This window comes from Hemibagrus wyckioides, linkage group LG02, assembly GCF_019097595.1.
Source record: "Hemibagrus wyckioides isolate EC202008001 linkage group LG02, SWU_Hwy_1.0, whole genome shotgun sequence".
NCBI lineage: Eukaryota > Metazoa > Chordata > Actinopteri > Siluriformes > Bagridae > Hemibagrus > Hemibagrus wyckioides.
The window spans coordinates 3,131,969-3,271,283 of record NC_080711.1 but is presented as its reverse complement, the minus strand read 5'-3'; the positions used below and the strand labels follow the sequence as shown (position 1 = coordinate 3,271,283).

The 139,315-nt window shown below is 42.5% G+C and overlaps 14 protein-coding genes and 2 non-coding genes across 29 annotated transcripts in view; 7 read left to right on the top strand and 9 right to left on the bottom strand.

Annotated features, from left to right (window-relative positions):
* Positions 1-977, bottom strand: part of LOC131367672 (toll-like receptor 5) — an 8,036-nt gene extending 7,059 nt beyond the window's left edge. The window contains exon 1 of one of the 2 annotated variants that reach the window (XM_058413115.1): positions 657-977. The gene's annotated coding sequence lies outside the window, so the exon portion shown is untranslated. The remainder of the gene's footprint in view (positions 1-656) is intronic. The other variant, XM_058413107.1, reaches the window with a different exon arrangement.
* A 1,569-nt stretch (positions 978-2,546) lies between these two features.
* LOC131367685 (toll-like receptor 5) lies at positions 2,547-7,744 on the bottom strand. Of its 3 annotated transcripts, XM_058413143.1 has the most exons (4): positions 7,429-7,726; positions 5,991-6,099; positions 4,613-5,423; positions 3,813-3,975 (listed from the first exon to the last, which is right to left on the bottom strand). In XM_058413143.1, exons 3-4 carry the CDS (start codon positions 5,412-5,414, stop codon positions 3,950-3,952), a joined length of 828 nt encoding a protein of 275 aa, XP_058269126.1. In that variant the 5' UTR covers positions 5,415-5,423; positions 5,991-6,099; positions 7,429-7,726; the 3' UTR covers positions 3,813-3,949. The 3 variants fall into 3 exon arrangements, with proteins under 3 accessions (XP_058269108.1, XP_058269117.1, XP_058269126.1); XM_058413125.1 differs by having other exon boundaries at positions 2,547-5,423; positions 7,429-7,744; XM_058413134.1 differs by lacking the exon at positions 5,991-6,099 and having other exon boundaries at positions 2,547-5,423; positions 7,429-7,744.
* A 3,774-nt stretch (positions 7,745-11,518) lies between these two features.
* On the bottom strand, positions 11,519-14,312 carry LOC131362089 (toll-like receptor 5). Of its 2 annotated transcripts, none has more exons than XM_058403851.1 (2): positions 14,154-14,312; positions 11,519-13,737 (listed from the first exon to the last, which is right to left on the bottom strand). In XM_058403851.1, exon 2 carries the CDS (start codon positions 13,726-13,728, stop codon positions 11,785-11,787), a length of 1,944 nt encoding a protein of 647 aa, XP_058259834.1. In that variant the 5' UTR covers positions 13,729-13,737; positions 14,154-14,312; the 3' UTR covers positions 11,519-11,784. The 2 variants fall into 2 exon arrangements, with proteins under 2 accessions (XP_058259834.1, XP_058259842.1); XM_058403859.1 differs by having other exon boundaries at positions 14,158-14,311.
* A 2,243-nt stretch (positions 14,313-16,555) lies between these two features.
* On the top strand, positions 16,556-42,534 carry LOC131362423 (TBC1 domain family member 10B-like). The gene is made up of 10 exons (XM_058404414.1): positions 16,556-17,077; positions 24,711-25,489; positions 28,968-29,067; positions 29,767-29,874; positions 30,480-30,586; positions 31,727-31,841; positions 32,248-32,313; positions 32,516-32,705; positions 34,070-34,224; positions 36,020-42,534. The coding sequence occupies exons 2-10, from the start codon at positions 24,720-24,722 to the stop codon at positions 37,091-37,093; spliced, it is 2,685 nt and encodes an 894-aa protein (XP_058260397.1). The 5' UTR covers positions 16,556-17,077; positions 24,711-24,719; the 3' UTR covers positions 37,094-42,534.
* Positions 42,535-42,811: 277 nt separating this feature from the next.
* Positions 42,812-47,310, bottom strand: mylpfa (myosin light chain, phosphorylatable, fast skeletal muscle a). Its single transcript, XM_058404543.1, has 7 exons — positions 47,171-47,310; positions 46,158-46,253; positions 44,667-44,742; positions 43,878-43,982; positions 43,704-43,782; positions 43,557-43,605; positions 42,812-43,152 (listed from the first exon to the last, which is right to left on the bottom strand). The coding sequence occupies exons 1-7, from the start codon at positions 47,171-47,173 to the stop codon at positions 43,051-43,053; spliced, it is 510 nt and encodes a 169-aa protein (XP_058260526.1). The 5' UTR covers positions 47,174-47,310; the 3' UTR covers positions 42,812-43,050.
* Positions 47,311-52,022: 4,712 nt separating this feature from the next.
* pheta2 (PH domain containing endocytic trafficking adaptor 2) lies at positions 52,023-61,305 on the bottom strand. 2 transcript variants are annotated; one of them, XM_058404513.1, is made up of 4 exons: positions 61,156-61,305; positions 56,804-56,913; positions 55,213-55,510; positions 52,023-54,486 (listed from the first exon to the last, which is right to left on the bottom strand). In XM_058404513.1, the coding sequence occupies exons 2-4, from the start codon at positions 56,882-56,884 to the stop codon at positions 54,032-54,034; spliced, it is 834 nt and encodes a 277-aa protein (XP_058260496.1). In that variant the 5' UTR covers positions 56,885-56,913; positions 61,156-61,305; the 3' UTR covers positions 52,023-54,031. The 2 variants fall into 2 exon arrangements, with proteins under 2 accessions (XP_058260496.1, XP_058260501.1); XM_058404518.1 differs by lacking the exon at positions 61,156-61,305 and adding an exon at positions 59,092-59,215.
* A 1,341-nt stretch (positions 61,306-62,646) lies between these two features.
* On the top strand, positions 62,647-66,841 carry cd2bp2 (CD2 (cytoplasmic tail) binding protein 2). Of its 2 annotated transcripts, XM_058404477.1 has the most exons (8): positions 62,683-62,746; positions 63,176-63,194; positions 63,287-63,362; positions 63,646-63,778; positions 63,982-64,139; positions 64,230-64,839; positions 65,329-65,414; positions 66,545-66,841. In XM_058404477.1, exons 3-8 carry the CDS (start codon positions 63,288-63,290, stop codon positions 66,653-66,655), a joined length of 1,173 nt encoding a protein of 390 aa, XP_058260460.1. In that variant the 5' UTR covers positions 62,683-62,746; positions 63,176-63,194; position 63,287; the 3' UTR covers positions 66,656-66,841. The 2 variants fall into 2 exon arrangements, with proteins under 2 accessions (XP_058260455.1, XP_058260460.1); XM_058404472.1 differs by lacking the exon at positions 63,176-63,194 and having other exon boundaries at positions 62,647-62,746.
* Positions 66,842-67,665: 824 nt separating this feature from the next.
* On the top strand, positions 67,666-80,468 carry prr14 (proline rich 14). Of its 3 annotated transcripts, none has more exons than XM_058404403.1 (9): positions 67,666-67,799; positions 69,867-70,041; positions 70,318-70,438; positions 72,069-72,112; positions 73,307-75,586; positions 75,693-75,807; positions 76,116-76,225; positions 78,291-78,359; positions 79,273-80,468. In XM_058404403.1, the coding sequence occupies exons 2-9, from the start codon at positions 69,887-69,889 to the stop codon at positions 79,586-79,588; spliced, it is 3,210 nt and encodes a 1,069-aa protein (XP_058260386.1). In that variant the 5' UTR covers positions 67,666-67,799; positions 69,867-69,886; the 3' UTR covers positions 79,589-80,468. The 3 variants fall into 3 exon arrangements, with proteins under 3 accessions (XP_058260386.1, XP_058260383.1, XP_058260394.1); XM_058404400.1 differs by having other exon boundaries at positions 67,668-67,826; XM_058404411.1 differs by lacking the exon at positions 67,666-67,799 and adding an exon at positions 68,447-69,804.
* A 236-nt stretch (positions 80,469-80,704) lies between these two features.
* Positions 80,705-88,408, bottom strand: LOC131362520 (transmembrane protein 265-like). Its single transcript, XM_058404554.1, has 3 exons — positions 88,072-88,408; positions 83,045-83,234; positions 80,705-82,417 (listed from the first exon to the last, which is right to left on the bottom strand). The coding sequence occupies exons 2-3, from the start codon at positions 83,225-83,227 to the stop codon at positions 82,247-82,249; spliced, it is 354 nt and encodes a 117-aa protein (XP_058260537.1). The 5' UTR covers positions 83,228-83,234; positions 88,072-88,408; the 3' UTR covers positions 80,705-82,246.
* A 4,517-nt stretch (positions 88,409-92,925) lies between these two features.
* On the top strand, positions 92,926-99,763 carry rusf1 (RUS family member 1). Its single transcript, XM_058404456.1, has 16 exons — positions 92,926-92,967; positions 94,332-94,421; positions 94,932-95,084; positions 95,188-95,265; positions 95,388-95,502; positions 95,578-95,623; positions 95,812-95,844; positions 95,937-96,042; positions 96,828-96,929; positions 97,005-97,075; positions 97,159-97,343; positions 98,134-98,191; positions 98,288-98,352; positions 98,589-98,726; positions 99,039-99,104; positions 99,597-99,763. The coding sequence occupies exons 1-16, from the start codon at positions 92,941-92,943 to the stop codon at positions 99,680-99,682; spliced, it is 1,419 nt and encodes a 472-aa protein (XP_058260439.1). The 5' UTR covers positions 92,926-92,940; the 3' UTR covers positions 99,683-99,763.
* Positions 99,764-100,675: 912 nt separating this feature from the next.
* Positions 100,676-105,617, bottom strand: zgc:113090 (uncharacterized protein LOC553741 homolog). 3 transcript variants are annotated; one of them, XR_009206202.1, is made up of 3 exons: positions 104,561-105,507; positions 102,588-104,350; positions 100,676-102,519 (listed from the first exon to the last, which is right to left on the bottom strand). XR_009206202.1 is itself a non-coding variant. In XM_058404502.1 (3 exons), the coding sequence occupies exons 2-3, from the start codon at positions 104,742-104,744 to the stop codon at positions 103,572-103,574; spliced, it is 963 nt and encodes a 320-aa protein (XP_058260485.1). In that variant the 5' UTR covers positions 104,745-104,779; positions 105,514-105,617; the 3' UTR covers positions 100,676-103,571. The 3 variants fall into 3 exon arrangements, 2 of the variants coding, with proteins under 2 accessions (XP_058260485.1, XP_058260472.1); XM_058404502.1 differs by adding an exon at positions 105,514-105,617 and having other exon boundaries at positions 100,676-104,350; positions 104,561-104,779; XM_058404489.1 differs by adding an exon at positions 105,514-105,585 and having other exon boundaries at positions 100,676-104,350; positions 104,561-104,782.
* Positions 105,618-107,014: 1,397 nt separating this feature from the next.
* kat7a (K(lysine) acetyltransferase 7a) lies at positions 107,015-123,364 on the bottom strand. 4 transcript variants are annotated; one of them, XM_058404439.1, is made up of 15 exons: positions 123,104-123,364; positions 122,366-122,507; positions 121,343-121,471; positions 120,652-120,879; positions 119,444-119,526; positions 119,266-119,352; positions 118,985-119,065; positions 118,474-118,560; positions 117,794-117,985; positions 116,247-116,336; positions 112,087-112,227; positions 111,898-111,991; positions 111,221-111,367; positions 110,058-110,164; positions 107,015-109,985 (listed from the first exon to the last, which is right to left on the bottom strand). In XM_058404439.1, exons 1-15 carry the CDS (start codon positions 123,116-123,118, stop codon positions 109,887-109,889), a joined length of 1,722 nt encoding a protein of 573 aa, XP_058260422.1. In that variant the 5' UTR covers positions 123,119-123,364; the 3' UTR covers positions 107,015-109,886. The 4 variants fall into 4 exon arrangements, with proteins under 4 accessions (XP_058260422.1, XP_058260431.1, XP_058260411.1 ...); XM_058404448.1 differs by having other exon boundaries at positions 118,474-118,551; positions 123,104-123,361; XM_058404428.1 differs by having other exon boundaries at positions 118,453-118,560; positions 123,104-123,360.
* Positions 123,365-123,958: 594 nt separating this feature from the next.
* Positions 123,959-128,216, top strand: rpl3 (ribosomal protein L3). Its single transcript, XM_058404464.1, has 9 exons — positions 123,959-124,065; positions 125,002-125,194; positions 125,412-125,580; positions 125,899-126,034; positions 126,150-126,336; positions 126,562-126,722; positions 126,804-126,905; positions 127,331-127,546; positions 127,823-128,216. The coding sequence occupies exons 1-9, from the start codon at positions 124,063-124,065 to the stop codon at positions 127,865-127,867; spliced, it is 1,212 nt and encodes a 403-aa protein (XP_058260447.1). The 5' UTR covers positions 123,959-124,062; the 3' UTR covers positions 127,868-128,216.
* LOC131344855 (small nucleolar RNA U83B) lies at positions 126,402-126,494 on the top strand. The gene has a single exon (XR_009203404.1). It is a non-coding gene; the product is annotated as a small nucleolar RNA U83B (small nucleolar RNA).
* Positions 127,577-127,711, top strand: LOC131344838 (small nucleolar RNA SNORA54). The gene has a single exon (XR_009203400.1). It is a non-coding gene; the product is annotated as a small nucleolar RNA SNORA54 (small nucleolar RNA).
* Positions 128,217-136,118: 7,902 nt separating the features above from the next.
* LOC131362326 (voltage-dependent calcium channel gamma-2 subunit-like) overlaps positions 136,119-139,315 on the bottom strand; it is a 76,449-nt gene continuing 73,252 nt past the window's right edge. The window contains exon 4 of the mRNA XM_058404261.1: positions 136,119-138,624. Within this exon, the coding sequence (XP_058260244.1) occupies positions 138,089-138,624 (536 nt within the window). The 3' untranslated portion in view covers positions 136,119-138,088. The remainder of the gene's footprint in view (positions 138,625-139,315) is intronic.

The window sequence follows — 139,315 nt, the reverse complement described above, 5'->3', positions numbered from 1 at the left end:
AAATCAATTTAACCTTCTGAATTAATGCTTATCAAGTTTCTGAAGCCCAATTTAACGTTCTGAATCAATTTAACCTTCTGAATCAGTTTAACCTTCTGAATCAATGCTTTTCAACCTTTTAAAGCCCGATTTAACTTTCTGAATCAATTTAACCTTCTGAATCAATTTAAATTTTTGAATCAATTTAACCTTCTGAATCAATTTAAATTTTTTGAATCAATTTAACCTTCTGAATCAATTTAAATTTTTGAATCAATTTAACCTTCTGAATCAATTTAAATTTTTTGAATCAATTTAACCTTCTGAATCAATTTAAATTTTTGAATCAATTTAACCTTCTGAATTAATGCTTATCAACTTTCTGAAGCCCAATTTAACGTTCTGAATCAGTTTAACTTTCTGAATCAATTTAACCTTCTGAAGCCCAATTTAACTTTCTGAATCAATGCTGATCAACCTTCTAAAGGCCAATTTAACTGCTTTGCTATTCTACAGTATATATGTACACGTTTCTGTCATGTTTTTGCGTATATAAATTCCACGCTGATATCGCGCATGCGCACACACGGAAATGCCCTAAAACAACTTTTCTCCCTTTCGAGTTTGTGTCACGTCGTTATAATGACATAACTAGTAAACATGCTATAAATACGCACAGGTCTGATATTCAGCTTCTTACCGAGTCACTTCTCGTCTCCAGTTCCGTGTTTCTGTGTTAGATCTTGTTTGCAGGAGGAATAGCGCTGTGTGTGGAAAGGGGAAAGTTCCCGGTTGGTTTCAGTAAACAGCTCGAACCTGTAGGAGTGTTAAGGTTAGAATTCCTTTGGCGCTCGTGCTGGACGGAGACGAGCACGTTTCAGCGCAAGAAAAAACATCCATATCCGCTCGGAATGGCGAAATCGGTACCTTCTCCTTCTTCAGCTTCCCACTTTGCTCTTCACGTTCCTCCTGTTTACACGCGTTACGCAACGCCTCACTGTTTCTTACAGGATACGAGGGTTTATTTTTAAAGTCCAGCAAAAAAACCAAACAGTTTTGAAATGGACAGAAGTAAAGTCGAATCTGACCTCTGTGCTGCAGCAAAAGGAGAACTTGGACACAAATGTGTCATGTGTAGTGCTTGAAAGGGAAACGTGTTTAATGCGATTTTTTTCTTCATATATTTCATAATCAGAAACATATTGTTTCTATAAGTGTGAACTAAGTTTCAGATATTGAAAATGTGGACTCTAAAAGTCTACTGCATGCAAACTGTCATCCAAACAAAATTCCATTAATTTTCAATGGGATAAAATGATTCTATACGTGATTGATTGATTGATTGATTGATTGATTGATTGATTGATTAATAATGGTGTGAGTAATTGTTGGATCACATGATAAGAAATAGTTGCAAATTCAGTAAAAAGCATCAGCCCACATAGCAGACGGGTCTGGGCCAGATCTGGCATTAAGCCGGCACTGCCAGGTCCGCCAGTGATAGCACTGTTTATATGATGGCATGCCAGATGTGGCCCGGTTATGGTTTGGTTTATGTGGCCCAGGTCTGTCCATGCCAGATGTGGCCTGTTTATGGTTTGTGTGGGCCAGATCTGGGTCAGCAGTATGGCCAAGTGCTGTCTCTGTTCTGGGCCAACAGTGTGGCCCAGTGCTGGCCTTGTGCTAGCAAACCAGATATGGGCCACCAAAAGGCCATCATTCTTTGTAATATGTGGGCCGAGTGTAACTGCATTGTGTGGGCCAGATCTATTTTGCTATCTGGGAGCAGCCATGTAGAGTTGACCAATCAGACAAAAACAAAACACCTTTGCATTGTCTATATGATATTGCATACTGCCCATATATATTTCTGTCCCTATGACCTGGACAGTAAATTAATAATCATCACAGATCTTGTTTCTTTTTCTGATGGAAATGTGGTAGCTTAGTGGTTAAGGCGTTGGACTCCTGATCAAAAGGTTGTGAGTTTGAATCCCATGTCCCACTGCTGGGGCCCCTGAGCAAGGCCCTTAACCCTCACTTAGTGAGATAGCTAATTCTAAGCCTTTAGACTCTGATTGCATGAAGATTGTCTCTCAGAATTGCTGCTGAAAATTTACATTCACGACATTTGGCACACAGCCGTGTCTAGAGTGACTTATAGAAGTGCTATGAAGTCTCTATTAACAAATACATCCTCATACTGCTTTACTGGGTGAATTAAAACCTGCTGAGAAGGTTAGTGATGTAGGTCTTTTGTGGTTGTTTTTTAGACACCCAGTGACTCAGCTGTTCTGACCACCACTTAGGAGCCAGAACAGAGAAGAGCCTTGATGCATACCTTCCCTGAGAGAGAGATGGTGGGTCCAGTTGAGCAGTGCTAGAGGATTGGAGAAGGCTTGATATAGTGCAGGGTGTGATAAGTGCTTTCTGTCGGTAGGTGCTGACCATTTTTGGTTTTATATTCAAGCATCAATACTTTAAATCAAGACATGCAGCTTAGCATTTCTATAGTAACACATCATTCACGGTAACCGTTTGGTATGCAGATCTGGGAGTAATAATAAACAGATTAAAACGGTGTGTCTTTTTATTTAATTGATATTCGCAACAATGCATTTATTTAATATTTATATATTTCGAGTCTCAAGTGTCAGTGCTTTGCAACCATCAGCAAGTTTTCTGTCAAGTCTTCAGGGCAGAGGAGTTTTAGTCTCTCTGTAAAGTGAGAAACAGTCATTTTGCAGTCTGTTAGTAATATATTCTTAGTGTATGCTTCTATGTTTTTTATATACTTATTTATCTGTTCATCAAAGAGCAGTTACAGCTTCACAGTTTTTATCTTTGTGGTTTGTTTCAACATCAGCATCTATTTTTACTTTACTCTTGACCTTGGTGTCTTTTAATATACTTTGTTTAAGATGGCTGTAAAACCACTCCAAGTCCTGGTAATCTTCTGGCCAGCAGAGATACCTCCTGGTTTGGAAGTACATTCTGACCAGTTCGTATTTCATCAGTTTGTAATGTGGTATGTTGTCTACAAGAAGCACCAGTGAGACATCCTGGAGCTCCTCAAGCATCTTGGTCTGGGCCAGACTGAAGGCCTCCAAGCACCAGCCATCCTTGAAGAACTCTCTGGACAAGATGAATAACGTTTTCTTACTCTTCCAGATTGCATTATGTATGTTAGATAGATGATCTTCTCCTGGTATGAAGTCTCGTGCTTCGAAGCAGCAACGCAGTTCATTTTGATCAGAGAACTGTGTGTCTAGCTTTTCCAGCAGTGCCTTTGTCACCCATTTGATGTCTTTAGAACTGAAGCATAAGTAGACGTCGTACATGAATTGATTGTCAGCAGCCACTTTTGGGCCTCCATCCACAAATCTAACAATCACATTTCTGTAAAGCTTGAAGCAGTAGCCACGCAGCTGGACAAAAGTAATAGGCCCTGTGGTGGTTAACATGATAAGTATGGTGCAGCAGATGAAAAGTGTGAGCCTCAGCTTCTCAATCATCTTCTCGTCCTCTACGTCCTCACAGAGTTTAGCATGCAGAAGAGGCTTCCCTTGCTGCATTTCAGGAAACTCACACATCAGTTCCTCTGCAGGGGAATCCATTTGCACATCTGTCTCATTTAACCATGTCTGTAAGTCTCTCAGATCGCAGTCGCAAAGAAACCGGTTCCCATGCAAGTTGATGAGGGTCAGGGTGCTGAAGGCTTGTGGATCAACAGAACCGAGATTATTGAAAGCAAGGTTGAGCATCCTCAGACTTCCAGGAAATATGCCAGAAGGTATATAGGTTAGAGAGTTGAAGGATAAATCTAAAAAATTCAAAGAGGTGAGTCCCTTGAAAATGTTTTCTGGAAGTGACTGAATGTAATTTTTGTTAAGAAGAAGCGTCTGCAACTGGTGAAGGTGGTCGAACATGTCAAGACACGATCCTTTTAGCCAAATATGTTGCAAGTTAGTCATATGGAGGTCAAGAACTTGTACACTGTTTAAAGGGGACACAGAATAGTCAGCATTAAAGACACACCATAAAAGCTTGTTGCCTCCAAGGTATATTTTTTCAATACTAGGGAACTCTGATAGTATAATATAAAGGTTCTCAACATTACTTAATCTGTTGTACTGCAAATTAATGGTTTTTATGTTTCTTGCTTGGCTTGGAAGCTCACGGACGTGTTTAATTCTGTTATTGTCTAAGTGAAGTACATTAAGAGATGGAAGGTTTGCCAGTGTATACAGGGACTGTATGGAGTTTTCAGAGAGAAACAGGTTAGCTAGTTTGGGAAGTCCTTGAAACGACTTAGGCGAAAGATTTCTTATGCTATTATTAGATAAATCCAGTGTCTCAAGACTTAAACTCTTAAATGTTTCAGAATAAATTTTATCTAAAAGGTTATGAGACAGATTGAGCGTTCTTAAATTGTCCAGGCCATGAAAAGCATTTTCTTTAATTTGGTTGATAAAATTGCTAGCTAATGAAATTTCCACCAGATCTGGCATATAACTGAATACCGAATCTTTAAGAGTGAAAATGCTAGCTTTGGACAGATCCAGAGCCATAATGCCACTCTCAGCCAGGTCCATAAATGTGTCTCGGTCTGGGTCTTTTGTATTGTTCTTACTGAAATTAAGGATGAGATTGTGAATTTTGGTTCCTCGGATCGCTCTGAAGAACAGCACTGCCATGTCGACGCTGAAGCTGTTTAGAGACAAATCTAGCACCGTCATAGACATGTTCTTGAACGGATTTCCGCATTTATTCCACGAACCCCAATATGGATTCATATCAGACATTTTGATATCACGCAATTTCAGCAGTGTGAAGTGTTTCCCTTGAAAGTGGAATAAATCTTCTTCACAGAAACTGTTAATCCGGTTATGGGAGATATCTACAATGTGCAATCTGCTCATGTTGACGAAGAAAGAAGCTGGACGGATTTTCCGTATATTATTTCCAGGTAGTGAAAGCTGCTCCAGAGACACCAGAGGTCTCAGGTAGTCTCCTGAAAGAATAGAGTCATATAACTTGCACTCTGAAAGATCGAGTATCTGAAGGTTGAATAATCCATGGAATGCTCCTGGATCCACTCGTAGGTTGGTGTTGTAAGCCAGATCCAGTTTTATCAGATTGGACAGTCCACTAAAGGCATTATTCCTCAAGACAAGCCTCACTTCCTGTTGCTGGATTATAAGAATCTGTAGCTTTTCCAAACCATAAAAGGATTTCTCATGGATTTCACTAATGGCATTTAAACTCAGATCCAAATAAGTTATGTTAGGAGGCAAAACCGGCACCTTGTCCAGGTTTCTCAGAACACAGTAGGCTTTATCATCTTTAATGAAGCATTCTGAAGTAGATTCTACCACAAGAAGAGAGATCCATATTTGAAGAAGTGGCAGAATAAAACTGGGTCTGCTCGTCATGCTGAGACTCTGCAAACATACAAAGATAATTATATGAGCAACATGCACTGACTTCAGTATATTTACTATAAGAACAAGATTTGGGTTAACACAGACGTCCATTTATTCTGGAGGTTGTAACAGGGCTTGTGCCTCTGTGTACAAAGCCAGCTCGGTTGGACTGGAAGAACTCGAGTGTCCTTGAGTGTCCTGCACTGAGCCCTGACTCTACCACACTAAACACCTTTTGGGATGAACTGGAACACCGAGTGCACCCCAGACCTCCTCACCCAACATCAGTGTCTGACCTGACTACTGCTCTTGTGATCCACAGTCAGGCTCCAAAATCTAGTGGAAAGCCTTCTCAGAAGAGTGGAGCTTATTATAACAATAAAGAGGAACTAAATCTGGAATGTTCAAATATAACAATCAGGTGTACAAAAAGCTTTGGCTATATAGTGCATGTTTCTCTTAAAAACAATGAGTAGTGTACGATTCTATTAACTATGGAACAAATGAATGAAGCACATTTTGTGAGAGATCCTGTCATCGGGAAGAAAACATCAACAACACCCACACGTTCCTGTTATTACTTACATTATAGCAGCTATAAACAGCAATTTCTTCACCAGCTTCTCATTTTCTCTCACTCTTGAAGTTAAGACATAAATATGTAGCAGAACACATCCTCCATCCTTAGGTGTTCCTATGACAGAAAAGTTACAGCTTTACCTCTGACTGATACAAAGCACAGAAACTCAAGACTGAAGAAATGCCTCCTTACTAAAATACATGTCCCTGTGAATGAGCTGTTATAAAATAATTAATCAGCACCTACTGACCAGATAGATAGATAGATACTTTATTCATCCCAAAGGGAAATTCACATCAATCAGAATCTAGCCTTAAACAGTGCTGTGGCACTGAGAAAAATAATTCATGAATCATGATGGGATGCCAGTCTACTGCACCAAGCTCACAAATGTCATAATTAGGGGTGATTTAACGTAGCTAGCCCACCTATTTGCTGAGGCAGCAAGCTAACAACTACACCACAGAGCCTCAGAGCAATGGAACGCACATCACGCTATTGTGAGAACTCCGAATAACATCTTACTGAGTTCTATACACCGACCATGCATAACATTATGATCACCTGCCTTATATTGTGTTGGTCCCCTTTTTGCTGCCCTGACCCTTCCTACACTGTGTATTCTGACCCCTTTCTATCAGAACCAGCATTAGCTTCTTCAGCAATTTGAGCAACAGTAGCTCGTCTGTTGGATCGGATCACACGGACCAGCCTTCTCTCCCCACGTGCATCAATGAGCCTTGGCCGCCCATGACCCTGTCACCGGTTCACCACTGTTCCTTCCTTGGACCATTTTTGATAGGTACTGACCACTGCAGACCAGGAACACCCCACAAGAGCTGCAGTTTTGGAGATGCTCTGATCCAGTGGTCTAGCCATCACAATTTGGCCCTTCGTCAAACTCGCTCAAATCCTTACGGTTGTCCATTTTTCCTGCTTCTAACACATCAACTTTGAGGACAAAATGTTGACTTGCTGTCTAATATATCCCACCCACTAACAGGTGCCATGATGAGGAGATCATCAGTCTTATTCACTTCCCCTCTCACTGCTCAGGATGTTATACCTGATCGGTGTATAATCTAATGTATGATGTATGACTGATGCCGTATCAGTGAAGGTGTATTTACTGAATATGGACAATTAACTCAGTAATAATTAGGAATGCTGTTGTAACTATGCCTGTACTTTGTCATGTTACTCCACATGGTATAATCATAAATAGTTGTCTCTCCTTCCTTCTGAACCCCATTTTAACCCATTTGCTCGCATACAGTAACATAATTAAATGCACACGTTTCTGCCATGCAGTTACTCATATACAGTCCATGCTCAAACGGGATCGTCCCGCGCATGCGCAGACACTCTCGCGAACACAACTTTCCTCTTAAAAACGAGTGTCACGTGCTAACCACGACATGTAATAAATGGTTTGATATTTACCGTCTTATCGAAACTGTTCTCCTCTTCATCTCCTGGATTAATCTTGTTCCGCGTTGTGTGTCTGTGTGTGTGTCTGTGTGTGTGTGCGTGTGTGTGCGCGTGTTTGCGTGTGTGTGCGCGTGTTTGCGTGATGCGGTAAACTTCCCGAGTGCAAACAAGGGAATTCCATTTGCGCTCGTGCCGGACGGAAATGAGCACGTTCCAGCGCAGGAGAAACACGCAGACATCCGCTCGGACATGCGAAATCGTTACCTTCTCCAGCTTCCTACTTTGCTCTTCAGGTTCTGCTGTTTACACGAAGTTTCGCAACACCTCGCTGTTTCTAACTGGACTCGAGGTTTTATTTTTAAGTCTACAGTCAGCAGAAGATGAAGCAGAATTTGTAACGTGTGAAAGAAACGTGAATCTGTGAAAGATATTTGAAAACACAGTTTCTGAATTTAACTATTTGTGAGTATCCAGGTTTTAGCAGTGTACTCTCAAACAGCACTCAAGTCCAACACGAGTCATACGTCACACTCAGGTCATTTGGGTAACCAAGTACTCAGTTCAGTATGGACCACCCAGTTCTGGGTTTTTTTTATTTTTTTGCTATGATGTTGATCTGGGCACTCCATTATTCAAATCCATAAAAATCTTTCATGGATTTTACCAGCAGAGTTTAAACCTATACATTTACACCGATCAGCCATAACATTATGACCACCTGCCTAATATTGTGTTAGTCCAGCTTTTGCTGCCAAAACAGCCCTGACCCGTCCTGCACTGTGTATTCTGACCCCTTTCTATCAGAACCAGCATTAACTTCTTCAGCAGTTTGAGCAACAGTAGCTCGTCTGTTGGATCGGATCACACGGGCCAGTCTTCACTCCCCACGTGCATCAATGAGCCTTGACTGTCCACGACCCTGTCACCGGTTCACCACTGTTCCTTCCTTGGAGCACTTTTGATAGATACTGACCACTGCAGACCGGGAACACCCCACAAGATCTGCAGTTTGCTCTGATCCAGTGGTCTAGCCATCACAATTTGGTCCTTCACCAAACTCGCTCAAATCCTTACTCTTGCCCATTTTTCCTGCTTCTAACATCAACTTTGAGGACAAAATGTTGACTTGCTGCCTAATATATCCCACCCACTAACAGGTGCCATGATGAGGAGATCATCAGTCTTCACTTCACCTGTCAGTGGTCATAATGTTATGCCTGATCAGTGTATTACAGCTTATGCAGTACCAGCTTGTTGAAATACGGCAGGTCAAATATACAGTATATCCATAAACTTTATACAGTATATCAGCTATTTCTCATTCACAAACTGGTGTTGAAACACTACCAACATTTTCTGAGTGAGCGACGTTGATTTGCTCACCTTGTGGGGCATTACTCAACACCCTACTTAAACTGGTAGAGCTATTATTACATCTAGTGGTCAAAAATGGGAACTCCAACAAGCTCTAACAGCAGCCCATTGGAGCAGGAATCATTTTTTTTCATATGAATGTTCAAGTTAATCTTCACTAGAGAGAAGCCTATAGCATAAGTCAAGCCTCTTGAATTAAGGCATGTTGTTATTAATTTATTATTATTGATACTATATAATGATTAATTATTTCTTATTTTATAAAATACTATCGAATGAAAGGGTGGTTTTTGGATATATATACATATGTGAAATGCTAAGAGTTCCTTCACATGTATTTCATGTTGCTTTTTTATATGCAATTTGACAGTTTAACTTATAATTATATAAATAAATAGACTGGGCTTTTTTTGCCCTGTAGTATTGTCCATAAAAAAGCTTCTGTCCAGCCAGCAGCAGCTTTTCAGATTTCAGCCTTACACTGGAAATTCCATGAGGCTCATTATAGAGGCTTGTCTTTTCTTAAGGTTTAAAAGAGATATTTAATCCATATTTGAATGGAACCTCCAGTAGCACTCACAGAAGTATGCTTGTTCTGATACGTAACGTTGTTTCTATAGTCACAGCTCATTCAATGTAATTGTATGGCGAGTTTTTACATAATTTAAAGCTAATAACCAAATCTGTTGTTGCGGTTTTATTTTAAGTAGAATACTGACCCCTGCCTCAACACCCTGATGTTGAGTAGAGCAGAGTAGAAATGAGGAGTAGAGAAGAATAGAGTAGGGTACAGTACAGTAGTGCAGAGTGGAGTACAGTAGAGTACAGTACAGAAGAGTAGTTAGAGTAGAATGCAGTACAGTAGAATGGAGTATAGTAATATAGAGTATAGTAGAATACAGTACAGTAGAGTGGAGTACAATACAGAAGTGTAGTGTAAGGTACAGTACAGTAGAGTGGACTATAGAAATGTAGAGTACAGTACTGTAGAATAGAGTAAAATACAGTAGTGTAGAGTGGAGTATAGTAATGTAGAGTACAGTACAGAAGTGTAGAGTGGAGTAGAGTATAGTAGAGTACAGAAGTGTTAAGTAGAGTAGTGTAGAGTACAGTACAGCAGAGTGGATTGTAGTATAGAAATGTAGAATATAGTACAAAAGTATAGTGTAGAGTAGGATAGAGAAGAGTACAGTAGTACAGAGTGGAGTATAGTATAGAAATGTAGAGTATAGTACAGAAGAATAGTGTAGAGTAGGATAGAGAAGTGTACAGTAGTACAGAGTGGAGTATAGTGGTGTAGAGTACAGTAGAAAAGTGTAGAATAGTGTGGAGTAGAGTTTAGAAGTTCAGAGTACAGTATAGAAGTATAGAGTAGTGTAGAGTATAGTAATGTAGAAGGGAGTACAGTACAGAAGTGTGGAGTAGAGTAGAGTAGAATATAGTAGTGTAGAAGGGAATAGAGTACAAAAGTGTAGAGTAGTATAGTGTAGAATAGAGTATAGTAGTGTAGAGTACAGTTCAGAAGTATAGAGTAGAGTAGTGTAGAGTACAGTGGTATAGAGTAGAATACAGTAGAGTGGAGTACAGTATTGTACAGTACAGTACAGAAGTGTAGTATAGAGTACAGTTCAGAAGTATAGAGTAGTGTAGAGTACAGTGGTATAGAGTAGAATACAGTAGAGTGGAGTACAGTATTGTACAGTACAGTACAGAAGTGTAGTATAGAGTACAGTTCAGAAGTATAGAGTAGAGTAGTGTAGAGTACAGTGGTATAGAGTAGAATACAGTAGAGTGGAGTACAGTATTGTACAGTACAGTACAGAAGTGTAGTATAGAGTACAGTTCAGAAGTATAGAGTAGTGTAGAGTACAGTGCTATAGAGTAGAATACAGTAGAGTGGAGTACAGTATTGTACAGTACAGTACAGAAGTGTAGTATAGAGTACAGTTCAGAAGTATAGAGTAGTGTAGAGTACAGTGGTATAGAGTAGAATACAGTAGAGTGGAGTACAGTATTGTACAGTACAGTACAGAAGTGTAGTATAGAGTACAGTTCAGAAGTATAGAGTAGTGTAGAGTACAGTGGTATAGAGTAGAATACAGTAGAGTGGAGTACAGTATTGTACAGTACAGTACGGAAGTGTAGTATAGAGTACAGTTCAGAAGTATAGAGTAGTGTAGAGTACAGTGGTATAGAGTAGAATACAGTAGAGTGGAGTACAGTATTGTACAGTACAGTACGGAAGTGTAGTATAGAGTACAGTTCAGAAGTATAGAGTAGTGTAGAGTACAGTGGTATAGAGTAGAATACAGTAGAGTGGAGTACAGTATTGTACAGTACAGTACAGAAGTGTAGTATAGAGTACAGTTCAGAAGTATAGAGTAGTGTAGAGTACAGTGGTATAGAGTAGAATACAGTAGAGTGGAGTACAGTATTGTACAGTACAGTGCGGAAGTGTAGTATAGAGTACAGTTCAGAAGTATAGAGTAGTGTAGAGTACAGTGGTATAGAGTAGAATACAGTAGAGTGGAGTACAGTATTGTACAGTACAGTACAGAAGTGTAGTATAGAGTACAGTTCAGAAGTATAGAGTAGTGTAGAGTACAGTGGTATAGAGTAGAATACAGTAGAGTGGAGTACAGTATTGTACAGTACAGTACAGGAGTGTAGAGTAGAGCAGTATAGAGTAGAGCTGAATACAGTAGTATAGAGTAGAGTTCAGAAATGAGGAGTATAGTAATGTAGAGTAGAGAGTACTTTTTAATTAATTGCTAATAATTAATTACAAAGTCACAAAGTGTACAGGATAAAATACAGGATCTTGAAAACATTTAAGGTTTGTTGTGTTCAATGTCAGCATTACTATTACAGCAGAAATGAATCCACAGCATAGAATGAGTTCATATCACATTTATGATCAGGTTTGTACATGATCATTTAAATTCCAACAATATGCATTAAAGAGAAATAAACTTCTATTCTCTTTCGTGTGTTTCAGTACTTTTTGTCCTTGCACAATGCAGCCTGCAGGAGAGATTTCCCTCGCTGCCGTTCTGGATACTCACAGGTCAGTTCCTCAGCAGGGGTCAACATTTTCACATTTTTCTGACTTAACCATCTCTGCAAGTCTCTCAGGCTGCAATCACAAAGGAACCGATTCCCAAGCAGGTCCAATGTCGTCAGGGTGTCGAAGGCTCGTGGGTCAACAGAACCCAGATGATTGTGAGCAAGCTTCAGTGTCCTCAGACTTTTAGGAAATATGTTGTTAGATATGTAGGTTAGAGAGTTGACGGATAAATCTAAAGTGTTTAACGAGCTGAGTCCCTTAAAAATGTCTTTGGGAAGAGAATGTATCAGGTTTTGTTGAAGAAGAAGAGTCCGCAACTGGTGAAGGTGGTCGAACATGTGGAGACACTTTCCTTGTAGCCAGAGCGTTTGTAAGTCGGTCATGTGGAGGTCGAGAAATTGTACATTGTTTGAAGGTGATACGGAATAGTGAGCATTAAGGTAACAGAATGAAAACTTGTTGCCTCCAAGGTATATTTTTTCAACTTTAGGGAATTCCACTAATACACTGTAGAAGCTCTCAGCATTGCTTAATTTGTTGTTCCTCAAATCAATAGTAGTGAGGTTTCTTACTTGGCTTGTTAGACCGTACAGTGATGTAATTTTGTTATTGTCTAAGTAGAGCTGTCTGAGCTGTGGAAGGTGTGCTAGTGTATGTACATACTGTAAGGAATTTTCAGACACAGACAGATAAACCAAATTGGACAGACCTTGAAATGACTGAGGCATAAGCATCCGTATGTTATTATTAGATAAATCCAGTGTCTCAAGACTTTGCAAATTCTTAAATGTTCCTGAATAAATTTTATCCAAAAGGTTATGAGACAGATTGAGTGTTCTTAAATTGTCCAGGACATAAAAAGCATCTTTCTCAATTTGGTTGATTGAATTACCCGCTAGTGAGATTTCCTCCAGATCTGGCATATAACTGAATACCGAATCTTTAAGAGTGAAAATGCTAGCTTTGGACAGATCCAGAGCCTTAATGCCACTCTCAGCCAGGTCCATAAATGTGTCTCGGTCTGGGTCTTTCATATTGCCGTACCAAACTCCCTTTCCCATGCTGCCACTGTGATTAAGGATGAGATTGTGAATTTTGGTTCCTCGGATCGCTCTGAAGAACAGCACTGCCATGTCGACGCTGAAGCTGTTTAGAGACAAATCTAGCGCCGTCATAGACATGTTCTTGAACGGATTTCCGCATTTATTCCACGAACCCCAATATGGATTCATATCAGACATTTTGATATCACGCAATTTCAGCAGTGTGAAGTGTTTCCCTTGAAAGTGGAATAAATCTTCTTCACAGAAACTGTTAATCCGGTTATGGGAGATATCTACAATGTGCAATCTGCTCATGTTGACGAAGAAAGAAGCTGGACGGATTTTCCGTATATTATTTCCAGGTAGTGAAAGCTGCTCCAGAGACACCAGAGGTCTCAGGTAGTCTCCTGAAAGAATAGAGTCATATAACTTGCATTCTGAAAGATCGAGTATCTGAAGGTTGAATAATCCATGGAATGCTCCTGGATCCACTCGTAGGTTGGTGTTGTAAGCCAGATCCAGTTTTATCAGATTGGACAGTCCACTAAAGGCATTATTCCTCAAGACAAGCCTCACTTCCTGTTGCTGGATTATAAGAATCTGTAGCTTTTCCAAACCATAAAAGGATTTCTCATGGATTTCACTAATGGCATTTAAACTCAGATCCAAATAAGTTATGTTAGGAGGCAAAACCGGCACCTTGTCCAGGTTTCTCAGAACACAGTAGGCTTTATCATCTTTAATGAAGCATTCTGAAGTAGATTCTACCACAAGAAGAGAGATCCATATTTGAAGAAGTGGCAGAATAAAACTGGGTCTGCTCGTCATGCTGAGACTCTGCAAACATATGAAGATCATTAGAATTATATGAGCAACATGCAGTCACTTCAGCTCCCATGAAAAGTCTCTGCATTAGATTCTTATGATCAATAGTCATAACTTTAACACCTAATCATTAAATAAATGGTTAACAATAACTCTAGGGAAAAATCTTTACTACTAGAAGCTCTGACTTGCTCATTAAAGCTTTAGGGCAATGACCATTGTTAAATAAATAAAATTAAATTGAACTGAATTAAAAAAATACTTTCTCCTGATTGGTTGGTGGGTTTTTAATGTTAGCCTGTCAGTGTGGGGGATTGAAAAATTCATGAAATAAAAAATTTGAATTTACATGAAAGACTATGTATATTCAAGCATATAATCTAAACTGGACCAATTACTCAGACTATTATTATAAAAAATGATCTTACCCACTTTTCCACCTGAGAGCCAGAAAATGTCCAAGAAAATCTTTTTCTCTCCTTAGAAGGGTTGTGAAGAACTCGTTGCTACTGAGGCCTAATAAATAGTGATGAGAAACGTAATCCTGGGGATTCCGTTCGTGTTTTTCTCATTTTCCTGCCGGACGTGTTTACATTGGTTTCATAACCACATGATGTTTCAGGGTCAAATCTCAAAAAGCAAAAAGCCAATGAGGCACAATCTGGACGTGTTCTTTATTTTTTTTTTGTGGAGACATGAAGCTTGTGTTTCTTGTGGCATTTAGTCTTTTTGTTTTAAATCATATGTTTTAAGTTGAATTCTCGAATCGGTCCGAAGCTGTCACACAGCTGTGACGTAATATCTGCTGCAAGACAAATTACTGCAGCAAAAGGAAATCCAGGTCTTTCCTGTGAGTCAGTTGGTTTGAATCGTGAGAGTCAAGTGAATTGTGTAGGGTTTTGTTTATTTAGACAGACAAAAAGAGTTCGTGATATCTTTGTCCAGTGATCTTTTTTCAAACTGTGAAACTGTCTCATTTACCTTATATTCAACAAAATCACTTGCACTGCATTTTATCAAATCAAATCGTGTTAATAAACACCTTTATTAAATCAGCAAATTTGCATCTAAGATATTGTCTGAGATTCAAGATTCCTATCCATCCACTGATCAGGGATGTTTCTGGATAAAAGACAATCATGCCAGCATTTCACTACATGGCATACTGTGTGTGGTTATGTATGGGACAAGTAGAATTTGAATTTGTATTTGAAAAAATTGGCACTAGCCATTTCCTGGACGTTTGATTTTCACGTATTGAACAAGAGTCTGTCAACATCTCTGTTACTTAAACTTCAGTACTGACACTATAGCTGTGTTTCCCGTCACATGACACAACACACAGGACTATTTACAATGTCCTAAACTAGAAAGTCACATATTGTACAAGAGCCTCAGTAGTCTATGTAGATCTTCAGTATATGATGACATATAGAAGTTTCCGGTAAAAAAAAGGGGGGTCTGAATATGACGCTGACATTCATAAGGATATCACGTAGCTTTAATTCATGCTTTCAAAACAAGGTCAATTTTTTCACAACAATCACAGTCTTCTTAATGATTTCTTTTTGTTCAAAATGTAAAAAATGAACATTTTTTGAAAACCTTCACCAATACCATTTCATACACTATATTGCCAAAAGTTTTGGGACACCCCTACAAATAATTGAATTCAGGGGTTGGGCTCGGCCCCTTAGTTCCAGTGAAAGGAACTCTTGATGCTTCAGCTTCATACCAAGACATTTTGGACAATTTCATGCTTTGTGGGAACAGTTTGGAGATGACCCCTTCCTGTTCCAACATGACTGCAAGGAACTTGACTGGCCTGCACAGAGTCCTGACGTCAACCCCATAGAACACCTTTGGGATGAATTAGAGCGGAGACTGTGAGCCAGACCTTCTCGTCCAGCATTAGTGCCTGACCTCACAAATGCGCTTCTAAACGAATGGTAAAAAATTCCCATAAACACAGTCCTAAACCTTGTGGAAAGCCTTCCCAGATATGGAGTTGGGCGGGACAACTCCATATTACATTCATGTGCATGTAAACTCAGACATCTCAGTTTTGGTCTGGCTCACAGTCTCCACTCTTATTCATCCCAAAGGTGTTCTATGGGGTTGAGGTCAGGACTCTGTGCAGGTCAGTCAAGTTCCTCTACACCAAACTCACTCATCCATGTCTTTATGGACCTTGCTTTGGTCACTGGTGTACAGTCATGTTGGAACAGGAAGGGGTCATCCCCAAACTGTTCCCACAAAGCATGAAATTGTCCAAAATGTCTTGGTATGAAGCTGAAGCATTAAGAGTTTCACTGGAACTAAGAGGCCGAGTCCAACCCCTTTGGCAGTATAGTATATTTGCTGTCTCTTATCAGGATATTGAACTGTACAGAATAAATACAGATTGACCCTGAGCATGGTTTACTGTCTGTGAGGTGTTTTGAAAGCTCTAAAGTGCCTCATGATGTGAAAGAGAAAGTGTGTGTGTGTGTGTGTGTGTGTGTATTTGTGTGTGTATGATAGTATAGCATCACATCCTGACAGTATTCCTGCCTCATAGTTTCTTGCCCATTAACGTATTTTAAATGCGTGGAAAAATGAAAGAATCCCATATAGTTCCACAGTATTTTTGTTTTGAGATCAAAACAGTATATTTTCACGTACTTATATGTTTATTCAAAGAGTACAATCGAAGTTTATTCCATCTTTTATTCGAAAATAATGTTGTTGTTAGCAGTCCTGGACTCCGGCGGCTTGGCTCATGCCGGAAGTGCTCTGCACGTGCGGGTTTGCGTCGCTGTCACTCATTTTTCTCTGTAGGAAATGTGCTCTCGCGCGGGAGGAGTCGGACCAGCTGAAGCTGTACACGGCTAGCTAACACCAAAAAACGGATTTATTCATTCTATAAAGGAGAACTAATTAAATATACATTAATTTGAAATATTAATACAAATAAAGGCGGAGTCTACTTTGCATAGAAACCGAGACGTCTACGCGACATTCATTTATTTTTTATTATTTTTTAATTGTCTAAAGCAAGTGGAACTAGAGAATTTACACCGATGCTAGCCGGAACCCATGCAGCATTAGCATTAGCCGCCTGCGAAAGATAAGCTAAGCTAGGCTAAGCTAAAAGGCTAACACGAAATTGACATCCTGACCGGTCAACGGAGTGAAGTTTGGATTTTTTTTTATATTTTAACGCTTTCAGTAAAGGTTTCTTTTTTTCCGCCGTGTCAGAAATTCTAACTGGAAAGGACAAAAAAGGCGACGCCGCAAACGAAGCTGTGGAGGGGGGAAAAGCGGATAACATCTTCACCGGGCGGACGTCGCGCATCCTGCCGGCCTGCGGGTGAGTCGAATGCGCTCATGCTTCTCACGCAATACCGAGGATTATCGCAGAGGCCTGACGCATCGTATAGGGAGTGGACCTCACAGGAGGGGGGGGGAACAGGCAACACAGTAGGCTTAACTTTTCACTGTTGTGATGACCCGTGTTTCAGAATATAGATTTGTATATTTAGTTTTTACTGTATATAAATGTATATTTAAAAAATAAAACCGTAAAGGGAATGTTGTTGCATCCTGTCCTGGGCATGAGCACTAGGAAACGGTCATGGATTTGAGCTAAGCTAATTAGCACGAGCAAAGACTTCACTACATTTATCTCTGTTATAACTGTTTAGATATTGAGAAGTTTTTTTAGGTGTAATTAGTTAGATAGGACAAAAGACAATCTCCCGGAAAGCTGTTGATTAATTTGTCCTCAGATTAATGCACAAACCCTGTCCTGCATCACTTCCTCAGATGTTTTTTTTGTTATAAAGTCTTTATAAACGTGTTATACAAAGGACTGAAATGTTTTGAGATCACGTGGCATCACGTGGGCTTCACATCAATAGTCCTACATCCCAATATTCCACTTCAACTTCCTTTATCACTGTTTCACATCACACCTGCTGAGTTCATAATCAGACCCAGAAGAAAATAAACCACTCGAGACCAAACCCGATGAAGTTCCTGTCCGGTCGAATGACCCGGATAATCAATTAATCTGAAGAAAAACTTTGTGTCAGGATGCTTTCGCTGTCCGACTCTCAGCATCTCTCTCTGAGTGTGAGTGGCTTCTCACTTCTTGTGCAATAAACTGTTCTTCTGACAGATTTTTTATCTGTTTGAGAGGATGGAAGGATATCAGATTGATGTTTAGAGGCCAAGGCGAAGCATTGGACTTTTGCCTAAACTGATGTTTTGTCCTTTAATTTGTCCAGTATCAGTAGAGGAGTAAAGGTTTATAATGAATATACACTGATCAGACATAACATTATGAGCACTGACAGGTGAAGTGAATAAGACTGATGATCTCCTCATCATGGCACCTGTTAGTGGGTGGGATATATTAGGCAGCAGGTCAACATTTTGTCCTCAAAGTTGATGTTAGAAGCAGGAACATGGACAAGAGTAAGGATTTGAGTGAGTTTGATGAAGGGACGAATTGTGATGGCTAGACCACTGGATCAGAGCATCTCCAAAACTGCAGCTCTTGTGGGGTGTTCCTGGTCTGCAGTGGTCAGTATCTATCAAAAGTGGTCCAAGGAAGGAACAGTGGTGAACCGGTGACAGGGTCATGGGCGGTCAAGGCTCATTGATGCACGTGGGGAGTGAAGGCTGGCCCGTGTGATCCAATCCAACAGACGAGCTACTGTTGATCAAACTGCTGAAGAAGTTAATGCTGGTTCTGATAGAAAGGGGTCAGAATACACAGGACAGGTCAGGGCTGTTTGGGCAGCGAGAAGGGGGACCAACTCAATATTAGGCAGGTGGTCATAATGTTGCGCCTGGTCAGTGCATGATGTCATTTTTAACAGTGGTTGTTGAACAATCATTGTCTCTGAGGTTTAGACAGATCTAAAAACGGATCGAAAACCTTTCTGCGATTCTTCATCCTGCCTTCCGTCATCGCATTGTTTCAGCAAGACGAAAACCATTTTCAGACTCGCTCGTCACGATAAAAATCCTGACCGGGCTCACGTACATCTCGTTGCCACATTGATGACGTTATATTTGTAACATGTAATGTGCAATGAATATTGAGCTTATGATACATGTCAATATTCCGTAATGAATTCACGCAAACTTCACGAAAGCCTATGAAAAACTGTCTTACGCGTGTTTTGAAAAACACGCCCACAGAAAGAATCCACAAAAAAAGGCACCCTCAGACCTCACACGAAGCACTTCCTCTTCACCGCTTTCAGACAGTTATATTTGTCATGAGGAAGTTCATGAGACAGCTGTTCAACGGGAAACAACTTTTAAAAGCGCATGGACTTTTTATGGCACTTTATGACGTTTTTAGCGTCGATCAGCACACACCCCTGCTTTCCATCCTGGACGAAGCCGTCTAGGCGGGCCATGTATGGACGACTGTCTGATTATTAACACACAGTGTATGGGAGATATCTGACAACATTTTCTCCAGAACATTTTCACTTCCTCCCACCCAAGTTTGAGACGTGGTTTTATACCACAGGATTTTACCATCGAGTCCAAATGATCGCTCATCAAGAACAATTTTTAGTTACGTTTAATGTTCTAAAGCCGCTTCCTGTTCTCATTTTTGTTGAAGCAACAAAAACCGTGAACTCAAGCTCATGTGTCCTGTAGACTGAAGCGCTGCTACTGGAGACTCACAGATTTAGAGATTAGCTTTGGATTTGAGGAGCATACACTATATTGCCAAAGGTTTTGTGACACCCGTCTAAAACATGTAATTCAGGGGTTGGGCTCAGCCCCTTAGTTCCAGTGAAAGAAACTCTTAATGCTTTAACACCAAGACATTTTCATGCTTTGTGGGAACAGTTTGGGGATGACCCCTTCCTGTTCCAACATGACTGCACACCAGTGCACAAAGCAAGGTCCATAAACACATGGATGAGTGAGTTTGGTGTGGAGGAACTTGACTGGCCTGCACAGAGTCCTGACCTCAACCCAATAGAACACCTTTGGGATGAATTAGAGCTGAGACTGCGAGCCAGACCTTCTCATCCAACATCAGTGCCTGACCTCACAAATGCGCTTCTAGTGGAATGGTCAAAATTCCCATGAACACAATCCTAAACCTTGTGGAAAGCCTTCCCAGAAAAAGGGCGAACCAACTCCATATTACATTCATGTGCATGTAAAGGTAGACGTCCCAAAACTTTTGGCAATATAGTGTATGTCAGCAAAACTCCTGTGAAAAAAAAATATATATATGCATTTTTCAATAATCTGGTATGGAAAATGAATCTCACTGTGGTTTAATCAGCAGACCAGTAAAGATCATATGGTTAAGAATGATCCTACTGTGGTTTGTAATGTAGGTTTTGTCACCTTATACTGTTTATATAGCTGAAGTGAAATCTCTCTCTTTCTCCTTACCTTCTTCCTCGCGTCTCCAAACCACTGGTTCTAGTTCTAGTATTTTAGATTCTGGCTAACCTCGAAAAGTGAACTGAGAGAAAAGATCACACCACGGCGCAGGGCTGACATTTCACCTGCTCGTGTTCTGAACACAAAACGGACCGAGACGATCGAGCTGGTATCGGTTTCACGACAACGCAAAGCAATGTGCAAAGTCTTGATCGAAGTGTGATGTTCACCTTGTGAGAAAATCACACTCAGCCAGCGAGGTTTTTGACACCTTCATGCAGAACAATGCTCATGGTTGTTAAACAGAGGTCTGAACCCAGCATGCAGAAGGTTAAAGAGTAAATAGTGACATTAGAGTTGGCTTTATTATACAGACAAAAAAATAAATCAGCAACACTGACATCTGACAGATTTTTATCTTATATCACAATAAATCAAAGCATAAGAATTTCTCTCATAGGATCAATAAAGTCTATCTATCTGTCTGTATGCATGTATCTATTTACCTGTCTGTCTGTCTATCTATTTGTCTGTCTGTCTGTCTATCTATTTATCTGGCTGTCTATATGCATCTATCTATCTATCTATCTATCTATCTATCTATCTATCTATCTATCTAGCTAGCTAGCTAGCTAGCTAGCTAGCTAGCTAGCTAGCTAGCTAGCTGTATGTATGCATCTATCTATCTGGCTGGCTGGCTGTCTGTCTGTCTGTCTGTCTCTCTGTATGTCAATCTGGCTGGCTGTATGTATGCATCCATCTGTCTGTCTATCTGTCTAAGTGTATCTCTCTGTCTGTCTATCTATCTGAGTATACTTTTCTAAGATATTTGAGCTATTTATTTTTAATGAAACACAGACTTATTGAATGAAAGTTAAAAGTTTGCATTTGATCTTGAAGATTGCAAAATTTACAATCGTTCACAAGTTAAAAAAAAATCACCCTTTACCAGATTACCAAGTCATTTGCATCGTTAGATGTTTTGAAAATGTTAAATAACATATCATCGACCTGTATCGCTGGGAATTTGTTCGCAAACAACTTTTTATTTTTATCGTACGCCCACTCAGTTGACATTTTGATCTGAAATACGGAATGTGTAGTGGTTCAAGTGGTTAAGGCTCTAGGTCGTTGATCAGAGTTCAAGCCCCGGCACCACCAAGCTCCACTTTTGGGCAATTGAGCAAGCCCCTTAACCCTTCCTGCTCCACAGGTGTTGTATCATAGCTGCCCCTGCGCTCTGACCCCGACTTCCTCAGCTGTGAAAAGATGTGTGAAAAGAATTCCACTGTGCTGTAATGCATGTGTGGTGATAATAAAGGCTTTTTCCCTTGCCATGGTATTAGCGATCTCACTGACCTAAAGCAGGTGATGATGTAATATTACAAGCTCGTTTTATAAACTGATTGAGTAAGCGTACTGGTTAATGTCCGTTTCCACTGAAACGCATGTCACAGTCTTAACATCTAGAAATATAATCGTAATTTTTTCCTCTGATGCAGTGGTACTGGACATAACGTAAACAGAAACACAGCCGTAATGGGTTTTAATCAGTGTACGCTCAGGGCTGGCCCGTCGTTTCTCATGGAGATGTGCCGCTGACCAGTGCAAACCACCACCACGGCTCAGCAACATTACTCATCCAACTGAACACTGCAGTTTGTTCTGACACCATCCCACATTGTTCTTATAATCAGCTCCACTCTTCTGTTCTGGGAAGGCTTCCATTAGATTTTGGGAAATGTGTGGCTGTGGGAATTTGTGATCATTCAGCTACAAGAGCATTAGTGAGATCAGACTCTGATGTTAGGATGTTGGCTCCAGTTCCAATTTTTCTCAGTGGGGTTGAGGCTCTGTGCAGGACACTCCAGTTCTTCCACTTCATTCTTCACCTTCAGATGTGTTCATGGAGCTGCTTTGTTTTGTGCACAGGTTTGAGCCTCTGAAGGGAAACATACGGAGACATTGTGTAGAATGTGTGTGCTTCCAGTACGAGGAAGAACCACATATGATCCAGATATTTTTGCTCATATAGAGTGCATATAAATCCAGGAAGTGAATACCAGATCCTACAGCAGCTATGATCTTTTATCTACTTTTGGGGGTGGGGGGGACTATAAATATTAATTTGTATAGTATTTTAATTGCAGCTTGTACACCGATCAGGCACAACATTATGACCACCTGCCTGATATTGTGTTGGTCCCCCTTTTGCTGCCAAACCAGCCCTGTGTATTCTGACATCTTTCTATCAGAACCAGCATTAACTTCTTCAGCAATTTGTACAGCAGTAGCTTGTCTGTTGGATCGGATCACACGGGCCAGCCTTCGCTCCCCAAATGAACCTTGACCGTCCATGACCCTGTCGCTGGTTCATCACTGTTCCTTCCTTGGACCACTTTTGATAGATACTGATCACTGCAGACTGGGAACACCCCACAAGAGCTGCAGTTTTGGAGATCCAGTCGTCTAGCCATCACAATTTGGCTCTTTATGGCCTTGCTCAAGGGCACGGAGATGTTTGACGCTTGTTGGACCTGGGAAATGAACTCACAACATTCTGATCAGTGATCCAATGGTTTAACCACTAAGCTACCAGTTTAAGACGTTTTTTGATCACAAGTGTTGCAACTCTCACCAATAAGACGGAAAATTAGTCAATCGGCACAGCAATCAGAAACGACCTGGGCGAGTGTCCAGTATCAACAGACGCTTCCTTCACGCTTTCAGACGTAAAAGAAGAAGTTTTGAGTTAATTCACATGAAATAAATCATTTTACTACCAGTATTTTAGCACACATTAATGTGTCACGTAACGAGGAAGCCGCTTACGTAAGAAAAAAAAAATCAATTTTTTTGTTCTGTAGAATAGTGAGGTCAGTTCTCCAGATGTCAGACTTCCTCCTCCAGCCGTCATCATTTGCTTTTATTCATGATAAAAACGGGAAGTGTGTCAGTAGCGGGAGATCATACAGTGAAGCAGAAAACTTTGGGTCGTAAGAAACACCTCGCAATTTTGTTTACTTGGACGCATTTGATGCAGCATGACGTTGTTCTCTGAGAAATCCATCCTGTAACTTGTTCAAGAAGAAACACACATGCCCATGCTCAGTAAACTCCGCCCCCTGGTCTGTGGAGCAGCTATACACATATCTATAAATAATGTCTATAAAAATGATTGACAGGAGGAGCATCCAATCAGAGACAACCATTCTGTACCAGAAGACGGGTTTTGTCTGCAAAAAATCAGGTAGAACTTAAGACACCGAGAGTAAAGTTCAAGAGTAAACATAAATAAAAAGTACAGACTGAAAAGGAAGTTGTGAAAAGGAACGTATAATAATTTGTACTAATATAATACAAGCACAAAAGTAATCCAAAGTGCATAAATGTGGCTCTACTCCGAATAAAAAGTTCACATGCATGTTTGTGTGTGTGTGTGAGAGATAACAGACCTACAGCAGTTTATCATGATTGTTTTGCACAGTTTCAACAATTGGTGCAAGTGTGTTACCAACCTGTCTCTTTATTGCTCTCTCTCTCACACACACACACACACACACACACAGACACACACATGAGATCATGTGACTTTGTGGGTAACTGGTGTACAGAATTACCAAAATTGTATTGACTACAGTATGCTAAGAGAGACAAAAGAATCTCCTTCAGTCTCTTCTTAACCCGTTGTGAGGAAGCGATAAGCACCAGGTTATTTCCTGTTTGATTCACGACGTGGGCATCCTGATGAATAACACCATGATTGGCTCGGGTGTAATCCTCTAAACCAATCGCATGATGCGACTTCTGTCCTCAGGCAGCTCTCAAGGTTTCTGTTGAACAGAAGAAAGACACGGGAAATTTTTACTGTCACTCGAACTATTAACTATTACACTTCATCTTTCTGCATGAATTATTTAACTGCCAATGATCAACTCAACATCTTTGCATAATAATACAAAGACATATGATTATGCAAATTAGAAATGGCTGTAAATCATCGTGCTGAATAGCTGGGAAGCAATTTAGCAGGTAGTAAGCTAGTTATTGTTTCTCACTCGACTGATATGAGTTGTGTCTGTGTTTGTCGGTTTTGCTTGTTTTTCTATCTCTAACAGTTTATCTGTCCATCTGTCTGTACCTGCCTGTTTATACCCGTCTGTCTGTCTGTCTGTCTGTCTATCTGTCTGCTCATTTATCTGTCCGTCTGTCTGTCAGTCTGTCTGTCCGTCTATCTGTACCTGCCTCTTTATACCTCTGTCCGTCCGTCCATCCGTCTGTCCGTCCGTCCGTCTGTCTGTACCTGCCTGTTTATATCTCTGTCTGACTGCCTTGCCTGTCCATACCTGCCGGTTTCTCTGTCTGTCTGTCAGACTGTCTGTACCTGCCTGTTTATACCTCTGTCCGTTTGTACCAGCCTGTCTGTCTGTCCATTTGCCTATCCATCTGTACATCTATCTGTCTTTCTAATTATTTAATTGGATCGTTCTATAATCAGAGGAAGATGAAATGTTGCAGTGTAAACAATTTTTCTTAATTGTCTCGTTATTTTTGTCTGTTTTTCCTTGCAGAGAGGAGCGATGGCCGAGGTCTCAGCCCTCAGCCCTTCTCCTCCGGCGATGGTGGATCAGTCTGTAGCTCCTCCTCCTCCTTCCTCCGCTCCCTCCCTTCCTGCAGAGTCACCTAAACCCATTGCTGTCCCAAAATCCGCTTTGTATGGAGACAGAGCTGTCATGGCTGCTGCTGCATTAACAACACCACCACGTAAAGAGACCTCTGTCCGTTTATCGAACTCGGGAGAGGCGATTTCAGCACTTACTGAAAATCCTCCTCCTGTTACATCTGCTTCGGAAAGCACCTCTCCTCCAGACCGAGGGAAAGAGGAGTTTCCCCCAACGCCCAAACCTCTAACTCAGCCAGACATCTCACCAGAACCACCAGGAAGAATGCCAGATCCTGAAGCTCCGCCTTTTCCAACACAAAATTTGGCAATGCAACTCAATCAGACCTCAAACTCCACATCCTCATCACACACACCTCCTCGGTCTCCTCCAGCTGTCATCCCCTTCGTCCCAGATCCGTTATCAGATCTGAAATCCGATCTTCCTTCTGTCATGGTCCACGATTCGTCAGTGCCGTTCATAGTGCCGCCCCCTGCTCAGTCAGGCCCCGCCCTGGACACGCTGAGCTACCTGGAGTCGGCGAGCGTGATGTCGGGGACGCTGGAGTCTCTGTCGGGCATCGGTGAGGACGGAAGCTCGCTCGGGTCCGACTCGGAGCTCAACGGCCCGGTTATGAGACGCACTGATAAATACGGCTTCCTCGGAGGAGCGCAGTACAGCGAGGGCAAGTGGGTGGAGCCTGAATATTAACGATGTCTCTCACACACACTTATTTATACACACACTCTCATTTACAAATTCACATCACAATAACATAAACATTAAATCATAATTATTTATCATTCTAATAATAATAATTAAAATATATTAAAAAGGTAATACTTTGTACAAAGTGAAAAGTACCTTTATTTATAATAAACAAGTGTTTTATCCCTCTAACATTTCAACACAGTTTAAAAAAAGGAGATTATCTGATAAGCAAACTAAAAAATTTGGAATACTCCACCATGGCAGTGTGTGCACACAGTCTGGAGTGTGTTATTCTGCAACAGCTGCCATGTTTAATTTATTAATGAATGTCACATCCACATTTTAATGGTGTGTGGTTCATCTTTCATGGTGTGGGGAGAGTTAGTTCCTGTTATCATTAATGGTCATTATAGCAGTTCTAATCAGTCGTTCCCTCACCAGCATCTATCTATCCCTCTCTCTCTCTCCTCCCTCCCTCTCTCTCTCTCTCCCTCCCTCCCTGTCTCTCTCTCTCTCTTTCTCACGTTTATCTTTGTTTATTGGTCCTTGAATAAGCAGAGCATCCACAGCAGTACAAATCCCAGTGTATGTGGCGTTACTATAGAAACAATAACGTATTAAAACAAGTGCTTTTAATATAAACCTGTCGTCTATGTCTGTGAGGAGTACAGTTACACAAGCAATAAAACACACCCTCTGATGACTCAGCCATCTATTATAAAGATTTCACTTACAGTCTTACTGTACATAAAGAGCAGCGATTAGAGCTACCGGGTAAATAATAGCCACTCCACGCTGTCTGCTCGGCACCTGACTGTAAATTTACCATTAATAATTAATCACTCAAATGCCAAAATCTGGCTGATTGTCCATTAATAATTCATAAAGTCAGGGAGTATCCCCTAAACCACATCCTCTTCACTCTATATTGTATAGAAGCTTTTATTTATTTTTTTTATTTTTTATCTCAGGTGTGGGTGTATAGTTATAGAGTGGAGCCGTTATGATGATTATTATAAGATTTTTGACTCAGGGTGCTGAGATTATTATTTTTTAGAGCTTTCTGAACAAACTTGAGTCTTTGAACATATTTCAGTCTTTGTCTTGATGTATTTTTAAATGATCATACATATAGGCATACACTATATTGCCAAATCATTGATTTCAGGTGTTGTTTTTCAGGGGATGGGCTTGACCCCTTAGTTCCAGTGAGAGGAACTCTTAATGCTTTAGCATTTTCTAAAATGTCATGGTATGCTGATGCATTAAGAGTTCCTTTCACTGGAACCAAGGGACTAAGCCCAACCCCTGAAAAACAACACCTGAATTTAATGGTTTGGAGGGATGTCCCAAAAGTTTTGGCAATATAGTGTATTTTAATTGTATATAAAAGTACTAAAGGTATAGTGTATCTGTAAATTGTTCATTTTGGCTAAATCTGTCACTTTATTATGTTACACCTGATGTATTGAGCAGTGAAAGAGTAAATAGAAAGCCTTTTGGGTTTAAGCTCGAGACAGTTGACGAAAGTCTCGGAAATCTGCAGCTTTAAGATCGACAGAAAGCCGTGACCTTGTAGGGGTTTCCTTTTTGCCTAATTTGTATTCTGTACAGAGCATAATAATCTTTTGTCTGACTCGGAAACAGAGCCACAAAACATCTCTCTCTCTGACACTCGCCAAAACCACGAACATCTTCACTTCACTGTCTAACATGAGCAGGGGTTAAATTAAGAAAGTGAATCATTGAGATGGTTATCAGGGTGACTTCACTAAGCATTTCTGGTGCTGCTCACCACAGAGCACATGCTCTTGTAGTTTATACAACTTTATATCCATTTTATCTGACTAACAGCAACAGCTGACTGACTATAATGATATAACGACGTGACGCCCCCTTCGTTCCTCTGCCCCCAAGTCAGTGTTTCTCCAGCTTATTTTTTTCTGTGTTTTAATAAAACAAAACTGGGCAAGCAGTACATGTATTTCATGACCTCAACGTGTCATTAGGCAATCGCAGAGTCATTAAGGTTGCTATAGCAACTGTGACAAAACTTAATAGGAATCAAATGTTTCCCTCTAATTATATCTCATCTCTCTTCTTTCCTCTTTTTCTAACAGTATACAGTATATGTGCAAAGGGAGAGAGAGAGAGAAGGGTGGGGGGTAGACAAGGTTAGGAGGGTGAGAGACAACGTTGGTAGAGAGATAGAAAGACACGGGTGGGAGAGAGAGAGAGACAAGGGTAGGAGAGAAAGAAGGGGAGGAGACAGAGGGACAAGGGGAGAGAGAGAGAGAGAGAGAGAAGGGGAGGAGAGAAAGAGAGGGACAAGGAGAGGAGAGAGAGAAAGGGAGGAGAGAAAAGAAAGACAAGGGGAGGAGAGGTAGAGAGAGAGATGTTTCTCTCATGTTTTCATCGACACTCTCATTGTCCTCACTGACACTGTTTGCGTTTATGTTTTTGTCTCTGACTGCCTCGGGCTTATTTCCATCTGTCTTCTGGGTCTTCATGTTCATATTTTCCTAAATCCACTCTCTTTCCGTCTGTGTGTGTGCTTTTCTCTGTCTACCTTTCTCGCCATCATCCCACCCTCCCCTAGTCTCCCTCTGCTTTCTCTGTTCTCTCTCTCTCTCTCTCTCTCTCTCTCTCTCTCTCCCCCCTGGTGTGACTCATACAGTGCTGAGTGGTTCTCTGATTCAGTCACTGCTCACCATCTCTCTCTTTGTTTTACTGTCCACGCTGTGTCATGTCCTCTAATGGACTCTCATACGTGTGTCTCCTCCTTTAAGCCAGCTTCCTTCCCTTTTATATTTACTTATTACTTCCTCCATCGGGCTCTCAGGTTAAATTCAAGGTTAATATACACTATATGGCCAAATGTTTTTGGACACCTGACTATCACACAGATCCCCCTTTAATAACTTCCTCTCTTCCTCTCTAACTTCCTCAATTTTGGAGGTTTGGGGTTCTAGTTCATCCTAAATATATTCACTCAGGGTTGAGGTCAGGGCTTGAGGTCATATGTGATCATTTATGCAGGATCTTACATCATCACGTCCTCTCACGCTTTCTCAAACAGTATCATATGTTAGAATTATTCCGTATTTAAAACAAGCTCATTCATATTCACAGAATTCTGCTCTCTGATCATGACTAGCAGCATATGTGAATGTGAAACTTTCATCCTTTGGTCATTCAAGCGATTAAATAGGAACACCAAACATGGATGTCTCCATTTTTGTCTTTTGTTAGTGTCAAGGTGGCCAGCTAACTGTGAGGAGTGATGTATATTTTCCTCCCTGTACAGCAACCTGTTATAGATTTAACAATCGAATATATCTGTATGTTGATTTAACTGAAGCTTGGAGCTTTGAAATGATAAATTATGACACTATTATTTATGACGATTAGAGATGAATCCCACATCTTTATTATTTTTAACCTTCTTTCTCCCAGTATTGTGGAGATCAGTGTGGAGGTGGCACGGCACCGAGAGATGAAGTGGTTGGACATGTTCAAAAACTGGGACAAGTGGATCTCTCGACGCTTCCCCAAGGTCTGCTACACAGAAAAATCACAAATAACGTTCACTTAGAAGACGTAATGAGTAACAATGTTTGTGCTATTATATACACCGATCAGGCATAACATTGTGAGCAGTGACTGGTGAAGTGAATAAGACTGATGATCTCCTCATCATGGCACCTGTTAGTGGGTGGGATATATTAGGTTACATTTTGTCCTCAAAGTTGATGTGTTACAAGCAGGAAAAATGGACAAGCATAAGGATTTGAGCGAGTTTGACGAAGGGCCAAATTGTGATGGCTAGACCACTGCATCTCCAGAGCTGATCAGAGCATCTCCAAAGCTGCAGCTCTTGTGGGGTGTTCCCGGTCTGCAGTGGTCAGTATCTATCAAAGGTGTCCCTGTAAGTCCTGTAAGGTGCAAGGTGAGGCTCATGGAGGATCTGCTGCTAACATGTTCTTGCCAGATACCACAGCACACCTTCAGGGATCTAATGGAGTCCATGCCTCCATGGGTCAGGGCTGATTTGGCAGCAAAAGGGGGATCAACACAATATTAGGCAGGTGGTCATAATGTTATAGCTGATCGGTGTATGGAATATTTAATATAAGACACACACATGTTCACAGCATAAAATATGTCACTGATTTGATTATAAAATGTCATATCAGAATATCCTTTAATGTCTTAATGTGTGTGTGTGTGTGTGTGTGTGTGTGTGTGTGTGTAGGTGAAGCTGCGCTGTAGGAAGGGAATCCCGTCATCTCTGAGAGCTCGAGCCTGGCAGCTTCTCTCCAACAGTGAGGAGCTTCTGATGGCAAACATCGGCAAGTTTGAGGTACAGCCAGGACATCGCTGCTTTTTGTTTTTCTTTGTTTTTTTTTGGACATTTTTTATGTAACTTGTTTATAGATTTCCAGTTAACTTCGCAGTAATACACAGCAATCTGATCAACATGCTGCTCTAGGTGTTATGGTGTCCTACAGAACATCCCACAGCACGCGGACCTCAAACTTCTTCATAGGTTTTAACCACTACGGTTTCAGTTAACGTTTCAGTTTATTTTATTTCAGTACCGTGATGATGTTTTCCTCAGGACCAATCATGTTACACATTCAAGTTTAATGTTACGCTAATCAAGTTTACAGGTGCACATGCAGTGTATACTGTGATGAGAGTTGAATCCACCAGGTTTCTTTTCACACTCACAGGATTTTAAGAAGTTTGTACTTTGCTTAGCTTACTGATCATTTAAAAGACACCATAAATTTGGCTGGTGAGCATCGAGAGCTTCAAAGCGGACAGGTTGGCTAAGTGTTCCGTGTGACGTGTCATAAGTTAAATACAGACAGTAGCAAAGGCACACAGAATTTAACTCTGGAGCAACGTGTGTTAAATCTGTCTCTCTGACATTTTTACTTTTCTCATTTCCCCTCTGTGTAGGAACTGGAGAGAGAGCCGGGAGATCCGAAGTGGCTGGATATCATCGAGAAGGACTTACACAGGCAGTTTCCTTTCCATGAGATGTTTGCTGCTCGAGGAGGCCACGGGTAAATTATCTACTGTCTCTAATATGTGTGCTCAGAGAAATACAAGACTTAAAACTTAAGATGAACTCTGAAAGTTTGCTGATTAAAAATAGTTGCATTTTTGTTTCCAGTTAAATATACATAGAGAGAGATTCACAGATACACAGACAGCTGGGTCCAGAGAGAGACAGACAGATACAGAGACCTGGGTAGCCTTATACAGAGAGAGAGAGAGAGACAGATAGCTGGATCCAATAAAAGACATACAGGTACAGAGACCTGGATAGCCTTATACACAGAGAGAGAGAGATACACAGCTGGGTCCAGTGAAAGACAGACAGATACAGAGACCTGGATAGCCTTATACAGAGATAGACAGATACACAGCTGTGTCCAGAGAAAGACAGACCGGTACAGAGACCTGGATAGCCTTATACAGAGAAAGAGAGAGAGACAGATACACAGCTGGATCCAGTAAAAGACATACAGGTACAGAGACTTGGTTAGCCTTATACAGAGCGAGAGAGAGAGACAGATAGCTGGATCCAATAAAAGACATACAGGTACAGAGACCTGGATAGCCTTATACAGAGAGAGCGAGAGAGAAAGAGAGATATAGAGCTGTATCCAGAGAAAGAAGGACAGGTACAGAGATGCATGGGTGCAAAGACATGGATAGCCTTATACAGACAGACAGACTGAGAGAGTGAGACAGACTCGTTGATGCATGGAAAGAGTAGACAGACTCGTGTATATATACAGAGACATACATGAAGGCACCTGGATACTGGAGTTACAGATAGACAGACACAGAGACAAACACAAAGAAGGGCAGAGAGACATGCAGAGTGAGACAGCTGGCTTCAGCGAGCGACAGACAGCCAGAGAATAAAAGATGTAGGCAGATGGCAATAGAGACACACAGACAGATAACAGTAAAGTACAGTAACAGTTGGATACACAGACAGATGAGAGAGACCGATTGAGACACAGAGATACACATACACAATTTTCTGTTTTGCAGCTCGGTTCAACTTCGGTTCGGCAAAAATGAGAAGTACTGGGTGTTCCCTCTTACCACAAATGTTCTCGATGGTTGTTACTAATATAATTATAGCACAAACATTGTTCACACACTCTCCTGTGTGTGTGTGTGTTCAGTCAGCAGGATCTGTACCGTATACTGAAGGCCTATACTGTCTATCGCCCAGAAGAAGGCTACTGTCAAGCTCAGGCTCCTGTGGCTGCGGTCCTGCTGATGCACATGCCTGCAGAGGTGTGTGTGTGTGTTTGTTTGTGTTTACTATTCCTTAAGATCTTTCTTTCCTAAGCCAAATTTTGTATCTTATAAGAAAAAGACTTTAGTATAAGTCTCTTTAACGTAGCAGAAGTTTTTATGTAATACACTCTTACAGCTCCAGTCACATTTCTGTCCTTTTAATGTTGCCTCAGTTCAGTGCTGATCTTAATCAGTGATGCTCCTTACTTTATTAAGTGTCCTTTGGGCACCACATTCTTCAGGAATGATCTAAGCAGTTTATTAGGGTATAAATGTAGCACTTCTGTATGTAGTAACCCAGATAGGAAGCCAGTCGCTGTAAATAGCATTCACACTAACAGTATGCTTACCTGAAATGTTCAGGGTGTTTTATCAGATCTTTTTCTTTTTTTTCTTTCCACAGCAAGCGTTTTGGTGTCTGGTGCAGATTTGTGAGAGGTATCTGCCTGGCTACTACAGTGCTGGACTGGTGAGGATTTTTCAGCAATAATAAATCTATTATTGAAATCCCAATCTATTCAGTTCATTCAAGAACTGTGTAAATGGGCTGTGATAAACTAATACATGTGTGTTAGTCTGCACACAAACACTAATTTGGCAAAATTCTCTCACTATACAATTTAGGCATTTATGTGTAGAGTTAGTGTTAAACTGTTATAAAACTCTTTCAGGAAGCTATCCAGCTTGACGGGGAGATTTTCTTCTCTCTTCTGAGGCGTGTGTGTCCCATGGCCTACCGTCATCTGAAGAAGTTTAAAATCGACCCCATCCTGTACATGACAGAGTGGTTCATGTGTATCTTTTCCCGCACGCTACCGTGGTCCTGCGTCCTCCGAGTCTGGGACATGTTCTTCTGTGAAGGTGAGACACAAAAATCAAACATCTGATGCATCTTAAATTTAACCACAATAAGGTATAGACCCTTTTTGTGCTGACCTCACGATGACATCACGGCGGTAGCTGGAGGCAAAACTGTTTGGTTCATCTCCCTTTCTTCAGTCGCCAGAAGCGCTTGGTTTTTCTATCAGATAGGTGTAGATGTCTGGTCACTCAACCCGGAGGTCATCCTGTCACATCGTCCATCCACTGAGTGAGCGTGTACGGGTCGGCCAATCTGTTTCCGCCCGTTAGAGTTCATTTTGTCAAATAACATTCACGGTCCTGGACAGTGAGTGACCTAACATAGTCAGATAAATTCAGATTTTGGTCAGTCATTGTTTAAAAACAAACTAAAAGTTTGATAAAAACTTGATAACTAGTGATTGTTAAGCGGTCAGGGAAATCTTTCTGCCTCCACCTAAGCTCCGCCCACAAAAAACGTCACAATGTTTACTAACAGAAAAGGGTCTATTGTGCTTGGAAGCTTATTCACATGTAGTTTCTTCTTATTATTACTTTTGTATTGTTGGGAAAAGTGCTCTGGTTACTGAAATATAAAACCAGTGTTTCACATTCATAGAACTGGATCACTGTCATTACTTCACCTTTGTGGTGCAAATGCATAAGACTGTCATGAAAAAAGCCTGTTTCACGCAGTCCTGCATTGCTATGAAAGATCTTGTGTGAGAACGGCCCGTCGTTACAGGTATTCCTGCACAGTGACATATTTCTGACGGTGCACTGAAAAACCGGTGCTTTAGAAGATCTCACAATCCTCCAGGAAGCCATTTTTCCCATATGTATCTATAATTGACATTTATGCTAATTTAAGTCAATACTTAAATTAAAAGTGTGTGAGTGAACATTTATCAGGCATAAAATTATGACCACATGCCTAATATTTTAGTCCCCTTTTTGCTGCCAAAACAACCCTGACTCATGGAGGCATGAACTCCACTAGATCCCTGAAGGTGTGCTGTGGTATCTAGCACCAAGATGTCGGCAGCAGATTCTTTAGGTCCTGTAAGTTGTGAGGTGGGGCCTCCATGGATACTTACTGAACTTACAGGATACTTTTAATAGATGGTGTCCACTGCAGACTGGGAACACCCCACAAGAGCTGCAGTTTTGGAGATGCTCTGATCCAGTGGTCTAGCCATCACAATCTGGCCCTTCGTCAAATCCTTACACTTGTCCATCAACTTTGAGGACAAAATGTTGACTTGCTGCCTAATATATCCCACCCACTAACAGGTGCCATGATGAGGAGATCATCAGTCTTATTCACTTCACCTCTCACTGCTTACAATATTATGCCTGATCAGTGTGTGTGTGTATGTACGCAGGGGTGAAGATCGTGTTCCGTGTGGGTCTGGTATTACTGAAGCAGATGCTGGGTTCTGTGGATAAACTGCGGGAGCTGCAGGGAATGTATGAGACCATGGAGCGCCTGAGGAACATTGCACCGGAGAGCATCAGAGAGGAAATACTGGTTCACGAGGTCAATATACACGCGCACACACACACGCACACAGTGAAAACACATACACTATATTGCCAAAAGTATTCGCTCACCTGCCTTGACTCGCATATGAACTTAAGTGACATCCCATTCCTAATCCATAGGGTTCAATATGACGTCGGTCCACCCTTTGCAGCTATAACAGCTTCAACTCTTCTGGGAAGGCTGTCCACAAGGTTTAGGAGTGTGTTTATGGGAATTTTTGACCATTCTTCCAGAAGCACATTTGTGAGGTCACACACTGATGTTGGACAAGAAGGCCTGGCTCTCAGTCTCCGCTCTAATTCATCCCAAAGGTGTTCTATCGGGTTGAGGTCAGGCCAGTCAAGTTCATCCACACCAGACTCTGTCATCCATGTCTTTATGGACCTTGCTTTGGTCACTGGTGCACAGTCATGTTGGAAGAGGAAGGGGCCAGCTCCGAACTGTTCCCACAAAGTTGGGAGCATGGAATTGTCCAAAATGTCTTGGTATGCTGAAGCATTCAGAGTTCCTTTCACTGGAACTAAGGGGCCAAGCCCAGCTCCTGAAAAACAACCCTACACCATAATCCCCCCTCCACCAAACTTTACACTTGGCACAATGCAGTCAGACAAGTACCGTTCTCCTGGCAACCGCCAAACCCAGACTCGTCCATCAGATTGCCAGATGGAGAAGCGTGATTCGTCACTCCAGAGAACGCGTCTCCACTGCTCTAGAGTCCAGTGGCGGCGTGCTTTACACCACTGCATCCGACGCTTTGCATTGCACTTGGTGATGTATGGCTTGGATGCAGCTGCTCGGCCATGGAAACCCATTCCATGAAGCTCTCTGCGCACTGTTCTTGAGCTAATCTGAAGGCCACATGAAGTTTGGAGGTCTGTAGCGATTGACTCTGCAGAAAGTTGGCGACCTCTTCGCACTATGCGCCTCAGCATCCGCTGACCCCGCTCCGTCAGTTTACGTGGCCTACCACTTCGTGGCTGAGTTGCTGTCGTTCCCAAACACTTCCACGTTCTTATAATACAGTACTTATAATACTTATAATACAGTACTTATAATACTTATAATACAATACTTATAATACACAGTTGACTGTGGAATATTTAGGAGCGAGGAAATTTCACGACTGGATTTGTTGCACAGGTGGCATCCTATCACAGTTCCACGCTGGAATTCACTGAGCTCCTGAGAGCGACCCATTCTTTCACAAATGTTTGTAAAAACAGTCTGCATGCCTAGGTGCTTGATTTTATACACCTGTGGCCATGGAAGTGATTGGAACACCTGATTCTGATTATTTGGATGGGTGAGCGAATACTTTTGGCAATATAGTGTACATGCAGAGTGACACACAAACACAAAACCATGCTGTCAGACAGGATACTGGGGGCATTCTTGACCGAATTGGTATCAATAATGTCTGAAATGGCGAGTAAAATTGCATCTGGCTGGTCTTGTTCTGTTGAATGTCCTGAAGAGGACTCATAATATGGGATGATTTTTTCTTTACAAGCTTTTAGACAATTAATAGGCCATATATTCATCCTTCTGCATTTGTTGAGTACATTTTTAAAGAGCATACCTGTATAAATCATTCTAAGCCCCGCCTCTTTTTCTTGGATCAGGGGCTTTTTCCTCTTCTTTGCACCAGTTGATTTATGAAAAAAACTTGGTCTCCACAGACATGCTGTTTGTTTACAGAAGTGTGTGTGTGTGTGTGTGTGTTGGAGCTCAGCATAATCTCTACACAGACACCATAACATAATCTTCTTCCTTTCTGTTCTTCTGACAGGTCACTATTCTCCCTGTCACAGAGGCTTTGATTGAGAGGGAGTGTGCTGTCCAGGTGAAGAAGTGGCGCGAGTCTCGTGGTGCCCTGACACACCAGCCGGGCCGGAGGCTTCACGGCACACGAGACATCCACGAGCAAAAGCGCCGTGCCGCCGCCATCAGCTCTGGGGGAAGTCTGTCCTTCCTGGGCAGCTCGATGTCCGCTCCTCCACCCGGCCCCCTGCGCTCCTCTTCCAGCCTCCTCTCTCTTCCTGGCTTCCGGAAATCCAAAAATCCATTCTCTCACGGTAAAAAAAGCTCTTTTTCCGGGCCTTTTGTTCCAGAAACACAGGTGTTTGGAGGAGGGACTCCTATAATGATAACATCTGGGCCACTACACCCACCCGATTCTGTAGCGGCCCCGCCCACTGGAGGTGCAGGAGGGCACAAGCCTAGTCCTTTAGCAACAAAACCCCCGACATCACCAAAATCTCCAGTGGCAAATTCTGGCCCAGAACCAACACCAAAATCGGAACCAGAAAATCCATCAGCACCAAAATCGGAACCAGAAAATCCATCAGCACCAAAATCGGAACCAGAAAAACCATCAGCGCCGAAATCTGAACCAGAACCTGAAACAACATCCGCACAAAAACCTGGACCAGTACCTGCACCTGCACCGGAGTCGAACTCTGGACCAGAACCCGTATCACAACCCACCTCAGAACCAGCATCAGCGCCAAAGTCCAGCAAGGAATCTGCACATCCTCCGGTCCCAAACCAACTCCAGCCCCCTAGAGTAGTCTCTGAGCAAGTTACACCCACGATCCCATCTCCCACGGCCAACAACATGCCCCTGCCTCTCTGCGAGGACGAGGGCAAGAAGAAGAAGAAGAGCAAGGACGAGAAGAAGAAAGAGAAGGAGGAGGAGAAGCAGAAGGCGCGAGAGAAGAAGGAACGCGATAAGGCAGAGAAGGAGAAAGTAAAGAAGGAGAAAGAGAAGAAGAAGGAAAAAGGGGGCAAAAAGAAGGACAAAGCTGCAAGCGCCGAGGCGGAGGAGAAGAACGGAGCTGCGGCGGCCAAAAAAGTGGCCTAGTTTTCTGAACAAAAGGGACGAATCGAGCACAAAAGGGGAAGGGATTTTTTTTCGTCTTAAAGAGAACTGGATCAGGTTTTATGGCTCTGAATCTTCTCTTATTTACGGTCACCCCGTTAGAAGAGATATTCACCCACACACACACACACAGTCAGTCTGTAAATAGATCAATAGTTCATTATTCAGTAAGTCATCCAACCATAAAACCTTCATCCCATCCCTCTGAATCAGGCAGCGACCCCTGAGAGAGACTGTCCTCGTTGTAGATTAATCCAGGAGCTCGTATTTATTAACGTCGTCTGTTAGCGTGTGCTCGTGCGTTTACATGTTTGTGTAGTAGTGTAGTGTCGCTGTCCAGTGTTTCTGACTTGACCTGTAGGAGTCTTTCCTAATGAAAAGAAAGGAAAAAAAAGTTTGTCCACTAGAGGGGCTGGAAGAGCAGACCAGACTGAAACTCTGAGGTTTGTTAGAAATGGTACTGGGGTCAGAATAGCGTGAATTTCCTGCCCCACTCCTTCTCTATGGCTGTCTTGATATCTTAAGAGTTCTTACTTCTGTTTCTCAACCAGCTGATTGTCTCACTTTGCTTTGTAGAAGGGGTTAAGGCTGAGCGATATGACCAGTTCCAGCTCACCATGTCATGTCACTTTTTGTGATGCTTTTATTGAATTTATTAAGAGGAAAACGACATGATGGCGCTGTTTCCCAGCTCCAGTACCAGGATACCAAGATGTTCTTCTCATCTGCATTCCTTCCGGGTTCTTTCCGGTTTCCTCCAACCTCCTAAAAACATGCTGATACACAAAATTAACCCAGAATGGGGGTGTTCCTGGGTGTGTTCCTGTCTCACACCCAGTGTTCCCAGGACGAGTTCACTGATCCACCGTGACCAGGATAAAGCTCTTACCTAAGATCCACGAGAGAGGAAAATATTAATTCATAATTAAGTTATTATCAGGAAACAATTTGCTTCCAGACTCAATGTTATTTATATATATTTAAAAAAAGAATGTAAACTATATGAATAATGAATATGTTGTGAAATAATTTATCACAATATCAATATTATATGGTCACATCACTCAGCCTGAGACTGATCTACTCATAGTCTTTCATTCACACTTATTTTTCAAAACCTATTGCTCATTTTTGTTTTTATCACTCCTTTGCTTCTTTTCTCTCTCTCTCTCTCTCTCTAACTCTCTTTCTCACACTCTTTCTTGTCTCTCTAACTCACTCTCTCTAACTCACTCCAACTTTCTCTCTCTAACGCTCTTTCTCTCTGTCTCTCTCTAACTCTCTCTCTCTCCACTCCATGTTTCTCTGTCCGTCTGGCTCTAATTAACCCTGATCTTATTTCCCCCTCTGCTGAAGCGTGCTCATCTCCATATTCCCCGTCAGACGGCAGAGTATAACTGAAAGAGCTGAGATAACTGCATCACACGACTGCAATATCTTAACCTATAGGGGAGAACTAAATATCTGGACTTGACTCGATGTTGGTTAAACCTGCTTGGACTTTGACCTTAGACTCTTATTTATTTCGCTTGTCGATGAAGGAATTAGTCTGTTTGCACTGAACCCTCTTTATTATTGTTGTTATTATTATTATTTTTTTGTCCTGAAAGCACCACTAATATTTGATTTGTGTTGTTCTTTCTGATGTTAATGACTAATGATGTTCAGTAGCATTAACATCCCGAGCTCGGGGGCTCGATTTGCATTGATGTACAGTTTGTTAATTTAACCAGATGAACAATGATATTGTGTATTATTCCTGTTCTTTAGCGTGTTTTAGATTGTATTACTGTTATTATTTCTATGCAAGAATCCAGAGGCCTGCGTGACTGGAAGTGTAGCGGCTTTTACAGGAAATCGAGGACGTGTTTTAAGTCATCCTTTAGTTTTGTTTTGCTTGCTGTGTGGGTTTTTTTGTTTTGTTTGGGGTTTTTTTTTTTTTTTTTGGCATATATTCTTCTTTCCCAAAATATTGGAGAACAAAACCAAGCAGTAGCTTATTTGATTATTTTTTTTAATTTTTTTTTTTTATTTTGGGACTGTTCTAAAGTCACAAACGTTACAGTATTTAGTGTCTGCAAAGGCTGGTTTACAAAGATTTACAAAACATCAGCCAGAACGCTCGCTGCTAGGCTAACGTAGCTAACGAGTAACGGATTAACGCGAAATCCTCCTCGAGTTTATGAGTGAAATAAAATCAACAGTGTTGTTGAGTTGAAGTTCAAAATGGAGGCGTGATATCAATACAAAAAACAGGTTTTCAGAGGCGGGGCCCAAAGGAGAAATCAGACTATGCAGTGTTCTCAGGTGCAGATCAGACACAGCAAGTGACTTATGAGGATGGTGAGAAAGAGATTAGACTCTGATTACCGGGAACAAGTTTTCAGTTGTGAGATTTGTTGTAGATCCGAGTTGCAAATGAAGCCAAAGGGTCGAGCTGTAGCACTGCACAAGAGTCCTGTAGATTAGATTTGGACCAACGAATATAAAAGAGAAATAGAGACCGGACATGACGCACTAAGTGTTTTAAATTAGTTACTTATAGATTTCTATAGATATTATTTTTAATCACAGTGTTTATGATGATGTGTAGTGTTGAAACAAACCGAAGGAGGAGGAGTTTGTGTTCCGTTACGTGTTATCTATGTCAGCTTTGAAGCATGCGCATCTTGGCTGGTTGACTGATTCAGATTTTTCTATTCCCTTTTTTATAGGTTACCCCCTATTTGTCAGCATAACTTATTATTATTATTTGAGTCGTAGGCTGGAGTGTGTGCTGTAGAACTATATTATGGGAGGTGTGTTTTTGTTTTTGTTTTTTTGCGTCGTCTCGATGAACCACTGGATCATTTCAGACAGCAGGGTGAAGATGTTCCTAAACCCACGCCTCCACGCCTGGAGGCACGCCGCAGTATTACGCAACAAAAACTGATCAGCACTTTGCAAAGCGGACTGTACCATCGGGACTCTCGGAGAACATTCATGTGACGATGTGTGAACTGTCGAGCTGATGTGCAAGATGCCATGTGTTTCCCCCCTTCGTGGTTTTGTTCAGTGGTGCTGTGTGTTCCTGTTCCACTTCTTCTCACCTCTAGGTTGTGCCATGTCTATGTTTTTAATTATTTTTTCCTTAAGTCCAGCTTTACCTGCACCAGCTTTGGCGGCTGTGTTCCGATACGGTTTTTAACCCTCTCTCTCTGGTGTGTCGTAACGACAGCTCGGACATTTTTCTTAGAAGAAAGTGTCGATTTCAGGACCCCAATTTACCCAGAAGGCATTGCTACAGACAGAGAATGATAAACTAGGCTGATAGCTGCAATAAGAACATGCTAAATGATGTCATCGATCTCCAAAGGTCTGTGGGGGCATTTTATGAACCGCGTCGGAACACAGGGTGCGTCTATGCAAACCCTAAAACCTTCTGTGAAGCGCGTGTAGGTTAAAAGTGAACGATGTCTGCTTGGCCCACTAGAGGGCGCACAGGGAAAATGTCTGCTTGGGCCACTAGAGGGCGCACAGGAACAGACTGAACTTCAGAAACGGTACTTTGCTCAGAACTGTCTGAGTTTGGTGATTATTTTGTGACTGTATGCAAAAGAAATCCAGTTTTAAATCTTTAGCTTTAGGAATATTAGTAATATTAGAGTTGAAGAAATTGTCAGTGTTTTGGCTTCAGGGCTGAAAAAAACAATTATAAGTTGGATAATTCGGCATGAGAACCAGCACCCCCCCCTTTTTTTTTTAAAGAAACCAATGTGTTTGTTAGTCGAACCTCTAAACCTCCACCAGAACGTCAAATTCTTTTGTAGTGACATTAGAGACATCTTCTATAACACCGCCACACCGAGAGGACGGCTCCACGCCGTTACATCCGGAGCGTGATCGTGTAAATAACCCGAGCTGTTGGAAAAACGAGGAGTGTGTGTGTGTTTAGCGACAAAGCGTTTTTCCCGTTCAGAAATAGGCATGCGTGTGTTAGTCTTTGCGATAAATGCTTAGCAGGTATATATCGTATTTACAAACCAGACCACAGTAAGAACGATTGACTACTGATTTGATTTTTCGCACAAGTGACGCTTACGTCCGTTACGTTTCTAACCTCTGGTGGTCCGGATCTTAGAGCCCTTTTCACATCAACTAGCTTTTAGAGAACAAATATACTTAACAAAACTACATTCTGAACAGGACGAAGGACGGATCTGGCCAAAGCTCCGCCCCATCTACTGGGAAAAAAATAAAAGTCTATAATAACAATACCCTGCATCCTGAGCACCCGAGCGTTCACACTTAAAACACAAAAAAAACCCTAAAACCTACTTTTAAAAAATACTTCACTGATCAGAAATCTGTGTTTCTTTGTTCTGTCGCTTTGGGTTTGATTTCTGTGTTTATTTTAACCATCTTTTTTTTTAATCTTACTGTTTTTTAAGTGAATTTTTCTTTAATCCCATCATTTCAAGTCTGTATTTTTTTGTTTTTCGGTTGTTGTTGTTTTTGTTTTTTACAGCGAACCTTGAAAATAAAATAATCCTAGCTCGTCATTCCTTAACTACAGAAGAGGAAAATGTACACAGTGTATTTAATTAATCATGGCGATAACGGTAATAGTTGTGATGAATAATAAACCGTAATATATTAAATTCCTCATGGCGTCCAGGGTTTTTGCTTTTTACGGTCGGTTTGTTTTCTGTAAAGACTCCACAGGTTCTGTGTTCTGGGGTTAAGTGGATTACGGTGTGTAAGTGGATTTATTTCAGCTTTTTATCAGGAAATCAGATTTCCTGTCAGTCAGACGATCTCATTCGCTTCTTTAGTATTTGGTGGCACTTTGAATGAAATATTTTTCCACAAGATTCTCATAATACAACATGATAAACACTCCATTACTTTATTCTGGAAATTTGTTGGTTTGCTGAAGGGGGCGGGACTAACGTGGTAAGAGGATTTGATTGGCTGTGGTCGTTTAAATTAAATGATTGACTCTCGTGTGAAAATTTCACAAATTCAGAAATTTGCGAACCTTTCTCTTTATTCATTCTCTCTCTCTCTCTCTCTCTCTCTCTCTCTCTCTCTCTCACACTCTCTCCTCTCTCTCATTTTCTGTCTCTCTCTCTCCCCTCTGTCTGTCTCTCTCTCTCTCTCTCTCTCTCTGTCTCTCTCTCTCTCTCATATATTTGCACTCAGGATGGACAGACGCAGACATACAAAACATAAGGTTGCTTTATTCACAGTTTCTCCCTTTTTATTGCTTACAGAGGAGTTGGTGACAGCAAAGCATGAGGGAAGTGAGGGATGGCAAAAAGACGAGGGGAGAGAGGGAGAGAAGAAGGGAATGGTTTCTTTCTGTCGCCTCTCTCCACTCCTCTACTGTCATGGATTGACTTTCTCTTCTCTCTCTCTCTCCATTGCTCCAGCCGTCTCCCCCTCCCTTTGTTGTTGTTGTTTTTGTTTATTTTGGACACTTCTCATTCTTTTCTGGATCGACTCAGGAAAACAAGATGGCAGACGCTGGATGCTGGACTTTTCTATTGTAGAAGGAAATCCCTCCATTTTGTTTTCCCTTCGCCCATCCCGAGCAAAAAAGAAAGAAAAGAAGAACAACGTGCGATGTAAACAAATCAGCTGTTGCAGCTAGAGACAAGAGGTGATGAAGAGAAGAAAAGAGAGGGAGAGGAGTGACAGAGAAAGAGAGATCGAGACGAAGGTAAAATAAGATTTTATTGCAAATGAATCCCTTTTTTCCCCCACGAACAGACGCCACAGACACGGATTTCCTGCGCCAGCGGGTTTACGAGACGAGTCTTTCGGAGGACTGCGTGGAAAGGACGAAGTGCTCGAGAGTAACAAAAAGGAAGGAAGCAAGAAACGGAGGGATGCAGGACGGGCTGGCGGGGCGGAGCGCGTTCATTTCTTCTTCTTCTTCTTTTTCTGATTTACTCTTACTCTTCCTTCTCCTCGCCGTGTGTGATGACGTAGCAGATGTTCTTGTAGTCAACGTTGCCGGCCACATCTGGGGGGAAGGCGGCCCACAGGTTCTTCATCTGAGAGACAACAAGAGAGGAATTTATTTATTTTCATTCATCTATTTATTAATTGTTGTTGATTATTTTCCATTAACAGCAGGTTCTAACGTGTTTTATTTAATTATTTATTTTTATACAACAGTATCTAACTATTTCTCAACGATTTTTAATTTTTTACATTTATTATGCGTGTTTTTTATTATTAGCTATAGATAACATGGCGTGACCACCATACTGTTAATTAGCGGTTACTATAGAAACGGCAACCTCCACTGTTATAGAAACTTGGCCCAAACATCTCAATCCAAAGGGGGCACAAACTTTTACACTCAAATCAACATAATATCAATGCATTATATTTTAGATTATTAAAATAAAGTTATTCTGAGCGTGTTTATAAGTCATTAAGTCATGGATCTTACCTCCTCTGCGGAGAACCTGTCACACTGAGTGGTCAGAAGCTCCTCCAGGCTGCACGGGGGGGGGAGGGTCTTAAATTATTATCTGTTACAATTAAACTGTGATTTTTACCTTATTAAAGTTAGATAACGCATAAGCCCTGCACTTACAAAGTCTTCTTAATGGTTCCTGTGCCCTCGGGGTCCAGGACCTTGAAAGCGGACACGATGACGTCCTCGGGATCAGCACCTGGACGTACCGGACAAAGCCAACGTTGTATTATACTGCTCGGTGTAGGTGTGTGTCTTGTTTACTGAGTGTGTGTGTGAGTGTGTATGTCTCACCCTTCAGCTTCTCTCCGAACATGGTGAGGAAGACGGTGAAGTTGATGGGGCCGCTGGCCTCCTTGATCATGGCCTCCAGCTCCTCATTCTTCACATTCAGCTGACCTGCAGAGAGAGAGAGAGAGAGAGAGAGAGAGGTGTTCATACAAACTGAAGAACTCTCTGCATTCCTGAGTGACTGAAAGCCCACACAAGTCACACACTTCCTCCTGTCTGTCTGACATCTACCTATATATACATGCTTTGATATCTGTCTGTGGAAAGACAGACAGATCATTCTAACTATATAAGTAAATAGATAGGTAGACAGACAGACAGAGACATTGCATAGATTAACCCTAGAAAAAGATTAAGTATTTTCTTATGCTTTTGTCTCTCTCTCTGTCTGTCTGCCTGTCTCTTCTTACCTGTCAGCCTAAAGATACCTTGTGGTTGTGTCTCTAGCTGTCTGTCTACTCATCTGTCTGTCAAGTAGCTTTAGCAGTAGTATCTTATCTATCTATCTATCTATCTATCTATCTATGTCTCTCTCTGTCCATCTGTCTACATGTCTAGAGTTAGTCTGAAAATTAATCTGTCTGTCTGTATCTGTCTATCTTTCTAACTGTCTTGTCTGTCTGTCTATCTGTCCGTCTACACGAGTTAGTCTCTAGTTTAATCAGTCTGTCTGTCTGCTTGTTTCTCAGGTTTGTGTATGGTTCGTTTTCCCTTTCTCTCTGTTTACTCATCTGTCAGTATGTCTATCTCTCTATTTCTCCATCCACTCGTCTGTCCGTGTTCAGTTCTTACCCATTGAGGCCAGCACGTCCCTCAGGTCATCCTTGCTGATGATACCGTCTCTGTTCTGGTCAATGATTGTGAAAGCCTGGCAAAGTAACCGAAAATTGTAATTATTTTACTTTTACTGGTCTGTAATTTGATGAACATGGTGAAAAGAATTAGTAATTAATTAATTCATCAATTAGAATTGTGTGCATTTAAATCCATTAGCGTGTGCTGAGTTTTCAAACGCTGTCTCTCTGCCCTCGTGTCCTTTTAAAATCTCATGAAACCCAAGAAGATCTTCAGGATCTCTGAAAACAGCTGCACCACCCTTCTACCCTTCCTTCATCTCCTTCACACACACACACACACACACACACTCCGGTTTCTCAGTCAGCGCAATGTGTCAGATCAGATCCTGAAGTAATGTCAGGCATCTCCTCAGTAGTGGTGATATCACTTACACACACACACACACACACACAGTTTCCTTACTAAGTTTATACACTAAAGACAAATGATTAACCTCTCACACACACACACACACACACCCTGTTATTATCTAGCTTTTAAACTGAATAATTTAACAGATCATCCAGTCCTTTCGATTCATTCATTCACCTAAATCTCAGTTCTTTAACTGTAGCTAGCTGATTAATTAGCAGTTAGCTGTTTATACACAGTACAGTGACGGTGAAAATGTTTCAGAAACCTCAGAAATGTTGGTTAAATACCACAAAAGACTGAAATCACACTGAAGTCAGTCAGTATTCGAAGCTAAGTGTAACTGCAGTATCAGTTTCCTCCTTTCTTAGTATTTTACCAACACATCTGAGGTAAAAGTTGATGTTCCTGACATTTCTGTCTCATTTCTCCACAGTCCTAGCTAACTGAATAACTAGCATCAAGTAATAGCTAGCTACAGCGACACAAATGCGATTCATGCTAATTCATTTAACTTGCTGAACTTGTCCTGTCTTGTTTTTTTGTCATCTTCACTTCACTGTGTGTGTGTGGTTATAAGTGTTAGCTAGCTTAATATTCACCTCAGTCGTTAGCTAGCTTACTAGCATAAGTGGTTTTAAAACAACTTGAGTGAGAAACTTTCTTCCTTCGTTTGCTGTTCTCGCTCTCTCTCTCTCTCTCTCTCTCAGTATGTGTGTGTGTGTGGGCCTGCCGCTTGAAGAACAGCTGTGCCCGAGAAGCTAGGAGAAATTCCCACTAATGACATTCTTGTATTTATTAGCATTGGCAGGAGAGTCATTTGATCTGCCCTGTGTGTGTGTGTGTATGGTGAGTGAGTGCAGCCATAACTCTTCCCGTATTAACGCCTCAGTGATGGAGGCTATAGATAGATCTGGCTTGTCTTTCCTTTTCAAGGGAAATGTATTCTGACCCACAGGTGGCTAATTTATGGATTAGCGGACTTCAGCTCATCCTCTCAGTAAACAACAAACTAAATACTGGTATTTCATTGTACATTGACGACTGTGTGTGTGTGTGTGTGTGTGTGCGCACCTCTTTGTACTCCTGGATCTGGCTCTGCTCGAACATGGAGAACACATTAGAGGATCCCTCTCCTCCTCCTGCCCTCCTCTTGGCCTTCTTGGGTGCCTGTGGGTGAGCAAGGCTCGGGTTTAATACAGAGATCACACCTTTCTCACTAAGAACACCGATCATTAGCTACACACACATTTCCTCAGCTCATTAGCAAGTAATAATCCAGAAAAGAATATTTAATTTCCTTCTTTGTTTGATTCCTTAATCTAGTTATTCATTATCCAATAAAAGTCACCGGTCATCTCCAACAGTCCTCAGCTGAATTTAAAAAATATTTTATATCTTTATATGTTAGAAATATTTTATAATTCTTCATTTGAGTTGCAAAAATTGAGTTAATTTTTTTTACCTGTATAACATTTTTTTTCTGTTTCCCCAAATGAATTATCCAGTCTAATTACAATTAAATTACAATTAATTACAATTACAGAGCTTCAATAAGATAGAAAGACAATTGTAAATATTTAAAAGTAATTTTAGCGCAATTCCAGAACCTACAGCTAATTCGGCTAGTCCGATAAAAAAAAATGTCTATGGATACTTTTTAGTCAGGGGTCCTAATGGTCTAATTACGCACCTTCTGCTAGATTATTTTAGAAGTGAACCAAGAACAAAACTTTAAAGTTATTGAAAGGTCCTGAGGTGTCGTTTTTTTAATATATCTACAAATGTGCAGCTTCAATCAAGCCTGAACAGTTCCAGTAAAATTTGGATGAATGCAAACAAGCAAGAATGAAAAATTTTAACAAGCTTTAGCCCCGCCCCTCGCCTGAACCTTCGCTGTTCCCGGAAATTTTCACATGAGCCTCGAAGTTTTTTAAGAGTTATGATTTCTAAATCAAAGAAAAGTCCCGTCCCAGATTTCAGAGAAGCATACGTCCACGTATACGAAAGAATCCAAGGATCCGACAAAGCGTTTTTAAACCTCGATGAGAGCTTGGAGGATGCTTCCGAGTGTGATCTTTACTCACCATTTTGAGACGGTGTGTATGTGAAGTTTAGGAAGCTCAAAGAAGAGAAGACTGTGTGAAGCCGCGTCTGGGCCTCGTCCCCTAGGGGGCTTATATACCTCCTAGTGCCCTCTAATTATAGCCCTGGCCTTAAGTTTGGCTTGGTGCTAAGAAGATGGACTGAACGGATAGAGGGATAAGATTTTGGGGGGAAGGGGTGATGAAGGGACAGAAGTAGGGATGCTATCGCCTTACGCTCTCTCCGAAATAGCCGCCGGTCTTGGAATGGGGGCTGAATCCGATACTCTGATACAAAGTGGACTAATATGGCCATGACAGAAATGACCCAGCGTCCCTGTCTGTCCCGTGCATCCACCCGTCCCTCCTCCTTGGGACCCAGCCCTTCCTTCACCTCGCCCTCTCCGTCAGTGTAATCCCTCGCCTGTATTTTTGGTCTGAGAATTTCACGTTGCCTTTTAGTGATGTGACGTTTTGTATCTTCAGCATCTGAGCACTATTGGTTTATATTTTCACACGCCGAAAGTGCTGTGTGCTGCATTCATGCATCATTAAATCTATATAAAGTATAGAAAGATACGAGATCTAGTACTATATGTGGCTATATAAGATATATAGATAGAGATATGTCAATATTTAGCATATATACACATACATAAGGAAAAGGATATTAGCCTCAACGTGTAGATGAGCTTTTTTCTATCAAATTAGTCTTTTTATCTATGTGCTTAATAGCTTAATTAAAGGTTAATTAATTAATTAATTCGTGACAGATTAGAATGTCAGGGCATGCGGTTAATAAAGTATTTATTTTTTTATTCGCTATTTTGCATCACAGCATTGAGTCAGCTCTGGCATGAAAGCACAAAATTCATTTATGTGTAATTAATTATACTTTAACGAACTCCAGGTGTTCCAATACTTTTGACTCACTGTGCTGTTGCTTGTAGTCGTAGTTGTAGTGGAGTGGAGTGTCTTGGATGTTACCTGTGTGTAGTTTATACCTACGAGTACAAATAGTTTTTTTTAACTTCATCTTTTTTGCACTTTAGGCCTCCAAAAAACTGTAGACCAATGAAGCAGTTTTTAATTTGAAGCTAAAACCAGGCGGTGAAAAGACTCATGCAGTGGTACATAAACTATAACAAGAAGGCAAGATTTAAGGAAATATTCAGATGTAGCTGAACATGATGAGAATATTGAGGTGTATTGTGATTAATAGTTGTAAAATAGCTGTTTTTGTACCATATAGTATACAATGGCGAAGAAGGAGAATAAGAAGAAGCAAAGGTTTGTCTGGTTCTATCTCATATTTGTGCACCATAAGGCAACACTTAGCAAACACACATCTCACGTTTTCTGGTTCTTTATTAAATATATGATTTCATTACAATTTCATTCAGAAAGCGTAAAGCCTTGATGATACTTCAGGAGAAAAAGGCACCTTGTAAAAATTGTAAATAGTCCCTAACTATGCCTATTTTGGGAAATTTTCCTCACACACACACAACTGTCCAAACACATCTTAAATCCAGGAATTATTCTGACGGTCAAGATGAATTAGCTTTCTGTTTAAATTTTATCACCTGAAAATCTAAAATTATCTTCAAGTTCATCTCGAATCATTTCCACACAGATTGTGACTCCTTCACCAGGGATAATGACTGTATTTAGTGGCCACTTCTTAAGTGCGTCCCAATCAAAAATAGGTTTAATGCCCTTCCCAGTATAGAGACGCAGATGAAGATCCCTCCTATGGCTGTGTCCTCTCTCTCTCTCTCTCTCTCTCTCTCTCTTGAAGTGAAAGTTGATCTGTGGTAGTGTGAAGCTCTCCACAGCCATGTGTGCCAGCGAGGATTAGACCAGACAAACGAAGGAAGGGGAATATCGAGGAGAGCTTGTGGAGTTCCTCAGGGGTGTGTTTTGGGAAGGGGGGGTTATAGTTTGCAGTGGCTTATGGAAAGCAGCTGAGAGGCACCAAAAATAGCAAAACAAACTCCTTGTGAGTCTACATGTCTTTTTTCTCCTTGATGACGCTCGAACAGCGGTCACCGCTAACACAGGGTGATCTCTTTACATTTTACAGAAGCGCACGTGTCACATGTTTATTACTGAATCGCTGATCACTCGTCTTCATGTCTTCGGTGTAGATCGATATAAATAATCCTGAGGCCCCAAAAGTTTCTCCTCGTACTCGGAAATTCTCCTCACGGCTTGTGCGAGTGAAGCTAACGGAACTAAAGGAAAATGTGACATGCACTGTGGTGACACTGGATCAGCGCTTTTGTGTCTGGAGAATGTTTTTGCTTTTCCCTAGAAACACCTGTCTCACACTTCCTGTGACATTTGACCTCTATGTTTAACCTTTGACGTCTCGGTCCTTTGCAGATGCCGCCGCACTTTTGCTGGCTGCCATGTGCCTCTTTGACTACGGCTCGGTCTCGAATGCAACGGATCATGGTTCAAACATTTGCAAATAAAAATTCCTGCTTATATGAGTATGTATGAATACATATTACATTGTTATATATGGCATAACGCGTGTAACAGGAATATACAGCGACATCACCGATGCTATCATGAAGCATATTATTAGTGTTATTATTTAAAATATTCTTTAATTAATTCTATCAATTTACTGCATAGTTATAAAACTGGTGAAGTCTCTAGCCTAATTAATCAGAAAATATTTTATTTTTTTATAAAGTCAAATCACATGTTTATATTAACACTCTTGTTTTAATACATCATATTTTATATAGTAATAAAGTACACACAAGGTGAATTTTTAATTGAGGTGATGTTTGCTTGTTGTTTTGTTGTTGTTTGTCTGTTTGTTTTATGCCTTATTATCTTCAAGGCAGAGAAAGAAAGAGAGAATCGAGAGGAGACCACTGTTTCTAACTGATATAACGTAAGAACAGGAATCGTACAGGATTTCTGACAGGAATTTAGTTCATATTTACTGTATAAATGCTAATACTCTCAACAGCTGAAGCTAGGTAGCTGGATAACAGAAGTTAGCTATTCTAACAGACCTAATGAGATGAAATGCTAAACATCTCCACAACGACAGCTAGCTAGCTGGATACCATGAGCTATCCTCACAGGATTTTTGAGAGGAATTTAAGTCATAGTCATGCATGCTAATAATCTCCATAGCTAAAAGTGGCTAACTGGATAAAATGACCTGACTTGTGAGGAGTTCTGAGAGGAATTTTAGTCATATTCACTGTACAAATGCAAATAATCTCTACAGCTCAGGCTAGCTAGCAATAACGCATTCATGAGCTATGTTTACAGAATTTCTGACAGGAATTTAAGTCATATTAATGAATGATAATAATTTTCACATCTGAAACTAGCTAGTTGGATAGCATGTGCCGACCTGTCAGGATTTATGAGAGGAATTTAGGTCAAATGTAATGTATAAATGCTAATAATCTACACAGCTCAAGCTAGGTAGCAAAATAGCATTCATGAGCTACACTTAAATGATTTCTGACAGAAATTTAACTCATAGTCATACATGCTAATAATTCTCATAGGTAAAACTAGCTAGCTGAATAACATGAGCTGACTTTTTAGGAGTTCTGAGAGGAATTTAAGTCATATCCACTGTATAAATGGAAATAATCTCCACAGCTCAGGCTAGTAAGCAATAACGCATTCATGAGCTATGTTTACAGGATTTCTGACAGGCATTTAAGTGATGTTCATTAATGATAATAATCTCTATAGCTGAAGATAATTAATCAATGAAGAAAAAATAATTAGATGAATTTGTCAGATTCCTAAATAATCTTCACATCTGAAACTAGCTAGCATGATAACATGAGCTGGCTTGTCAGGATTTCTGAGAGGAATTTAGGTCATATGTAATATATAAATGCTAATAATCTCTGCAGCTCAAGCTAGCTAGCAAGATAGCATTCATGAGCTATATATACAGGATTTCTGACAGAAATTTAAGTCATAGTCATACATGCTAATAATCCCCATAGGTAAAACAAGCTAGCTGGATAAAATGACCTGACTTGTGAGGAGTTCTGGGAATATAAGCCTTATTTACTGTAGAAATGCTAATAATTTCCATAGCTCAAGCTAGATAGCAATTTGCAACTGTACCTAAAACTAGCTATTTAGGCAACAAAATAAATTTAATCATATTTATGGTATAAATGATAAATAATCTCCAGACTAGCTAGCAGAATAACATGACCTGACATGCCAGGATTTCTGAGAAGAATTTTTAAATCATATTTACTGTATAAACTCTAATAATCTTTACAATTAAACTAGCTAGCAAGATAGCATTTGTAAGATATGGTTGTAGGTTTTATTCATAAATGATAATAATCTCTATAGCTGAAACTTGCTAGTTAGAGATCACATGATAACGTGTTAGGATTTCTGAGAGGAATTTAAGTCATATTTATGGTATAAATGTTAATAATCTCTACAGCTACATCTGACTAGTTAGAAAGCATTAGTACGCAATTTCTGAGAGAAATTTAAGTGATATTTATAAATGGTAATAATCTGTATGACTCAAGATAGCGATCAAGATTAGCACTAGTGAGCTAACCTCTATATCTGGAACTAATTACAGAATACAATCCTAATTTTCTGAGATTTCTGTCAGAAATTAAAGTCATATTCTTAAATGTTCATAGTCTTTACTGCTCCTGAGTTTCATAATATCTCTTGCCCTTGAAGCGACTCAAATATTTGAATATAATATGTGACAATAAAATAAGAACATTAACTAATTCAGATATTACAGAACTCTTTTCTCATAAACGTTAAAACACTCAAAATCCGCATTTATCTCTGAAAGAAAGACACAACTGTGTGCTTCATATAAAGTTTATTCATATGTTCTGGGACATTTTATTCAAACAAAGAGAAAAATAAACAAAGGTTTACAATCACATCATTTCTTTTAAAAATAATAAAGAACATCATAAAACTGACCCACTCAGTTTCATTCATATTTTCCATAAGCTTAAATGAATGTTTTAGCCAGAAAACCTTAGTGAATAAACTGCAATCAGAGAGAATAGCGCCCCCTGTTGGCGACTAAAATCATCTTCACACTTTGCCTGATTAATAAATGTCATTATATACAGTCTATGGCTTACATTTCTGTTTTTAACATCCAGTTATATTAATGGTAATAATTACATTATTGTACAACTAAATAAAATACACTATAATGTAAAAATATATTGGTCAATCCTTCAATAACAGTCTGAGCAAGAAAGGTTTAAGACTAAGGAGTGTGAAGAAGAAGTAGAGAAGAAATCCTTACTGATGCACGTGTATAAAAGAGTCACATATGAGGTATTTTACCTGCAATAAGCTTTACGGAGACGAAACTCTGTAATATAAATGTAAAGTGAATAAGAAAGAGTGCTTTAGCATCCTTAGCAACTTTCTCAGTAATACTGAATTACAGGAACAGCAGGGTTCTGAGTTTGGACTGGGTTTAGAAACGTAATACTGTAGATTAAAGGACTCTGGCCTCAACCGTACCTGTAATCTGGAGCAAATCCAGTGTTCTGGCAAAACAATTTGTAACATCCCAGAAGCTTTTGTTTAAAGCTGCAAGGTTAATAACAACTGATTAGCTACCATTTGTACACCATATGTACACAATTGATCCAAACTGAACAACCTTTTGCAATATTAACAAGCCATGAATTTCAGACTTAATAAACCATGAGTAAGAGTAATATCTGAATTAAGACATGTACTAATTAATGTTGATGAAATACACTTGCACTGTCTGTTTATGTAAATCAGTGGCTAAAAATACGTCCAGGTTAATGAGCAAAAATTCTTTTCCAGATTGTTTAGAATGTTAAAGCTGATAACATCCTGAACTTCTGATTCGGTCAGAAAATTCTAACACACTGGTTAACGTACATGCCGATTATTTGGATTTATAATCTTTGTAAACATCAATTAATGTGTCAGTCTTTCTGTGTCATCGTATTTAGCCCTGTCTCCGCCCCAGATCTTTATTTGTTAGTTGCTCTACTGTGGTCACCTGCCCCATGTTTGGTCCTTGATACGTTTGTCTGTTTCTAATCTCTTGTATCAATATTTTTGTGAAGTATTTATTGCCTTATAAAGTCCATGTCATGTTCTGAGATTTGTCATTCCAGGATTTTGACCCTCGACTATTGTCCTGGTGTAATGTTGATCTGAGCCGTGCTTGGACCCCTGACATCGCTTCAAGGATCATGCCTTCACTTATTGCATGTTATATACTGCAAGCTTTAGTTATTGTGTTAATCTGACTGATGATGAATTAACGCTGAAGTTCATGGTTAGTTAAATCATGTTAGTGAAGGGAAACCTTCATGAAAAGTGTTGCCAGGTTTTAAAACCACATTGTGATCATCTTCCCAGTTAGGTCTAATGTATGTCTTGGCTTTGCTTCTATAGGTTGAGGCAAGAAGAAAAAATGAACAAATTCTTGCCCTGGGTTTAAATCTTTAAAGCATTTCTAGTTTCCTGTTGTGATTTGAGAACAGAAATCAAGAAATGGAGTGCGGTGAGGTGAGCAGAACAGGAAGAGAGAAGATCTTCAGGTTTGTTTTTGGTAAAAGTCGCCACAATCTCTCACTTCCTTAGATAGTTCCTCAATGTCACCTTCTCTTTTCTGTGGCCTGAGAAAACTGCAGCTGAGTCCATTTGCAATGTTTAAAATGTTCTGTAATTGCTACACACAGATTAAAAGAGAGGATCTGGGTCTAAAAATCAGAGTGGATCGGTTATCAAGCATTAATACGACACGGTGTGTAGGTCTTATGGTTAAAGAGTCACACCAAGACATATTCGGAGTGTGAGAAATCACCCTAGATCGATAAGATTCTCCTCGATATGGCCCGCCTCTTGCTGTTTCTTCTTCAGCCAATCAGCTCTCACCTGCTTCACCTCGTTTCCGTAATACTCGTGAAGTTTAACGAATTCGTCCATCGGGTCGAATCCCACCAAAGGCCACTCCCCGTACTTGGGGGCGGGGCCGTTTAGAGGCGTGACGTGGGCGTTTCTTTTGGGCCAGTGTTTCGGCGATCGTTTATTAGCCGATCTGATTGGCACGGATGGAGCGTGGTGGGTGCGGTGGCCGGGGTAGGCGTGGCTCGCACTGTAGCTTCTCATATCTCTGTGTGTCGGTGCAGAAATCTGAGCCAAATATGGCGATCCTGCATAGAAAGCGGCGATGACGGAACTGGACATTTTCACACAGGAATCTGTGGCTGTTGAAGAATGAGGAGAATCACTGAGGCTTTTCCCTTTTTTAACTTCTGTTAACAAAAAGAGAGGGAATAAAAAGAGAGTCAGATCCACATCATTAATCTCTTAATGGCATCATGAGAACTTTAGAGTAACAGAACTTTATCACACAAACTTTAATGCAGAAAGATTTCCTAAGAACCTTAGGCCAGGAACTTTAGAGTTCAGGAAGGTTGATCTGGGAATCTAAGACCTTTGGCTCAGTTACACTCAAGACAAGAACTTAGATGCAAAGACTTTAGCCTAGGAATTTAACATCCAGGAACCAAAAGAATATCATGTTCTGGTACTTTATCCCAACTTCAGGTCAGGAACTTTATACTTCAGGAACACTGGTCCTGGAACTTTAACCTAAAAATTTTGGCCAATTAACTGAAGGCCTACAACCTACATCCAAAGATGTTAGCCCAGGAATTTAAGACCCAGGAACCAAAAGAATATTATGTTCTGGTACTTTATCCCAAGCACTTTAGACCGGGAACTTCATAGTTCTGGAACACTTGTCCTGGAACTTTAACCTAAAAACGTTGGCCAATTAACTATAGGGCCAAGAACTTCCAACATCCAAAGAACCAAAAGAACATTATATTGTGGTACTTTAGCCCAGGAACATAAACCCAAAGAAATGAAGCTCAGGAATGTTAGCCACCTTATCTCAGAAACCTACAAAAATCAACTGTCAAGACTAGATGTTTAAGAACCCATAAACTGCTCACATTGCTCTACTTGTTGCTAACCTTGGTAAAGATGAGCGAGGTCCCTGACGAGCAGTGAGATGTAGATGTGGCTGGCTGACCGGAGAGCGTTCACCCAGCTCTTTCGGCTCGGTTGATCGTCTGAGGCCAGGTGATAGGAGCGAAGTCCAGGACCGGTGAACACCAGAGAGAAGGAGACGTCCGAATCTCCGGTTTGAACGACGCAGCCCTCGAGGACGATCACGCCAAGCAGACGGCGATCAGCCGGACGCTCCTGATAGAACAGAAGATTCCCTTTCAGGACAAACCAGCGGCGCAGGTACGACGTGTTTCTCCCTCTCTGGAGGAAAGAATATTTTTTAGATACATAGATAAACAAACTGAGGAAAAGCTGTAACCTTACGCTTTATGACATGAGAAAGAGACAGGGGTTTACACGCCGCAGTTTAATAATAATACAGGAAACAACATGTTTCATGCAAAAGCAACCATAAACAAATAAAAAAATCTATTTACTCTTTGATTAAAAAGTAATCTTAACCAGAGGCTTGCCGCCCTGGGAAAATATCGATCTTCACAGCTGTATCTCGCTGATTATTTTCCTATAACTGCACACCTGGACATAGTTTCGAGCAACTCTTTATGATCTTTTATTAAACTTTCCTCTATGGAATAATCTGATAATTCTATATACTATAGAAATAATCATGGTTTGTAATAAATCTCAGCAGTTTTACTTTTAAGATCAAGATTCTGCTTAGAATTCGAGCTAGATTTCTTCCATAAAAAACCCTGCTCAGGTCACATATACACACATTTCTGACTGATTTTCTCACATCATGATTGATTTACTACGCAAGAAAAAGCACATTTCTAAATTTTTGATCAGAACCATATAAATAAAGAAATAAAAAAGCCAAATTCAAATCTAAATCTAATCAAAGAGTAGACAAAACAAACTCACAGTGCAAACCTGGTCGCTGTTGTGTGTGTGTGTGTGTGTGTGTCTGTCTGTCTCTGCGGACGATCTGACAGAAAGTGAAAAGAGGCACCTAAATTTATAGCCGCCGCCACAACCAGAAAATTGCTGTTCCGAGATCTTACAGCGTGAAGCGGAGGTTATTACAGGACATTCCTTCTCCCGTGGGTTACTAGATGTCACGTGAGGCGTGTTGGGGGAACCCCTGGGTTATTGCTTAAGTTACGGTTATAAAAACAGACCCACCCTTTAATGCGTGCCAGATCTATTCAACTGAAAATCCAAAGCATGCGGTTGTAATGGGAAAAAAAAGAAAAGAAAAGAGCTATGCATGAAGAACAGGTTTTCTCAGAATGTAAACTACAGACAGGTAAAGAACAGGGCAGAATATTCCAGACTCGTACACAAGACCTCAATTGTAAATTTAGCTTCATTTATTAATAAAAAATAGGACATTAAAAAAAAACGAGGGCAAATGATCCCCTGGTGTACGTTCGAACTAATTACAGGGGGAGAAAAAAATGACATGTATGTAGGTGTGTTTTATTACAGTGTGTGCACGCTTACAGCCTCCTGTGTAGCATGTCTACGGAGATAACTATTTTTCCAAACAGGAGGCTGGTACTCTACACAAACAGGACATGATGCATGAACCTTTTTATAAAGATATCCCTCTTTATCCACCGGTGAGGTGCAGGACAGGAAGTGGGTTAAGATTCTCCGGTGGATCTTCATCACAGCGACGCTTGGATCATGTGAAGGAACTAAGGAAAAAAATAAAAAATACATTTAGCAGACGCCCTTATCCAGAGCGACTTACTTTTTTTGTCTCATTTTATACAACTGAGAGTTAAGGGCCATGCTCAAAGGCCCAGCAGTCGCAGCTCAGTGGAACTGGGATTCAAACTAATGACCTTCCAATCAGTAATCCAACACCTTAACCACTAATCTACCACATGCCTGCATTAAGGACAAAACTGGTGTGAATAATAGAGAGCAGTGGATTTATTTTTTGTACATAACCCAGATATTTAATTGTCAGGCTCATGTACAATAATAATAGGGTGCTGGAGGCTCAGTGGTAGGGTTCTCGCCTACCATGCGGAAGGCCTGGATTCAATTCCCAACCAGTGCCCAAACCCCAGCCACTGGATGCAGTGCCGGTCCCAAACCCAGATAAAATGGGAGAACCTGTGCCAAGTTGTTGTGTGGACCAGTTGGTCTGCTGTGGCGAAAGATCAACAACAACAAGCTCATGTACAGTAATGTTTTGCATGCATCTCTTACATGCATAGAGCTAGACATCATGTATAGACTTCTTACTATTCGCCTTAGAAACCGACGTACTGGTGATAACAGACTGTGAAAGATTTCATGATGGTTAAATGTAGAAAGGAAACTTGATGATCAACTCACAAGTAGTCAAAACAATGGATTACTTTAATTTAAAAAAAAATTATTTCTGAAAACTTGTCATGACTATTAGAGTAAAAGAGAAGAAATATATATATTTACATAACATAATTGGACTCTGATATTTTACACTATCCAACTCTGTAATTATAATATTTATTAATATTATTATAATATTTTATTTTTATTTTATAGTATTTATTATATTTTAAATATATTTTATATTATAATTTTTATTTTATTTTATTTTTATATATATTTTTAGAATTTTCTATTTATAATTTAAAACTATACAGTAGTTATAAAACCTGATCTGATGAATGCATTTAAAAAAAAAAAAAAAAAAAGGTTTAAGTTTAAATATAATTTTTGTAAATAAATTTTTTATAAATATTGTGGACCCCTGGCTGTGCTTCACACAATCCTGTCGTTCCCTTCAACACACTTTAACAACCGCTGCTTAAAGGTGTATTTTTAAAGCAGAAATTATAACATTCTGTAAAATGCTAAACTATAGCTATATAGCTAAAAAAAAAGACAGCAGCGTGGTGTGACTGATTAGTTTCCTATTCAAGCATGTCCCAAGCATGTTTTATTCCTCTTATACCACTGTGAATTATTTATTTATTTATTTATTTAAATGAATGAATGAACCGTTATGATTTTTTTATTCCTCTGTTAAAGCAGTCTGGTTCCTGTTATCATTTGCGCTATAGCAAATATAAAGAGTAATAAACTCTTGAAGTAAATAAACGTTAACTCTTGCCTCCAGAGATGTCACGAAGCGCTGAAACTGGAGACTCCTTCCATACCTTTACATAAACTTCACCTTCCAGAAAACTTTAGCACAAGTTAAACACAAGCACAAGTCCATGTGTATGAGCTGTTGCTATAGAAACGATAACATGTCAGAATGAGTGCATTGTTGATTGTTGTTGTCAGTGCTGCTCTTTTTAGTTAATTAATTAATCAACACCTTCCAACCAATCAGAATCCAACAGCGGCGGTGGTGTGATGTAAATTAATGACACCAGCGTGTAAAAGATGACATTTAACCATTCATTGGATCTAAAAACAAAATAATTACTCAGTAATGACATGAAACATCATTTATATTAATGATTTATCTGTAACTGTTTACGCTACAGGTAGAAAAAAACAGCACGGTCATTCAGGTAGCATCAGTGTAATTGATTCATGACAGTAGATGTAATAAATATTTATCATAGTGTGTGTTTATCTATTGATATTTTGTCATTTACACTAATTTCTATATTCATATGTATGCCTCAGTCCACATCCACAACAGAAGTCCATTCAACAGCAGGAATTCTTGCAATTCCACCATTATATTTGAATACATTTCTCACTAAACTATACATTAAACACTTATGTGACATTTATGAATTTATGATTATTATTATTATAGATAATACATGAACCTGAATGCTCTGCTTATGCCTTTGAATTAAATGGATATTACCGGTCACTTTAATCCTTATAGTTTAATCCTTATAGTTTAAACTTACCTGTATTATTGTCCTTATGCTTTAAATATCCTCTAAGGCCATTTTTTAGACGTCTAAAGTTTTAATTCGGGTCATCAAGTGGTCCGTGCGCTTAGACAAACCGGTGATGAACAATAAAGACATTTTCAGGTTTCATATTACCGGCGCTCTGACTCCGTCTGGCCGCATTCCAAACAGCTGCCTATTGACTATCTAGTGCACTACGTAAGGCGTACAACGCCGTTACGTCACACACTACGGAGTGCAGTGGTGTAGTGGCTAAGGGGTAATTCAGGATGTGAGCCGCCTTTCATGCAGCAACCTGTGTTGAAATATAAATAAACTACCTCCGACTACGACCCAGTTCCTGGTAACCAAAACCGCTAGACTGCGACGGCTGATGTTAGCCGAACGGCTAACGGTGTTTCATAAATCACCAATTCTTACTTTTCTGAGCGGTCTCGCACATATATATTTCAGAATAAATACATTTAACAAATTGTGGTTTCTCTACTAAATAAGGAGTCATGTTTCTGTGTACGCTAAATTAGCAGTATGACCGTAAATTTGTTGCTATGGTGACCAACCTGAGGAAAGGGGGGGAAAGGAAGGCATGTAGCAAGACGGCTAACATGGAAAAATATTAGCCATCAATTTTAATAGTATAAATTCTATAAAATAATATTTTAAAAACAAAGACCTCAGAAATGCATGTCCAAAATACATAAATAAATGCCAAAATTGATTTTATTCAAAATGAGTATTTAAGGAGCGTTCTATAGCGTTTGTCAGTAAAGCTAATGATTAGCGTTAAGCGAAATAAAGACTTTCAAAAAATGGTTGATTTTATTTTATGTTTTTTATTTTAACCAGGATGCAATTTAATTGAAACTCTATCTGGGAAGACATACACAACACACACTTCCAAATTAATAAAGTTGTGAGAGGAAAAAAATATGTTGGGAACGCCATGTTGGGCTAAACGTAAAAGCTAGCAATTTAATTAGGTATCAGTCAAGTAACCAAATAAAAGATAATATCAGTGAAAATATGAAACATTTGTCTAATATATCAATATTTCAGGTGTTTCTGTAAATGACTTTTAAGAAATGACGCTATAATCACACTCTCGCTAGCAGTCAAGCTAGGACGCTGTTTAGCAATATATGTAATTAACAGTATATAGCTATATAATACGTGAGTAATTACTAAATTATAATTTTATAAATTTATATATTGTTAAATTATATTTTAAAAGAGTCTATGTTACTGAGATTGGACTGTAATCATATACTACCTAGTTAATAAGCTTTTAGTACTTTTTTGTACATTATAAAAGGAAAAATGACAGCGGGATCATAAAATAATAATCTAATATATCGATATTTACCTCACATTTCCTGTCAAATGACTTTTTAAATGATGCTTAAGAGTGAAAGTGCACTGTCATTACAAACTAGTTAGCAGTTTAACTAGGTAAGTGTTATTAGATGTTAAAGTAGGTAAAGAAAAATAGGACATGATCACAAAACAAGACAGGAAACATAAAACAATACTCTAATATATCAATATTTACCTCACATTTACTGTTACATTACTTTGTAAATGATGCTTATTACTGAAAGTGCACTGTAATTACAAACTAGTTAGCAGTTTAACTAGGTAAGTGTAATTAGATGTTAAATTATTTAAGGAAAAATATGATCAAATGAATCCATATTTTCCTCAGACGTGTAAGTAAATCACTTTATAAAGATTTGGTGCTAATGCAACTACATTTAGCATCAAGTGCTAATCCAGTTTGAGGAAATTTTTGACCTCTGATGCTGTAAAGACTACAGTGGGCTGTTCCTGTGGTATCTTCTTGGAAACGTGGTGAACTCATGACTAGATTTGAACCGCAGAATAAGTTTAGTGTTTAGTGGAGTCGATATTTATCTTTAACGTTAATAAAAAAAAATTGTTTTAGGCGAACAAACATTCGTTTCATCTGCATCCTTCTTGTTTATGTAGAACTATTCACTGATACGTTTTCTATCTGACACAGAAATGTACGAAGAGAAAGAATGCAAGAATTTTACTTACACTTGACTCTTGCAGATTTCTGAAACTCTTCTTCTTTTCTGTCTTGTTCCTGTGACAATTTTCTGGTCTAAGTAAAAAAGAAATGGTCTAGGATGTCTGGGTAAAATAGTATTTAGAGTAGCTGTGATGAGGCAGGAGGTTATCATGGGTCGGCCCGGTGACTGAAAGTTAATTATTCTCTTTCTCGGTTCCTTTTCCTGAAAGTTTACCTTAACAGATTTTCACTATCAACAACCTAAAGACAAAAAAAACCCAAAATGTCCTGCGTTTCAAATCCTAATAATAATTTCAAATCCTTACACTCTGTTGAAGTTATAACGTTCTTTACCGATCAAATAGTAAACAATTAAACAATTAAAAAATCTTTAAATACAAGCAGAAATAAATAGAAATATTTTAAAGAATTTTAAAACAATGGATTGAACCCTAAACACCAAAATGCAGGAAGTTCTTGAAGTTGTTTATGTGGTGTTTCTACACACCTTGTCATTAGAGGTCAGATATTTCTGATGAGTTCATTTACTGTTATTTATTTGCCTGCCGGCTTTATGAGCTATGTCTGGCACTCGGTTTATGCTTGTGACAGGAAGTTTTCAAATCTGGTTTAGGTGTGTTCTCTGAAAAGAAATCACATGACACTTTAATTACACACACCTCCCGAATATTTATGCGATTTCTGACAGCGATGAGTTGAACCAGAACTAATGCAGGAGATTTACAACAACGGGGGTGAACACTTACGCAATCACCATTATTATAGTTTTTTATTTATCTTTTATGTATCATTTAGCTGTCCAAACACACATGAGTGCATAATTCAGCCTGTAATTGAAGTTCCTCTCTTCTCTGTTCAGCTGGCCCTTGTCTGAGAATCCTAACATCATCCAGTTCAAGAGTCTCACCAGTGGGAGAAGGTGCCAGTCCCTGCGACTGTCCACTGCCAGCCTATCCTACACCCATATTCATCAACCAATCAGTGACAAATAACAAGAATTTCCCTATTGGGATCAGTAAAGTCTGTCTGTCTATCTATCTATCTATCTATCTATCTATCCATGAAATGGTACAGCATTTCAAGAGCTTGAATTTCATGAAATCCTGATCATATTTCTGTGTGTACACGTAGGAGTAAATCTCACCAAGTGTTACACCAAGGGTTAGAAGGCAAATAGATGCTCTAAAGTGATGGGGAGACATCTAGTGATGGTAAGGAGAGTTAGGGAGAGTAAGACAAATGAGACTTAGCCATTCATACCATGAAAGGCATTAATGTTCAGAAGGCTGTTATTATGAATAGAATAGAATAGAATAGAATAGAATAGAATAGAATAGAATAGAAGGGGCAATATAAACATACACATGTAAATCATGATCATTTAGCTACACTCTAGATTCAGTAAATAAAATTAAAACAAACATTGTACTAATCGTGTACAGTGATTTGTGGCCATAACTGTAGGGGGCGCTAATACGAAACGTTTCCAAGTAACAAACGCCATCTAGCAGAAGAACAAGAAGCCGACGGTGCGAAAAACGTCACTTCCGTTTGTAGCTTGAATGGCGCAGATTCAATAGCAACCAAAATATCCAGGTAGGCGCGGATTCTCGTGTATTGCACAGTTTCTCTTAGTGTCTTCTTATTGTTCGAAATACAAATGTTTTTCTCATCAAGTACGGAGAACGTTGCTTTCAATAGTATTTAACGCGCTTGCTAACTTGCTAATGCGTTCGACTCGCGTCGGTTTGTTTCCCACGCGTTTATTTGTTAGATCCCGCCCCTCCAGCGCGGTGATTGGCTATAAGTGTTGCGTCTCTCGTGTTATGATAGGTTGGTAATCCTGGAGGCGTCTGTTGATTGGATGATAAACTTGTAGTAAAGAATAGTATAGGAAGGTATTTTAGACGTAATACGGGTGGGAAATAAATTCTGCACGTTTTTATTATTTACCTCTTTAGATGTGTCTTTAATGTGACTATACATAATATGCTTCATATATAGTCTTTATTTTGTCTCTTCTAGTTTATATACGTGGCTAAAGGTAATATTATTAGCCTGTAATTGATATTTTTTTCGATTATTTATTACTAATGAATGTTATTTTGACCCAATGATGATTTAATAACTTTTCAGAATGTCCAAAAGGAAAGTCACATTTCAAGATGGTGAAGAGGAATTTAGTTTGGATGACGAGGTTCCGAAAAAGAAGGTATGGGGGGTGTGTGTGTGTTTCAACATACAAATAACAATCAACAGCAGTAATCAGCATGCGAGTGTGCAGGTCTAAGTCACGTGACGCCCTCTTGCACTAACCAGGGGGCGTGGCTTACTTTTGATCGACAAGCTGTCAACATGCACAAACATGCGTCTGTCTAGTGAGAGTCTGCTCACCACTCCTGTTCAGCTACAGCTCTCATTTTTGCGTGATACAGACTAGAATTCTGAGGTTAATACACTTGGTTTTTAAATTCGTGCATTCTCTCTGTCCGCAGATGTACGATGAGGTGAGTGGACCCGGCTCGAGGTTTAAGGAGAAACACTCTCTGGACAGCGATGAAGAAGATGAGGGAGAGGATGGCGAAAAGGACAGCAAATACAACATCCTGGCCAGTGATGATATCGAAGGTGTGTTTATTTATGAGCGTGTTTTGTCACAGAGCACGCTTGGCCCTGTTGTTGGTGGGTGTGGCCTGGTCAGGATGTTTTTTTTTCTAGTAGTCGCTGTATATTAAAGGGAACTAGTTAAACATGTTAATAATTGCCATGCACCAGAAAATCTCAAGTCAGATAACAGCATGAGAACTAGAATAACGTGTGTGTGTGTGTAGGTCAGGAAATGGCCACGATCGACTGTGATGAAGGTGTTCCCATCACTCCCTTTAACCTGAAAGAGGAAATGGAGGAGGGTCACTTCGACTCGGAGGGAAACTACTTCATCAAGAAAGAGAAAGACATCAGAGACAACTGGCTGGACAACATCGACTGGGTGCGAGTTCAGCAGTGTTACCATGGCGATTTGTTTGCACAAGTTCATAGTTATGCTTGGGAAATCTTATTTCTCTCTTATTTTGCGTAGGTAAAAATCAAAGAGCAGCCTGTGAAAAAGAAAAAGAAGGGACTCTCCGCTAAGCGTCATCGCCGAGTCGGAGATGAGGACGAGGCCGAGGAGGAGAGACAGCGGGAGGAGAAACAGGACGAGGCCGAGGAAGACGCCGAGGAAGAGGAGGAGAGCGAGGCTCCGGAGGACCCGCTGGCTTCGTACACGCCACCCCAGCTCACAGAGGCCGTGGTGAATCTACTGCAGCCTGGAGAGACCGTCTCTGCTGCACTCCGCCGACTGGGAGGACTGGGAGGACGGAAGAAAAGGGGCCGAGTGCAGGACGGAGGCGAGCAGGAGAAAGACGAGACGTCCATCAGAGACACGGAGAAACTGGACAGGCTCACGGCGCTGGCCGACAGACTGGTGGTGCTCGGGGTATACGAGATTTATCAGCAGACGTATGAAAAACTGGCATACAGACTGAAAGGGATGCAGAGGAGAGACACGGCTGCCAAAGAGGACAAAGGAGAAGAGGAGGAGGAAGACGACGAGCTGGACATGTTCGGCGATCAGTTCGACGAGCAGCACGGCCAGAGGAAAGAGGAGAAGAAGCAGAAAAAGGACGAGGAAGCCGATAGCTGCTTAGGTAAAAGGGAGCCTGCTGTGTGGGCGTGGCTAGGAATAACGCAGATCACTGATTGGACCATAGATTACTTGTACAGTGTAATGTTTTAGATATGTTTTTATTTATCGATCCTTAGTGATAGTTATTTTATCCTAGAAATCTGGTGTAACGTTTGTGTTCACTTGGCTCATATCCTCCATTATGATTCGTCTGTGCTAATTATTTAAAAGACACGCCTAAATGTTCCTCCCTTCTCAGCTGTATGCACAAGCTTAAACAATCATGGTCTCGACTCAGAGACTAAATTCTCATCCTTTCCTCTCCCCTCACCGCTGTTGTCGGAGGAGTGCATTCCTTCATGGACTAGAAAATTCATTTCTACCCAAATGCACTTATTTTCCGTTTAAACGAGGTTGCAGAAGTTCTTGTGTACATCATGGCACAAGTCTTTTAATTCTTAATTTTATGTTTTTTAACATGCTGTGATTTGTTTTTGTTTTTTTTCTGCAGTGAGTGACGAGGTGATGTGGGAGTACAAATGGGACAATCAGGAGAACTCCGAGCTCTACGGACCCTTCAGCAGCCAGCAGATGCAGGTGAGAATCTTCAGGTCATGTCCACAACATTGGTGTCCTTCATAAGTAACGAATCGAAGCTGTAGCTCTAACTATTCCTTGAGCCGATCATGTGGTGCGTGTGAGCCGGTGATTCTTGAGTTCTTCACAAAAACATTTTTTTGGTTTAAAATCATAACCGTGGTTTCGTTTCTTCATCCTGGATGTGTACAAACTTTTACTGATGGTGTATAGAGGCTTTTGGAAGAAAAACAAAAGCTTGGAAGGAAGTAGAAGAGGTCAGTGGACTGTATTTAGTTTCAGTAGTGTAGTCTGGATAGACAGAAGGATATCCTCACACCTTGCAGTGTAATGGCTTTAAAGATAACGTTATGAGTGTTTGAGAGAGATGACCTGAATACGCTATATTGCCGAAAGTTTTGGGACACCCCTCCAAATCATTGAATTCAGGTGTTGGGCTCGGCTCCTCAGTTCCAGTGAAAGGAGACTGTGAGCCAGACCTTCTCGTCCAACATCAGTGCCTGACCTCACAAATGTGCTTCTAGAGGAATGGTCAAAAATTCCCATAAACACACTCCTAAACCTTGTGGAAAGCCTTCCCAGAAGAGTTGAAGCTGTTATAGCTGTAAAGGGTGGAACAACTCCATATTACATTCATGTGCATGTAAAGACAGATGTCCCAAAACTTTTAGAATGGCTCACAGTCTCCACTCTTATTCATCCCAAAGGTGTTCTATGGGGTTGAGTTCAGGACTCTGTGCAGGCCAGTCACGTTCCTCCACACCAAACTCACTCATCCATGTCTTTATGGACCTTGCTTTGTGTGCAGTCATGTTGGAACAGGAAGGGGTCATCCCCAAACTGTTCCCACAAAGCATGAAACTGTCCAAAATGTCTTGGTATGAAGCTGAAACATTAAGAGTTCCTTTCACTGGAACTAAGGGGCCGAGCCCAACCCCTGAAAAACAACAATTCCGTGATTTGGAGGGGTGTTCCAAAACTTTTGGCAGTATGGTGTATAAACATGGTGTAAATATGATGATAGTTATGTATCACGGTAGATGATTTATAATCCTGTTTTTAACCAGTTGGGGATTTGGGACGGTTTCTTTCCTATGAAGGATAATCAGGAGTGTATGTTTTTCCTCCAGGACTGGGTTGACCAGGGCTACTTTAAAGACGGCGTGTACTGCAGACGGGTCGACCAGGAAGGAGCGCAGTTCTACAACTCCAAAAGACTGGACTTCGATCTTTATACGTGACTCGCCCACATGCTCCATTATTTCATTTTCAACACTTGCTTTCCTTTGCCTTTTTAATGTGAGATATGTGTTCCTCTGAATCCTGATATCCACATGTGTTAAAGAGCCGGAGTAAATGTTTGCTATCATCGCCGTTTGATACCATGTACATTTATTTTAAAATAAAGATTTTGGTGAATGGCCAGATCTCTAGTATAGTATTTGTGTGTGTGTGTGTGTGTGTGTGTGTGTGTGTATGTCTCTCTGTGTTTCTGTCTGTGTGCGCATGTCTGTCTGTGTGTATGTCTCTCTGTGGGTCTGTGTGAGTCTGTCTCTCTGTGTCTTTCTCTCATTGTGTGTGTGTGTGTCTCCGTCTCTGTGTGTGTCTCGTGTGTGTGTGTGCGCCTCTGTCTGTGTCGCTGTCTCTATATGTGTGAGTCTCTGTCTGTGTGTGTCTGTCTGTCTGTGTCTCTCTCATTGTGTGTGTCTGTCTGTGTGTATTTGTGTCTCTCTGTGTGTGTCTGTCTGTCTCTGTCTTGTGTGTGTGTGTGTCTGTCTGTCTGTCTCTCTGCGTGTGCCTGTCTGTGCGTGAATTTTGTAGGTGCTTTTGTCTACCGTTAAACCCCAAACTCCCCCAAAATATCCTAAACCCTGAATCTCCCCATCTCTCTGATATAAGTGCACTAACTAGGGCATGAAATAACGGTCACTTCGCCTCTTCTAGTGCCTTATAATTATCCTCTACACGGGGAGTAGTGATGTAAATCAACCACTGACCTCAACGACCTGCTTTAATCTGATTGGTCGCCTCACTTAAACTAATTTGCATACTCAAATTTGATTGGCCAATTGAATTTCGCTTTTTTCTGCTGTATGTTTTTCGACTCACTTGGCGTGTGAATTCTAAACTCTGATTGGCTAGTTATAACGGGCGTTCTGATTGGCCCGGGGGTGGGTCTTTAGCGGAAAAACAAGATGCCTGATTGGTCAGAATTGTCAGGGAGCGTCTGGTGAGTAGAGAGTGCGTTGAAAGAAAAAAAAAAAAAAAAAAAAGATGGCGAAACTTGGACCGCCGTTTCGGCGTGAAAATGTCCGAGAGCACGGATTTACTGTCGCTTTCTGAGCATTGAGTCCTGAAATTCACTTACGGAATTCTGTCAGAGAGGTCAGATGTCTTTTTAAGATCTTCTCGGTATGTATAAATGTTAAGAAATGTTAAATAATTGCCTTCTGTCGTGTGTCGGCTGCACCTATGTTAGGTATAGGCATCACGTTAAGGATAATCTCGCATTTATTATTGAAGTAATTCCGCTTAGAAATGCAAAACTGCTTCATTTAAGCTTTATACTATTATTTCTCTAGGCTTAGATAATTGTATAAGGCTTTTAATTCTTAAAATGCAACACATTTATCCTGCTCATTAGTATTTTCCCGAAATCGCAAATTTGTTTAATTAATTCATATAAACGTGTATCATTATTATTCTTCTTCACATACCTCTGCATGATTTTATTTCCATTCCATTACCCTGGGTTTATTTCTCGTATTTAATCCAGATAGAGATGATTTCGGGTTAAAATGACTGTGTGCTGTGTATTTTAACTAACGTTAGGCATTTCAGTGTCTCGAACAAAACAACAATAACCAAAACAAACGATATATATATCATTATATATACTATATATATATATATATATATATATATATATATATATATATATATATATATATATATAGCATCAGCTATCAATATTATGGACCCGGCTAGCGGCACGTGCGGTGCTCTTTCGTTTCGGTCGCTATGGCAACACAATTTATGTCGCTGCTCTAACAGAAAAGTTTTACTTTTAGCTATATGTTTTTATTATTATTATTTTTTAATTTGTATATTTTATTAAAGAATTATAGGAATGAAACTTTTATCACTTCGCGTTAGCATGTAGTTCATTTTGAAAAAGTCTGGCCAAATAAACAAAAAAGCTTTAAACAGGGGAGAAAAATAAATAACGCTTTATTTTACTGGAAACTGTTTGACTATCATCCATCCATCCATCCATCCATCCATCCATTGTCTATACCCACTTTATTCGTAATTAGGGTCATGGGGATCTACTGGAGCCTATCCCAGCACACATTGGGCGAAAGGCAGGGGCTGATGGACAGGTCACCAGTCCATCACAGGGCCACACACATAGACACACACACACACACACACTCACTCCTATGGGCAATTTAGAATTACCAATCCACCTAAAATACGTTACCAATCAACCTAAGGTACATGTTATTGGACTGTGGGAGGAAACCGGAGTAAACCCACGCAGGCACAGGGAGAACATGCAAACTCCACACAGAAAGGCCTTTTTGCTGTGAGGCAACAGCGCTAACCACTAAACCGTTTGCCTATTAATTTTTTAATAATTAATATTTATTAACCAGTATGTCTGTTGAGGGAATGTGTCAGTAATCCAGTAAATACCTCCATACTCGACACACACATTTACTGATTCCTTAATCAATACTTCGTTCTTTTCGTCCTTCTGTATTTCATAATTCTTTCTTTCTTCGCTCCTTTTTTTGTTGTGTACATCGTTTCTTTTCTCTCTTGGTATTTTCACTTCCGTAAGAATCCTGGTCAGGTTCTGGGCGGTGGATCCGAGGCCTCTCCACTGGGTGTGAGGTACAAAGACAGCAAGTCTGATCGTACACATTTCACACACACACACTCACGTTCACACACATCTTGAGGCGACTTACTGTCACTTATTCAGCTCATGGGATGGTTTAGGGCGGTCGGGGGAAACCAGAGAACCCTGAGAAAACTTGTATGGCAGGTGCAGTCATGTATTTCTGTACTCACTGTACAATATTTTGTCACATGATCTAAAAATAAATCCATAATACCGTACCCTGTGGTAAATTCTGTGAGGAGTAGGTTTAATATTGGCACATGCCAACCTGCTGTTACTCATCGCTTACAGATGTGTTACCCTCATCCACTCACTGTCTGACGCTTGAGTTTCAGTCATTCTGAAATTGTGGTGTGTGTGTGGTGGCTTGGGGAGAAAAACCTCTTCAGATGATAAAAGATTGCATCTCTACATTTATAACCTGATCTACTGACAGAGCAACAACGCTAACGCTGACCGCCTCTGTCCCATCACTACGAGGTAAATCATCATCACGTCCCTCCTCTGATCTCGGTATGCTCTGATTCTCATTGTGTATTCAGGTCGAGGCGGTCAGAGGGATATGGTTGTGGACATGCTGACGTCTTCCCAAGAGCAAATCCCTCCGTGTGTCACTCTGATGGAGGAAGACGGCCGGAATTCTCCCGCTGCCCTTTGTCCCAGCCGCCGCAGTGACCGTCGTCTTCAGGCTGTCCCTCACGCTCCTGTTTTTCACCGGTACAGACATCACAACTGGACATAGACATCACTTCTGAGATTTTTATTTTGAAAGGTCAAAATTTTAAGTGCCAAAGTTTTCCCCATCGTCCAGTCACCACTTAGATGAGATTCCGTGACGTTTTACATTTTTGTTCATGTTGATAGATAACGAAGTGTCATACGGTGTCAGGAATTACAATTATTAATGTTTATTTAGACACAGATCCTTCTCCTGAGCCTCCATCCACACTGATAATCATCACACTAATCCATGCTGTGCTCCATTCCTATCAGCTCCGATGATCCAGGAAGTTCCTCAATGAGCAGAAGTCCGAAGACGATCAGGATGAACCACAGCGAAGGTGTCGTCTCTTCAGAGCAGCAGCGATCGAACTCGTCAGATAGACGCAACATGGTACCATTTCTGTGTTTTTACTTTGTTTTAATCAATCAGGTGAAATGATTCCTCTCATCCCTGGTCAACTATAAGAATGTGAGTCGACTCAAGTGAATCAAGTGGGTTTTGGGTGGGTGAATCAAATGAATCAAGTAGGCTTTGGGTGCATGAATCAAGTGGGTTTTGGGTGCATGAATCAAGTGGGTTTTGGGTGGATGAATCAAGTGGGTTTTGGCTGAGTGAATCAAGTGGGTTTTGGGTGGGTGAATCAAATGAATCAAGTGGGCTTTGGGTGCATGAATCAAGTGGGTTTTGGGTGGGTGAATCAAGTGGGTTTTGGGTGGATGAATCAAGTGGGTTTTGGGTGGGTGAATCAAGTGGGTTTTGAGTGGGTGAATCCAGTGCCTTTATTTATCACAACACACGCCTGTTATTTACAGAGCACTGATGAATAATCAGAGTACAGTATCTTACTATTCCTTATTCCTATTATCTGCTTACCTACAGGTTTTCCACACTGATTTCATTATCAGATGGTTTAATAATAAACGAAGTCTCCTGAACACGTGCCTCACACACACACACACACACACACACACACACACACACACACACTTAGTCACGCTTAAGTGGAGCTGTGATTTGTAATTGCTCGTCTGTGTTCGTGTTTGTTTAATGAGTTTAATTGAGTGATGTTAATCTACTTTTATGGTCTACTGAGTTTTATACACACACAGTCTCGCACACTCACACAGTCTCTCACACACACACACACACACACACACACACACACACACACACACACACACTCACACAGTCTCACACACATACTCACACACACACATACACAGTCTCACACACACACACAGTCTCACACACACACACTTCTGTGCATTTTTTCCTGCATGATCTCGATGAAGATAGCAGTTCTTTTTTTCACTTCAATAAAATCGCTTTCTCTCTCTGTCTCTCTCTCTCTCTCTGTCTGTCTGTCTGTCTGTCTCTCTCTCTCTCTCTCTCTCTCTCTCTCTCTCTCTCTCTCTGACTGTCCCTCTGCTTCACTCCCCCCCCCCCCTCTGCTTGGCTCTATCTCTCTCTCTCTCTGTCTGTCTGTCTGTCTGCTACATGCCCCCCCTCTCTGCTTCGCTCTCTCTATCTGTCTTTCTCTCACTTTCTCTCTTTTTTTTCTCTCTGTCTGTTTCTGTCTCTCTGCTTTGCACTCTCTGTCTCTCTCTCTCTCTCTCTCTCTCTCTCTGACTGTCCCTCTGCTTCACTCCCCCCCCCCCTCTGCTTGGCTCTCTCTCTCTGTCTGTCTGTCTGTCTCTGTTTCTCTGCTTTGCGCTCTCTCTCTCTCTGTCTGTCTGTCTCTCTGCTTCATGCCCCCCCCTCTGCTTCGCTCTCTCTCTATCTGTCTTTCTCTCACTTTCTCTCTTTTTTTTCTCTGTCTGTTTGTCTGTCTCTCTGCTTTGCACTCTCTGTGTCTCTCTCTCTCTCTCGCTTGCTCGCTCTCCCTCTCTCTGCCTCCCTCTCTCTGCCTCTCTCTCTCTCTCTCTGCCTCTCTCTGTGTCTCTCTCTCTGTCTCTCTCTTTTTCTCTCTCTCTCTGTGTCTCTCTCTCTGTCTCTCTCTTTTTCTCTCTCTCTCTTTCAGGAAAGCCATGAATACAGAGAGGAGAGTCGACACAGACAGACAGAGTGAGTGTATTTCTTTCTGCTCGTCTAAACATTAGTGAAGATAAACACTGAGCCGAGCCCATGAGACCACGATCACCTGATGGGTTAGTAGCAGTGGTCACTACCCAAATGAGCACTAGGTGTCGTAAGAGGTATTCACCAGCATAGAAATCATCAAACCATCACAGATTGTTAGGGTTTTTTCCTCCCATTTTCACAGGTTTATGTTCATGTCCCTTTATGGAATGAGATTGCGGTTTCAAGGTCAGGTGTTTAAGTCAGATAATGATGGTTGATAATCAGCTGAAGCATTCTGCAGTTGATCTTTTAAGTCTGTTTACATGCAAACACTCCCAGGTCTAAAAAAGCTAAAAGACCTTTCACAATGAGCTTAATCCACAGTTCTCTTCTAATCCCTGCTATTACCCCCCGGGGTAGAGGAAGGTTTAACAGGGGTAATGTATAAGTGGGGTTTGACACAGCGGGGTGATGAAATTCTGCTCTGAAGCTTTTACACATCACGGTGAGGAACAGTGTGAAACCATGCAGCGTTAGCATGTTACGGCTGGTCGCTTAGCAACAGAAACCGAACAGAGCTTCAGCCTCGTATCAGGTGCTTTGAACGGTCACAAAAATACCACATGATGTGTAAACAAAAACAACGTCACATGGTCATGAGCCAATTGTAGGGATTTTTATTTTTATAGTCATGGTCAGAAAAGTCTGTTCAGGACAAACTGGACATAAGGAACTGAGTGAAAAAGCAGAAGCTGGATATCAACAAATGTCTGATCAACTACATTATTTAAAGTGCTGGATTTATCCAATCAGGGTTTTCGATACACAAATATGCAAATAAGCAGAAGGTTGTGGCGGGGTTTAGGAATGTAGAGTGTGAAACATCAGATTATGAAGAGCCAGGATTCGTGTTAACCCCGGGGAAAGTAGGAGCAGTGTGAAACCTCCATCTACATAACCCCAGGATTCTGTTTAACCGAGTTCATTAGGACCCAGGGGAATGTTTCATGTGAAGATTTCTCTTTTTCGATTCTTAGCCATTTGTTATCGTTATCCTGAAGTCTCACAAGAAATCTTGACTCATGAGCAAATTAGTGGAAAGGAAACGCCCATGTCTCAGTGCTCACTGACTTGATCACATGCATGTTGGGGTGCTGATTTGTGTGTCATTTGTGTGTGTGTGTGTTTTATTTTCAGAGATAAACCCACAAGGTCCTGTAAGCGCAAGTTGGAGTTGATGCCGTTGTCTTCAGGCTCAAATGACGTGACTAAAGCCCAGGATTCTGAGAAGAAAGATCTGGAAAGCCCTCCACCGGCGAAGAGATGGGTGATCGGGCCTCTTTTCCAGACGTTCAAATCCAAGATGGCAAGCTTCACGGAGATCGTCATGAGTCCAGTGCGGCTTTTCAAACCCAACGAGTTTCCGGCCGGGCCGAACAACGAATCTCCCTCCGTGACTCGCGAGAACAAGGAGGACATAGGAAATGACGGCAAAGAAGACGCCTTTCCAAAAAAAGAGAAGACAAAATTGTCAGTCGTCCAGACGCTGAATTTTGACGCCCATCCGAGTAATGTGAGCGATTCCGAGCAGAACAAAGTGACGATTTCGCAGAGCGGGTCAGAACACAGACGAGACTCAATCCCAGAGGATGATGGGTCTTACGGGTTGTTAAATCCAGCAAGCACCGGATCAACCAATCAAATTACACCTTCAGGTGTTCAGCAATGCAGCAGTGAAGAAAACCAGAACTCCATCAATTCACATCCGCTCTCACGCACAGGCACAGACTCTGTCAGGACAAGCCTTAGAAAAGGTTCTGCGAAAGCCGCTTTGCGTGAACGGAAGCCATCGGATGAGCTAACCAAGAACACGGAACCAGAAGAGAAGAGTAAAAGCCGAGATCAGGATCAGCCTTTACCTAAAAAGTTAAGGCTTCCGACTCCAGCTGTCGGAAAGAGGAAGAAAGGTAGAGAACCGGAGAGACGTGAACGAGAGGAAACGGTGAAAAGCGTGGGGAAAAAAGGCACAGATGGAACATCGGAGCAAGAGGAAGGATCTCCAGAGGTCACGCAGATCAAGACTTTGGAAAACCCGACGCTGATTCAGACTCTTAAACGGAGAGAGCCTTGTGTCTCAGTTGAGCGCCTTAGCATGTGCGGTAGTGTTGTTGTTCACGTGTCAGACTTAAACTCTTGTAATTCCTCAAAGGGAGAGAGAATGGTTCTGACGCGAGCATCCAGGAGTAGAAGTAAAAGGGAAAACAATGTGACATGTCGGTCAGTAGCCTTGGACGCCACGAGCGTTTCCACCTCATGTATCTCCCCTGATCTTCTCAGCACAATCATAACAAACGATTCGACCTCAGCGGGAGGTCCTCCGTCGACAGGATCCGTGACGTGTGCGAGTTCCCGCACAAGACGACAGCGTAAGCACAACAAACCAAGTGAAGAGAGGAAACCTGACCCTGCAGGAAGCTGCTGCAGTGATCTGGCAGATTGTTTAAGATCAAGCAATGGAGCATCAGAGCATTCACAACAGGCACATAAGAACAATATCCATCGAGCAAAGCACAACTCGGAGACCGCCAAAAAGACACGCGTTAGCAAGAGGAGAAGAGTTCAGAGACACGTGGAGGCATTCGAAGATCAGGGGATGTCCATGTCTCTGACGCTGAAGGTCGGTTCTGGATTGGATGGGGAAAAGGACACGAGCTCTATCATGACCTGTGGAATAAGGACGAAGGGCAGGAAAATGGGAGAGGACGTTATTATAGCGGACGCTTCCTGTCCATCTGGAACGACACCTGTGGAACATTTTTACGTGAAAGATGACCACGATGCTGAGAAGCCAGAGGCTGACCAACAGAGAAGATGGTGTGTGTATTCAGAGAGAAGAGAAACACAGGAAGACGACCCGAAAGCGGGTCCGACGTCTTCAGGCTGGAATCGACTCCAGCGAAGCCTCTCCTGCCCGGACATCACCTCGCTGCAGCACGGAAACGACTCCCCTAAGGCTCCCGTCCACGACAAAACCCTCTGTCCTCCCTCTCCCCTGAGAAAGGGACCTCATGTAAATGTAAACGTTCCCTCTCCGGTCAAGCGAACCCGCAGGCACACGGTGTGCAGCGTAGAGATCGAGCGCGAGATTGCCCCCTTGTGCCTCCGCAAGGAAGTTTATCCCAACTGGGGCAGCACTTCCAATCATTCCTACTCTCACACTCCGTCCAAATCCTTGGCGGCCCTCGTGTCCCGTTTTTTATCGAGCCCGCTCGCATTCCTGTCCAAGAAGTCCAGTCGAGGACACGGCGATGACAGCGGATACGGAGCCAGCAGTAGCGACCTCGCGACTGTGTCGTCGTCTTCTCCTTCACCACCTTCGCTAAGTTCTCCCGCTATCTCCAGAGCACCGGGCGGATCCGCTTTCTATGCCGACACTCCTCACGCTCTCCAGCAGTCCCCTCTGTCCTCACACAGCAGGTAATCCAACACCGTACCTCCATGCTAGAGGAAACACTTCTCACAAACTTCATTGACTGAATTTTCAACCTATTTTTATATTTTATTTGATATTTTCTTTTCTCAGTGTGTTCGACGCTGTATCGATGGAGACTGATGGTGTTGCTCAGCAGGAAAGGGAAGAAATCGAGCGATCCTCAGCCGTATCCGAGGAGAAGGCTTTGTCCGACTCGGAGATTAAGGTGCAGTGAAACAGCCATACAGTTTATTGTAGAGAGTCGAGCTGTGGATTAAACCGTCCTCCTCATCCCTTTACACTGATGGTTTACTAGTCGGAATTCGAATCATTTTCATCCACTTTGGCAACCGGGAATAGGACCGCCTCCTGGAGAATTCATAGTGCAGTTATAACCTCCCTGCACATTTGAACGCTGAGTGTAGACCGCCTCCTGGAGACTTCATAGTGCAGTTATAACCTCCCTGTACGTATGAGAGACTGAAAGGTCTGTAATGACTCGTTATCCTGACATGGGTGTATTTATTTTTCCAGACCGACAACAAGCAAGTGGAACGGAGAAAAGTTTCCTCCATCCGCATCCGCAAGACTCTCCCCAAACCCCAGTACAATCTGACACCGATGGGTCTCCCCAAAGCCGTCCGGTCAGTTACCACCTGCTCTATCCTTGTCAGGCACATTGTGTGTGTGTGTGTGTGTCGGTGTCTGTGTATGTGTCTCTGTATCTGTGTGTGTGTTTGTGTCTGTATAGTTTTGCTCATAAGTTTACATACCCTGGCAGAATTTATGATTTCTTGGCCATTTTTCAGAGAATATAAATAACACAAAAACTTTTCTTTCACTCATTAGTGTTTGGCTGAAGCCATTTATTATCAATCAACTGTGTTTACTCTTTAAATCATAATGACAATAGAAACTACCCTGATCAAAAGTTTACATACCCCAGTTCTTAATACCGTGTATTGCCCCCTTTAACATCAATGACAGCTTGAAGTCTTTTGTGGTAGTTGTGGATGAGGGTCTTTATCTTCTCAGATGGTAAAGCTGCCCATTTTTCTTGACAAAAAGCCTCCAGTTCCTGTAAATTCTTGGGCTGTCTTGCATGAACTGCACATTTGAGACCTCCCCAAAATGGCTCAATGATATTGAGGTCAGGAGACTGAGATGGCCACTCCAGAACCTTCACTTTATTCTGCTGTAGCCAATGACAGGTCGACTTGGCCTTGTGTTTTGGATCTTTGTCATGTTGGAATGTCCAGGTACGTCCCATGCGAAGCTTCCGGGCTGATGAGTGCAAATTTTCCTCCAGTATTTTTTGATAACATACTGCATTCATCTTGCCATCAATTTTGACCAAATTTCCTGTGCCTTTGTAGCTCACACATCCCCAAAACAGCAGCGATCCACCTCCGTGTTTCACAGTAGGAATGGTGTACCTTTCATCATAGGCCTTGTTGACTCCTTTGCAAATGTAGCGTTTATGGTTGTGGCCAAAAAGTTCAATTTTGGTCTCATCACTCCAAATGACTTTGTTCCAGAAGGTGTGAGGCTTGTCTCTGTGCTGTTTGGTGTATTGTAAGCGGGATACTTTGTGGCATTTGCGTAGTAATGGCTTTCTTCTGGCAACTCAACCATGCAGCCCATCTTTCGTCAAGTGCCTCCTTATTGTGCATCAATTGTGTGAAACAGCCATGCCACATGTTTTCAGAGAGTCCTGTATTTCACCTCAAGTTATTTGTGGGTGTTTCTTTGCATCCCGAACAATTTTCCTGGCAGTTGTGGCTGAAATTTTAGTTGGTCTACCTGACCGTGGTTTGGTTTCAACAGAACCCCTCATTGTCCACTTCTTTATTAGAGTTTGAACACTGCTGATTGGCATTCTCAATTCCTTGGATATCTTTTTATATCCCTTTCCTGTTTTATACAGTTCAACTACCTTTTCCCGCAGATCCTTTGACAATTCTTTTGCTTTCCCCATGACTCAGAATCCAGAACTGTCAGTGCAGCACTGGGTGAAAGATGCAAGGGTCTGTCAGGAGTCCAGAAACTCATTGACCTTTAATACACACACACTAATTACAAGCAAACAGATCACAGGTGAGGATGGTTACCTTTAATAGCCATTCAAACCCGTTTGGGTCAACTTGTGTGCATGTTATCAGGCCAAAATCACCAGGGTATGTAAACTTTTGATCAGGGTCATTTGGGTAGTTTCTGTTGTCATTATGATTTAAAAAGAGTAAACACAGTTGATTGATAATAAATGGCTTCAGCCAAACACTAACCATGAGTGAAAGAAAAGTTTTTGTGTTATCATTTATATTCTCTGAAAAATAGCCAAGAAATCATAAATTCTGCCAGGGTATGTAAACTTATGAACACAACTGTGTGTGTCTGTCTGTGTGTGTCTGTCTGTCTGTGTGTGTGTCTGTCTGTGTGTGTGTCTGTCTGTGTGTGTGCGTGTGTCACTGGATCTGTGTGTGTAAGTGTCTGTGTCTCTGTCTGTGTGTATGTTTGTGTCTGTGTGTGTCACTGGATCTGTGTGTGTAAGTGTCTGTGTCTCTGTCTGTGTGTATGTTTGTGTGTGTCTTGCTGATTATCTGCATGTGCGTGTTTAAGTATCTGGATCTCTCTGTGTGTGTGTGTGTGTGTGTGTGTGTGTGTGTGTACACGGACATGTATACAAATGCAGATGTTGTGTATTTTCAGGATAAAGAAGAAAGTTTTTAGCGTGGAGGAGATCTACACAAACAAGAACTTCAGCAAGCCTCCTGAAGGGTGAGTGCTTCAACACGCTTCTCACCACACACACACACACACACACACACACACACACACACACACACACACAGAGCTGTCACAGTTTTACATCATCACTGTGTGCACACCCAGTCAACACATACTGTCTGCCTATGACACACCCCGCCCACTGTGCTGTGATTGGCTGGAAGCCTGTACATCATGTAACTGCAAAGCATAACAGATTACTTCCCAAAAAGTAATGTCTGTGTGTGTCTGTCTCTGTCTGACGTCTGATTCTGTATCACATAGACACACACACGTCACACACACACACAGACACAGAAACGCACACACACACACACAGACGTCACACACACATCATGCACAGATGTCACAGACACAGAAACACACAGACAGAAAAACAAACACATACAACACAGATGTTAAACACATAGAAACACGCAGACGCACACACACACAGATGTCAACACAAACACACACGCACACACAGACGGAAACACCAACACACACACAACACAGAAAGAAACATGTCACAGACAAACACACGGACATACACAGATGTCAAACACACACACAAACAGACAGAAAGAAAGACACACACAGACAGAAAAACAAAAACACAGACCTACACACACACGCAGACGTCACACACAGACATCTCCACACACAGATGTCACCACGTGCAGAAACGGACAGACACACACAAACGTCTCTCTCACACACACTTTTTTTTATCACTTTATTTTCCACTACACCAGTCTACAGTTCAACAACAAAAAGAACTATCTCATTTACTAAGGCAGATTAGAGAATTATAAACTAAGCACAGGAGTCTGATCTAGCGTGCAAAGAGTTGGTCAAGGCTGCAGGTTTTCATTCCAACCAATCAGAGGCCACACCTGACTCCTTTTCCTTTTTATCCCTCCAGACGCTTAGAGACCATATTCGAAGTCCCTCTCAGCCGGCGAGACGGTTCCCAGTCCCTGATTGGTCCGAAACGGGTAAAGCGCTTTGTCGAGTTTCAAGAAGTAGGCATGACCCGGAAGCCAAGGAGGCCTCTGGTTGGCGGCGGAGGAGGAGGAGGGGGTGGAGCTCAGAGGAAAGCAGTGGGGAATCCCGGGATGGGGCGAACGCGCAGAGGCAGGGAAGAAGAAGTGCTTCATTTGCAGGACTTCGATTCACTCCTGTGCTCGAAACTGAACGAACTGGACGTGTGGATGGCCAGGGAACAGATGGTTTACTGAAACCTGCCCTTGCGCGGGTTTCTGTGCTGGACGCTTGTACAGTTTTAACATGAGGGTTGTATGACGGCTAAATGCTCTTATAACGTTATATCCTGAGGGACTGAAGTGAGGGAGAGAGAGAAAGCACTTAACCTCACCTGATAATTCAGTTAATTCACTGATTTAATAACCGATATCTGTCTGATCAATGATCTGATTCAACATCCGTCCAAGTTTAGCATTTTACTCACACGAGAATAATTTATAGACCCGATACTGACTGTTATATCTCTCAGCTATTTCATAATTTCTAATAGAAACTCCTGGAGGAAGCGACCTCTTGACTCACTCACCATTCGTGCATTTCACGAACTTGCACCAACACTGTCGCTAGGCAACCGGGGGAAGCAAACCCGAGCGTGGAGGAAATGCCTCCTTCGGAAGTCATAAATGCCACAAGAGTGAGCTGTTTACACGAGGAACACGGTTCCACTTCAGCTGCTCCTCCCTGTGTGGTTAGGGTTATTTTTTGCTGCAGTAGATTCATTCACAGATGAGATGACCGCTAAATATTCCCGAAATATTACTGGTACTGAAAATGGATAATAAATAAATAGTTCCACGTCTGCCGTTCGTTCCGTCATTAAGGTGCCTGAATAGATCACTCGCTCTCTCAGGGTACTGTTATTTTGTTTTAAACATTGTTGTTGTTTGTTGTTGTTTGTGTAAACACTTTTGTAAATAGGAATTACGGGACATCGGTTTGTAATTTTTCCAGTCAGGTTTCTCAAAGACGAATCACATCACACCGTCCATCATGTTGTCATGTGTTTATTGTTAATGCTTTTTTTTTTTTTAAAACGATAAATAAGAATAAATACAAACAAACTTGTAGCTACAAGAGCGTCCATGTTTGTACGATACAGACAACTGTTTTCTGTGTAATATATATATATATATATATATATATAAAAAATTTTCCTCATTTTTTTGTGGGTTTTATTTGGTCATGGTTATACTTGTGCAGTTGCTTGTAAACGTGTTCTTTAAAAAAATACAAAACTGAGTAATGTAGCTGAAAATAATAATACAGTGTTTATGACGAATGTAACACAATCTCCTGCTTCTTGTTGGAGGGGGAGGGGGAGGGGGGGTATCTCGACGTGATCTAATACTGTACACAAAACATGTATGCTATACTGTCATAAACAACAACGACGTACACTCGCAAAAATAAAGGTTCAACTCTTTCTGTTATAGCGTCCCGATGGGAAATGGGATCCTGGGACGTTTTCATTCAGTATAAAGAAGAGAAAATGGGTTCGATATCAACGTTTGTGTGTGGGAAAAATTAACCTGGAACTTTTCTATGAATACATCACCCCTAGTAGGCTGTGTAAAAAATCCTTCAGAAACACGACAACTTCCTGAGTGTCTGCTTTCATATGAGCTTCATATTAACCACCACTGTGGAGCTGGGACATGACGAAGACCTTCAATCGTCAACAAAACGGGAGGAAAGTCCAGGTGTATGTGCTCTAAATAGAGTTAAGTAGATGTTTGTTGATCTATAAAGAACCTTTAAACATCTATGAAACCGTTTCCATTAAGAACCTGATACTGGGAATATGTGAAAACCTCTTTTCGGGTTCTTTATTTTTGAGAGTGCACCTGTATTCGGGTTGTTCGGGAGAAGCATCGCGTTCGAGACGCCTTCACATCGATAATGTCTCTCAGGCACATCGATGTGTTTGGAACAGTACGGGATTTGAGATGAGCTTTTATATAAAACTTGTAACAGCTACGTGAAAAGTAATAAAAAAAATACATCTTGTTCTCTTGTATAAAGACACTTCCTGTAACTCGTAATGCAAATATAATATGTAGAAACAATAACATTAATGCTCGCTGGTCATCTGGGAGAATTTCTATCACAGTGAAAACCCAGAGTCCAGATTTCCAAAGTCGAGTGGTTTGGTCCATCATAAATTTTTTTAAATAGATTTATGTATTCGATGCTGAGTAATGCATGTTTATCGTGATCTTCTGGATGCTCCTGTTGTCTGCAGTTTTTCAGACCCGTCTTCGTCACGGTCAGACTTTTCTGGGATCATTTCATGCCTAAAGGCTTTTGTTTTGAGTTTCGTGGGTCCACTGTTAAAAGTTTGAGACCTTATGCACTGTCCAAATTCTGTTGTCCAGTCTGAAATGTCCTTTGAGATCTCTCAAAAACTAGTTTATATCAAGTGATTGGATTTTGGAACTGACTCCAAAAGTCTGATTGAAAAATTTAAGATATTTCTCCTGAGAAGAAGAACTGGACCTGCTGGTGGTGGTTTTGGTGCTGGGGATGGAATCGGTCCATCATTAATGCTGTTTGTGTCCAGTTCTTGTTGATGCTCTTGCTTGAGTTTCTCTGTTTGATGTTTCAAGGTTTCATCAGCTTCACACCTCATGCTTCCATATTGTCTTGCACTTTTTGTTTGCAGTAGTCTTGTGGTCTCATGGCACCATTCTCAGGGATTCTCAGGCCTGTGTGTCTCAGCTCTGGAGCTCCGTGGCCCTGAGTCTGTCTGGGTTTTTTTTTTTTTGTTTTTTTGTTTTTTTTGGGGGTTTGTGAGTCTCCGAGCTGAGATTTCTTTTAAGGCTCAGATGTCTGTCATTTCCCGCTGCTGTGTTTTAGTTTATAAACGTCAGCAGGTACGAGAGCAGTCCCAGCAGCAGTATGATGAGGATAATGAGCAACGGCAACGCCACTAAGGCTCCTACTCCCCAGTATAAGGTTTTTCTGGAATATTCTTTCGCTTTCTGCGAAGGTTTACCTTCGGACGTCTTGTTTTGCTCTCGGGTCTGTGGAGAAAGAGGAAGAAGGGGCGAGGTTAACAGGAGGTAAGGATTATTTTTAAAAATGTTTTGGTTTACACGTGTAAAATGCTGGTTCTTGACTGAGTCTGGTTTCTAAATGTGATGAAATATGTCTAGAAGAATGTGGGGAGAGAGAGGGAGAGAGACTGGGAGAGGAAGATAGAGATCGAAAGACTGGGAGATAGAGATAGGGAGAGACTGGGAGTTACAGAAAAAGAGAGAGAAACTGGGAGAGAGAAGAAGGGAGATAGAGAGACTGGGAGAGAGAGAAAGGCTGGGAGATAGAGAGACTGGGAAAAAGAAAGACAGAGAGAGCGAGAGAGAGAGACTGGGATGACTGGGAGAGAGATTTTGAGAGACTGAGATGGAGACAAAAAAAAGGTGAAAGACTGAAAGAGAGACTTCATAAGAGTTGGACAGAGACAGGGGAGACAGAAAAGAAGAGAAACAGACAGGAGAGTAGGAGAAAGAAGCTGAGAGAGAGAGAGAGAGAGAGAGAGAGAGAGAGAGAGAGAGAGAAATGTAGATGGAGAAAAGAATTCTACCAAGACAGAAACAAACACACACCTGTGTATCCCTCAGTGTGTGTGTGTGTGTGTGTGTGTTTCCTACCTTAACTGAATAGATGAGGGACACGATGCCGACGCAGGACAAGCCGCATATGATGCTGCAGATGGCCAACTTCCTGTAGTCTCTGACTCGGAGGTGTTGATCATCAGATCCTTTCTCCACGTCCACCAAGGTCGAGTTGGTTGCTGCGGTCAGCGGTGTGCTGGGGGTCGCTTCGTGGGTCATTTTTTTTCTACATCGGAAACAAACACATCGTCCTGCTCAGTAAAGTGGTGGAGTTATAGTACAGTCTGCGTCATGAGAGTATTCTGTTTTCAACAAGCTCCAGTTTCATTTCGTTTCGACATTTCAACAATAACATCCCCTCTTTAGTCACACACACACACACACATACACACATACACACACACATACACACACACACACACACATACACACACACATACACACACACATACACACACACACACATACACACATACACACATACAGTGTTGTCTCAATAGCACTGAGGTTAAAATGTGTGGCTTGAGGTTGTGAAAAAAAACATGCAGCTCCACCAAACAGACTGAAGTGAAACTTTCTCTAAACAGGAAAGCAGCTGTAAAGAAAGGAACTGTAGAGACAGGAAATGAGTTTAGAGAGGAAATGAGTTCGAGAAAAGTCGCTGACGAAATCATGAGCTTCAATAGAAAAAAGAAGTTGAGAAAAAGAGGCAAACTTTTTTTTTTGGGAGAGGGAGAGAGTCGGGGGGAGACTTCCGAAGAATCTGAAATGGAGATGGATGAGAGAGAGAGAGAGAGAGAGAGAGACAGAGAGGGGGAAGAGATAAAGAAAAAGAAAAACAGATGGGGGGAGAAGAGACTGAAGAAAGAGGGAAAGAGAGGGAGACTGAAATGGAGATAGACAGAGGAGACAGAAAAAAGATAAACAGACGGGGGGATACTGAAGACAGAGAGAGAGAACGAGAAAGAGAGAGAGAGACTAAAATGGAGATGGACAGAGACAGACCAGACAAAATAAATAGAGAAAGACAGACAGAGAGGGGGAAAAGATGGAGAGACTGGAAAGAAAGAGAGAGAGAATGAAGTGAAGTAAAGTGAAGTGAACTGGAGATGGACAGAGACAGAGCAGACAGTAAAGAGAGAGAGAGAGAGAGAGAGAGAGAGAGAGAGAGAGAGTGTAAATGGAGGGTCAGTGTTATAAAGTGTTTTTAGTCCAGCGACTACGTCATGCTGTGGGCGGAGCTAAGAAAAAAGAAACTTGGAATATACACTAAACATGAATGTGCTTCAGTTTGTTGTTTTTGTGGTTTTGTTACTCTGGTGTGCAGGGTGTGTGTGTGTGTGTGTGTGTGTGTGTGTGTGTGTGTGTGTGTGTGTGTGTGTGTGCAGTAAATCCTGATGATCAGGAAAAACCATGCTACCATTTCCATTGAAAATCACATCATAAGAATAAAACTGTTTTGTGTTGCTGCTACAGAGCACTCAGGTTACACACACACACACACACACACACTCACACTCACACACTCACACTCACACTCACACACTCACACACTCACACTCACACACACACACAGACTGTGACACTTCTACTGTAACACAATCAGTTTACCTCAGATTCACCTTTCTGTTTCTACACAGAGAGACAGAGAAACAGTCTCTCTCTAAATGTTTCCTCTTTTTATCCATCTCTTTATCTCTCTCTCTGTCTGTCTGTCTGTCTGTCTGTCTGTCTATCTATCTATCTGTCTGTCTGTCTGTCTGTCTGTCTGTCTGTCTGTCTCTCCATCTGCCTGTCTGTCTATCTCTTTTTTTTGTCTGTCTCTCCATCTGCCTGTCTGTCTCTCTGTCCATCTGACTGTCCCTCCGTCTGTCTGCTTGTCTTGTCTGTTTTTCTACGTCTGTCTGTCTGTCTGTCTGTTTCTTTGTCTGTCTGTCTATCTATCTGTCTGTCTGTGTCTGCCTGTCTGTCAGTCTCTCTGTTGGTCAGTCTCAGTCTGTCTGTCTCTCTCTCTCAGTCTGTCTCTCTCTCTCTCTCTCTCTCTCTGATGGAGCAGCTGTTATCCTTCTCAGGTGTGCAGTATTATGTGAGAATTCTAGAAGATTCCTCCTCCAGACTGAAAGTCAGTGGAACGGTGCGCTCTTCTCCCGTAGACGTCTCTCTGGTCTTCATGTTGGTTTATCCTTTTTAACTAAAGCAGTCTTTACAGGCGAAACCCAGAACTGAGACCAAGATCAGACGCCTGACTCAACAACATGGAGTCCAGCTGGAAGACTACAAACATGGCCGCCGAGAACTACGACCCCCAGACTGTCTCACCTTCTCACTCCCACTCTGTGTCTCTTACCAAAGCCTCTCTGAATCTCTCCGGCTTTTCGTTTAGTACATTCAGAGTTGAAGCGGTCATGCTAACAGATCACACCTGGGCCTCGAGAAACACCTGTGTGGCAGCGATCCAATATTTTTGCTCACCAAAAATCTCCCACAAGTGCTGTCGTAAATATCAGAAACGAAAGCTGAAATAATTATTTTTTTCGATCCCAAACTAAAGAATTAGCCTAGTTTTTCCGGTATTTTCTGTGAGGACGGTGTGTGTGTGTGATGTGGTTGTTTACTCATTGCAGCAAAAAGCTCTCTTATCACACCATAAAGGTGTAATCTACCTGTGTGTGTGTGTGTGTGTGTTACGCTAGCATGAGCACAGTATTTACTGTGTGTGTGTGTTAGCATGAGCACTGTTTTTACTGTGTGTTAATATGAGCACTGTATTTACTGTGTGTGTGTGTGTGTGTGTGTGTGTGTAGCTCAACACATTCCATGACGTGTGTGTTATTTTTGTCAGCCTCCAGCACGCTGTACATTCCTTATCTCAGGGGAGGCTTTAAAAAGGCGCGGCCGGTGCTTTATGATTCACGGTTTCAGAGATTCTGGAGAATCCAGTTGGAATCTCTGAAGTCACAAAAAAAAAAAAGAAAGAAAGAAAGAAAGAATGACAGTAAAAAAAATAAAACCCAGACAATACAGAAAGAGTGACCACTGAAAACAATTCCTGTTAGTGAGAGGAAAGGAGTGTGTGTGTGTGTGTATATGTGTGTGTTTTAGTGTGTGAGTGGGGGGGGGGTGTAGGAGTCTGTGTGGGTGTGCATGTTTGTACATGTGTGTGTGTGGGTGGGTGTGTAACACTGATTACTGTTCAATCTGTGCTGCTCACTGAGGAACACACCTCGAATGAGCACATGTGACTGAGAGCACACACACACACACACACCACACACACTAAAACACAAACTAACATATATATATACACTATATTGCCAAAAGTATTCTCTCACCTGCCTTGACTCGCATATGAACTTAAGTGACATCACATTCCTAATCCATAGGGTTCAATATGACGTCGGTCCACCCTTTGCAGCTATAACAGCTTCAACTCTTCTGGGAAGGCTGTCCACAAGGTTTAGGAGTGTGTTTATGGGAATTTTTGACCATTCTTCCAGAAGCGCATTTGTGAGGTCACACACTGATGTTGGACGAGAAGGCCTGGCTCTCAGTCTCCGCTCTAATTCATCCCAAAGGTGTTCTATCGGGTTGAGGTCAGGACTCTGTGCAGGCCAGTCAAGTTCATCCACACCAGACTCTGTCATCCATGTCTTTATGGACCTTGCTTTGGTCACTGGTGCACAGTCATGTTGGAAGAGGAAGGGGCCAGCTCCAAACTGTTCCCACAAAGTTGGGAGCATGGAATTGTCCAAAATGTCTTGGTATGCTGAAGCATTCAGAGTTCCTTTCACTGGAACTAAGGGGCCAAGCCCAGCTCCTGAAAAACAACCCCACACCATAATCCCCCCTCCACCAAACTTTACACTTGGCACAATGCAGTCAGACAAGTACCGTTCTCCTGGCAACCGCCAAACCCAGACTCGTCCATCAGATTGCCAGATGGAGAAGCGTGATTCGTCACTCCAGAGAACGCGTCTCCACTGCTCTAGAGTCCAGTGGCGGCGTGCTTTACACCACTGCATCCGACGCTTTGTATTGCACTTGGTGATGTATGGCTTGGATGCAGCTGCTCAGCCATGGAAACCCATTCCATGAAGCTCTCTGCGCACTGTTCTTGAGCTAATCTGAAGGCCACATGAAGTTTGGAGGTCTGTAGCGATTGACTCTGCAGAAAGTTGGCGACCTCTTCGCACTATGCGCCTCAGCATCCGCTGACCCCGCTCCGTCAGTTTACGTGGCCTACCACTTCGTGGCTGAGTTGCTGTCGTTCCCAAACACTTCCACGTTCTTATAATACAGCTGACAGTTGACTGTGGAATATTTAGGAGCGAGGAAATTTCACGACTGGATTTGTTGCACAGGTGGCATCCTATCACAGTTCCACGCTGGAATTCACTGAGCTCCTGAGAGCGACCCATTCTTTCACAAATGTTTGTAAAAACAGTCTGCATGCCTAGGTGCTTGATTTTATACACCTGTGGCCATGGAAGTGATTGGAACACCTGATTCTGATTATTTGGATGGGTGAGCGAATACTTTTGGAAATATAGTGTACATATATATATAAGATGGACACACTGACTGACATGCACACACTAAAACACACACACACTGACTGACACACACACTGGCACCCAGACAGACACACTGACTGACACACACACACACACACTGGCACCCAGACGGACACACTGACTGACGGACACACACACACACACACACTGGCACCCAGACGGACACACTGACTGACGGACACACACACACACTGGCACCCAGACGGACACACTGACTGACGGACACACACACACACACTGGCACCCAGACGGACACACTGACTGACACACACACACACTGGCACCCAGACGGACACACTGACTGACAGACACACACACACACACACTGGCACCCAGACGGACACACTGACTGACAGACACACACACACACACACACACACACACTGGCACCCAGACGGACACACTGACTGACGGACACACAGAGTTTAGCCGGTTATGGAGTTGCGTGTAACCTTTAATCTGCTCATGAGAAGAGAGTTTCATACTCACACACTGCTCAGGGTTTGTGGGAGGAGACGGACGAAATTCCAGAGTGCTCGTTTAATGTCTCGTAACAACTCGACTCCTTTATCTCAGGTGATCCGATCCGATCCTTTAATCCGGGAGTCTCCTCTGATCTGGTGTCTTTCCCGTCCTCCGGTTCCTCTCACAGACCTCTGGACTCCAACTGTACGACTAATACAATAATAAATACTCAATAAATAAATCTGTGTGTGAGAGAGAGAGACTGTGTGTGTGTGTGTGTGTGTCATAAGAATAGTTACACTTCCTTTCTTGAAACATGTTATACCAGACCCACATCTCTGTGGGAGTGAACTACCACACCTCCTAATTCTCTCTCTCTCTCTCTCTCTCTCCCTCTCCCTCCCTCTCTCTCCCTCCCTCTCTCTCCCTCCCTCTCCCTCTCTCTCTCTCCCTCCCTCTCCCTCTCTCCCTCCCCCCTCTCCCTCCCCCCTCCTCCCCCCCTCTCTCTCCCCCCCTCTCTCTCTTCCTGTCCCTCTCTCTCCCCCTCCTCCTCTCTCTCTCTCTCTCTCTCTCCCCCCCCCTCTCCCCCTCCTCCTCTCTCTCTCTCTCCCTCTCTCTCTCTCTCCCTCTCCCCCCTCCCCCCCTCCTCTCTCTCTCTCTCTCTCTCTCTCTTTCTCTCTTTACTCTTTCTCTTTCACACAAAGAGTTCCTCGAACTAGAATCCTTCTCTCAGTCTGCTCTGTATTAATGAATGTTTTCAGAAGTCGATGAAAAGCAGAACTTTTGTCCAGGAAGAGGAAATCCCCAGACTATTGTGCCCTTTAAATCCAGTCCACCCCTTTCTGTTCTCCTTAGTCACTGATTTTTCTTCCTTTCTTCTCACTGAGTTATTCGGTTGATTTCATTTTCGTTATGTTTCATGTGTGTTTCTTGTTTCCTGTGTAAAGGCCAGTGAACTTCCTCTGGCTATGAAATCTGGCTTCTTTCTGTCATCTGCCTCTTCTCTCTTTCTCTGGGTTCTGTTTCTCTCTCCCTCTATGTTGTTCCTCTTACATTCCTTCCCACGGCTTTATTGACAGTCTTCTCTTCACTCTGTCTTGACTTGTCCTTCCCTAATGCTCAGGTTCATCTCTGCACGGGCATTTCTGCCGATCAGAACATGCGCTTATTTAAATAACCACAGGTTTAAAAAAAAACATTCTCTATGTTAAATAATCAGTTTCCATAATACACCAATCAGCCATAACATTATGACCACCTGCTTTATATTGTGTCCATCCCCCTTTGGCTACTAAACCAGCTCTGACCCGTCGAGGCATGATGGACTCCACTAGATCCCTGAAGGTGTGCTGTGGGATCTGGCACCAAGATGTTAGCAGCAGATCCTTTAAGTCCTGTAAGTTGTGAAGTGGAGCCTCCATGGATAGGACTTGTTTGTCCAGAACATCCCACAGATGCTGGATTGAATTGAGATCTGGGGAATTTGGAGGCCAGGTCAACACCTCAAACTGGTTGTTGTGGTCATCAAACCATTCCTGAAACATTCCTGCTTTGTGTCACGGTGCATTATCCTGCTGAAAGAGACCACAGTCATCAGGGAATACTGTTTCTATAAAAGGGTGTAGATGGTCTGTAACAGTGTCGGAACTCAGAGCCCCCTCCGAGTGGACATATCACAGGGTGGAATTTTTGTTTGTATCTCTCTTAGCTTTCCCAATGACCTCCACAATCTATAAAACTTAGCCGAAATAAAAGAGATCTCAGTCAACAGATGAGAAGAAGCGGGTTTCTTTATTCAGTCATGCAGTCAACAACATGCATATCTGAAGAGAGCAGCTGGTCTCTCCCAACCCCGAAAAAGTTCCCCTCTACTTATACCCCAGGCACCCAGGGGTGCCTCCTTTTCTCTAATTTAAATATTTCCAGCAATTTCCCATTATGTTCAGTGTATGGCTACTTTAGTCCCTCCTTCCTTAGTTTACATACGTTTCCCAGTTCCCATTATTTTCGCATTTGTCCCGATACCGCCCCTAAATTGATACCATCCTCCCCTCGATGACGTCAATTTTCCTCCTCACCAGTTCCCCTTATTTTTAGGCTAAGTCAACCATTTTTATAAAAAATTGGCGTTTACTTATAGGCGCCCCTTCCTTATTGACTTCATTTGACCATCACCTCTTAAAGGTGCTTCCTCGGCTCATCCTGACCTCGTGCGTTGTCCTCCACAACAATGTGTAAGTACCTTGCTCTCTTCCTCTATGTCATGATGACTTTTCCCTCTACCTACTTGATCTAAGTTTTATTTACTATTTTTAAACTAAGCTGTGCCATTAAGCTGTCTCATATCCTTTTCTCTTTTCATCACTGTTGGTTGCTAGTATTCCAATGCTATTGTCTCCTCTACCCGCCTATCACTGTCATGTCACAGTGACCTGGCCTACTTCCCACACTGTGTTCCTTTTGCCTTAGTACACGCTCTCTTTTGCTGATTACCTAGTCACACAATATGCAGTTCACTCATCTTCACTCATTTCCCATTATTTTTTCTAGCTCAGTCAGCCCACCGCGCTATCTTCCGGAGAAGTCCCAGGGGTGCTCTGCGACGCTATCGCCAGTATCAGCTATCCTGTCTGGCCATTGAACTTACTGGTTTCCTGGAGCGCCTATCTGAATCCTCTATTCCTGAGTCTCCTTACCTCGCTCACCATATCGTGAGAGATACCGTCTGTCTTGATCAGAGCACCCAATTTCACCCCATAACCTGTGATCAGTCTACTCAGACCTTCTACTGGCATTGGACACGTACCTCCTCTCAAGGCATCCAGACTGAGGATTTCCCTGTTGAGATCTCCTCTAATGATTCTTCCTCTGACTCCTCTTCATTTCCTAATTCCCCTGACATTCCCCAACTTTCTCCTGAATTTGTGCCTATGCCTTACAGTGTTCATGATATTCCTCAGTCTTCTCCTGACTATTCGCCCCCAACTTCTCCCACTGATTACTCTCCAACTTCTCCTCAGGATCCCGAGATCCCGTCTTCTACAACTGACCCTCCGGTCCCACTGATCCCATTGGATAGGCTGGCTGACTGAGTTGTAACTCCTAATGTTTCAATACTTGTGCTTAAGTGCTTAGGTAGGTGGGACATGTCCAGTAGTAAATGTCATTTTATCCATACAATTATGTAAAATATCCACTAGTCATAAAGCTAAAGTATTTTTAATAATAATAATAATAATAATAATAATAATAATAATAATAAACTTCATATAATAATATTTTATGTTAACATTTGCCCATTTGGTTGCTTTATTACAATGTTAAATATAATTCTTTGCAAAAATCCATCCATCCATTTTTTATACCCACTTTATTTCTAATTAGGGTCACGGGGATCTGCTGGAGCCTATCCCAGCACACATTGTGGCGAAAGGCAGGGGTACACCCTGGACAGGTCACCAGTCCATCACAGGGCCACACATATAGACAGACAACAACACACACTCACATTCACTCCAATGGGCAATTTACAATTACCAATCAACCTAATGTACATGTTTTTGGACTGTGGGAGGAAACCGGAGTACCCGGAGTGAACCCATGCAGGCACGGGGAGAACATGCAAACTCCACACAGAAAGACCCCTGCCTGTTCGAACCTGGGATTCCAACCCAGGACCTTCTTGCTGTGAGGCAACAGTGCTAACCACTAAGCCACCTTGTTGCCATTCACTAAAAGCCGTTTATCTGAAATATTTTATATTATTCATTTCAATTTTATTCGTATAGCGCTTTTAACAATGAACATTGTCTCAAAGCAGCTTTACACAACAAAATGTCCTAGATGTTAGACAAAATCATCCCTAGTGAGCAAGCCTGAGGCGACTGTGGCAAGGAAAAACTCCCTTAGATGGTATGAGGAAGCTAAACCTGATGGTATGAGGAAGCTAAATGTTAATATGTGTATTAATTAAGAGGTGGTTTTCATCCACATAGGGCTGGCAGCGTTGCTTTGATATACCCAAATCCTCACCAAGCAGAATCCAGAGCTGGTCCATCTCTGGATGCCTCAGGATCCTCGCAGGGTTGGCCTCCGTCTACTGGAGCTGGCACAATCTCCAGATGCCTCGGGATGGGTAGAAAAAGGAACAGGTGGAAGGGAATTGGCGTAGCCGCCGTTCATGATATTAGCAGCACTAGATGATAATGTGCATTTGATCAGATGTACTGGAGTACGAGGTTATGGGAGGAATTATGTGTATGCCAGGCTAAAGAGATATGTCTTTAATATGTCTTTAGTCTAGTTTCATTTTCTATGCAACAGTCTGTTGGAGAAGTAACATGAAGGTGGCAGAGAGAAATAAACTGGACAAACTAATCAGGAGGGCTGGCTCTGTAATTGGCATGGAGCTGGACCCAGTTCACATTGTTGTTGTTGAAAGAAGGATGATGTCAAAACTCCATTCAATCCTGGACAACCCTTCTCATCCACTACACAGTGTGCTGGATCAGTGTAGTACTGTGTGCATTGAGCGCATTAGTGCAGCACTGAGAGCATTAGGAGATCTTCCATCCCTGTGGTAATTACGGGCCTTACATATGCATTACAATTTCACCATTATCACCTATATTTCCAATTCACAATTCTTGTATGCAATATTAAATCCATCCATCCATTGTCTATACCTGCTTTATTCCTAATTAGGGTCAGGTGGATCTGCTGGAGCCTATCCCAGCACACACTGGGTGAAGGCAGGGCTACACCCTGGACAGATCACCAGTCCATCACAGGTGCAATATTACTGTTCTACACAATTATTTGTACAGTATTTGTATTTATTTATTCTATATATTTCTTTCTTCTCTCTTATATTTTCATTAAAGCAACTGTAACATGGCAACGGAATACCTATGTGATTTTGTAAGCGATTTTAGATTATTTATTTATTTATTTATCTATATATAAAAAGTATATATATACACTATATTGCCAAAAGTATTCGCTCACCTGCCTTGACTCGCATATAAACTTAAGTGACATCCCATTCCTAATCCATAGGGTTCAATATGACGTCGGTCCACCCTTTGCAGCTATAACAGCTTCAACTCTTCTGGGAAGGCTGTCCACAAGGTTTAGGAGTGTGTTTATGGGAATTTTTGACCATTCTTCCAGAAGCGCATTTGTGAGGTCACACACTGATGTTGGACAAGAAGGCCTGGCTCTCAGTCTCCGCTCTAATTCATCCCAAAGGTGTTCTATCGGGTTGAGGTCAGGACTCTGTGCAGGCCAGTCAAGTTCATCCACACCAGACTCTGTCATCCATGTCTTTATGGACCTTGCTTTGTGCACTGGTGCACAGTCATGTTGGAAGAGGAAGGGGCCAGCTCCAAACTGTTCCCACAAAGTTGGGAGCATGGAATTGTCCAAAATGTCTTGGTATGCTGAAGCATTCAGAGTTCCTTTCACTGGAACTAAGGGGCCAAGCCCAGCTCCTGAAAAACAACCCCACACCATAATCCCCCCTCCACCAAACTTCACACTTGGCACAATGCAGTCAGACAAGTACCGTTCTCCTGGCAACCGCCAAACCCAGACTCGTCCATCAGATTGCCAGATGGAGAAGCGCGATTCATCACTCCAGAGAACGCGTCTCCACTGCTCTAGAGTCCAGTGGCGGCGTGCTTTACACCACTGCATCTGGCGCTTTGCATTGCACTTGGTGATGTATGGCTTGGATGCAGCTGCTCGGCCATGGAAACCCATTCCATGAAGCTCTCTGTGCACTGTTCTTGAGCTGATCTGAAGGCCACATGAAGTTTGGAGGTCTGTAGCGATTGACTCTGCAGAAAGTTGGCGATCTCTTTGCACTATGCGCCTCAGCATCCGCTGACCCCGCTCCGTCAGTTTACGTGGCCTACCACTTCGTGGCTGAGTTGCTGTCGTTCCCAAACACTTCCACGTTCTTATAATACAGCTGACAGTTGACTGTGGAATATTTAGGAGAGAGGAAATTTCACGACTGGATTTGTTGCACAGGTGGCATCCTATCACAGTTCCACGCTGGAATTCACTGAGCTCCTGAGAGCGACCCATTCTTTCACAAATGTTTGTAAAAACAGTCTGCATGCCTAGGTGCTTGATTTTATACACCTGTGGCCATGGAAGTGATTGGAACACCTGATTCTGATTATTTGGATGGGTGAGCGAATACTTTTGGCAATATAGTGTATATAAATCCGCAAGAAAACGACTATAGAATAGAATCTCGTTATTCTATTGGTTAGGTCCAGCCCACATGTCACATGGTATTAGCCAATCGGAAAGCACGCTGCCTGACCGACGTGGCGGCGAAGACAAACAAGGAAGTGATCACGGTGAGTGGGTGTGCTACAAATAATAGCATTTATTTAAACTTTTCTACATAAATTACGATGTGTGAGAAAATAAAACCCTATTTGTGACAAGTAAACATTGCGAATTAGTCAGAAAAACATATCGTCTTGTGTTTTAAGCGAAAGTAGTTTAGCCCACTTGTGTATTCAAATTTAAGCTTAGAACTGATTTATAACATGGACGCATTAAGTGTGCACTTTTTAAAGGGATTTGAAACACCGCCCGAATTTGGGCTGTGTCCTAAATGACATGGGAGGGAAAATGGTATCAATTTTTGCCTTGAATAAAAACTCCCAATCCTCGTCTTAGAGATCCATCTGTCACACTGGAGGTGTATATGGAGCAGGAGAACGCTGAAATGTGTAGGACAGGTGGTTCTCCAGGTCCAGGGTTCTCCAGGTTCAGTCTTCTCCAGGACCTGTGCTCTATACAGTATATCCATATTACTTCCAGCTCATTTATTTCACTTGGGTTTCTCGCGCATCTACCAGGACATGGTGGGTGGAGGTGGAGGAGTGATTGCCACGGAGAAGTATGGCTCCCAGGAGGCGTGGACATACAGGATTCAGGATGGAGGGATGCGGAGAGAAAGAGTGGGAGATGAGCGAGTAACTAGGGGGAAATCCATCACTGCTGCCTTTAAGGTACATCACCTGTGTCTCTCCTCACACAATACACTACACAGTGTGGTTTCTGAATATTTCTGCACTCTGGAAGGCATTAACACAAGTCTCTGTTCTTCTCTAGAACGTTTTCCTGCCCCAGGGTTACCCCGAGAGTGTCAGTGATGATTATCTACACTATCAGATATGGGACACGTTGCAGGTTAGTTACACACACGTTTACGCCGGACGTCAGTGGCCGTATCTTGGTAAAGTAGTGCAGCCAGATTTTGACAGAAAGATGGACACCTTGTGTGTGTGTGTGTGTGTGTGTTCCTCTCCAAGGCTTTCTCCAGCTCTCTCTCGGGAACACTCGCCACTCAGGCCTCACTGAAAGGAGTCGGAGTCGGGAATCAAGAAGCAACGGTTGCTGCAGCGACAGTGACCTGGTTACTCAGAGGTGTGTGTGTGTGTGTGGTTTTTGTGGTGATGGTCATGAATACATAGACATGAAGGTTTCTCTCTCCTCTCTCAGATGGCACAGGGATGTTGGGGAGAATCCTCTTTGCCTGGTTTAAAGGGTGAGAAGTTTCTGATGCTCACTTGTGGAAATGTCATATAACGTGTGTGTGTGTGTTTCTGGGATGTCCTTCTCAATAGTCTGATTGTGTGAAGGAAGCATTTAACGAAGCAGTGATTCACTATGAGATGATTCATGTAAATGACTTCAGCTCAGCATTAACCTCCTCGTTTTTTTGTTTTTTTTTAGGAGTAAACTGGATTCCGAAGCCAAGAAGTGGAGGTGAGGAGTGAAAGATTTGGGAATGTTTTCCGGTTTCCCGTGCCGAGTGTTGGAGAGGGTTTTGGAGTAACTCTATGTTAAACCTGTTTCAGGCTTTTCGCTGACGTTCTCAACGACGTGGCCATGTTAATGGAGATCACGGCACCTCACTTCCCGCCGTTCTTCACTCTTATTGTTTGCCTGGCCGGAGTATTTAAGGTACCACAGGAGGAATATTTACTGATTTAGAGAAAACAAACACAGAGCTCTGTACTGCTGTGTAGTTATTTTACACACAGTTTATTCTGGCATGTCTGGAGTTTAAGTCTGGGAAGCATAAGTTTATTTCCCTTTCCTTTTTTCTTGCTCATTTTCCTGTTCCTGCTCCCATTGGTGTTCCTCTTCCTATTTATATTGTCCTGTTCCTTTTCCTATTCCTTTAAATTGTTGCTTTGTTGCATTGTTTCTTTTCCTGATCCTATTCCTTTTTTCCTGTTCCTTTGTTCCTTTACCTCTTCCTGTTCCCATTGCTGTTCCTGATCCTTTTCCTGTTTCTATTCATATTCATTTTTTCTGTTCCTGATCTTGTTCCTTTTCCTGTTCCTTTTCCCATTTTTATTCCTTTTCCTGTTCCTTTTCCCCTTGCTGTTCCTGATCATTTTCCTGTTTCTATTCCTATTCCTTTTTCTGTTCACATTGCTGTTCATGTTCCTTTTTGTCCTTTTCCATTGTTTCTTTTCTTGTTCCTTTAAACTGTTCCTTTGTTCCTTTTCGTATTCATGTTTATTTATATTCCTTTTCCTTATCCTGTTTCCATTGCTGTTTCTATTCCTATTCTATTCTATTACCGACCAGGAACGGGAAAACCAATGGGAACGGGAATCCCGTTCTGACTCGGCTCATAGTCTGGTGTCATTCAGTTAGGTTATATGATAAAGATAGATGAGTGTAATGAGTGTGTAGTCGCCTGATGCTCGGCACTCCGTGTCTTCATCTCCCTGCAGTCGATTGTGGGCGTGGCCGGAGGAGCGACGAGAGCAGCGCTGACTGTTCATCAGGCTCGCAGGAACAACATGGCCGACATCTCTGCTAAAGATGGCAGTCAGGTCGGTGCTGCGATGGAAAGTCGAGCTTTTAGTAAGAAGACAGCGGCTCTAATGTTTCTTTAATTCTTCTAACAGGAGACACTGGTCAACCTGGCAGGGCTGCTGGTTAGCCTGGTGCTAATCCCACTCGTCACGGATAACCCTGTGTAAGGATAAAACAATCAGTGAATTAATTAAAAATATATACGTGTTTATACGAGTGGTGATAGTACTGCTTCTTCCTCCTCAGGCTGACGTTTCTTCTCTTCTTCCTCTTCACCGCACTCCACCTGTTTGCCAACTACAAAGCCGTCAGGTCTGTCGTCATGGAGACACTGAACGAAGCTCGTCTGGCGATCGTCCTCCGCCGTTATTTGCTGGACGGACGGATCCTGAGTCCGGCAGAAGCCAACGGGAGAGAGCCGGTGTTTCTGGGTGAGTCTCCGCTCTCTGGGACGTGATACAGTTTCTTCTTCTCCTTCTCCTCCTTCTTCTTATTCTTCTCCTCCTCCTCTTCCTCCTCCTCATTCTTCTTCTTCTTCTTCTTCTTCTGCTTTTCCTTCTTAGTCTTCTTCTTATTATTATTGTTCTCCTCCTCCTTTTCCTTCTTCTCCTCCTTCTTCTTCTTCTTCTTCTCCTCCTCCTCCTCGTTCTTCTTCTTCCTCTGCTTCTTCTTTTCCTTCTGTCTTCTTCTTCTCCTCCTCCTCGTTCTTCTTCTTCCTCTTCCTCTTCTTTTCCTTCTGTCTTCTTATTATTCTTTTTCTTCTCCTGCTCCTTCACCTCCTCCTCTTCCTCCTTCTTACTCTTCTTCTTCTCCATCTTCTTCTCCTTCTTCTTCTCTTTGTTTTTCTTCTTCTTCTACTCCTCCTCCTCCTCCTCCTCCTCCTCCTCCTCCTTCTTCTTCTTCTGGTCCTTCTTCTTATTTTCCTTCTCCTCCTCCTCCTCCTCCTCCTCCTCCTCCTCCTCCTCCTCCTTCTTTTCTTCTTCTTCTTCCTCTTCTTCCTCAGAATGCTGTGTGATGAATGTACCTCTTGTCCGGTGTGTTTTTACAAGTACAGCAGTACGAGTCTCTGTGAACACAGTCTACAGTCCGAGAGTCAGAGCTTTACCTTCTGACCAATCAGATTAGAGAATTCTGCAGCTCTGTGGTGTAAAGATGTTGAGGGTTCGGATCTTTGAGCTGCCGTCCGTTTGTCCGATGCCTGAGTGTGTTTCTGTTTTCCAGAGTTCAGAACAGACGTGCGCATCAAACTGGGAGTCAGACTGGGAGACGTCATTAAACAGTACGTGTGCTGGTCTACTGGTTTATCTCTGAAACCCAAACTGATGGTGAAATCATGTGAATGAGACGAGTGGCTGCTTCTCTGTGTGGTGTGTAGGCCTCAGGAGCTGCAGCTGGCTTTGAAGAACAACAACAGGTCCTACATCATAGCAGTACAGAATGGTAATCATCATCAGATCATCTTCTTCTAATCCTCCTCCTCTTCTTCTTCTTCTTCTTCTTCTCCTCCTCCTCCTCCTCCTCCTCCTCTTTCTTGTTCACCTCCTCCTCCTTCTTCTTCTTCACCCCCCCTTCCTCCTCCTCCTTCTTGTTCTTCTCCTCCTCCTTCTTCCTCAGAATGCTGTGTGATGAACGTACCTGTTCCTCTGGTTCGGTGTGTGTGTTGTTTTGCTCTGTAGGGAGTGTGTGTGTGTGTTTGAGCGCAGAAGCGTCAGTGCGTGATGAGATCATGGCAGCGTGCCAGGCTGTGTGTATCAGCACCGTGTTACACTCGTCTCCGCAGCACACAGCTCTCGCGCCCCTGTCTGAGATCAGAGGTAAGACACCAAGCCAGAGTCAAAATATAAACAGAGTCTTTTGTTTATAATATTTAAAAAATGAAATGCAGCACAAATTCGAATAATTAATTAGCTGCTATATTATACATGCTTCTTTTATTGTAAAGGGGGCGGGGCTAGTCTCATACGCTGACTGCGTAATCTCCACCTTAGCTAATCACAAAGCTCGTTTCTCTTGCGTGATCAGTCAGTGGTCCTAATTAGAATATTAGGCCACACCCACCCGAGTGAACTGATGGTTGATTGATGCTGAATATTTAATAAAACAGAACCGGACGTTGTTTGTTCCAGACTCGTGGGAGCTGGTGTCTGAAAGTCATAAGCTGATGGACAGAATTTTCCAGCCCTTTCTGTCAGGTATGTGATTTTTCAGCATATAATCATCTGAAGTAACGTCTCAAAGTTGATCCATTGCCTACGACGGCACCAAGCCGAACTGTTTTATTTCTTTTATACCACAGCAATCTGACCAAGAAAGACATGTCGTAGTTTTTATCCGTTTATTGTTACCTTTCAACGTTGTGGAACGTTCCTGTTCCATCACCAGCCTCTCGTTTTAGACCAAAACACCAGAATTCATCTGTCCTCCTGACACTGGAGACTCCTTCCATAATCATTAAGAAAAAGTCTCCTAAGTCACCAAGTCCAAAGTATACATGCTATATATTTGCTATTGCCATGGAAACAATAACATATTAGAACGAGCACATTAATAATAATCTAAGATTGCTGCTATAGAAAATTAATCAACACCTTCCGACCAATCAGAATGGAGAATTTAACACCAGTAGAGCAAATGTGTTCACAGTGAAATAGTTTCTAAATCCTTTCATTAAATCTTGTGCTCAGGTCTAGAAAAAGCCGGCTGGCAGACGGACCGGACACTGCTGGACTGGGACGAGTGGAGAGCGGAGTGGAGGAAGAAATCCAGCTGAAACGACCAGCTGATTTATTGTTTCGGTTGTGAAGGAAGCAGCGAGGATGAACAGTTTGTTTTATTAAATTTGAGAATAGATCCTCGGAGTTTCGCATAATTATTCAAAATACACACCCATTTATCACGTCAACAGGGTGAGCTCTTCAGAAATCAGTAGGGATGGATGGGGTCATGATAAGTACAAACATCTTAAACAGATTCAAGTGATTTCAATATACAGTGGAACCTCGCATACGAATGCCCTCCTTTAGGAATTTTCGGCTTAAGAATTGAAATTTTGCAAGAAATATGCGTCGGCATACGAAACGTTTTCAACTGAACGGCGGCTAAATCGAGCTTGCGTCTGGGAGCCATTCAAAACTTGTTTAAGCCGAGCGAAGCTAACCGAAGCCAGTTCAGGAATTTTTTACGAATTTTTTTTTAATGAATTTTTTACAAATATTTTACGCATTTTTTACGAATTTCTTTACAATTTTTTAATGAATTTTTGATGATTTTTTTTAATGAACTTTTTACAAATTTTTCTCAGTCAGTGAAAGCTGTTTGGAAAGACTCGACCCACGACACCAACGTTGCCTTCAGCATGCACTCAAAAGCTAGGTGATTTTTCGGGTGTTTTTTTGTTGACAGATCGGTGGTGTGGGCGGTCTGTTCTATTTTTAGCCCAAGCTTGGTGGCACGACTTCCTGTGAGGAGCCTTGACATGGGATGCTTGGCTCAGTTCTTTGTAAGCAGTTTACATACGCTTTGTATTGGTCATACTGGTCATATTTTGGGCAGTTGGAACGGATTATCTGCATTTACATTATTTCTGATGGGAGAATTCGTCTCACCTTAAGTGAAACGCCTCCAGAACCAATTAAATTCCCAGGTTCCACGGTTTCTAGCTGAAAAATATATTCTACTCATTTCAACAGAACAGTGAGAATTATATACTGGAAGTCAATGTGTGTGAACATGTAGAATATAACCCACACCACACATTTACCAGTTCAAACAAAACCAGTTTAATTCAACTACAGGATGGTGTGTAGATAAACAAAGTGATGTTAGACTGGATTGGTTCATAAATAAGAGCAGTATTATATTTCAGTTCTCGCTGTTTTAGCTAATAAAATAGTCAGAGCTCAACCTTTATCTCCCAACCAATCAGCTCGCAGCTTAGGGGAGTAACGCTGACACGGAGGCTCCTGATTGGAGCAACAGAAGTGTGTTCACTTTATGAGGAATCTCTCTCTCACACACACACAGCTGCGCTCTCTCTCTCTCTCACACACACACAGCTGCGCTCTCTCTCTCTCTCACACACACACAGCTGCGCTCTCTCTCTCTCTCTCTCTCTCTCACACACACAGCTGCGCTCTCTCTCTCTCTCACACACACACTGCTGCTCTCTCTCTCTCTCACACACTGCTGCTCTCTCTCTCTCTCTCACACACACAGCTGCTCTCTCTCTCTCTCTCTCACACACACTGCTGCTCTCTCTCTCTCTCACACACACTGCTGCTCTCTCTCTCTCTCTCTCTCTCACACACAGACTGCTGCTCTCTCTCTCACACACGCACACAGCTGCTTTCTCTCTCTCACACACACGCACACAGCTGCTCTCTCTCTCACACACACGCACACAGCTGCTCTCTCTCACACACACGCACACAGCTGCTCTCTCTCTCACACACACGCACACAGCTGCTCTCTCTCTCACACACACGCACATAGCTGCTCTCTCTCTCACACACACACACAGCTGCTCTCTCTCTCACACACACGCACACAGCTGCTCTCTCTCACACACACGCACACAGCTGCTCTCTCTCTCACACACACGCACACAGCTGCTCTCTCTCTCACACACACACACAGCTGCTCTCTCTCTCTCTCTCTCACACACACACAGCTGCTCGCTCTCTCTCTCACACACACACACAGCTGCTCGCTCTCTCTCTCACACACACTGCTGCTCTCTCTCTCTCTCACACACACACTGCTGCTCTCTCTCTCACACACACGCACACAGCTGCTCTCTCTCACACACACGCACACAGCTGCTCTCTCTCTCTCACACACACGCACACAGCTGCTCTCTCTCACACACGCACACAGCTGCTCTCTCTCACACACGCACACAGCTGCTCTCTCTCTCACACACGCACACAGCTGCTCTCTCTCTCACACACGCACACAGCTGCTCTCTCTCTCACACACGCACACAGCTGCTCTCTCTCTCACACACGCACACAGCTGCTCTCTCTCACACACGCACACAGCTGCTCTCTCTCTCACACACACACACTGCTGCTCTCTCTCTCTCTCTCACACACAGCTGCGCTCTCTCTCTCTCTCTCTCTCTCTCACACACAGCTGCGCGCTCTCTCTCGCTCTCACACAAACACACACACTGCCTCTTTCTCTCTCACACACACACACAGCTGCACTCTCTCTCTCTCTCTCACACACACACACACAGCTGTGCTCTCTCTCTTGCTCTCTCACACACACAGCTGCGCTCTCGCTCTCTCTCACACACACACACACACACACACATCCGCTCTCTCTCTCTCTCTCTCTCTCACACACACACACACACACACTGCTGCTCTCTCTCTCTCTCTCTCACACAGCTGCGCTCTCTCTCTCTCTCTCTCTCTCTCTCTCTCTCACACACACACGCACACAGCTGCTCTCTCACACACACACTGCTGCTCTCTCTCTCACACACACTCAGCTGCGCGCTCTCTCTCGCTCTCACACAAACACACACACTGCCTCTCTCTCTCACACACACACACACACACAGCTGCACTCTCTCTCTCTCTCACACACACACACACACAGCTGCTCTCTCTCTCACACACACACACACACACACAGCTGCTCTCTCTCTCACACACACACACACACACAGCTGCTCTCTCTCTCACACACACACACACACACAGCTGCTCTCTCTCACACACACACACACAGCTGCGCTCTCTCTCACACACACACACATAGCTGCTCTCTCTCTCACACACACACACACACAGCTGCTCTCTCTCTCACACACACACACACAGCTGCTCTCTCTCTCACACACACACACACAGCTGCGCTCTCTCTCTCTCTCTCCTGTCAATCACAGTGACATGAGCCAATCAGGTGTCAGTGAGTTGAGGTATGAGGAAGAAGGTAGATTGCTCTCCTCTGAGTGTGTTACGCCGCACAGGGACGCAACACGTGTTAAGACTTCACTGGTGCTAGAGGAGAGCAGGCAGGTAGCTGGGAACTGACCAGAACCAAACTGGGAGAAAATGAGGGAGGAAAAAAAACCATAAAGACTCCAACACTGAGTGCTGACTGTAAAAGGCAGTGTGTTAAGAGTTTATTGAGTATTTTAATGCTGATATTTGAAGGTTTCAGTGTAGCTAGATGATAATGATGACTTTGTTAGTTTTGGATGTTTAACTTTTTCTGATAAACAAAATCTAAACGCTGGCAGTCGAGTCACACAAACTGCCTCTGCTGCCATCCATCTTTTATCATTTTTCGAGTCCCAGGGGACTTGGGGCACAAGGTGGGGGACATTCTAGATGGGGTACCAACCAATAGCAAAGCAAATCTCTCTCCCTCACACACACACACACTTACAATGGACAGTCTAGAGAGGCCAGTCAGACTACAACACAGGTCTTTGGACTGGGGGAGGAAACCAGAGAACCTAAAGGAAACCCCTGAGGCACAGGGAGAACGTGCAAACTCCACACACGCACACAGAGCGAAGGTGGGCATCAGTGGTCTGGTTCTGGTTCCAGTGTGCATGCTGTGTGAGGGTTTTTTATTAAAGCGTTGGAGTGTGGTGTATAAATAAAAAATAAAATGCAAGTTTTTTCAGTGAGTCCTTGTGGCTAAAGCAGAGCTCCATGGTGGACCTTCCTCAGGTGGCGTCTGAGATTCTCCGTGCGGTTAAACCTCCTCCCACAGAGTGTGCAGTTGTACGGCTTCTCCCCCGTGTGGATGCGCTCGTGTTTCTTCAGATCGGCTAAACGGCTGAACCGGAACTTGCAGCGCTCGCAGGCGAAGGGTCTTTCTCCCGAGTGGCAGACGAAGTGTGCGCCCAGGCTGGAGGCCGTCGCGAAAGACTTGCCACACACGTGACACGCGTGCGAGTTCTCTCTCCGCACAGTGACGCCGAACAGACCACCGGTGACATCCACCGCGTGCTCAGCTCGGACGTGCACGTGGGGCGGCGTGGACGAGTCCCGGGACACGTGGGAGGGGTTACCGTGGATGGGATGATAGGGCAGGAGGAGGTGTGTGCCCATGATCGTGTTTTCAGTCTGTTTTGATACGGAACACTCCGGAAACTCTGCTTCTGTTTTGATAGTGTTTAAGATCCCTGGCGCATCGGCGACGTCGGGTGAAGCCGATCGGCTCCTCAGGCTCGAGAAGCTCCTCCTCCTTTTATGAGAAAAGTCGCACGCGTCGTTGGATTCTCGTGTTTCCGGTCTCTGGAGCAGCGTGCTCGGTTTGTCCTCCTCGAAGGACAGCTCGAATGAATCTGTGTCCTCGTGCTCTTCTGTCTCCAGTGGCTCTCGGCCTGAATGCCGGTCCAGCACGTGCGCTTGGTGAGACTCGTAGAGCGGCTCTTCTGCAGCCACAGACGACGAGACCTGCTGCACTGCGTCTGAAACCACAAAGAAATGTTTAATGTTCCCTGAGACAACGTTAACACCTGATCTCCATAGAAGATGCATAGATGTCATAAACCTTTGGCACTGTAGACTCCTTCAATAAGCTTCGTATGAGTTACAATAAGTTCATTGTGTTTATCCTGTAACCGATGATCAGCATTTGTTTAGTTAATGAGTATAACCCACAAGCATTTAGGGCAAACCTGATATCTGCAGCCTCTTCTGGAGCTCCTCGAGCGTGCGCTGAAGCTTCTGGTTCTCCTGCCGAATCCTGGCCGACTCGTCTCGGTATTCGGACACGGCCTGACCCATCAGGCGCAGGACCTCGTGCACGGCCGTAGCCAAAAGCTCGGCCACGTTCGTCACCAGGAGGTCCATCTGAGTCATCTTCGCTTCCGGGTTCTCGTTCTTGAGCCAACGACCTGCTGAGGGGGAGACAGAAAACTATGTGTAGTAAAAAAAAAAGGTCCTTGTGAGAAGTTTTAGCACCGCATCATCCTGCTGATAAACTAATCCCGTCCGAATAAGGATCCTGTAACCGCACCAGCAACAACATGGTCCTCCCTGTGACGTCACGGCAGGACACAAAGAAAACCGCTCTCAACTCCACAAGGGAATATCATGTGGAAATGGGAGTAAATTAGCACATGAATCATCGGACACAAAACACAATTATTTTAATATAGAGAGGTTTAACTGTGGAGAAAGTAACTTTTAGGAGGAAAAAGTAAATAAATAAAATGAAAATGTCCAGGATAGAGAAGTTCATCTGCAGTCTTATATAACTCTCACATCACAGACTGAGCAAAAACTGAATATAATCATTCTTAGGGGTGTTTATATGACTCCAGCTGGATATAAACAAACACATTTATTCACCGCTGACGTTTTCAATGCTAGCGAGGCTACACGGTTTTAGCCTCTCGAGCGTGTCTCGTTAGCTACTAGCAATACTGGCTAATAAATACAGCCGCTGATTTTTCTCCACATTACTATCACCAGGGAAGATCCAAAAGACGACACTTAACGTGTCCTGATACCGAACTGACCGCTTTCGGTGTCTGAAATAATGAAATAAATAAATAAACAAACAAAAGAGAAACCTTAGCTGTGCTATGTCATTATTTTTTTGTTGTCATAGCGACAGCTCTCTTACCTTTAAATTTCGGCCTGTAGATGCATTTGATGATGTAACACTTCCTCAACCTGCGGAACAGCGAGTGACAGGCAGCTCAGCCAATCAAAATAAATCCCGCCCTCCCCAAGAGCACAACCAATCAGAATGCAGCGTGTCTTCCGTGTGTAAACAGTACAGTGGAGTAAAGAAGCTGCTGCTTTGTAACGTAAGAAGTATAGCTACAAAAATTATACAGATTTATACACAAAAACTAAAAATTCACAAATTAATCGAAATATTTATATTCATGATAAATACATCGGTGTGTGTGTTTTCCCCCTCCGCAATTCCCAATCCTTTTCCTTGAGTTTGTCGCCACCTAGTGGCCAATATTAATATTGCCAAAGTAATAATAATTCCCTTAATTACATGTACGTACACAATAACATCAGTTAAGGACATGTGTTCATATACTGAGGAACAATAATGGACTTAAACATCATAAAACAATAAACTCAACTTTTTTCTGTTGTACATTAGGTTCAAATCTGTGGTAGCATGCTTTCAAAAATGATCTTAACTCTCACCTGACGTCTACTAGCCGGAAATGTCTCGCAAACTCATCCAAGTAACCCCAAGCCACGTGATGCAGGATGAGACCTGGTCAGTGTTTTTTTTTATTAGCTCTCATGCACATCTTTTTTTTTTTTTTTTTAGAAGATATCTGAACTATACTGGACCTGTTTACATAGACACCAGATCAGGCATAATATTATGACCACTGACAGGTGGCGTGAATGAGACTGATGATCTCCTCATCATGGCACCTGTTAGTGGGTGGGATTTATTAGGTAGAAAGTCAACATTTTGTCCTCAAAGTTGATGTGTTAGAAGCAGGAAAAATGGACAAGCGTAAGGATTTGAGCTTCGAGTATCATGAAAAGACGAATTGTGATGGCTAGACCACTGGATCAGAACAAACTGCAGCTCTTGTGGGGTGTTCCCGGTCTGCAGTGGTCAGTATCTGTCAAAAGTATCCCTGTAAGTCCTGTGAGTTGCGAGATGGAGGCACACTTTAGTGCCAGATACCACAGCACACCTTCAGGGATCTAGTGGAGTCCACTACGCCTCGACCGGTCAGGGCTGCTTTGGCAGCAAACGCAGGACCAACACAATATTAGGCAGGTGGTCATAAAGTTATGGCTGATCAGTGAATAAATATTTGAATTAAACAGGTTAATTTGGACACTTTGGTACCCGGCTTCCCAGTAATTAAGTACATTGAGTTTGTAAGGTGTACATTCTGTGATTTTAGGATCCCGGGAATAATCTGTGCTCCTGACGGATTAAAAAGGTGTTAAATAATTGTCTGTAATCAGTTTGTTCTCTAGGAGCAGTTTGTTTCCAGCAGTGTGAATGAACACAGAGGACAGGACGGGGTTAAACTCTTCAGTTTATTTGGAAGGTAGAGGGAGTGAATACTGCACGCTGACATCAGGACCATGCAGGAGTGCTTCTAGTGCTTACAGGAAGTCAGGGATTTTATTCTCTTCTCTCTCTCTCTCTCCCACACACACACACACACACACACACACACACACACACACTCCTCACACTCTCCCACACACACACACACACACACACACACTCCTCACACTCTCTCACACACACAAACACACACACACACACTCCTCACACTCTCTCACACACACACACACACACACACAAACACTCCTCACTCTCTCTCACACACACAAATACACACACACTCACACACACACACACACACACACACACACACACACACACTCCTCACACTCTCCCACACACACTCCTCACACTCTCTCACACACACAAACACACACACACACAAACTCCTCACACTCTCTCACACACACACACACACACACAAACACTCCTCACTCTCTCTCACACACACAAACACACACACACACTCACACACACACACAAACACACACTCACACACACACACAAACACACACACACACACACACACACACACAAACACTCCTCACTCTCTCTCACACACACAAACACACACACACACTCTCACACACACACACCTGTCCTAGGACATAAACGGCTCAGGAGATCAGAGTTATATCAGAGTGTATAAAACCTGACGCGTAACTCATTAGCTTACAAAGCAGGTGCAAATTTTTTTTTGTCCTTTTTTTGTCCAGGAATAAAACATTCTGGTCAATTCTAATAAAATAAACGGATTCCAAGTGCGGGTCATTTGGTACGACTCCTGTACAATTCACTAAATTCAGAATTTGAGCGAGATCAATTTATTAGATAGAATTCTTTTAAATGATCAGGATATCAGCCTGATACTGATAGACTGCTATAAATCAACTCAGTACCTTTTAGTGACCAGAAACAAAACCAAGGTACCAAACAGGAGCTTAGATCCATCTTTCTCGCAATCTCTCTCTCACACACACACACACACACACACACACACACTCTCTCTCTCTCTCTCTCACACACACACACACACACACACACACACACACACACACACACACACACACTCTCTCACTAACACACACACCCTAATAAAGCGAATAAACGTTAAATTAGAGAGCTGGAGCTGAAATAAAGCGTCCACCTCGTCCCTTTTACACCAGATCAGCTATAAAAATACGCTATGCTACGTCACCATAAGGTCACTGATGAACAGTGTGCTAATCACCTGAGCTTCGCGCATTAATTAGCCGATCGCGATTCTGAGGTGGAAGGGAAGCTGTGGATATTTTATTTCTGACTCGAGTCTCTTTTGAGTAACAGGATCGGACAGTGAGTGGCGGCTGAAGTTCCATGTTTTTCTTCTACCATCGTTCACATTTACGGTGTGTTTAGCTGCTATTTCTGTCGTAACCTTAGCGTAAACTGTTAGAGTAGCTCTAAACTGTTGAAGCATCTTAGCTATGCGTAGACGATCACAATTCCTGCACCTGTACTGCACACTTCAGGAGTTTTCCGGCACCGGCACTCTTGTGAAGGTGTTTAAACGAGCTGATGAGGCGAATTGGGTGTGTGTTGGATATCTCAGCCGCTTCAGGACGCACACCGATCTCACACACACACACACACACACAGCGTTTGGAATGTCGTAGGGAACTGCACAGTTGGATTTGTGCGTCTTTTTGCTCGTGTTATCCTCGTGTGTTAGAGCGTGAAGTCTCGCTGAAGTGTACAGCAGAAGCAGGACCGAGAAGACGGTGGACATCACGGATGAGAGCGGTCAGGAAGAGGTTCCTAGGCTAGAAACATTACTATCAGTGTCTAGAGAGCGAGAATTCGGGCTGTACGTCTAGATCAGTGTTTCCCCCATCCTGCTCCTCATGGTCACCGATAATAATGTGCTGAAGTTTTGGGCGGGGTTTAGCTGGAAATGAACTGAAAATAGGGTTTCAGTACTGACGTAATGTACTAATAAGGGGTTTCAGTACTAACAAAGTATTGAAAAGGCTTTTAGCACTGACGTAATATATTGAAAAGGCTTTCAATACTGAAAATGTACTGAAAAGTGTTTCAGTACTGACAATGTCTTGAAAGGGTTTTCAGTACTGACAATGTATTAAATGCTTTCATTACTGACATAATGTACTGAAATGGCTTTGAGTACTGACAATAATATACGTTACAGTAATAAAAATGTACTGAAAGTGATTTCAGTACTGAGAATGTATTGACCCCAACGTCTTGGTATATGAACACGCAGCAAATAAAGTCTTCTTCTTCTGCAGTACTGATGTAATGTACTGAAAGGGGTTTCAGTACTGATGTAATGCTGTGGGAGGAGCCTGGTTAATGACGATGTATTGTGCACGTGCATGGCCACACCTCCGATTCTAATATAAAATGCACTGCTTTTTTTAAGCCTTGCACTGGAGCTACGAGGTTAACGTAGCTAATAATAATAACGTGATGTCTAAAATCATCACACAGTTCGGTGGATATCGTTTACGGAGAATGGGAAATGGTTGAAGTTTCACTCTGGTGACTGAAGGAGCAGGATTTGGGTGAGACACGGTTCGCTTAGAGAGCATGCTGACTTCAGCAGCGACAGAAACAAACATTAGTTTCGAGCGCAGGCAGCCGACGTTACTGTAACTACAGGGTGCAAGAATCCAGTGCAAATCTGGTGATGGGCGTTTCTCAGACCCCGTTCCTGTAAAGCGCGGAGGTGACTTCCTGTACTGGAGTTACTCAGGAAACGCATTAATCTGAGATTTTCAGCAGGAAGGCGGATCTGGAAAACACCGAAGCGATGCTTTTTGTACGCGACACGTTTGAGACTAAGCGTGCACTAGTTCCTTATGCGGACACTAACAGTGACTACAGTGCGAGTAAAGGAGTGCTGGACAGGTGTCCCATGGCCATTAGGTCCCTTTCGGTGGACTCCATTTCAGTGCTGCGGGGTCGATCATCTTTCCGCTGCCCCGCTTCAGCTCTTTGGACCTCCATTCGTCGATCAGGTCCTAGAGATTAGCGTAATGGTGTTAGAGTTAACGTATTAGCATATAGGAAATAATAAAGCTGGGTTTGATTACCTGTCTCTTTAAGACCAGGTGCTTTCCTTTCCAGTACTTGAGCATCTGAAGCGACTGCAGCGTGCTGACGATGTCGACGGGATTCACCGCTGTTTCCTGGCTGATCTCTGCTCAGAAAGGGGAAGGGGAGGGAAAAAAAAAGAAAAAAGAGACTGAACAGTGCTGGCTTGATGATTAAAAGCAAAACTGATCTGCTGGTCATCCCAGGTGACTCATCCCCAGCCCAGGATCTCACAATATCCCTGAACAACTCCCTGATCTCCCCTTCGACCACTGCTCACAACCTCGGGGAGTAACCACGGATAATCAACTGTCCTTTTCCTCCCATGTTACTAATGTCACACGGTCAGAGCCAGGTTCTTCTGTACAACAGTTCTATCCACACAGGCTGCTCAGGTGCTTGTTCAGTCTCTGGTCATTTTTCGAGACTGGACTACTGCAGCTCTCTGCTGGGAGGTCTACCTCTGAACACAATTCATCATCTGCAAATGATCCAAAATCATGCAGCTCAACCTGCCCAAGACCACCTAATAACTAATAATCATACAGCACAGTCGCCTTCACATGTTCAACCACGTCACCGATAACTACAGTACTGAGAGGGGTTTTGAAGTTTTGGGTGGGGTTTATCTGGTAATGAATTGAAAAGGTTTTCAGTAATGTACTAAAAGGGGTTTCAGTACTGAAAAATATACTGAAAGCTGCTAATGACACCGTATTGAAAGGGGTTTTAGTACGGATGTACTGAAAGCAGATTCACTACTGACAATGTATTGAAAGGAGATTCAGTAATGAGAACGTACTGAAAAGATATTCAGTAATGAGAATGTACTGAAAGGGTTTTCAGTGCTGATATAATGTATTGAAAGGAGATTCAGTAATGAGAATGTACTGAAAGAGGCTTCAGTACTGACAATGTATTGAAAAGGCTTTCAGTACTGAGAATGTACTGAAAGGGGTTTCATCACTGATGTCATGTACTGAAAAAGGCTTTTAGTGCTCACATAATGTACTGAAAAGGCTTTCAGTACTGACATAATGCACACGCTGATTTCTGTTAGATATTCAGAATGTGCTTTAAAACAGACAGATGGAAACCATGCTCATAAAAACAACAGCACAGTGTGTGTGTGTGTGTGTGTGTGTGTGTGTGTGCGCGTTACCTTTAATGGAGACCTCTTTGCCCTGGAAGTTATGCAGGTAGCGCAACAGCACTTCTTTCCAGTAGCTCCTGTAGCTAATGAGACCCAGATCAGATAGAGGACGCTCAGGAGAACCCACTTTCTCCTCCACCTTAGACAACAGGTAACCTAAATACACACACACACACACACACACACACACAGGATGTCACTCTACCCAGACACTGATCTCCGTTACAGAACACATTCTGCTCCACACAAAAAAAATCCACCATCCTGATCAGCAGGTACATTTATATTGCCAAAAGTTTTGGGACACCTCCCAAATCATTGAATTCAGGGGTTGGACTCGGCCCCTTAGTTCCAGTGAAAGGAATTCTTAATGCTTCAGCTTCATACCAAGACAATTTGGACAATTTCATGCTTTGTGGGAACAGTTTGGGGATGACCCCTTCCTGTTCCAACATGACTGCACACCAGTGACCAAAGCAAGGTCCATAAAGACATGGATGAGTGAGTTTGGTGTGGAGGAACGTGACTGACCTGAACCCCATAGAACACCTTTGGGATGAATCCCCGTGTCCCTGTGAAGGAGCCGTTACTATGGAAACGACGGCGTATCAGAGCGTGTTAATACGAAGCTGCAATTATCTCCTGCAAAAGAAAACGGAGCGGATCCTGAACCTGTGTGTACTCACTGAAGTCGATGAGCATCTTGCCGTAGCCCTGCCTCATGTACTGGGGCATGGTCAGGATGCAGGACACGTTATAGTTCAGGAAGGAGTTCTTCTCCTGCGGACAGTAGAAACAGGACGTACAGACTGTGGGGGACTATCCTTCTGAAATTTCATTACATTTATCTCCTCAAAGGCTTCTTCTCTGGTTACCTTGGAGAAATAGCCCACCAGGTGACACCCCGTGTTGTCCGCCTCGGTCATCACGTAAAAGAGAAAGGGTTCCACGTCGTAATACAGGGTTTTATGGTCCAGGAAGAGCTTGGCCAGGAGACACAGGTTCTGGCAGTAAATCTGTTAATATACACGTTATTATAAACTCTCTCTCTCCTCTCATGACAAACATTATTAAATCTCTACACTGGGAGACGAACACAGATAAACACAACCGCTGGTGAGAAAAAAGCAAAACATCCATTAAAAAAAAAACATTAATCCATGGTGGGATTTTTTTATATTTTGAATTAAGAACAACAAAAAAAAATGTGGAGAGTCACAAAAGCCCACAAAAATCTCCAAACAAAGCAGAGAGCAAGGATTCTTCCAGAATATTTTAAACTTTAATATTTTTTTCATTTCATTATCTGTACCGCTTATTCGATCTATCCTCGGGTCACGGGGAGCCTGTGCCTGTGCCTCTCGTCATTGGGTGCCAACCCATCACAGGGCGCACACACACACTCATTCACTCACACAATCACACACTACGGGCAATTTAGAGACTCCAATCAGCCTAGAAGCATGTCTTTGGACTGTGGGAGGAAACCGGAGCACCCAGAGGAAACCCACCAACCACGGGGAGAACACGCAAACTCCACACACACACAGGGAGCGGAGCAACTTTAATATTATTTATTAACATTATTGACAACCTTAAAGAAAGCCTTCACACACACACACACACACACACACACACACACACACACTCACATACGCACTCTCTCTCTCATCTCACACACACACACACACACTCAGTCTCTCTCATCTCACACACACACACACTCAGTCTCTCTCATCTCACACACACACACACTCAGTCTCTCTCATCTCACACACACACACACACTCACATACGCACTCTCTCTCTCATCTCACACACACACACACACACACACTCAGTCTCTCTCATCTCACACACACACACACTCAGTCTCTCTCATCTCACACACACACACACTCAGTCTCTCTCATCTCACACACACACACACTCAGTCTCTCTCATCTCACACACACACACACTCAGTCTCTCTCATCTCACACACACACTCACTCACTCTCATCTCACACACACACACTCACTCACTCTCATCTCACACACACACACACACTCACTCACTCTCATCTCACACACACACACACACTCACATACGCACTCTCTCTCTCATCTCCCACACACACACACTCAGTCAGTCTCTCTCATCTCACACACACACACACTCAGTCTCTCTCATCTCACACACACACTCACTCACTCTCTCTCATCTCACACACACACACACTCAGTCTCTCTCATCTCACACACACACTCACTCACTCTCTCTCATCTCACACACACACTCACTCACTCTCTCTCATCTCACACACACACTCACTCACTCTCTCTCATCTCACACACACACTCACTCTCTCTCATCTCACACACACACTCAGTCTCTCTCATCACACACACACACACACTCTCTCTCATCACACACACACACACACACTCTCTCTCATCACACACACACACTCACTCTCTCTCATCTCACACACACACTCACTCTCTCTCATCTCACACACACACTCAGTCTCTCTCATCTCACACACACACTCAGTCTCTCTCATCTCACACACACACTCAGTCTCTCTCATCTCACACACACACTCAGTCTCTCTCATCTCACACACACACTCAGTCTCTCTCATCTCACACACACACTCAGTCTCTCTCATCTCACACACACACTCAGTCTCTCTCATCTCACACACACACTCAGTCTCTCTCATCTCACACACACTCACTCTCTCTCATCTCACACACACACTCACTCTCTCTCATCTCACACACACACTCACTCTCTCTCATCTCACACACACACTCACTCTCTCTCATCTCACACACACACTCACTCTCTCTCATCTCACACACACTCACTCACTCTCTCTCATCTCACACACACACTCACTCTCTCTCATCTCACACACACACTCACTCTCTCTCATCTCACACACACTCACTCACTCTCTCTCATCTCACACACACACTCACTCTCTCTCATCTCACACACACACTCACTCTCTCTCATCTCACACACACACTCACTCTCTCTCATCTCACACACACACTCACTCTCTCTCATCTCACACACACACTCACTCTCTCTCATCTCACACACACTCACTCACTCTCATCTCACACACACACTCACTCACTCTCATCTCACACACACACTCACTCACTCTCATCTCACACACACACTCACTCTCTCTTATCTCACACACACACTCACTCTCTCTCATCTCACACACACACACACACTCTCTCTCATCTCACACACACACTCACTCTCTCTCATCTCACACACACACTCACTCTCTCTCATCTCACACACACACTCACTCTCTCTCATCTCACACACACACTCACTCTCTCTCATCTCACACACACTCACTCACTCTCATCTCACACACACACTCACTCACTCTCATCTCACACACACACTCACTCACTCTCATCTCACACACACACTCACTCACTCTCATCTCACACACACACTCACTCACTCTCATCTCACACACACACTCACTCATCTCACACACACACTCACTCACTCATCTCACACACACACTCACTCATCTCACACACACACTCACTCATCTCACACACACACTCACTCACTCATCTCACACACACACTCACTCACTCATCTCACACACACACTCACTCACTCTCATCTCACACACACACACTCACTCATCTCACACACACACTCACTCACTCATCTCACACACACACTCACTCACTCATCTCACACACACACTCACTCTCTCATCTCACACACACACTCACTCTCTCATCTCACACACACACTCACTCTCTCACCCACACACTCACTCACTCACTCACTCACACACACACTCACTCTCTCTCATCTCACACACACACTCACTCTCTCTCATCTCACACACACACTCACTCACTCATCTCACACACACACTCACTCACTCATCTCACACACACTCACTCTCTCTCATCTCACACACACACTCACTCACTCATCTCACACACACACTCACTCTCTCATCTCACACACACACTCACTCTCTCATCTCACACACACACTCACTCTCTCATCTCACACACACACTCACTCTCTCTCATCTCACACACACACTCACTCACTCATCTCACACACACTCACTCTCTCTCATCTCACACACACACTCACTCACTCTCATCTCACACACACACTCACTCACTCATCTCACACACACACTCACTCTCTCTCATCTCACACACACACTCACTCACTCTCATCTCACACACACACTCACTCACTCATCTCACACACACACTCACTCTCTCTCATCTCACACACACACTCACTCACTCATCTCACACACACACTCACTCACTCTCATCTCACACACACACTCACTCTCATCTCACACACACACTCACTCACTCATCTCACACACACACTCACTCACTCATCTCACACACACACTCACTCACTCTCATCTCACACACTCACTCACTCTCATCTCACACACACACTCACTCACTCATCTCACACACACACTCACTCACTCATCTCACACACACACTCACTCACTCATCTCACACACTCACTCACTCTCATCTCACACACACACTCACTCTCTCTCATCTCACACACACACTCACTCTCTCTCATCTCACACACACACTCACTCTCTCTCATCTCACACACACACTCACTCACTCATCTCACACACACACTCACTCACTCTCATCTCACACACACACTCACTCTCATCTCACACACTCACTCACTCTCATCTCACACACACACTCACTCTCATCTCACACACTCACTCACTCTCATCTCACACACACACTCACTCACTCATCTCACACACACACTCACTCTCTCATCTCACACACACACTCACTCTCTCATCTCACACTCTCTCATCTCACACACACACACACACACACACTCTGACACAGTGTGTTTTGTAAAGATGTGATGTAGAGGATGTTTAGTTAATAACAGAGTGAATCATGTTGCTGTGTATGGAGACTGTATGGATGGCGTGTGGAACAATAAACAGTGAAATGATTTTAATACCTTGTTTTTCTTGCCGTCCACTTCAAAAACTGAGATGGCTCCTTTCCTGTAGATCTCATCTCCGGGGGGATGCTTCCACACACACTTCGCCTGCCGGATGTTTATAATATTTATCATCTCAATAATCTCCGGTGTTAATAACAATTTATAATCCCACTCTCAGTGTTTGTAATGAATTATAATCCCACTCTGAGTTTATAACAATTTATAATCCCACTCTCAGAGTTTATAATGATTTGTAATCCCACTCTGCAATGTGTTTGTAATGAATTATAATCCCACTCTCAGTGTTTATAATGAATTATAATCCCACTCTCAGTGTTTATAATGAATTATAATCCCACTCTCTGTGTTTATAACGAATTATAATCCCACTCTCAGTGTTTATAACGAATTATAATCCCACTCTCAGTGTTTATAACGATTTATAATCCCACTCTCTGTGTTTATAACGATTTATAATCCCACTCTCTGTGTTTATAACGATTTATAATCCCACTCTCTGTGTTTATAACGATTTATAATCCCACTCTCTGTGTTTATAACGATTTATAATCCCACTCTCTGTGTTTATAACGATTTATAATCCCACTCTCTGTGTTTATAACGATTTATAATCCCACTCTCTGTGTTTATAACGATTTATAATCCCACTCTCTGTGTTTATAACGATTTATAATCCCACTCTCTGTGTTTATAACGATTTATAATCCCACTCTCTGTGTTTATAACGATTTATAATCCCACTCTCTGTGTTTATAACGATTTATAATCCCACTCTCTGTGTTTATAACGATTTATAATCCCACTCTCTGTGTTTATAACGATTTATAATCCCACTCTCTGTGTTTATAACGATTTATAATCCCACTCTCTGTGTTTATAACGATTTATAATCCCACTCTCTGTGTTTATAACGATTTATAATCCCACTCTCTGTGTTTATAACGATTTATAATCCCACTCTCTGTGTTTATAACGATTTATAATCCCACTCTCTGTGTTTATAACGATTTATAATCCCACTCTCTGTGTTTATAACGATTTATAATCCCACTCTCTGTGTTTATAACGATTTATAATCCCACTCTCTGTGTTTATAACGATTTATAATCCCACTCTCTGTGTTTATAACGATTTATAATCCCACTCTCTGTGTTTATAACGATTTATAATCCCACTCTCTGTGTTTATAACGATTTATAATCCCACTCTCTGTGTTTATAACGATTTATAATCCCACTCTCTGTGTTTATAACGATTTATAATCCCACTCTGTGTTTATAACGATTTATAATCCCACTCTCTGTGTTTATAACGATTTATAATCCCACTCTCTGTGTTTGATTTATAATCCCACTCTCTGTGTTTGATTTATAATCCCACTCTCTGTGTTTGATTTATAATCCTACTCTGCAGTGTTTATAACGATTTATAATCCCACTCTCTGCGTTCATAATGATATATAATCCCACTCTCTGTGGTCCTGTAGTGTCTGTGTGACATCACACTGGTCAGATTAAAGGAGTAAAGCTCAGAGATGGTACCATGTGTCGTCTGAGGATGGTCTGACTCTTCATGTATTTGAGGCAGAACTCGCACATGTAGAGGCGGCCGAGGCGGGCGTACTCCTCTGGGTACGGCGAGTGGTACCAGGTGTCCAGCTCGTAACAGCCGAACACGATGGTTTTGATCATGTTACTGCCCTCCGTCACCTGACCCTGGAGACGCAGTTTCTCCTGCAGAGGGACAGACGACAAGCAGACTCACAGACTTAAACCTCACAATACAGAGAGAGAGAGAGAGAGAAAAAGAAAAGGACAAACAAGGAGGAGAAAGGAGAAAAAAGAAACAGAGCAAGAAAAAAAAAGAAATAAGGAAAAGAGAAGAGAAAAAAATAGATCCTTAAAAAATAAGAATGAAAATTAAGAGAGAAAAAAGGAGAGTGAAAGAAAGAAAGAAAGAAAGAAAGAAAGAAAGAAAGAAAGAAAGAAAGAAAGATTAAAATGAAGAGCAAAAAAGAGAAGAAGGAAAAAAGAACAGCAGAAGAGAAAGAGGGAAGTTTTGCTAGAGGAGGAGAAGGAGGAGAAGGAGGGACTCCAGTAGGTCATGCCGTAACGCCGGGCTGCTCTGAGCCTCACAGGACAGAGAGGGAGAGAGGAGGACAAAAAGAAACGAGGGATAAAAGATGGGTTTTCTCTCTTACAAGATCCTCCGAGGCACGTGCCTGCGCTTTTCTGAACAGCTCCAGGTCATAATCACTCGTAATGTTCTCCAGCAGAGGCTCATGGTTACAGCTGGGGCTCTGGGTGTCCTCCAGCAGGAGAGGGGGGGGAGAGAGAGAGAGAGAGAGAGAGAGAGAGAGAGAGAGAGAGAGAGAGATTTATTCTTTTGTTCTCAATGTACACAAATCATAACTTAATTTAATAAAACAATTAGTTTATTTCTGTAGAGAGAGACAGAGAGAGAAAGACCGAGCAACAGAGACAGAGAAAGAAAGAAAGAAAGAAAGAAAGAAAGAAAGAAAGAAAGAAAGAAAGAAAGAAAGAAAGAAAGAAAGAAAGAAAGAAAGAAAGAAAGAAAGAAACTAGAAAAAATATATAATTAGTATAGAGAGAGAGAGAGAGAGAGAGAGAGCGCGAGAGAAATACAGACAGCCAGAGAGAGAGAGAGAAAAGACAGAGATAGAAAGAGACAGACAGACAGACAGACAGACAGACAGACAGACATGAGCTCACAGCATCTTTGTCTTTCTGCTCCTTGACTGCAGTGGAGTTTCTTTTCCTCCTCATCTCCGTCACTTTCTCCTTGTACCTCATCTGACAGAAATAAAAGTCCATCAGTAAAACCTGGCTTCAGCTCGGACGCCAAACTGGTGGCTCTACGCATCTACTGCTAGTTAGCGACATTAGCATCAGTGCAAAACTAGCTAAGATCACATACTGATCAACCTTTGTGTTTCACCTTTACCTTTAATGTGAACATATTGTGTTGTCTATGTGTTTGTTGCCATGGTTACCTGATGGCGGGTGGAGTGGCGGTTCTCGTCCTGGCTCTGAGACAGCGTCCTCTCCTCCGCGGGTTTATCGCGAGAACTGGCCTTCACCTGCGAGGGAGCAGCACAACTGATTACTTCACCACTTCCCTTCCTCCACAAGCACACTGAACACCACGGCGCTGAGCGAAAGTATTGGCACCTTGCACTCGTCGGCTGACAGGTTGTGGTAGAGCGGACAGCCAGAGATGGAAAAGTGTCTCTCGTGTTTTCCAGTCAAATGGCCTGGGGGAGGGGGTTAGAAAAGCTGATGAATCAGAGTTATAACCATTAGATAAAAATGCAGTGAGGTACTGATGATAATTGGATTAAAAAGGTTTTCATTAAATAAGTAACTCAATATATTTAATTTAGTATCTTTTTGTTAGAAAGAGAAAGGAGGTGATTGTGTGATCATGTGATGGAGGTGATCATGAGACTGTGTTGTGGAGGTGATCATGTGATCGAGGTGATTGTGTGACCGTGTAGTGGAGGTGATCATGGGACCGTGTTGTGGAGGTGATCATGTGAGGGAGGTGATTGATCGCGTGATCATGTGAGGGAGGTGATTGATCGCGTGATCATGTGATGGAGGTGATTGATCGCGTGATCATGTGATGGAGGTGATTGATCGCGTGATCATGTGATGGAGGTGATTGATCGCGTGATCATGTGATGGAGGTGATTGATCGCGTGATCATGTGATGGAGGTGATTGATCGCGTGATCATGTGATGGAGGTGATTGATCGCGTGATCATGTGATGGAGGTGATTGATCGCGTGATCATGTGATGGAGGTGATTGATCGCGTGATCATGTGATGGAGGTGATTGATCGCGTGATCATGTGATGGAGGTGATCGCGTGATCATGTGATGGAGGTGATCGCGTGATCATGTGATGGAGGTGATCGCGTGATCATGTGATGGAGGTGATCGCGTGATCATGTGATGGAGGTGATCGCGTGATCATGTGATGGAGGTGATTGATCGCGTGATCATGTGATGGAGGTGATTGATCGCGTGATCATGTGATGGAGGTGATTGATCGTGTGATCATGTGATGGAGGTGAGTGATCGTGTGATCATGTGATGGAGGTGATCGTGTGATCATGTGATGGAGGTGATCGTGTGATCATGTGATGGAGGTGATCGTGTGATCATGTGATGGAGGTGATCGTGTGATCATGTGATGGAGGTGATCGTGTGATCATGTGATGGAGGTGATCGTGTGATCATGTGATGGAGGTGATCGTGTGATCATGTGATGGAGGTGATCGTGTGACTGTGTTGTGGAGGTGATCGTGTGATCATGCTGTGAAGGTGATCGTGGGACCCTGTTGTGGAGGTGATCATGGAACTATGTTGTGTACCGAGTGAATTACAGCCCGGTGTGGGACACTTCATGTTGAAGTTGTAGCTCTCGTGGAAGCGGCGGCGTTTGGGCCGATGGGTGTGTCCTGACTCTTTGATGCTCAGTTCTTTGGCCAGTCTCTCGTCCTGAGAGGCGTTGGGACTGGAGATGTCGGCGTCAGACTCTGAGGAGCGCAGCAGGCCTGTGGGAGTGCGGGGAGGAGAATCGTCCTGCTTCACTTCCGATGCTGACGAGAGACAGAGAGAGAGACAGAGAGAGACAGACAGACAGACAGACAGACAGAGAGAGAGAGAGAGAGAGAGAGAGGGATTTGCTTTTATCGGTTTTAAACATATTTCTTATTGTAATCAGTAAACAAATCATAAAAAAAGGGCAAAAAATAACGTTAGTGTTAATGTCAAGAATAAAAAAAAAGTACAAATGAAGACTAATGGATGGAGAGATGAATAGATGGATAGATAAATGGATGGATGGACAAATAGATGGATGGATAAATAAATAGATGGATGGCAAATAGATGGATGGATGGATAGTTGTATAGATGGATGAATGAATGGATAAATGGATGGATGGATGGGTGGCTGGATGGATGGATGGATAGTTGTATAGTTGGATGGATAGATGGATGGATAAATGGATGGATGGATGGATAAGAGTGTAGGATCTCGGCTCTGAGTTTCTCCTCTTACCCCGGTCACCGTGTGGTTCGCTCTGTGGCTGGTTCTGGCGCAAAGGGTATTTTTTGGGTGCAATGGGCTCCTCCTGCCTCTGGCTACGGGTCACACGCCGCGCCGAAAAATCCACCACCTCCACTGGAGCTGGAGAGGAAGAAAATAAATGTAGACAGAAAGGAAATGGGGAGAGAAAGTGCAAGCTGCTAACTCGACAGAAAAACTTCAAACTAGATCACATCATCACCACTTATAATATCTCCAACACCTCATTTATTCACCATGTAAACAATCAGAGAGAGAGAGAGAGAGAGAGAGAGAGAGAGAGAGAGAGAGAGAGAGAGAGAGTTTGGCCTCTCCTCTAAATAAACAGTTAGAAAAGTGCAGGTTGTGCTGGAACTCTGATTAAAAAGAGAAACAGGTCTGTGATTAAATGATGTTGTTATTTGGGATTATTTATATCCAGATCTGGACAGTTGTGTTTTTTCCTTTCATTAAGCACAGATACAGAAATAAACAGAACATGTGGCTTTCTGCTCAGGTATAACATCAGCTTTCAAATAAATCCAGTCTCATTGTAGATTTAAAACTTTTACTGATTTCATCATCAACAAATCACTTCCTTACATTTAACATCAGCAAAAAACATCACGTCCTTCAGCATCAATGAAGTTTCTTTCCTGCTTTCATTCTTCCTTCTGTCTTCCTTCCTTCTCCCGATCCTTCCTCATCTTTCTTCCCAGTTTACTTTCATCCTTTCTTGCTTCCTCCATTCCCAGTTTCCTTCCCTCCTTCATTCCTATTTTATGTCTAATCTTGCTTTACACCTTCCTACCTTGTTTTCCCTCCTTGTTCCTAGGTTCCACTTCCTCCTTCCTAGCATCCATCCATCCATCACACTGAGTGGTGTGACTCTAGCAGTTACTGGAATAAACTGGTACAGTTGTACAGATCTGATTATGGTATCTAGTAGGTGTTGGCTGGACGGTGTGGGCGGAGCCTCTGAGGTCACCTGCACCCTGTGTAAAGCAGGTGAAGTACCTTGAGAGCTCCGGCTGAGTCGGAGTGAGGAGCGAGTGAGCCGAGTGGTCTTCACCGCGTGAGTGTCGCTCTCCGAGCTGTCCGTGTGTTCGGCCGAGAAATCCGAATCCTCCGTGCCGTCAGAGCTGCTGCAGGCGACCCTCTGAAGAGAACACACACACACACACACACACACAAGGAATGACTAAACAATCGCTTACAACTTGAAAATGAGTTCATGATCATCTCCAGCTCAGGGTTACGCCTTAAACATCCCCAAAACATCCTGCATCCCTAGAAGCTTTACATAATGTTCGATGTGCAAAAGTATGTACACCCGTATTAGTTCTCAATGCAAAAATGAAAAACAAATGTCATTGATTCACAAAATAAAATGCGCCTGGACATTAAAGAAGAGGTGCAAACTATTCGGATATTTAATTATTCCAAAAGAAAAATAAACACCATGTGATGTCTATTAATTATTTACTTAATGTGTAAACATACACTAGTCGTACTTTATCACCCACTAATGAAGTTTGCACCTTATTTCTTCTCCTCGCTTCCCCACGCGTCTTTTTAAACATTAAACAACATGTGCACAACTATACGCTCCTTATTAAATCAAAAAATATTTTATTAGGTAGATGAATTTGTTCTTGAAGATCCAGCTGTTCGGTACATCCCCAGTCCAGCTGTGTTTTCATTCAGCCTCGCTACACTGACTCTGAACGCAGCTTCCTGGCCTGCACTACTCACCTTTCGTCGAGGCATAACGCTGCACAAAGCTTATGTTTCCTGCAAAATATTACTCTTAAAACTCGTGTGCTGCACCTCCGACATTGAACACCGTCACACCCTGAATATCGGTCATTTATTTGACTCAGAAACGTTATCTGCGTTGCTATGTGTACGCTTTGCTACACGATTTCCGGTTTGAAATTACAACATAAAAGCCGCGCGCTCTCGCCCCCGCGAGGAACTTCCGACACTTTTCAATGAGTCAGTTCAACTGATTCAGCTCACGAACAAGAGTCGATTCGCTCGGGCTCTTTGCCAAAATTGGTCTTTGTCTGTCTGTAGTTTGAACTGTTCTACGCAAGCGTACTCTACTCACCGATTAACACGCTTTGCTTTGTGATTGTTAAATAATTCCAAGCAGAATAGCGTTTTACGGCTCTTCAGACGTGCGAGTCGGCTCCTAATGTTCATCTAATAAAAGAGCCAGCTTAAGAGTCGGCTCCCTCGCGAACTATATTTTTTCCAGACTTTTCTCGTGTCTCTAGTCCATTCAGAATTTCCCCTGACAGCTTAACTTTGTGCAGCGTATTTTCATATACGGTCTATGCTTTTACATCGTATTACATCGCTAATCGAGCTAAACTGGCACGCCACATGCAACAGCATCGCCAGAATGTCCGGATGAGGAGCCGGCATTTGATTCGTCCACACGACCTTCACATCGTTCTCAAGGGTATGCGCAATATAACAACACTTACATATGTCTATATATATCTAAAAAAAATATTTGTAAAAATATATACAAGATAATTCGCACGAATTCAAGTCAATTAAAACATTTATTAATAAATTATTCCGTAATCCCCTCGGCAGTGACGTACGCGTCTCCACGGAGACTGCGCAGACGCGGTTACGTCGCAATATAAAAGCGCAGGCCGCCGGTTAGCGTGTTCTCTTTCAATCGGACCAGAGACAAGATGGTGAGTTTAGTGTTTTATCCGCGGCTCATTCAATCTTTACTAAATCCTTACCATCCTTGTGTTTTTAAAGTTTGTTATCATGTAAAACGATTGTTTTAGCTTTATATTAACATTCTAACATTTTATTATCTAGTTCGATATAATATTATTATTGTATTTTAGCTGCGTTCCGGAGTAAAATGGCGGCGGCTCTCTTAAGCGTGTTGTAGAACATTTTTTATTAATTTAATAATTTCTTTACACGAATTTGTTTTAAATATGACCCTTTTTAGCTATGTTATGTTACGCGTCACCATTCATAGTTTACAATACAATAGAAGAGTTAACTTTTTTATATAAAATTTGTATTGTGGTAGGCCGCGTCCCAAATCCCTCCTGACTCGGCGTGTTTGTGCACTTCAGGTGGTTTCATTGCATTTTACTAAGTGCACTATCTGGTGTACTATATTATTTATAAGTAGTGGTTTGGGATTTGGCCTTAAAAGGCCTATATTAAGGCCAATTTTTTTTTTTTTTTTTAATAAACTACTATAGCTGAAATACAGTAATAGTTTAATTCTTAAGGAATTACTTAACCAAGTAGTGATTTTAAAATGATTCCTAAGAGTAAATAACACACTTTAAAGTGTTTAAGCGGAGTTAATGGTTTAGCATGCTAGTTTTAGCTAGATGTGAGTGCGGCCATGTGCACCATTTTAGCTTGAGTTGTGTAGATACACATTTTGCTTATAACCAAGTGTGCAGTTTTTTGTGATGTATAAACCTGTGGTTTAGTGCTATTTGGTGTTTTGTTGGATGAACTTATAAATTGGTCTGAAAGCATCAGTTACTTGCCCTAATACACTGAAATAATACTTTAATGTTATGATTTTGCTTTTTGTTTGTTGTCCTAGGAAGGTTTTTAATCAGCTCTCCCCTTTTCTTTCCCCTTTTCAGTCTCACCGTAAGTTTTCAGCTCCCCGCCACGGGTCTCTGGGCTTCCTTCCTCGCAAGAGGTGTCGCAGACACCGTGGTAAGGTGAAGAGCTTCCCCAAGGATGATGCCAGCAAACCCGTCCACCTCACCGCCTTCCTGGGCTACAAAGCCGGCATGACCCACATTGTCCGTGAGGTCGACAGACCCGGCTCTAGTGAGTGTGCCTTCTACCTCACCCTGGTGGTTTTTTCTTTTTAAAACGCTGATTAGTCAAACGGCAGCAGTGATGAGACTCTCGACGGGCGGACATATTTGGGCCACGAGCCCTTGCTGAATGTCGAGTACTGAGTCCGGTTATTTGGTTACTGCGTAATTTTAACATTGAGAATGGCGTCCGGTTTTAAAGATTACGTTTCTCTAACCTTTTACAGAGGTGAACAAGAAGGAGGTCGTCGAGGCAGTCACCATTGTCGAGACTCCTCCCATGATCATCGTCGGAATTGTGGGATACGTCGAGACTCCCCGTGGTCTGCGTTCCTTCAAGACGGTCTTCGCCGAGCACATCAGTGACGAGTGCAGACGCCGCTTTTACAAAAACTGGTGAGTTCTGTAAGTTTATTCATTAATATACAAACACCATGGTTTGTCCGTGTGTCGGAGCTTTACAAGTCAGGCTAACGCGTCTGTGTCACAGCTCCGCTCAGGTGCCTTGTGCCCTGATGAGCTCCAGGCTCCTCTGGCCGGTGGAAAGAGCTCCTTAGAAGCCGAGCCATGAGCCAATATTGCCACTCGAGCCGTCGGTTCCCCCCATACAGATGGGCTACCGGCTCTGCCCAGCCTCCTTCCTCTGACCCTGCAGGGTTATGAAGGGACTGTGTGCCAATCTTGTGGTTCTCTGTTCTTGTGGTGCTCGTTCAGGTACAAATCCAAGAAGAAGGCCTTCACCAAGTACAGCAAGAAGTGGCAGGATGAAGAGGGCAAGAAACAGCTGGAGAAGGACTTTGCTTCCATGAAGAAGTACTGTAAGGTCATTCGTGTCCTCGCCCACACACAGGTGAGCACTTGATTTGATTTTTTAAAATTTCTTACCTCAAATGTGTGTTTAGCCATATAAATTCAGATTTAAAATTTATTCTTTAAGTGGAAGCTCATGCCATCCTGTCTATTAGATGCGCCTGCTGCCCCTGAGGCAGAAGAAGTCCCACCTGATGGAGGTCCAGCTGAATGGCGGAAGCATCTCTGAGAAGGTGGACTGGGCTCGGGAGAAGCTGGAGAAGGCCGTTCCCATCAACAACGTGTTCACCCAGGACGAGATGATTGACATCATCGGTGTCACCAAGGGTCATGGCTACAAGGGTGAGTTTCACCTTCATTTCTCCAGAGTGCAAATCCAACATGGTGTGCTTCCCCCCCCACCCCCCTGTGTGTAGTGATGAGAACATGGATCAAGCGTCAGGCATGGCGCCCGAAAGGCATGAGGAAAGTTTCCATGCTGCCTTCCTTCTGACCACACGTGATATCAGCGTTGATGTGATGCAAAGTTTAAGTGCTCCCTCTGAACCTTGATGCGTTTGTGTTTAGGTGTGACGAGCCGTTGGCACACAAAGAAGCTGCCCCGCAAGACCCATCGTGGTCTCCGCAAGGTGGCGTGTATCGGAGCCTGGCATCCTGCCCGTGTAGCCTTCAGTGTGGCCCGTGCTGGTCAGAAGGGCTACCATCACCGCACAGAGATCAACAAGAAGGTGTGAACATCGATACTTTCACTGCTCTGCAACTGTTCATCAATAACTAGCACATGCTCATGAGTTTTCTTTTGCCTTCAGATCTACAAGATCGGACAGGGCTACCATACCAAGGATGGCAAAGTGATCAAGAACAATGCCTCCACAGATTATGATCTGTCCAACAAGAGCATCAACCCACTGGTGAGTTGCAAGAATGATTTTATATAATAAAAACCAATTGGTTTGAAATCAAGCAAATTTGAGCTCTTTTTTTTTTTTTTTTTTTTTGAGGGTTTTAAGCTCTGTGGTTAGTTTGTAGTTGGTTTAATTTTGGCAGCAGTGATCTAACATGACCTTGCCAGAATGGATGTAATGTTCACTTTATTCCCATCCTCTTGTGTGCATGCGTGTTGCTTAATCCTGATATTTGACCTCTAGAACATGCTTGGAGTTGAGTAAATGATCTATAACGGAATGCAGGAATTTAAAGCTCATGCTAAACTCTACTACACCACTAGGGGGAGCTGATGTGTCATAAGGCAATAGGAATAGAGATTGTCTCCTGCCTGCAGGAATAAAATGTAATTTACAGAAATACATTTTGATTTCTTTCTCTCCGTGTCCAGGGTGGATTTGTCCACTACGGTGAGGTGACCAATGATTTCCTGATGCTGAAGGGCTGTGTTGTCGGGACCAAGAAGAGGGTACTGACCCTGCGCAAGTCCTTGCTGGTGCAGACGAGCCGTCGTGCTCTGGAGAAGATCGACCTCAAGTTCATCGACACTACGTCCAAGTTCGGTCACGGACGTTTCCAGACCGTGGACGAGAAGAAGGCCTTCATGGTGAGTTTGCCGCCAGGGTTTTGTGACATGGTGCACTGTTCGTAACCTGTTTCAGTACCACTGTCTGAAATCCGGGTTCCATTCCAGTGCTATAGGAACGTTCGGTCAGGCAGGGGAGTACGGCTACTCTGTGCATAACTCCCTGTTCACTAACTGACGACAGACCTGCAATGATTAGATGTACACATGCTCCAAGTTGTTTCTGGTGGTCAGGTGGCTAAAAAGCACATTTCTCATGTTCCTGACCTAACCAGTTATTGTCCTCCTTTCCTACAGGGTCCACTCAAGAAGGACCGCATCGCCAAGGAGGAGTCGGCCTGAGCGCCATGCTGACCTCCTGTGTGTGGATTCGTGAATGGTCATGCACCTCTGCACAGATGTTTAATAAAAAAAAAAATGGACAAAAACCTTTCTCTTCCATTATTTGGTTTTGTGCTTTAAGATTTGAGCAAAGCTGCTGTGACTTTTACCTACTGATCAGAAACTAGAACATGGGTTCTTGCACATCTCTGGACTGTGTGGAGTTTGTCCTGATTTAATAGATGACTCTTTCCTTTTAAATAAAGGATGTAGGCTTGATCGTTAGGGATAAAATAGTAACTTTATTTTAAACTCTCCATTTCTATAAAACTGCTTTGAGTGCTATAGAAATAAACTGAATTCAATAAAAGGTGTAGTGTTCCGTTGAACAGTAAATAGGCAGTGTTTTAAGTAGCTGATTAAATTTATTTACTGGAGTCCAAGCCTTTATGAACAGCAGTGTATGTATCTGGTTTAAGCCACAAGGGTTTAATTCTCACTCAAACGTGATGCAGATCTGAAATTTCTGCTGTTCTGAAAGCCTTCACCAGGTGGTGTGAGAGCCTTTTTCTTCTCCATGCTTAATGAAATTTCTTTGCAATTGGAATGAACTCATAATCTGGAAATGCAGCAGAGTAAAATCCTGGGTCTAGTCTTTTATCTTGTGGAAGTGCTTTATCCTGGTCAGGATCTCAGTGGAGTAGGAGTCCCTGGAATGCTGGGGTGTGAGTTGGGAATTTGTCCTGGGTGGGATGTGGGACATGTAACTCGATACAGACTGTAACCTTGGATGCTTTTATTCAAAGTGACCTGACAAATTGAAATGACTCCTACCATATACACTGTATTGCCAAGTGTTTTAGGATGTCTGCCTTTACATGCACAGGAATGTAATATGGAGTTAGCCAAGCTATAACGGCTTCAACTCTGCTGGGAAGGCTTTCCACAAGGTCTCCTCTCTAATTCATCCCAAAGGTGTTTTATCAGTTTGAGGTCAGGACTGTGCAGACCAGTCAAGTTCCTCCACGCCAAACTCGCTCAATCGACCTTGCTTTGGTCACTGGTGTGCAGTCATGTTGGAACAAGAAGGGGTCATCCCCAAACTGTTCCCACAAAGCATGAAAATGTCTTGGTATGAAGCTGAAGCATTAAGAGTTCCTTTCACTGGAACTAAGGGGCCGAGCCCAACCCCTGAACTCAATGATTTCATGAGGTGTCCCAAAACTTTTGGCGATATAGTGTAGTCGAGTGGTTGCAGGTTCTGGGTTATGTGTATGAGAGATTTGAACTCAATCCATGGAGCTCCATCTTTAATTGCTTTAAGTTAATGGTGCAGAGAAAATCATCACCTCAGGTGACCTAGAGAAGCTCTAAGGCAGGGGTCATCCTGTCTTCTCAAAACACCGGTGTGGCTGCAGGCATTCGTTCTGACCACGCAGGAGTCTCACCTGATTCCACTTGTTTAATCAGTTCACCTTGGACATCACTCGACTATCAGCTGAAACGGAAGTCTAGAGTCACACCGGCCTATTGCGGATAAGATTGAAGAACCAAAGTTCCCTGGCTGGTGCAAGTGAACAGTTCTGCTTCATCTTCATGGTTCCTCTCGTCCATCCCAAGCTTCTGACCTGGCCTCAGTCCCCTTCAGGTGTAATTTTTACCACCTGTCTTCACCATTTTTATGTGAGGTCTGTATACGCCATGCCTGACTGCCTTCTTAACAGATTTTAATGGGTTTAGCGTTGAGCTCAGGGCAATGCCGAGGCCATTACGAGTCTTTTTGCATGACAGCCTGTGGCTCGCCTCGAGCGCATCAGATCTGCTGATTCACGCCAAGATCTGACTGCGAGTCATCAGCGACGTCAGACGCTTCCCCTGTGTAACATTACCCCGATTCTGAGCCTGTTCTTTATCACAGAGAGTACTGTGTTCTAGTGCTAGTACTGCGGTGCTGCAAATCATTCCAGAATGTGAGGAGAACTCGATTGCTAACAATCACACAGGTGAACATCTCGCAGTGTGAGTTTAGCTCTAATCTGTAAGGAATAAATCACTCTGAGTCATGCTGCTGAAGGAAAATAAGAATGGAGTAATTTTACTATATTAGGGGGCCAAGCACCATGCTGTTCTTCTTCTTCTTCTAGCGTGTTAGTGCTCAACCATTTGGTAAAAAGCTGTTAAAAATTCTAGTACACTGGTTGAGGAGGGTCAAAGGAACGTTCTGACCAAATTTAGTCCAAATGCTGTCCACTCTCTAGCGCCACCATCGGGTCAAACCTGCTGCTAATGTGCAATAATGTTTATGGTCATTACTTTTGAATCGTGTGACCAAAATTTAACGCGATGACGACACACTATGACACCAATTTCCCACCATTCGGTTTTCCGCCATCTTGGGTTTTTTCTGTGTTCCAATCATCACCAAAATTGGGACAAGATTTAATGTGATTTGGGCCAATGAATCTGACAAACAGGAAATGAGGCTGTATCTTAGCAACAACATCAGGACCATGACCTGAAGCTATGCTACAGTTTTTTTTTGATGGCGTAAAAGTTATAATAACATGCAGAAATGCTTCCATGTCGTTGTTGTTCTTGCTGCTCTTCCTCCAAACTTTGTCTAATCTTCACCAGATTTGACTCACCTTTCTAAACATCAACAAAACCTCATCCCTCATCCCTCAGGTCATGGCAGTAGCAGCAGCAGCACATGCTGCCCATTTGTTCTTCCAGATCATCAGTGAAACTTCAGATCACTCTTCAAACTCTTTGCCTGCAACTGTGTCTATTGTAGCATGTATTACCGAATCTGGGTGCTTGGCCCCCGAAATCGCTCCTTGCAGCTTTAATTTCCTCAACCTGAAACCCCCCCAAAAAACATCTCTCTCCTGAAGACTTTCCTGTGGTGGAAAACCTGACTTTGTTCCAAGTGACTATAAACCATTAAAGAAAGGACATTATTTACATTTACATTATTTACTGTCCAGTGTCACCCAAATGAGGATGAGGTTCCCTTCTGAGCCTGGTTCCTCTCAAGGTTTCTTCCTCCAGATCATCTCAGGGAGATTTTGCTCACCACCACCGCCTCAGGCTTCTCATTAGGGATAAATGTTGGGGAAAAATAGTTGTTAAAACCACTGACACTGGAATCTCCTTCCATAAATTCTCAATAAACATGTCAGAACAGAAAACGTCACCATGTCAGCGATGATGATGAAGCATTTCCCTGTGAGAAATTGTTTCACATCTGTGGGTTAGTCTTTGAATAATCTCTATATAAGATGTTGTTCTAGAAACTATTAACTAAAATATCAAACCATCTTCAGGATTTTGGACTTGGAAGTCTAATAAACATATCACTAGCATCTGAACCTTTCCTGGACTGGAATATGGAATTGCAGAACATCTACAAAATATCCTACATGTTCATCCTTCACTACAATCGTCCACAGACAGGAGTGACACGAGCCGGACGATGGTCGTGATGCAGATCAGGCTCCGGGTCAATGTCGGCCTCGTGGACTCCCTGACTCAGCTCGAGCCGAAGCCCTCGGGTGCACGGTCGATAGCGCATGCTGAACACGTGCTAATTAGCATTGTGCTCTCACAAGGTAACTCCGCAGGATGAGAGAGAGATGATTGTAAAGAGGCCTGGCGTGGTTTTTTTGAAGTCGTCTGCCCTTGGGAAAGTGTTTGATACGCTCAGCACTTCTCTCTGTGAACGCAAGAATTTTACTCAGAATACTGAAACCGTCTCTCAGCAGCATGTGTTAGAGATCATGTTTATATTCACGTTATAAGGCGTAATCGAGGGAATAATTGAGGAGTCTTTAATTAAAAAGGTACAAAAGTAAACACACACAATGTTGAGGGCAATGTTCTCTTTACCTCAGAGTTAATCAGTCTGCGCAGGAGTGCATGGGGTCTGTGGTTTGCTTTGGAGTTACAAATGGTCAACGCTTGGACTTTAAGATAATAAATATTATACAAAGAATACAAAAAATGTGAATCTGTACTCTCTGGATTTCCCCAGGCAGCAGGACTAGCCATCAAACGTCTCCTTTACTGGAGTATCAGTACACAGCGCTGTCAAATTCTCCATTCTGATTGGTCGGAAGTGTTGATTTTGACATCAGAAGGAAATGTTTAACATTGAAGGAAGGAGTCTCCAGTATCAGCGATAATAGACAGAGCTGGACAGACAAACTGTTTTTCCCCTCTTAATAATGTAAAGAATAAAAGAAATTTGTGTTTCATAGAGGTTCTGTTATAAAATGTTACCATAAATGGATAAAAGTATGATTATTCTTTAATAAACCAAAACTGATAATGGTGCTGATAATGGTACAGCATGATAAGAGGAATAAAACACTTTGAGACATAACTTCGCTTCAATACAGAAACCTGTCACTGATTACATTCAGGACAACAGGACAGGTGGACAACAGGATGAAAGGACAACAGGAGAGCAGGACAACAGGATGAAAGGACAACAGGAGAGCTGGACAAGAAGAGAGCAGGACAACAGGATGAAAGGACAACAGGAGAGCAGGACAAGAGGATGACAGGACAGCAGGGCTACAGGACACCAGCAGAGCAGGACAGCAGGATGAAAGGACAACAGGAGAGCTGGACAACAGGAGAGCTGGACAAGAAGAGAGCAGGACAACAGGATGAAAGGACAACAGGAGAGCTGGACAAGAAGAGAGCAGGACAACAGGATGAAAGGACAACAGGAGAGCTGGACAAGAAGAGAGCAGGACAACAGGATGAAAGGACAACAGGAGAGCAGGACAAGAGGATGACAGGACAGCAGGGCTACAGGACACCAGCAGAGCAGGACAGCAGGATGAAAGGACAACAGGAGAGCTGGACAAGAAGAGAGCAGGACAACAGGATGAAAGGACAATAGGAGAGCTGGACAACAGGATGAAAGGACAACAGGAGAGCTGGACAAGAAGAGAGCAGGACAACAGTATGAAAGGACAATAGGAGAGCTGGACAACAGGATGAAAGGACAACAGGAAAGCAGGACAACAGGATGAAAGGACAACAGGAGAGAAGGACAACAGGAGAGCAGGACAACAGGAGAGCTGGACAACAGGAGAGCTGGACAACAGGACCACCAAAATCTGACCGTTAAGTGGGTACGTTGATGGCAAAACCCAGCTAATGTTTTTTTTGAACTGATAAAAGAAACAGAGCCATCTTGTTGGTTTTCTTTATATGTTTATCACCGACCCTGAGGGAAGAATTCCACTAATTAAGCCTCTTTGTCCTCTGTGCAGAACTGCTTCCTTTAGCGCTTTCTGTTGTAGCCGCGTAATGAAGAACCCTGCAACTGGATCCACTTCCTGTCGGCTCTGCTCGCGTGTAGCGCTCACATGTTAATAATATCAAGACAAGATCATCCTTTATCCGTCCCACATAAGAAAGAATTAGCAAGGAAAATATGGGTTTCTAGATTAACGGTAATAATTTAGCTTCGATCTCTATTCTGTTGGGAATCTGAGATGTTTTTGTTTCTTGAACCCGACCTCAGATATGAATAAATGAGGACCAGATACGACTCGGTGGGCGGAGCCTGGTGCCGTAATGGATTTGGAGCTTGTTCCCATGGACACGCTTTTCCTTAAATCCTGCACAGAGACCGACTGAGAATCCTGGGAACTCATTATCCCTGACTCTCGTCCTGTTTTTCTAGCATGGTACAGTCTTATTTAATAAATAATAAACAAACAAACAAACAAACAAATAAATACACAAAGTCCTTTTTATCGAGTGTGTTTAGTTCTGAATTGAAGTTCTATTCAGTATGCGATGGTTTCTATGGCGACAGCGAGCTGCTCTAGGTCAACAGATGTATGGAAGGAGTCTCCAGTGCCAGTGCTTTATAACAGACAGGTCCTTTTCCTCTTCTTCTTCTTCCTCTTCTTCTTCTTGTGTGTGTGTGTGTGAGAGTGTGATTTTGAGTGTGTGTGCGAGAGTGAGTGTGTGTGATCGTGTGTGTGTGTGTGAGTGACTGTGATTGTGAGTGTGTGTCTGTGAGTGTGTGTGTGTTTATGATTTTAAGTGTGAGTGTGTGTGTGTGTTTATGATTTTAAGTGTGAGTGTGTGTGTGTGTGATTGTGAGTGTGTGGAGGGGAAAAAAGGGCCAAGCTGTGTGTGATGTGCTCTTATGTAATCTGTAAACACACACACACACACACACACACACACACACACTGCTGCTGCTGCTGTGGGAGTGAGGCTTTAGTATTCCAGGCAGAAGGGGACATGCTGTACAAAATACACACACACACACACACTGTCTCTCTGGGTGCTGCAGTGAGGAACACAGGTTATGGTCAGTCCACTCACAGTGAAGGTGAGAGATGGTGTAGTGATTGCGGTGATCAGCTAGCTAGTTTACTACTGAGTCAGCTAGCTAAGTCACTACTGAGTCAGCTAGCTAGTTCACTACTGAGTCAGCTAGCTAGTTCACTACTGAGTCAGCTAGCTAGTTCACTACTAATTCAGCTAGCTAGTTCACTACTAATTCAGCTAGCTAGTTTACTAGTGATTCAGCTAGTTAGTTTTCCACTGATTCAGCTAGCTAGTTCACTACATAGTCAGCTAGCTAGTTTACTACTGATTTAGCTAGCTAGTTTATTTTCACCTGAGACTGGCTGTATTAGCTGTATTAGTGTGTGTAATCAGTTAGCTAGCTGTAGGAAACAGTTCACGCATGTCCGTGTCGGTCATAGTGTTCATTTCTCGTCAGAGTGTGTCATGGGTTTGTGTTATTAGTTTTGTTTATACACAGAACATGATTTATGCAAATTTATTCGGAAATCCTTCACAAGACATTCAGAAGTTGGTGTGTTTGTGTAAATGTTCATATAAAGAGGCTCCATATTCTTCCCTTTGATCAGCTTCAAGTGATAAACTTATTGATTTGATTTGAAATTGATTGTTTATTAAAAGAGAGAAAGAACACATCTCTCTCTCTCACTCTCTCTTTCTTATTCTCTCTCTTTTTTCTTATTCTGTCTGTCTCCCTCTCTTTTTCTTATTCTCGATCTCTCTCTCTCTCTCTCTCTTTCCTTCAGTGCCTCATTACAATAAAACCATTAAACAGGCGACACAATTTAAAGAGAAGAAATCCATCATCAGGTAATAGCCACTCGTTCTCCCGTGATGGAGATTACTGACTGATTAATGTCTGGCGTTTGGCTGTAAATTACTCAGCGTGGTCGGGGCCACGTCGACACGAGAGCCGCTCCCGCTCCAGTTCCCTCTTCCCAGCAGGCAGGTGATTTCTCCACGTCTTTCATTTGCGTTATGACAGACGCCGTGCTTTTAATCTATTACCTCAGATCTATCAAGCCCTGGCTTCCTCCTCTCAGCTCTCAGACGGACGGAAACCGTGGAGACGGAGAAGGTTTCCGCTTATAAAACATAGAACTATCAAATCAAAACAGAACATCGAGAGTGTCAGAGAGAGAGAGAGAGAGAGAGAGAGAGAGAGAGAGAGAGAGAGACAGAGACAGAGGGGGATAGAGAGAGAGACAGACAGACAGAGGAGATGAAAGTAAGAGAGAGAGTGAGAGAGAAGGAAAGAGAGAGAGATAGGTGGGGGGGGCAAATAAGAAAAGAGGGGGAGTGAAAAAAGAATGAGAGAGAGGGAGAGAGGGATAGAGAGAGAGAAGGAATGAGACAGAGAGAGAGAAAGAGGGAGAGAGAGAAGGACAGAGAGAGGTGATGAAAGTAGGAGAGAGAGGGAGAGAGTGAAGGGAAAAGAGAAAGAGAGAGAGAGACAGACAGACAGTGGGGATGAAAGTAAGAGAGAGAGTGAGAGAGAAGGAAAGAGAGAGAGATAGAGAGGGAGGGGGCAAATAAGAAAAGAGAGGGAGTGAGAAAGAATGAGAGAGAGAGAGAGAGAGAGAGAGAGGGATGGAGTTGAGTGTTTAAAATGACACAATAAAGAAAATTGGACATGCAGATGAAGGAAAGAGAGATAGGTTGAGAGAGAGAGAGAGAGAGAGAGAGAGAGATGGATGGAGTTGTTGAGTCTTAAAGTATAAAACACACCTGCAGATGAAGGAAAGATGAGAGATGGATGGATGGATGCGAGCGGATGAGTATCGTGACACAGACCGGTTCAGAAAAACCCGCACCAGCCATTCCGCCTGAATCCGAGAAAAGGTGAAAGGTCGCGTGTGAAGAGCGGACGGACAGACAGACAAACAGACAGACAGACAGACAGACGGACAGACAGACGGACGCGGCGTGGTTGTTCCCTCTGGGGTTGGACTTTTTTTATTCATCAGAACTCGATGCATCCAAAAGCTGAGGATCATTCCAGTGTTTCTGCTTTTTGGCACCTTTTTAGAGTTCGTTTAAAACAACACACTGAAATTATCCCGAAAAAGAGAGAGAGAGAGAGAGAGAGAGAAGAGGAGAAAAGAAATAAACAACAACAGCGCAGCTACGGCTGTGTGGAACCTCCGAAACCCAAATATCTACAGTTACAGAGAAAAGAGTCAACAACAACAACAACAACAACAGAAAAATAAACAAATCGATAAATAAATCAATTAAATTAAATGAAAAAAGCCGTTAAAAGTCGTTGCAGGTTGATTCGTTACCAGAGCTAAAAGATAAAGATTAAAAAAAAGGAGAAAAAGAACGAAAAGAAATACACGCTAAGGTTTTTTTTAGCATTGCTTTTTCCCCCGTTAGAATTATTGTTATCCTTTAAAACGTCTCAAGAGCAGATTTCCTGTAAATTTATAGAGCATGCATTTGTCATTTTTCTTCTTCGGTATTTATTCAGGAGTTTCATGTCCATCATTTCGTCGCTTGCTTTATTTTTTCTTCTCCTTCTTCCACGAGTGTTCGTCATCCTCGTCTTTTTTTTTTCTTCCGCATCGCCCTCTCCTCCTCCTCCTCCTCCTCCTCTCTTTTTTTTTCTTTTCTTTTTTTTTCTCCCCCTGTCCTCCGGCTTGGCAGTGGATCCTGGAGTGTCCGTCGGGTTGACCTCTGACCTTTCTCCTTCAGCGTCTGGCTGAAGGCGGGAGGAGGGATTAGAAGAAAAAAAAAAGAAAAAGAAAAAAGAAAAGTAAAGGAAGGAAGGAAGTGGAGACAGGGACGGGGCGAAAGAGACGAGAAGGTTCTGGGTTTTTAAAAGAATAAATTTTTCAAAAGTGTTCCAGCAGCGTCGTGGTGGAAAATCTTGGCGTTTTTTACATTTTTTAAATTTTTTAAAATGTTTTTTTTACCGCTTTAACTTCCTGTTCACGCGCTCACCGCTTTCTCAGTCTTTTTTCTTTTTTGGTGTTACTTTTTTTTTTTTTTTTTTTTTTGCACTTCAGAAAAGTCTTTAAATGAATTCAAGTTAGAAAATTAATACATTATACGTGTTTATAATGTATCGCTTTGTTTGCAGTCTGGGCTTTTCCTTTACTGAAATCCCTACTGCTGTGTTTCACAGTTTTTTTTAATGTAAAAAATAAAATGAAAATAAATAAATAAATAAATCAAAAATGATCAAACCAGACGTGGAAGGAAAAAAAATGAAAGTTTATCTATCTATAATCCCGGGCCTTGTTTCGACACCAGACTTTAACACGCCCTTACCGACTTTTAGTTTTATTTTTTTCCCCCCGAATTCTGGCTTCATCTTAAGCGCTAACTTATAACCATATTTTATTCGCTAGAAGTAAAGAGGGATTATCAGGAAATGTCAAAAAATGGCGGACGAACGAAGCAAAATGGTGTCCGAGTGTAAGAAAGAAATGTTCCGAAATTCAGCTTCTGAAATATCAAAACTTCTTTAGCTAAGATAGTAGCTGGGTCGCTCCAGCTAAGCTAGCTAATCGTTTTGTTAGCAGATTAGCGAGCTAGTATGAGTATGAGTATATCAAAAAATAAATAAATCGCCATGGAGATTGTTTCAACGCCAAAGTCATGGTGTGGTCACTGTTCTCAGAGATCGTCGGCGAGGGCGTGTTCTGAATGGTAGTAAAAATATCAGGGCCAAAAAACGTGTCTACACACACACACACACACACACACACACACACGAGCTGGTTTTCATCTAAGATAAAAATGGCGGGAAAAAAACAAAAAGAAAAACAAACTCATGCAGACTGTGGAAAAGAACAGAACCTGCGTCTCCCTATGGTCAAACGTTACAGCTCTGATCTTTGTTTCTGCCCATCGTCATGGTGGTGTTTGTTTCCACGGCGACGGCATTCCTCATACCGGCGTGGTGCGTCGGTTGGCGGAGTTTCCGTGAGCCGAGTCCTTCAGGTCCTTCTGGATGCAGTTGTGGACCTGGAGGAAGTCCCTGTCTGAGTTGTAGGTGGCTGTTGGGGTTCCGTGGCCTCCCTTTAGCGCGTACATGGAGATCTCAGTGGAGGGCAGAGTGCCGAAGCCTTTCAGTCCAACTGGAGAGGCTTCACGTGACTGCGAACGCTCTGTGGAGCGTGACGAGGAGCGCGACTGGGAATTGGAGCGTGAGCGGCGCCGGTAACGGTAACGGTAGCTGGGGATTCGGGTAATGGCCGAACCGTGCAGGTAATCGGCGGCTCTCACGCCCGACCTCAGCTCGCGGTGCCGGTCGATGAACATGTGCACGGCCAGAACTCCCACCATCTCGGCCATGATGAAGGACAGGGCGCCGAAGTAGAAGCTCCAGCCATACGAGTAGCTGTTCTTCTTTGAGTCGCTCTTGGTGGGGTCGCCAGCGTTCGCCGATATGTAGACGATCATGCCGATGATATTGCTGAGACCTGATGGAGACACAGCATCACACACACAGCACTTAGCATGTTTCCCTAATTTCCCTGATACTTGCTAACAACAACAGTTCTTAAGCTAGCATGGGCCTCACATAACACCACTTTATTTCTTCATTTCATCCCTTTCTAACATCTTTTCCGCAGCCTCGATAAAGATAAAGCTAATTAAAATAGCTAGCAAGAGCTGGTTAGTTCCGCTAGTATGCTAATATGCTAATTCCATGCTAGGGATAGCCGCTAAGAACTTGGTTCGAAACGCAGCTCTAAAATCCTTTATTTTAAAATAGTTTTGAATCTAGAAAGGAGATAGGACAGCGAGTTTTAGGCTAATCGCATTAGATGCTAGTTTTGGTCTGTAGTGAATGTGTTAGCCTAGCATTTGCATAAAACTAGCCTTTTGTGTTACTGGAGGTGATCTGAGGTAATGGTGACCTGCACAATGCTGCGTTCTGTCACACACCTGTCTGCGCTGGAGTCAAAGCCAACTGATAGATCATGGGGAAAGTGTGTCAGGGACATCGTATTTTTAGAGTGTGAATCCCAAACGGCCTCTTTTTAGCCTAGCAACAGGATCCGAGGCAGGAAACGAGAGTGAGCTGAATTTTTCCTGCTTCTCCGTGTTTACAGTATCAGTAATATCTTTTTATTTCTTTCTGTGATTATTAACAGCGTGGGTTTTTTT

What these genes read in the sequence shown, in the direction of transcription:
- mylpfa (XM_058404543.1), bottom strand. An exon ending in GTTCGGAGAGAAGCTGAAGG is followed by an intron (nt 43,783 to 43,877) that starts GTGAGACATACA and finishes CGGTACGTCCAG; the next exon opens with GTGCTGATCCCGAGGACGTC. An exon ending in ACAGGTTCTCCGCAGAGGAG is followed by an intron (nt 43,153 to 43,556) that starts GTAAGATCCATG and finishes GTTGTCTCTCAG; the next exon opens with ATGAAGAACCTGTGGGCCGC.
- LOC131362089 (XM_058403851.1), bottom strand. Translation starts at nt 13,728, where the DNA reads ATGACGAGCAGACCCAGTTTTATTCTGCCACTTCTTCAAATATGGATC.
- pheta2 (XM_058404513.1), bottom strand. Translation starts at nt 56,884, where the DNA reads ATGAAGATCCACCGGAGAATCTTAACCCACTTCCTGTCCTGCACCTCA. An exon ending in AGGGATATCTTTATAAAAAG is followed by an intron (nt 55,511 to 56,803) that starts GTTCATGCATCA and finishes TCTTTCCTCCAG; the next exon opens with AGAGGGAGAAACACGTCGTA. An exon ending in CCTCGCTCATCTTTACCAAG is followed by an intron (nt 54,487 to 55,212) that starts GTTAGCAACAAG and finishes TTTTGTTAACAG; the next exon opens with AAGTTAAAAAAGGGAAAAGC.
- LOC131367685 (XM_058413125.1), bottom strand. Translation starts at nt 5,414, where the DNA reads ATGACGAGCAGACCCAGTTTTATTCTGCCACTTCTTCAAATATGGATC.
- prr14 (XM_058404403.1), top strand. Translation starts at nt 69,887, where the DNA reads ATGGTTGTGGACATGCTGACGTCTTCCCAAGAGCAAATCCCTCCGTGT. An exon ending in CACGCTCCTGTTTTTCACCG is followed by an intron (nt 70,042 to 70,317) that starts GTACAGACATCA and finishes CATTCCTATCAG; the next exon opens with CTCCGATGATCCAGGAAGTT. An exon ending in AGTCGACACAGACAGACAGA is followed by an intron (nt 72,113 to 73,306) that starts GTGAGTGTATTT and finishes TTTTATTTTCAG; the next exon opens with AGATAAACCCACAAGGTCCT.
- cd2bp2 (XM_058404472.1), top strand. Translation starts at nt 63,288, where the DNA reads ATGTCCAAAAGGAAAGTCACATTTCAAGATGGTGAAGAGGAATTTAGT. An exon ending in GGAAGCCGATAGCTGCTTAG is followed by an intron (nt 64,840 to 65,328) that starts GTAAAAGGGAGC and finishes TTTTTTCTGCAG; the next exon opens with TGAGTGACGAGGTGATGTGG. An exon ending in TCAGCAGCCAGCAGATGCAG is followed by an intron (nt 65,415 to 66,544) that starts GTGAGAATCTTC and finishes TTTTTCCTCCAG; the next exon opens with GACTGGGTTGACCAGGGCTA.
- LOC131362520 (XM_058404554.1), bottom strand. Translation starts at nt 83,227, where the DNA reads ATGACCCACGAAGCGACCCCCAGCACACCGCTGACCGCAGCAACCAAC. An exon ending in CCCTCATCTATTCAGTTAAG is followed by an intron (nt 82,418 to 83,044) that starts GTAGGAAACACA and finishes CTTTCTCCACAG; the next exon opens with ACCCGAGAGCAAAACAAGAC.
- LOC131362423 (XM_058404414.1), top strand. Translation starts at nt 24,720, where the DNA reads ATGGCCGAGGTCTCAGCCCTCAGCCCTTCTCCTCCGGCGATGGTGGAT. An exon ending in GCGCAGTACAGCGAGGGCAA is followed by an intron (nt 25,490 to 28,967) that starts GTGGGTGGAGCC and finishes TCTTTCTCCCAG; the next exon opens with TATTGTGGAGATCAGTGTGG. An exon ending in TGATGCACATGCCTGCAGAG is followed by an intron (nt 31,842 to 32,247) that starts GTGTGTGTGTGT and finishes TTCTTTCCACAG; the next exon opens with CAAGCGTTTTGGTGTCTGGT.
- rusf1 (XM_058404456.1), top strand. Translation starts at nt 92,941, where the DNA reads ATGGCAACGGAATACCTATGTGATTTT. An exon ending in AGTGACCTGGTTACTCAGAG is followed by an intron (nt 95,503 to 95,577) that starts GTGTGTGTGTGT and finishes CTCCTCTCTCAG; the next exon opens with ATGGCACAGGGATGTTGGGG. An exon ending in GCCCCTGTCTGAGATCAGAG is followed by an intron (nt 98,727 to 99,038) that starts GTAAGACACCAA and finishes TGTTTGTTCCAG; the next exon opens with ACTCGTGGGAGCTGGTGTCT.
- zgc:113090 (XM_058404502.1), bottom strand. Translation starts at nt 104,744, where the DNA reads ATGACTCAGATGGACCTCCTGGTGACGAACGTGGCCGAGCTTTTGGCT. An exon ending in GAAGAGGCTGCAGATATCAG is followed by an intron (nt 104,351 to 104,560) that starts GTTTGCCCTAAA and finishes TTGTGGTTTCAG; the next exon opens with ACGCAGTGCAGCAGGTCTCG.
- kat7a (XM_058404428.1), bottom strand. An exon ending in ACCGGGCTGTAATTCACTCG is followed by an intron (nt 119,527 to 120,651) that starts GTACACAACATA and finishes CCCCTCCCCCAG; the next exon opens with GCCATTTGACTGGAAAACAC. An exon ending in TGGACGGCAAGAAAAACAAG is followed by an intron (nt 112,228 to 116,246) that starts GTATTAAAATCA and finishes GTATATTAACAG; the next exon opens with ATTTACTGCCAGAACCTGTG.
- rpl3 (XM_058404464.1), top strand. An exon ending in GCACAGAGATCAACAAGAAG is followed by an intron (nt 126,723 to 126,803) that starts GTGTGAACATCG and finishes TTTTGCCTTCAG; the next exon opens with ATCTACAAGATCGGACAGGG. An exon ending in ACAAGAGCATCAACCCACTG is followed by an intron (nt 126,906 to 127,330) that starts GTGAGTTGCAAG and finishes CTCCGTGTCCAG; the next exon opens with GGTGGATTTGTCCACTACGG.